The 139,767-nt window shown below is 50.9% G+C and overlaps 6 protein-coding genes across 9 annotated transcripts in view; all 6 read right to left on the bottom strand.

Moving 5' to 3' along the window:
• Positions 1 to 485, bottom strand: part of LOC129082475 (leukocyte immunoglobulin-like receptor subfamily A member 6) — a 5,285-nt gene extending 4,800 nt beyond the window's left edge. The window contains exons 1-3 of the mRNA XM_054588170.1: positions 437 to 485; positions 187 to 222; positions 1 to 15 (exon numbers count right to left, since the gene is read on the bottom strand). The exon at positions 1 to 15 is cut by the window's left edge and continues 270 nt beyond it. Coding sequence (XP_054444145.1) covers positions 1 to 15; positions 187 to 222; positions 437 to 485 — 100 coding nt within the window. The remainder of the gene's footprint in view (positions 16 to 186; positions 223 to 436) is intronic.
• A 12,332-nt stretch (positions 486 to 12,817) lies between these two features.
• Positions 12,818 to 18,133, bottom strand: LOC129082623 (leukocyte immunoglobulin-like receptor subfamily A member 6). Its single transcript, XM_054588358.1, has 6 exons — positions 18,057 to 18,133; positions 17,355 to 17,639; positions 16,898 to 17,203; positions 16,396 to 16,677; positions 15,787 to 16,086; positions 12,818 to 13,067 (listed from the first exon to the last, which is right to left on the bottom strand). Exons 1-6 carry the CDS (start codon positions 18,103 to 18,105, stop codon positions 12,931 to 12,933), a joined length of 1,359 nt encoding a protein of 452 aa, XP_054444333.1. The 5' UTR covers positions 18,106 to 18,133; the 3' UTR covers positions 12,818 to 12,930.
• An 8,257-nt stretch (positions 18,134 to 26,390) lies between these two features.
• Positions 26,391 to 36,515, bottom strand: LOC129082620 (leukocyte immunoglobulin-like receptor subfamily A member 6). Of its 4 annotated transcripts, XM_054588354.1 has the most exons (8): positions 36,310 to 36,515; positions 36,154 to 36,189; positions 35,687 to 35,971; positions 35,415 to 35,543; positions 34,725 to 35,012; positions 34,165 to 34,467; positions 30,130 to 30,158; positions 26,670 to 26,699 (listed from the first exon to the last, which is right to left on the bottom strand). In XM_054588354.1, the coding sequence occupies exons 1-8, from the start codon at positions 36,341 to 36,343 to the stop codon at positions 26,670 to 26,672; spliced, it is 1,134 nt and encodes a 377-aa protein (XP_054444329.1). In that variant the 5' UTR covers positions 36,344 to 36,515. The 4 variants fall into 4 exon arrangements, with proteins under 4 accessions (XP_054444325.1, XP_054444329.1, XP_054444327.1 ...); XM_054588350.1 differs by lacking the exons at positions 26,670 to 26,699; positions 30,130 to 30,158 and adding an exon at positions 26,391 to 26,527 and having other exon boundaries at positions 34,725 to 35,021; positions 35,238 to 35,543; positions 36,310 to 36,358; XM_054588352.1 differs by lacking the exons at positions 26,670 to 26,699; positions 30,130 to 30,158 and adding an exon at positions 31,159 to 31,594 and having other exon boundaries at positions 34,725 to 35,021; positions 35,238 to 35,543.
• Positions 36,516 to 43,537: 7,022 nt separating this feature from the next.
• Positions 43,538 to 60,821, bottom strand: LOC129082474 (leukocyte immunoglobulin-like receptor subfamily B member 4). The gene is made up of 16 exons (XM_054588169.1): positions 60,788 to 60,821; positions 60,634 to 60,669; positions 60,167 to 60,451; positions 59,718 to 60,020; positions 59,415 to 59,465; positions 57,924 to 58,031; positions 56,018 to 56,060; positions 55,878 to 55,930; positions 55,611 to 55,663; positions 53,306 to 53,443; positions 47,467 to 47,524; positions 47,309 to 47,344; positions 46,837 to 47,121; positions 46,391 to 46,693; positions 43,904 to 43,954; positions 43,538 to 43,758 (listed from the first exon to the last, which is right to left on the bottom strand). Exons 1-16 carry the CDS (start codon positions 60,819 to 60,821, stop codon positions 43,622 to 43,624), a joined length of 1,974 nt encoding a protein of 657 aa, XP_054444144.1. The 3' UTR covers positions 43,538 to 43,621.
• A 6,678-nt stretch (positions 60,822 to 67,499) lies between these two features.
• Positions 67,500 to 87,978, bottom strand: LOC129082473 (uncharacterized). Its single transcript, XM_054588168.1, has 9 exons — positions 87,838 to 87,978; positions 82,420 to 82,504; positions 81,999 to 82,034; positions 80,350 to 80,682; positions 79,760 to 79,815; positions 71,343 to 72,349; positions 70,537 to 70,750; positions 69,002 to 69,149; positions 67,500 to 67,630 (listed from the first exon to the last, which is right to left on the bottom strand). Exons 1-9 carry the CDS (start codon positions 87,976 to 87,978, stop codon positions 67,500 to 67,502), a joined length of 2,151 nt encoding a protein of 716 aa, XP_054444143.1.
• A 1,154-nt stretch (positions 87,979 to 89,132) lies between these two features.
• On the bottom strand, positions 89,133 to 111,489 carry LOC129082625 (leukocyte-associated immunoglobulin-like receptor 1). Its single transcript, XM_054588360.1, has 9 exons — positions 111,403 to 111,489; positions 96,532 to 96,567; positions 94,901 to 95,233; positions 91,397 to 91,477; positions 90,981 to 91,091; positions 90,844 to 90,886; positions 90,701 to 90,738; positions 90,441 to 90,493; positions 89,133 to 89,883 (listed from the first exon to the last, which is right to left on the bottom strand). The coding sequence occupies exons 1-9, from the start codon at positions 111,434 to 111,436 to the stop codon at positions 89,737 to 89,739; spliced, it is 876 nt and encodes a 291-aa protein (XP_054444335.1). The 5' UTR covers positions 111,437 to 111,489; the 3' UTR covers positions 89,133 to 89,736.
• Between the last annotated feature and the right edge of the window lie 28,278 nt (positions 111,490 to 139,767).

Here is a 139,767-nt window from a genome sequence, read left to right as displayed (position 1 = left end):
GTCTGGGGAAGGCCTCTGAAAAGGGTTCAGACGCGCGGTGTCAGGGGGTGCCCTTCTCCCCGCACTTCCCCCAACTGTCACTCCAAGGCCCTTCCCAGAGTGGTCACCATCGTTGCAGACCCACTGTGTGTCCCCAGCGGCCCAGGGGTCATTGTGCTGAAGCAGGAGGTCAGGGGGAGGACTCACCTGCCCGGACCTGGTCCCAGGGGCCCCCACACAGCCCTGGAAGGGAGTCCCCGTGAGATCATCCTTCAACGCACACGCAGAGGCTCCAGGCCAGGTCGGGGCCCCGAGACTGGGGTCCAACCTGGGGCTGAGCCACCTCTCCTCCCCCAAGCATTTCTGTCCGCAGGGAGCCTCCTGAGTCCTGGGGTCCCTCGGGACCAAGACCTGGGAGGGGAAGGGCCCCCCACGCCTCCTCTTCCCTGCAGCTCACCCAGGCAGAGGAGGGCCGTGAGGGTCGGGGTCCTGGGGCCTCCTCCCATGGTCTCCAGTGTGCAGACGACGTTTGAGATTCACTGGCAAGTCAGGGTGACAAATGGGGCGTACAGGGCCCCGGCATCATGTGACATCTCTTAGGTTCCTCATCGGCGGCCACCGGAAGGGAAGTTCCCCTCCCTGAAGCATGGGCCCCAGGAGGCACCTAGCTCTGGACCTTCCACCCTGAGGTGAGTCTCAGCAGAGCCCCCATGTCTGCCTCCAGCTCACGTGACACTGAAACCCAGAGAGTAACAGCCGTCCCAGAACAAGAGGGTAGGAGACCCTGGCTGGGGAGGAGCAGCCCAATGGCTACTCCATTTCAGACTCTTTGTTCCTTGCATAAGTCACGTCCCTCTCCTGAGCCTCTGTCACGGCCATTTCCCCCCGTTTTCTCCCTGACCAGGCCGTCGGGCAGTATTGACTGAGCAGGGGCCGCGTGCGGTCACGGTGCCAGGCTCTGCGGAGTCACTGCGGAAGCTGCCAGATTCTTCCCCTGGACTCACGGGGCCTCCGATGAGTGAAGACAGACAGTGCAGATACTGAGACGGCCGGCGGCTCAGTTGCAGTCTCGTGAGATTGTAGGCGTCGGGAGGAAAAGGAAAATGAGGCGGTGAGGCTCCGTGGGAGGGGGCGTCATGCAGCTGGGTCCTGGCTGTGAGGGTCCTTCACGGGGATGGGTGACCCAAGGCATGAGCAGGGGTCAGTCCAGGGGAGCGGGGCTGGGGTGTCCTCAACCAGAAAGATCTCGGTCTGTTCTCAGAAGGGGTAGCTGTCAAGCCAAGGCTGTGTGGCCTGTTCACAAAGACCAGGGACACTGTGCAGATGGCTTGGATTTTATCATGGAGACAGTGGGAAAAATTTTAAGCAACAGAGGGTAGAAACAGATGTATGTTTCACAAAGCCTACCCCTATGTGAAAACCTCATGCACGCAGGCTCTATTGAATATCACCTCCATCAGTAATAAAACACCAACATTCCCCTGGGCCATGGGCGACACGCTGAGGAGTATTCCAAGTCATTCCCACAAACCTATAATGCTCACTGCACTTAGACTTGACTGGGAGGAGAAAAGAGGGTCTTGGTTCTGTCTGGCATTTGGGGAGGAGGGGCCTCTGTTCACAGTGGCTGAGGAAACAGCTGAGGAAAGCACAGATTTTTAATGCCTCAGTTTCTGCGTGTGGTTTGGGGTGGTGGGGTGTGTGGCAATGGGGGGAGTTTGTTTATGGAAGGAGTCATGCTTTCCGGGGCTGGTGAGATTAGCCCCAGCCTGAACTTTCACACCCTGGAACAGGAGATGGTGCAACAGGGATCTTGTGTCAGGCTGGGAACTGGTGGGGGGTGGCGGTGCAGGCAGGCTCAGACCAGATCAGTTGTAGGGAGAGTCCCCAGGAGGCGGAGAGAGGAGGGAATGGAGAGAGGCCTGAGGCCTGGACGGGAGGTCCAGGGAGGACGCTGATGGCTGATGATAACGGGACACCTAGAGTCCGGGGATGGATCGGGGACATCGTTCAGAGGGGCTCAGGGGACGGGCCGGTGGGGATCTCTGGTGGGCTGATAAGTGCGAGAGTGAGAGAGGAAGGCTGTCCCCCATCGTCTAGGTGCCTGGAGGAGCCCGTGGGGTCGTCACTGTCACGGGGAAGATGACCCCAGGGGCGAGGGCAGCGTGGGGAAGTGCTGAGGAGACTGAGCACCGTTTCTCAGAGGCAGCAGGGACTGTGGATTTTCTCTCCCCAAACAGTTCCCTTCAGTGATTTCTGTTTTTGCAAGGCAGCACCACCCTTTCCTTCATCCCCCCTCTTCAAACCTCTGCCTCACTTCTTCCTCCTCAGGCCCCTCCTCCCCGAGCAAAGCTCTTCCTCTCTCCCTGGGAGCTCCCTCTCTGGCACCACAGAAGAGCCTGTGTGCAGGCCCTCCAGGTTTTTAGCATGAAAAGAGAGTAACTCAGATCTGTGAGGGAGCTTAGCTTACTGAACACCTAGCAAAAGGAGAATGATATCAGTGAAGAAACGCCATATTGGAAGAAGATGGTAGGTGACCGTGTCTTAAATGTCTTGAAAGCCCTACATTTTCCTGCCCAAAGAACTCAACTACAAGTCTCAAACGCCAAGCCCACGTGCATCGTAAGCATCATCAAATGAATGAGGGAAACTTGAAAACATCCAGAAATAATGGCACATTAAACGTAGAGGGGTCATGAGTGCAATGACTACAGATTCCCTTTCAGAAACCAGTGCGGTCAGAGGAGTCAAAAGTGCTGAAAGACAAGACAGGTTCCCCTGAAATTCTCCAGGAAATGTGTTTCAGGAATGGAAGCAACAGAATGGACAACAGAGCAGGCTACCCGCTCAAAAGAGACGACAAGCTCTGCAGGCAGACTGGAGGTAAATCCCAAGGGACCAGTGGAAATTCCAGAATTAAGGAAGAACAGAGATATCTAAGTAAATATCTAAGTAAAGGCAGTAGCATATTTTCCTCCTCTTCAGTTTAATAAAAACGTTATGTCTGTGGAAAACATAGAGTCTCAGTATCTGCTGGGCTTTGTAGACAGGGTTACACGTACTACATATAACAATGGCAGCGTAAGGCAGTGGAGGTAACAGGGATGACACAGGTATAAGGTGCTGTCCTTGCAGAGGTGAAACATTACGTCTGTGTAGAATCTGAGAAATTAGGTGTGTATATTATAATACTTACAACAGTCCCTTCAAAAGCAACATACAAAGAGTTACCGTTAGAATTCCAGCAGATAACTTAGAATGGAATACTGAAAAAATCATCCAAAAACACACAAAGAAGGCAAAAAAAGGAAACCTGAAGAGCCGGTGATAGAGTCCACACGCACAGAAAGAAACAATAAAATGGGAAGCCCACAAACAACATCGTTGATATTGCATGAAATGTCAATGGTCAAAGCAGAAATTAATGGCAGAGTTTTTAAGACTGATCAACAACTAGTATGACTGGACTGTTTTTAGTTCTGAAGAGCTTCATTTTTTTATTTATTGTTCAAATGCATTTGTCTCCATTTTCCCACCACCACTTTCCCCACTTTCCCCAGCCCCACCCACCCCACCTCCCTCCCTCAATCCTTCCCCACCTTGGCTATGTCCGTGGGTCTTTTATACATGTTCCTCTACCTGACCCTTCCCCTTCATTTCCCCGTTACTCCCCTTCCCCCTCCCCGCCTCTCGCTGTTTGCTCTTTTTTCCCTTTGATATTTCTGGTTGTATTTTTCTTGCTTGTTTGTTTTATTGAACAGGTTCCTGTTATCGGTGGGATAATATGGTACTTGTCTTTTCCCACCTGGCTTCTTTTGCTTCGCAAGATGCCCTTAGTTCCAACCGTGCTGTCGCGAAGGGTAGTTACTCTTTCTTTCTTTCTGCTCTGTAGTATTCCGTTGTGTCCATGTACCATAGTTTTTTGATTCACTCGTGAATCGAGGGGCTTTCAGGTTGCCTCCAGCACTTGGCTATTGCAAATTGTGCGGCTATGAACATTGGGGTGCATAGGTTGTTTTGAATTGGTGTTTTGGGATACTTTGGGTATAATCCCCACAGTGGACTTGCTGAGTCAAAAGGCAGTTCCATAGTGAGCTTTGTGAGGAAATTCCAAACTGTTTTCCACAGTGGCTGCAGCCATCTGCATTCCCACCAACAGTGTACTAGGGTTGCCTTTTCTCCACCACCCTGCCAGCATTTGTTTGTTGATATGTTTATGCTTTCTGACCAGTGTGAAGTGGTATCTCATTGTGATGTTAATTTGCATCTCTCTGATGGCCAGTGATGCTGAGCATCCTTTCATATGTCTCTAGGCTCCGTGTATGTCCTCCTTAGGAAAGTGTCTGTTCAGGACCTTTGCCCGCTTTTTAATTGGATTTTTTTTTTTTGTCTTCCTGGAGTGGAGTTGTGTGAGTTCTTCATACATTTTGGAGAACAAGCCCTTGACCGAGGTATCATTGGTAAAAATATTTTCCCATACGGTTGGTTCCCTTTTCATTTTGCTGAAGTTTTCTTTAGCCGTGCAGAAGCTTCTTATTTTGATGAAGCCGCACTTTTTATACTTTCCTTTGTGTCCTGTGCTTTAGGGGACATATCGTTGAAAATATTGCCGCTGGAATATCTTAGTGTTTCCTGCCTATGTTCTCTTCTAGGACAGGTTCGGTGTCGTGACTTATATTTAAGTCTTTTAGGCATCTTGCGTTCATTTTTCTGTCTCGTGTAAGTTGATGGTTGAATTTGAATGTTTTGCTTGTATCTGTCCAGCTCTCCCAACACCAGTTGTCAGAAGAGGCGATTTTTATTCCATTTCCTGCTTCTGCCCCCTTGGATGAATATTAATGAACCATGGAGACATCGGTTTATTTTAGGAATCCCTATTCTGTTCCATTGATCTATGTTTCTGTTCTTATGCCAGTACAAGACCGTGGTGAATACAGTGGCCTTGTAATAGAGTTTGATGGTAGGTTTTGGGATCCCTCCCCCTTTGTTCTTCATTCTCAAAATCACTGTGCCTATTCAGGGTCATTTATGGTTCCCTATACGTTTTGGACATGTCTGTTCTATACCTGTGAAATACGTCATTGGTATTTTAATAGGGATTGCATTGAATCTACAAATTGCTTTGGGTAGTATGGACATTTTAATGATGGTAATTCTTCCAATCCATGAGCATGGCATATGCTTCCATTTATATGTGTCTTCCTTAATTTCCTTCTTCAGTGTTGTGTCATTTTCGGAGTACAAGTCTTTTACCTCCTTGCTTAAGTTTATTCTTAGGCACTTCATTTTTTGTCTCGGTACAGCAAAAGGGAATTTTTTTACCTGATTTCTGATTGTGGTATTTCATTGTCCGAAATGACTTTGATTTCTGCAGATTGACACTGTATGCCTCTGTCTTGCCAAGTTCACTTATTAGGTCGAATAGTTTTTTAGTGGAGTCTATGGGGTTGTCTATGTACACTATCATGTCATCTGCAAACAAGGACAGGTTTACTAGCTCCCTTCCGGGTCAGATGCATTTTATTTCCTTTTCATGTCTGATTGCTGTGGCTAGGACTTCCAGTACTTTGTTGAGTAGAAGTGGTGAAAGCGGACAATCTTGTCTTGTTCCTGCTCTTAGGGGGAAGGCTGTTAGTTCTTGCCCGTTGAGTATGGTGTTGGCTGCAGGTTTTTCATTAATGGTCTCAATTATGTTGAGATAAGCTTCCTTTCCTTCCACTTTGCTGAGTGTTTTATCATAAACAGACACCGTACCTAAACAAATGCTTTTTCCACATGTTGATTTGATCATGTGGTTTTTGCCTTTCCTTTTGTCTATGTGATGTATTACAGGTATTGATTTGCAAATGTTGAATCATCCTTGCATCCCCGCGATAAATCCCACTTGATCATGGTGTACGATGTTTTTAATGTATTCCTGAATCTGTGGTACCAATATCTTTTAAGGATTTATTATTTTCTTTATCTCTAGAAGTATTAATAAGGTTATTAAAAAATTGTGAAATCATGTTTATTCTATTACAGTTGTCTCAATTTTTCCCCCTTTTACCCCCCTCCGCCCATCCCATCCCACACCCCCCTCCCACAGTCAGTTCCCACTCTGTTGTCCATGTCCGTGGGTCATTCATAGATGTTCTTTGTCTAGTGCCTACCCCTTCTTTCCATCATTGTCCTCTTTTCCCCTCATTGGTTGCTTTCACTCTGCTCCATGTTTTCATGCCTGTGGTTTATTGTGTTTGTTTATTTTGTTGAATACATTCCACTTTTGGTGAGATCATATAGTATTTGTCTTTCACCAAAGAGCTCATTTCACTTAGCATAATATTCTCCAGTTCCATCCATGTTGCCGGAAAAGCTAGGAGTTTTTCTTTATTTCTTTCCCTCTTTCCCTCTTTCTTTCTTTCTTCCCTCTTTCTTTCTTTCTTTCTTTCTTTCATAATTGCGGATTGATTTCATTTATTTTTTTAAATATCAAAGTCAGTTATAAATTTTAAAAAATCTAAAACCATTATAAATTCTCAGCAATTAAAATATGACAACAGCACAGCAATAACCAAGAAGATGAAAGAAATAAAATGGGCATTCTAGAAACAAACGTATAGATCTGTGTAACAATGTAATATATGATTAAATTGATATGTCAAATAAAAGGGGAGAAATGAGGCTTATTCACCAAATCAGGTGCATGGACCACTATCACTTGAAATAAAACAAAGAGAGAGCCCTATTGCACACATTATACAAAAAATATTCAGGTCAGTTAAAAATCAATATGTACAATCTAAGGAGTTTTAGGAAAAAATAAAAATAGTATCTTCCTTACTCTGAAGTGACATATTCAAACCCAGAAGCCATAAGGTAAGATATTGACAATACGACTGTATTAAACACTTACGACTATATAGTAATATACATATTAGAAAAGTTAAAGGACAAGTAATAAAGCAGGAAAAGTATTTGCAACACGTGTGTAAAAGGGTTCATAGTTTGTTTCTGTTTTAAAGGAAAAAATTCTACAATCATTGAATCAAACAATAGATGAAGAATACCAAAAAGTCATTTAAAGCTTCTTAAAAATAATATAAATAGGCAAGAAATATACAAAGACAGGCTTAGTTTCAACAACTCATAAAGGAACAATTAAAATAACCCATCGTTGTCGATATCAGATTAATACATATTAAAAAATGCTGGTAGTATTGGTAACTGTGAAAGGATCTGGGTATCCAAAGACTCTTTGTCTTTATCTTCTTGAAGCAGTCCGTTTAGCATATCTTGCAGTGCTGGTTTGTTGGAGGTGTATTCTTTTAGCCTTCCTTTGTCCAGGAAACAGCTTCTTTCACCTTCCATTTTAATTGAGAGCCTTGCTGGGTTGAACAGTCTTGGTTGCAGGCCTTTGCTTTTCATGGCTTGGAATATTTCTTGCCACTCCCTTCTTGCTTGCAGTGCTTCTGTTGAGAAGTGAGCTGCTAGCTGTATCGGGGCTCCCTTAGATGTTGCTATCCGTTTTTCCGTTGCCGCCTGCAGGATTCTCTGTTCATCTTTGATATTTGCCACTTTAATGATGATGTGTCTTGGAGTGGGCCTGATTGGGTTCCTCTTGAGTTGGACCCTCTGTGCTTCCTGGACTTGTGTGACTTTTTCTCTCCTCCAACTAGAGAAGTTTTCCATCGTTACTCTTTCAGACAGGTTCTCTAGCCCTTCCTCATCCTCTTCTCCTTCTGGTAGCCGTCATTATGTGGATATGGTTATGTTTCAGGTTGTCCTGCATTTCCCTAAAGGCCTATCATAATTTTGAGTCTTTTTCATTTTCTTGCTCTTTGTGGGAGCTTTTTCCTACCTTGTCCTGCAGCTCGCTGATTCGATCCTCTTCTCCATCTAGCCCGCTTTGGATTCCTTCCCCTGTGTTCCTCAATCCAGAAATTGTGTTCTTCATTACCTCCTGCCTCTTGCTGAGAGGTCCTCTGTCCTTTTTCATGCTGATATTGTTTGCAGTAAGTTCCTCGTATTTTCTCTGTGGTTTTCTGTAATTCTCTCTCAGCTCACTGAGGTCATTGAGCTTCTGTTGAATTGCTGTTTGGAACTCAGTATCTGAGAGTTGACTTGCCTCTATTTCATGTAGTTCTCTCTTCTGGGGATTCCTCCTTTCCCTTTGAGTGCTGGGTATTTCTTTGTTTTCCCACTTTTTTGTGAGGCTCTTCTTTTTTGCTTCTGCTTCTTCAATGGATCTGTCTTGCTTTCCTGACTTTGTGGTGTGAGCTTCTATGATAGGAGACTTCTAATTTTACTTTGGGAATTGCCTCTGGTGATGTCAGAGGTTGACCCTGTCTGACCTTAGGCAGTCTGTTGGAGACGTGCAGGAATCTGCTGTCTGTGGCTGTCTCCTTCAGCTGTTAATCAAGTCACTCTGCCCTCAGCAGGCCGCCTTAGACAGCTCGGTGTGGGGCGGAGTCCCTGCTGGGGGCGGGGTTATTGGGTCCTCTCACGTTCTGCCGGTCAAGGGAGCGGTCTCTGCCTGAGCCAGATGGCTGCTGCCCTATGGGTAGGAGTCAGCACTTGGATCCCTCCAGGTACTCTCTCCATTCTCTCCCCGAAGCGTCTATACCCAGTCTCTTCTAAAGCGTCTCCAGACCACTCTGTACCCCTTTTAGTCAGGGATCTACTATGTGTGGCTGCCACTCTGTACTCAGCACGCATCTTAGACAGCACAGGCAGGGTGGGATCCCACATGGGGGCAGGGCAATGGGTTTCCTGAGGCTGCTGCTGCTCAGGGGGCGTGGTGTCTGCCTGAGCAAGATGGCTGCTTCCACATGGGGAGTGAGTCAGCACTGGGATCCCACCGGTGCCTCTCTCCATTCTCTCCCCAAAACCTCCTTCCCTAGTGTCTCCTCAGGCGTCTCCAACCCACTCTACCCCACCCTTGCCACAGACCAGGGTAAGTGCTGCAAGTAAAAATTTATGCGTTGGTCCTTTAAACAGCTCTTAGTGTCTCCAGCCGCTTATCTCTGGCAGAGAGGAACACGGCCACTTTTCACAGCTGGCTGTGATATGTGTACCTTTTGGGCTCTGGTGCTGTAGGCTCGAGATCCCCGCCTTTAGTTTAGACCCCACTCTTCTCTGGGAAATGCAACTGGCCCTTTCAATATCCTTCCGGTGCAGCTGCCCGTGGGTGCCCCGCTCGCCTTCTCGAGTCTCTACCGCACTCCTCCTGACCAGCGAGATTGCACCGATTCTTCTGTCTCCAAGGTTTTAAGGCTCCTCTCTTGCTATTATTATTCAGTTGTTTGTTCCACGTGATTACTCCACAATTTAGTTATAATTCCAGTTTGGTCCTGGGAGGAGGTCACTGTGACTTCCACTTACTTCTTCGCCGTCTTGATTCTCCTCTCTTTTGAGGATTTTAGCGTCTGTGTTCATCAGTGATACTGGCCTGTAGTTTTCTTTCCTCGTTGTGTCTTTATCTGGATTTGGGATCAGGATGATGCTGGCCTCATCAAAAGCATTTGGGAGCTTTCCCTCTTCTTGGGTTTTTTGGAATACTCTGAAAAGGACCATGGTTAGCTCTTCCTTAAAGATTGTGTAAAATTCTCCTGCAAAACTTTCCACTCCGGGGTTCTGTGTGCTGGGAGTTTTTTGATCATTGCCTCCATTTCACCAGCTGTTTTTGGTCAGTTCGGGCTTTCTGCTTCTTCTTCATTCACTGCTGGAATGTTATATTTTTCTAGAAGTTTGTCCATTTCCCCGAGGTCTTCCAGTTTGTTGGCATATAATTGTTCATAGTAATTTCTTACTCTCCTTAATATTTCTGTGGTATCAGTTGTAATTTGTCCTCTTTCATTTCTGACATTATTTGGGGGGGGCCCCCTCCCTGTTTTTCTTGATGTGTGCATAAAGCCTTGTCAATGTTGTTCTTTTCAGAGAACTGGCCCTGGAATTATTGATCTTTTGAATTGTTCTTTTCGTCTCAATGTCACTCACTTCTGCTCTGATCCGGATTAGTTGCTTCCTTCTACTTGCTCTGGGCTTTGTTTGGTGTTTCTCCAGTTCTTGAAGCTGTAGGGTTAGGTCCTTTCTCTGAAATGTTTCTATCTTTTTTTAGGTAGGCCTGTATTGCTAGGAATTTCCCTCTCAGGATGGCCTTCGCCATGTCCAAATAGGTTCGGGGCTGTTGTGTGTTCCTTTTCATTTGTTTCCAGAAACCTTTTGATTTCTTCTTTGAACTCATTATGGACCCAGCCTTGTTTAGTAGCATGCTATTCAGTCTCCCGGAGCTTCAATGTTTCTGAGTTTTTTCCTTGTGTTGGTTTCTAGTTTCAAGCCTTTGTGACCTGAGAACATGCTGGTTATGATTTTAATTTTCCTGAATTTGCTGAGGCTTGCTTTGTGTCCTGCCATGTGGTGTGTTTTTCAAACAGTTCCATGTGCATTAGAAAAGAATGTGTATTTTGCTTCTTTAGGATGAAAGGTTGTATGTATATCAATTCAAGTCCATTTAATCCAATGCATCATTCAGTTCCACAATTTCCTTGTTGATATTTCACTTGGAAGATCTAGGCACTGTTGAGAGTGGGGTGTTACAATCCCCTCTCAGTGTGTTTTGTATTAGACATCGCAGTCCCCTCCTTCCTTCCAGCTTCACCAGCTGCCGTGAGGTGAGAGATCCTTCCTGTTGGTCCTGCCCCTCTGCTGGGGCTCACGGACCTGGTCTGGATGCACCGGCTTGGTGCTTCCGGCCCCCTCTGGTGGCAGGGTTCTCAAGTTTTATGTCTTGTCCTCACCCTTTCATGGATCTGGCCATTTGTTGGTAAACTATCTCTCTTACTGAAATTTTTTTAAAAACAGTAATGGCTTATCAGACACAGGCCCAAGCCTCTCATGCTGCACAGCCATCTCCAAGGTCCAGCTGACCGCAGTCCAGCCTCAGGCCTCCTCCTGGCTCTCTTGGGGGGATCAGAGGCATCATAGGGTCCTCATGGGTTCGCTGAAGGCGGCGGGGACTACTCTCTGGTTGCTTATGCTCCATGCGATGCGAGGTCCGTGTGGGTGCCTGCCTCTGAGTGGAGGATTGGGCTGTAGTTGTGGCTCCAGCCGGGCTGCGGGCAGCAAGTTCCTGCCTGAGATGCTCAACCCCCGGGCTCCGGAGCAGTTAAGGTGGAGACTGGGGTGGCATCGCACGAGCTTGGACAGTGGGTGGCTGCCGCTGAAGGGTTTGGAGCAGAAGGAGCAGAGGAGGTGCTTCTGCCCCGTGTAGGTCGGGAGGTGACAGGCAGCTTGGCAGCTGGTCCCCGCGCACACTTCCTGTCGTGGGCGGGCGTGTCACAGGCACAGGGCGCTCCCCTGTGTGAGTTTGCAGGCACACGGGAGGGGCCAGGGCTAGTGGGAACTTTGGCGCAGCCCGGAACTGGCAGAGGTGGCTCTAGGTGGCATAGTGGCATGTATAGGGACAGGACCAGGTTCGGGAGGACAGGCACCAGGGCAGTGGGGACGAGGAGGATGGCGGGTGCCTCTTCGGGACACCGGTGCCCCCCACGCAGTTTGCCCAGGATGTAGGAGGGAGCACCATATGCGAGGCTGTGGCTTCGGGACCAGGCGAGACACGCAGGATACACGCAGGGTCTAGCGGGGCCCGTGCTCTCGGCTGGGTGAGCAGCAGCGCTCCCTGCACCTAAAGAGCCGGCCCTGGGCACCTAAGGGCAAAGTCAGCAGTGCCGGTCACCGCTGCTAACCAGCCCGACAGGGTGAGCAGCTGGGACTCCGTGAGGCTGGAGGAGGCACAGCGGCACTGGGGACGGAGGGGAGGTGGGCGGCTCTTGCCCCCTAAAGAATCATCTCTGTCCAAGAATCAGGCAAGTGCCAGAAATTAGGGCTTTAGGAAGAAGCGATGCCTCTGGAGCTGGTTCTCAAACACACCACGGGACTGTCATTTCAAAGACCGATGTCCTCTCCCCACCTGCAGAAACCTGGCGTGTCTGGGGGAAGCTCACGAGCACAGTGTCTGAGGCACAGAGCACTGCCTGTCGGGACAGGCCTGTGTTTCTCCGTGATTTTGGATTTATTTGTTCCACACTTGTCCCTTAATATTAAATGTATTTGGGTGACATTAGTGACTAAAATTGCATAGGTTTCAGCCCTGGCTGGTGTGGCTCAGCGGGTCGAAGACCAGCCTGTGCAGCCAAGGGTCCCCTGATCCGTCCCTGGTCCGGGCCCACGGCTGTGCTGCGGGCCAGTGTCCGGGCCACGGGCGGCAGAGGGCCTGCGAGAGGCAGCACATCTATGATTCTGTGGCTCGTCGCTGTTTCTCTTCCTCTGTCCCTCCCTTCCCCTCTCTAAAAAATAGAAAACGCAATCTTGAAACTGTACGGAGCTTCCTACTGCACAGTTCTGATACACCATCTATATGTCACATCGTGTTCCCCTTTAAAGGCAAATCTGCCCTCAGCGTGTATTTCACTCTCTTCACCCTCTCGTGTTCTGGTAACCACCACGCCTTGTCTGTTTCTCTGAGTCCAGACTATTCTTAGTTTTTATCTGTTTAATCGGTTGTTTTAAAACAGATTTGTGGTCTGATCCACAGACATGCACAGTCAGTAAATTGGAAAATAAAAGCGAGAAAAACATCTTCCATGAACGTGCACCAGAGACTGAGGGTCAGTACAGGTGTGGGTCTGACCTGCGAGGGGATGTGGCCCCCGGTCATGGGGGTGAGGGAAGAGGGGCCAGTTCAGGAAACCCAGCAGAGGCGGGAACGGAGGCGACCGCAGTTTAACTGTGGAAGAGCCTCTGCAGCCCCAGCCCCACCCCCTCCCTGCGCGCGAACCACGCCCACAGCCCCCACGTGCTCTGCACACACTTTCCCACGCTTGCCCACGTTTTCTTCCAGGGCTTCTGGGCATCATCAGACTCTTTCCCAGCGTCTGCCTTCCTGGAGGGTGGGTTCGTTGTCTCCTGTGCTCACCTCCTGGGTGCGTCGTGGGGTCTTCTCTGGCTGTGCCAAGACTCAAACAGCAGCCCCCCGAGGACCAGGAGGATCAGGCCAGACACACCCAACCGGACGGCGTTCCCCACTGTGTAGTCGTGGGCGGTTGAGTCTGGAGGTTGAGGACAAAGAGGGCACAGAGGTCAGGGTAACGCACAGTCGCCCTAGCTTCCCTGGATGTCTGTCCACGTCACCCGAGTTCAATTATGTAGACTTGACGGTTTGCCCTTCATCCTGTAACTGAGAATTACGCCTCACTCTCCACTCTTGCAGTCTGACTGATTCTGTGATGGTCCCAGTTGAGAACTGTTCCTGAGAATCAGTCACACGCAGGCTGTGGGAGAGGAGATGTGGGAATGCCACGTCGTGTCTTCTCTGACCTGCAGGGAGTCCCTGTTTCTAGTGAAGCCTGTCACTTTCCTTGAGATGAGCATGTTTGGCATCTTGGCTGCATCTACTTAGAATATTAAGGGGACAAACTGACTCTTTAATTTTTCTTGAGAAGAGGAACATTAAGGACTGAAGCACTGGGTCTGTCCTTTAGTTCTTCCACTGCAGCTAATATCTTGTGTCTCTGAATTAGGGTTACATATTTTGACATCACTTTATTTCTTCTGCATATCAATCTCTTCATTAGGATATAATGGTGGAAAGTATACCATACACCGTGCAGTCTTTCCGGGATCCAGGATCACCACAATTACCAGGCCTAGTTATTTATTGAGGTTGTATCCTAGATAGCAAGATTGTTAAGAAACAAGCAGACTAGAAATAATAGAATCAACTGTTGAAGCAAACACATGGACAAAAATACAGATATGTCCTGTTGTAGATATTTGGTGGTAAGCTGAGACAGGAAATTCCGAGAAACCCCTGGGCACCCTGAGGGGGGAGGGGCGCTGACAGGAGCTCTGATGGGGGCGGCTCTGGAGGTCGCCCTGACCCGGCCGCCCGCCAGGGCTCATGGGAGCTGAGCGGGAATCCTGACGTCTCTCCACACCCTCAGAACGAGAGTGGTCCATGTGGAGACAGGACAAGCCCTCAGTGGACTCATGTTCCTTCTCCTACAGGGATTCACTGACCGCAAAGTGCTAAACTAATTAAACTATTTGAAATCTTTGAGTGCATTCTGCTTTGACAGATGAGAGAATGAAATCCCAGACACAGATATGATTTTGTCTTTGGGACTCACTTCCGGGGGCTGAGCCAGCTCCACTTCACCTTAGACTGTCAGCAGACCCCCACTCACCATGACCCGTGAGTGAGGGACCCCCTGGCTCCGTCTCCCACGTGGGCCTGGTTGCACAGGGGCCTGGAAGACGCAGGGCCCTGATTCAGCACCACGGACAGAGGCAGGCGAGGCGCCTGCTCCTTCTCCCCCTGCGCTGCCCAGCCTCCCTTCCATGCATTTGTTCTGCGCTGACCACACAGGCCCCGGGACCGCACTGCTCATTGAACACGAGGACCCTTCCTTAAGTCTCCACCTTTACCCCCAGGACGTGAGGAAACAATTCCTTTTGTAAGTGTTTGATGAGTTGAAGTATAAACTAGCAGAGGCCTGGTGGAGACTGTGTCTCCTCTAGGCCAATGAGACTCTGGTAGCCGACAGAGAGGGAGTTTGCCCACGAGGGTGAGGTCTGCAGACCTCCAGTGCCGCATGAAACAGGACCCAGAGGACGATGTGGGGCTGTGTTGGGGGCCACTTTGTGTGGTCCCGCGCACTGTAGTCCCACACGAGCCAGGCCTTGAACGAGGGCCTGTAAGTCTGCACCAGATAGACATCGCACTGAGGATGTCGGGGATGATGTGGCTTAGAATGCATCATATTTACTTCAGCTGGCTCTGCTTTGGACTGCCTGGTAAGGAAAACTCAAGTGATTACTCTCAGAGCCGGGGAGAAGGTTCCTGAGTCCCGGAACCTTGGCGTAATGACGCTCTGATGTGAGTGTGTCTATCAGGCCCTAACCCAAGTCTCATCTATGTATTCCTCTTACTGTTACCTATAGTTCTCTGATGTGGATTGATAAGATTTGCATGTACGCTGTGTAGCCCTGCACATATCACTCTCAATAAAAGTCAATTCAGAGGAGGACTCAGGGCATCCATTCCCCACGGGAGGGAATCGACACCCCCTTCTGTGAGAGGCAATGGTGTCTGGAAAGACTTGTCATTTCATCCTCGGCGAGTTGGGACACTCTGGGGAATGGGGTCCGCCACGGAGCTGTGCCGGCTTCTGCTTCTAGTCCATGTACTTTCTTCTAATATTGGCCCCTCACACTCTTCAGTCTCTTCCCACACACGTGAGCCTGGCTGCCTGTCACCTGGGAAGGACCACAGCACCTCTCCCTGCCACGACAACCCCACCTGTCCCCTGTCAGCCTCACAGCCCTTGGGGTCCCATGAAGCCCCCAGCTTCCATTTCCGAACCCAGGACCCCTGAGAGACTAGTGAGCCAGGGCGGGTGATCCTGTTTTTTTCAGGGAGCAAGGCCTCTGATTGTCACCACGCTGGTCCTGGTCTCTGGATGAGCCCTGGGCGCTGCAGAAGGAGGGGGTGGGGATGGGCGCCTGTGGCCTTTCCTGCTTGGGTGCAGCCCGAGGCCTCTCCCTTCTCCCTGGGCACCTGCTCGCTGTCTGGACCTCAGAGATGAGGATGAGGATGAGGCAGGGGTGGGGGTGGCTCTGGCTTTTCCATCCCTCTGGGAGGTGAGAGACCCACAGGCTGACCCTAATTCTCTTACCTGCTCACTTCTGATCAGACACAGTTCCCCTGGGGGACAGAGTGCAGACCTGATTATGGGGACTGAGGGTGGTGGGGCAGGGGCTCCTCACCTGGGACCAGGAGCTCCAGGGGGTCACTGGGCTGTGAGAGCAGGAAAGGGGAGGAGCTGTGGGAGCTGTAGCACCTGTAGGTCCCACTGTGGCCCGAGGTCACAGGACTGATGGTGAAGGTGGCCTCTGAGGGGGCAGCCGTGCCCTGCAGACGAAGCTCCAGTGGAGGGTCCAGGGAGCCCTCTCTGTGCAGGTGGAAGGTGTCAGCTCTGGTCTCAGATCGACACAGCAGGGTCACGTTGGCTCCCCAGGGCCCCGGGGGCGGTGGCCAGGCTGACAGGGAGGGTTTGCTGTCCGCTCCTGGTGAGGGAGGGCGGTGCTGTGTAGAGGGTCACTGCCTGGAATGCCGTGCGCCCTGAGGTGAGTGACAACGTCCTTCCCCAGGAACGCTGTCGGCGACCCCTGTCAGCTCCTCTCAGTCCCTCTGGGTGGCGTCTTCTATAGCCATGCCCCTCTCTCCGCTTCCTCCCTCCCCTTTCTCCCTCCCCTAGACCTCAGCCCCTCAGCCTCTGCTCCAGGACCCTCACCTGGGCTGAATCACCGCCACGGTGACCTAGGTCTGAGCCCTGAGCAGACAGTCAGGACAGGGGACAGGGGAAGATCCCTCACCTGCGATCAGGACGTCCAGGGGGGCGCTGGGGGCCGACCATGCATGGGAGAGGCTGTGTCCGCTGTAGCACCTGTACCGGCCCCCGTGGGTGCGGGTCACAGGGCCCAGGGGGAAGTCGGGGCTGTGCTGCCCATCGAGACGCTGAGGGGGTGTGGGCCCCTCATCCTTGGTCAGAGCGAATCTGTCAAAGCCGGGCTCCGAGTGACACTGGAGGGTCAGGTTGTCCCCAGGCAGCAGCAGGGAGCCTGGCTGGGCCCGGAGGGAGGGCGACCTGTACAGGCCTGGGGAGAAGGGCCATTGGCACCTAGGGGACACACCCTGTCGCCTATGAGGGTGCAGTGACAGTTCGCACATGCCCCACTCCAGGCCTCCCACCTGTGGTTCTGACCCAGAAGCCAATGTCACTGACCCCCATAAATCCCAGGGTTTTATTAAACAGAGTGTTTATATCAGTTATTTTGGGCACAGAATAAAGTTGCAGCCAAATGTCGATCACCTCACCTGTCACCTGGATTTGCAGAGGGTCACTGGGATGTGACCACATATTGGGGTAGTAGCTCGAAGAAGCATAGCATCTGTAGGTGCCCCCATGGGAGGCGCTCACGGGGCCCACAGGGAAGACCGCCTGCCACCTCCCATCGTTGGACCTCCATTCCGATTCCATGCATCGGGGCGGCTCAGCCCCTCCCTCCTTCAGCAGGTGGAAAAGGTCTGATGTCGACAGTGTGCTACACATGAGGGACAAGTTCCCCCCAGAGGCCAAAACCGGTCTTGGCTGGGCTGAGAGGGAGGGGGCGCTGTCCACTCCTGAGGGAGAAGGAGGATGTGAGTTAAAGGGGAGCATCACCCTACCTACCCCAGTGTGGGCTGGAGGGCGACACCCCCTAAGGCCACACTCTGTTCCCTTCAGCCTCTGAGGATGAGCCTGTAGTGGGGAGGGGACTGGGGTCCTCCTTACCTGTCACCACAAGGACCAGGGGCTCACTGCGCTCAGACAGGGTGTCCCCAGCCCTGTAGACACACTCGTATAGCGCTGCATGGTGTGATCTCGTGGATCGAATGCGGAACTCGGTCTTGTTGGTGGAGGCCTGTAGGATCCTCATAACCCAGGGCTCAGAGCCCCTCTCTTTATACAGAATGTAGGCATCAGCCCGCAGAGACCCCTGACACCAGAGAGTCACAGGGCTGCCCTTGCTGACCACGGGGCCTGGGTCAGCCCAGAGGGAGGGTCTGGGGAAGGCCTCTGAAAAGGGTTCAGACGCGCGGTGTCAGGGGGTGCCCTTCTCCCCACACTTCCCCTAACTGTCACTCCAAGGCCCCTCCCAGACTGGTCACCATCGTTGCAGACCCACTGTGTGTCCCCAGCTGCCCAGGGGTCATTGTGCTGAAGCAGGAGGTCAGGGGGAGGACTCACCTGCCTGGACCTGGTCCCAGGGGCCCCCACACAGCCCTGGAAGGGAGTCCCCGTGAGATCATCCTTCAACCCACACGCAGAGGCTCCAGGCCGGGTCGGGGCCCCGAGACTGGTCCAACCTGGAGCTGAGCCACCTCTCCTCCCCCAAGCAGTTTGGTCCGCCTGGACCTCCTGAGTCCTGGTGTCCCTTGGGACCAAGACCTGGGAGGGGAGGGGCCCCCACCCCACCTCTTCCCTGCAGCTCACCCAGGCAGAGGAGGGCCGTGAGGGTTGGGGTCCTGGGGCCTCCTCCCATGGTCTCCAGTGTGCAGACGACGTGTGAGATTCACTGGCAAGTCAGGGTGACAAATGGGGTGTACAGGGCCCCGGCACCATGTGACATGTCTTAGGTTCCTCATCGGCGGCCACCGGAAGGGAAGTTCCCCACCCTGAAGGATGGGCCCCAGGAGGCACCTAGCTCTGGACCTTCCACCCTGAGGTGAGTGTCAGCAGAGCCCCCATGTCTGCCTCCAGCTCACGTGACACTTGAACCCAAAGGGTAACAGCCATCCCAGAACAAGAGGGTAGGAGACCCTGGGCTGGGGAGGAGTAGCCCAATGGCTGCTCCAATTTGGACTCTTTACTGGAACCTTTGTTCCTTGCATAAGTCACGTCCCTCTCCTGAGCCTATGTCAAGGCCATTTTCCCCATTTTCTACCTGACCAGGCCGTCGGGCAGTATTGACTGAGCAGGGACCAGGTGCCGTCACAGTGCCAGGCTCTGCGGAGTCACTGAGGAAGCTGCCGGATTCTTCCCCTGGGCTCGCGGGGCATCCGATGAATGAAGACAGACAGTGCAGATACTGAGACTTCTGGCAGCTCAGTTGCAGTCTCGTGAGATTGTAGACGTCGAGAGAAAAAGAGAACGAGGCGGTGAGCTCCGTGGGAAGGAGCATCATGCAGCTGCGTCCTGGCTGTGAGGATCCTTCACGGGGATGGGTGACCAAAGCATGTGCAGGGGTCAGTCCAGGGGAGCGGGGCTGGGGTGTCCTCAACCAGAAAGATCTCGGTCTGTTCTCAGAAAGGGTAGCTGTCAAGCCAAGGCTGTGTGGCCTGTTCACAAAGACTCGGGACGCCGTGCAGATGGCTTGGATTTTATCATGGAGACAGTGGGAAAACATTTGAGCAACAGAGGGTACAAAAAGATGTATGTTTTACAAAGCCTACCCCTATGTGAAAACCTCATGCACGCAGGCTCTATTGAATATCACCTCCATCAGTAATAAAACACCAACATTCCCCTGGCTCATGGATGACACGCTGAGGAGTATTCCAAGTCATTCCCACAAACCTATAATGCTCACTGCACTTAGACTTGACTGGGAGGAGAAAAGAGGGTCTTGGTTCTGTCTGGCATTTGGGGAGGAGGGGTCTCTGTTCACAGTGGCTGAGGTAGCAGCTGAGGAAAGCACAGATTTTTAATGCCTCAGTTTCTGCGTGTGGTTTGGGGTGGTGGGGTGTGTGGCAATGGGGGGAGTTTGTTTATGGAAGGAGTCATGCTTTCTGGGGCTGGTGAGATTAGCCCCAGCCTGAACTTTCACACCCTTGAACAGGAGATGGTGCAACAGGGATCTTGTGTCAGGATGGGAACTGGTGGGGGGTGGCGGTGCAGGCAGGCTCAGACCAGATCAGTTGTAGGGAGAGTCCCCAGGAGGCGGAGAGAGGAGGGAATGGAGAGAGGCCTGGGGCCTGGATGGGAGGTCCAGGGAGGACGCTGATGGCTGATGATAACGGGACACCTAGAGTCCGGGGATGGATCGGGGACATCGTTCAGAGGGGCTCAGGGGACGGGCCGGTGGGGATCTCTGGTGGGCTGATAAGTGCGAGAGTGAGAGAAGAAGGCTGTCCCCCATCTTCTAGGTGCCTGGAGAAGCCCGTGGGGCCATCACTGTCAGGGCGAAAATGACCCCAGGGGCGAGGGCAGCATGGGGAAGTGCTGAGGAGACTGAGCACCGTTTCTCAGAGGCAGCAGGGACTGTGGATTTTCTCTCCCCAAACAGTTCCCTTCAGTGATTTCTGTTTTTGCAAGGCAGCACCACCCTTTCCTTCATCCCCCCCTTCAAACCTCTGCCTCATTTCTTCCTCCTCAGGCCCCTCCTCCCCGAGCAAAGCTCTTCCTCTCTCCCTGGGAGCTCCCTCTCTGGCACCACAGAAGAGCCTGTGTGCAGGCCCTCCAGGTTTTTAGCATGAAAAGAGAGTAACTCAGATCTGTGAGGGAGCTTAGCTTACTGAACACCTAGCAAAAGGAGAATGATATCAGTGAAGAAACGCCATATTGGAAGAAGATGGTAGGTGACCGTGTCTTAAATGTCTTGAAACCCCTACGTTTCCCTGCCCAAAGAACTCAACTACACTCGTCAATCAACGAGCCCACGTGCATCATAAGCATCATGAAATGAATGAGGGAAACTTGAAAACATCCAGAAATAATGGCACATTAAACGTAGAAGGGTCATGAGTGCAATGACTACAGATTCCCTTTCAGAAACCAGTGCGGTCAGAGAAGTCGAAAGTGCTGAAAGACAAGACGGGTTCACCTGAAATTCTCCTGGAAATGAGTTTCAGGATGGAAGCAACAGAAAGGAAAACAGAGCAGCCGACCCGCTCAAAAGAGTCGATATGCTCTTCAGGGAGACAGGAGGCAAATCCCAAGGTATCCGTGGAAATTCCAGAATTAAGGAAGTTCAGAGATATCTAAGAAAATATCTTAGTAAAGACAGTAGCGTATTTTCCTCCTCTTCAGTTTAATAAATACTTGTGGCTGTGGAAAACATAAAGAGTTGCAGTATCTGCTGGGCTTTGTAGACAGGGTTTCACGTACTACATATAACAATGGCAGCGTAAGGCAGTGGAGGTAACAGGGATGACACAGGTATAAGGTGCTGTCCTTGCAGAGGTGGAACATTACCTGTGTGTAGAATCTGAGAAATTAGGTGTGTATATTATAATAATTACAACAATCCTTCAAAAGCAACATAGAAAGAGTTACCGTTAGAATTCCAGCAGATAACTTAGAATGGAATACTGAAAAAATCATCCAAAAACACACAAAGAAGGCAAAAAAAGGAAACCTGAAGAGCCGGTGATAGAGTCCACACGCGCAGAAAGAAACAATAAAATGGGAAGCCCACAAACAACATCGTTGATATTGCATGAAATGTCAATGGTCAAAGCAGAAATTAATGGCAGTTTTTAAGACTGATCAACAACTAGTATGACTGAACTGTTTTTAGTTCTGAAGAGCTTCAGTTTTTTATTTATTGTTCAAATGCATTTGTCTCCATTTTCCCACCACCACTTTCCCCACTTTCCCCAGCCCCACCTACCCCACCTCCCTCCCTCAATCCTTCCCCACCTTGGCTTTGTCCGTGGGTCTTTTATACATGTTCCTCTACCTGACCCTTCCCCTTCATTTCCCCGTTACTCCCCTTCCCCCTCCCCGCCTCTCGCTGTTTGCTCTTTTTTCCCTTCGATATTTCTGGTTGTATTTTTCTTGCTTGTTTGTTTTATTGAACAGGTTCCTGTTATCGGTGGGATAATATGGTACTTGTCTTTTCCCACCTGGCTTCTTTTGCTTTGCATGATGCCCTTAGTTCCAACCGTGCTGTCGCGAAGGGTAGTTACTCTTTCTTTCTTTCTGCTCTGTAGTATTCCGTTGTGTCCATGCACCATAGTTTTTTGATTCAGTCGTGAATCGAGGGGCTTTCAGGTTGCTGCCAGCACTTGGCTATTGTAAATTGTGCGGCTATGAACATTGGGGAGCGTGGGTTGTTTTGAATTGGTGTTTTGGGATACTTTGGGTATAATCCCCACAGTGGACTTGCTGAGTCAAAAGGCAGTTCCATAGTGAGCTTTGTGAGGAAATTCCAAACCGTTTCCACAGTGGCTGCAGCCATCTGCATTCCCACCAACAGTGTACTAGGGTTGCCTTTTCTCCACCACCCTGCCAGCATTTGTTTGTTGATATGTTTATGCTGGCCATTTCGATCAGTGTGAAGTGGTATCTCATTGTGATGTTAATTTGCATCTCTCTGATGGCCAGTGATGCTGAGCATCCTTTCATATGTCGCTGGGCTCTGTGTATGTCCTCCTTAGGGAAGTGTCTGTTCAGGACCTTGCCCACTTTTTAATTGGATTTTTTTTGTCTTCCTGGAGTGGAGTTGTGTGATTTCTTCATACATTTTGGAGAACAAGCCCTTGACCGAGGTATCATTGGCAAAAATATTTTCCCATACGGTTGGTTCCTTTTCATTTTGCTGAAGTTTTCTTTAGCCGTGCAGAAGCTTCTTATTTTGATGAAGCCGCACTTGTTTATACTTTCCTTTGTGCCTGTGCTTTAGGGGACATATCGTTGAAAATATTGCCGCTGGAATATCTTAGTGTTTCCTGCCTATGTTCTCCTCTAGAACAGGAACAGTGTCATGACTTATATATAAGTCCTTTATGCATCTTGAGTTCATTTTTCTGTCTGGTGTCAGTTGATGGTTGAATTTCATTTTTTTTTTTTTGCTTATATCTGTCCAGCTCTCCCAACACAAGTTGTCAAAGAGGCGATTTTTAATCCATTTAATGCTTCTGCCCCCTTGGATGAATGTTAATTAACCATAGAGACATCGGCTTATTTTGGGGATCTCTGTTCTGTTCCATTGATCTATGTGTCTGTTCTTACGCCAGTACAGGACCATTGTGATTACAGTGGCCTTGTAATATAGTTTGATGGTAGGTTTTGGGATCCCTCCCCCTTTGTTCTTCATTCTCAAAATCACTGTGCCTATTCAGGGTCATTTATGGTTCCCTATAAGTTTTGGACATGTCTGTTCTATACCTGTGAAATACGTCATTGGTATTTTAATAGGGATTGCATTGAATCTACAAATTGCTTTGTGTAGTATGGACATTTTAATGATGGTAATTCTTCCAATCCATGAGCATGGCATATGCTTCCCTTTATTTGTGGCTTCCTTAATTTCTTTCTTCAGCGTTGTGTCGTTTTCTGAGTAGAAGTCTTTTACCTCCTTGCTTAAGTTTATTCATAGGTACTTCATTTTTTGTCTCGGTACAGCAAAAGGTAATTTTTTTACCTGATTTCTGATTGTGATATTTCATTGTTGTCCCAAATGACTTCGATTTCTGCAGATTGACTTTGTATGTCCCTGTCTTACCAACTTCACTTATTAGGTCGAATAGTTTTTTAGTGGAGTCTATGGCGTTGTGTATGTACACTATCATGTCATCTGCAAACGAGGACAGGTTTACTAGCTCCCTTGCAGTTTAGATGCATTTTATTTCTTTTCATGTCTGATTGCTGTGGCTAGGACTTCCAATACTTTGTTGAGTAGAAGTGGTGAAAGCAGACAATCGTATCTTGTTCCTGCTCTTAGTGGGAAGGCTGTTAGTTCTTGCCCGTTGAGTATGGTGTTGGCTGTAGGTTTTTCATTAATGGTCTCAATTATGTTGAGATAAGCTTCCTTTTCTTCTACTTTGCTGAGTGTTTTATCATAAACAGACACCGTACCTAAACAAATGCTTTTTCCACATGTTGATTTGATCATGTGGTTTTTGCCTTTGCTTTTGTTTATGTGATGAATTACAGGTATTGATTTGCAAATGTTGAATCATCCTTGCATCCTTGCGATGAATTCCACTTGATCATGGTGTACGATGTTTTTAACGTATTTCTGAATGTGTGGTACCAATATCTTTTAAGGATTTATTATTTTCTTTATCTCTAGTATTAATAAGGTTATTAAAAATTGTTAAATCATGTTTATTCTATTACAGTTGTCTCAATTTTTCCCCCTTTTACCCCCTCCACCCATCCCATCCCACACCCCCCTCCCACAGTCAGTTCCCACTCTGTTGTCCATGTCCGTGGGTCATTCATACATGTTCTTTGTCTAGTGCCTACCCCTTCTTTCCACCATTGTCCTCTTTCCCCCTCCTCTCTGGTCACTTTCAGTCTGCTCCATGTTTTCATGCCTGTGGTTTATTGTGTTCGTTTATTTTGTTGAATAGATTCCACTTTTGGTGAGATCATATGGAATTTATCTTTCACCTAAGGGCTCATTTCACTTAACATAACATTCTCCAGTTCCATCCATGTTGCCGGAAAAGCTAGGAGTTTTTCTTTATTTCTTTCCCTCTTTCCCTCTTTCCCTCTTTCCTTTCTTTCTTTCTTTCTTTCTTTCTTTCTTTCTTTCTTTCTTTCTTTCTTTCTCTCTCTCTCTCTGTCTTTCTTTCTTTCTTTCCCCCTTTCTTCCTTCCTTTCTTTCTTTCCCCCTTTCTTCCTTCCTTTCTTTATTTCCTTCTTTCTTTCATAATTGCGGATTGATTTCATTTATTTTTTTTAAATATTAAAGTCAATTATAAATTATTAAAAATGTAAAACTATTATAAATTCTCAGCAATTAAAATATGACAACAGCACAGCAATAACCAAGAAGATGAAAGAAATAAAATGGGCATTCTAGAAACAGATGTATAGATTTGTCAAACAATGTAATATATGATTAAATTGATATTTCACATCAAAGGAGGGAAATGAGGCTTATTCAACAAATAAGGTGCATGGAGCACTATCACTTGAAATAAAACAAATGGAGAGCCCTATTTCACACATTATACAAAAAATATTCACGTCAGTTAAAGATCAATATGTACAATCTAAGGAGTTTTAGGAAAAAATAAGAATAGTATCTTCCTTACTCTGAAGTGACATATTCAAACCCAGAAGCCATAAGGTAAGATATTGACAATACGACTGTATTAAACATTTATGACTATATAGTAATGTACATATTAGAAAAGTCAAAGGACAAGTAATAGAGTAGGAAAAGTATTTGCAACACGTGTGTAAAAGGGTTCATAGTTTGTTTTTTCTTTTAAAGGAAAAAATTCTACAATCATTTAATGAAACAATGGATAAAGAATACCAAAAAGTCATTTAAAGCTTCTTCAAAATAATATAAATAGGCAAGAAATATACAAAGAAAGGCTTAGTTTCAAAAACGCATAAAGAAACAATTAAAATAACCCATCGTTGTCGATATCAGATTAATACATATTATCAGGCACCAGGGCAGCAGGGACGAGGAGGATGGTGGTCGCCTCTTCGGGACACCAGCATCCCCCACGCAGGTCGGCCAGGATGTAGGAGGTGAGCACCGTTGGCGAGGCTGTGGCTTCGGGACCAGGCGAGACACGCAGGATACACACAGGGTGTAGCGGGGCCCGTGCTCTCGGCTGGGTGAGCAGCAGCGCTCCCTGCACCTAAAGAGCCGGCCCTGGGCACCTCTTGGCGAAGTCAGCAGTGCTGGTCACCGCCCCCAACCGGCCCAACAGGGTGAGCAGCTGGGACTCCATGAGGCCGGAGAGGGCACAGCGGCACTGGGGACGGAGGGGAGGTGGGCGGCTCTTGCCCCCTAAAGAATCATCTCTGTCCAGGAATCAGGCAAGTGCCAGAAATTAGGGCTTTAGGAAGAAGCGATGCCTCTGGAGCTGGTTCTCAAACACACCACGGGACTGTCATTTCAAAGACCGATGTCCTCTCCCCACCTGCAGAAACCTGGCGTGTCTGGGGGAAGCTCACGAGCACAGTGTCTGAGGCACAGAGCACTGCCTGTCGGGACAGGCCTGTGTTTCTCCGTGATTTTGGATTTATTTGTTCCACACTTGTCCCTTAATATTAAATGTATTTGGGTGACATTAGTGACTAAAATTGCATAGGTTTCAGCCCTGGCTGGTGTGGCTCAGCGGGTCGAAGACCAGCCTGTGCAGCCAAGGGTCCCCTGATCCGTCCCTGGTCCGGGCCCACGGCTGTGCTGCGGGCCAGTGTCCGGGCCACGGGCGGCAGAGGGCCTGCGAGAGGCAGCACATCTATGATTCTGTGGCTCGTCGCTGTTTCTCTTCCTCTGTCCCTCCCTTCCCCTCTCTAAAAAATAGAAAACGCAATCTTGAAACTGTACGGAGCTTCCTACTGCACAGTTCTGATACACCATCTATATGTCACATCGTGTTCCCCTTTAAAGGCAAATCTGCCCTCAGCGTGTATTTCACTCTCTTCACCCTCTCGTGTTCTGGTAACCACCACGCCTTGTCTGTTTCTCTGAGTCCAGACTATTCTTAGTTTTTATCTGTTTAATTGCTTGTTTTAAAACAGATTTGTGGTCTGATCCACAGACATGCACAGTCAGTAAATTGGAAAATAAAAGCGAGAAAAACATCTTCCATGAACGTGCACCAGGCTCTGAGGGTCAGTACAGGTGTGGGTCTGACCTGCGAGGGGATGTGGCCCCCGGTCATGGGGGTGAGGGAAGAGGGGGCCAGTTCAGGAAACCCAGCAGAGGCGGGAAGGGAGGCGGCCGCAGTTTAATTGTGGAAGAGCCTCTGCAGCCCCAGCCCCATCCCCTCCCTGCCCACAGCCCCCACGTCCTCTGCACACACTTTCCCATGCTTCCCACGTTTTCTTCCAGGGCTTCTGGGCATCATCAGACTCTTTCCCAGCGTCTGCCTTCCTGGAGGGTGGGTTTGTTGTCTCCTGTGCTCACCTCCTGGATGCGTCGTGGGGTCTTCTCTGGCTGTGCCAAGCTTCCAACAGCAGCCCCCCGAGGACCAGGAGGATCAGGCCAGACACACCCAACCGGACGGCGTTCCCCACTGTGTAGTCGTGGGTGGTTGAGTCTGGAGATTGAGGACAAAGAGGGCACTGAGGTCAGGGTAACGCACAGTCGCCCCAGGTTCCCTAGATGTCTGTCCACGTCACCCGAGTTCAATGGACTGGACTTGAGCCTTTTCCCTTAGCCCCATAGCTGGGATTTACACCTCACTCTCCACTCTTGGAATCTGACTGATTCTGTGATGGTCCCACGTGTCAGCTGGCCCAGCGAATCAGTCACACGCAGGCTATGGGAGAGGAGACGTGGGAATGCCATGTCGTGTCTTCTCCGACCTGCAGGGAGTCCGTGTATCTGATTCTTCCCTGAGATGAGCAAATTTGGCACATTGTCTGCATGTAATGAGGATATTAAGGAGACATTTTGGGTCTTATTTTTTCTGGAGAACAGGAGCATGATGACCGAAGCACTGGGCCTACCTGTTAGTTCTTCCCCCATAGCCAGCTCCTTGTGTCTCTGAGTTAGGATTGTATATTTTCACATCACTTTTATTTCTTCTGTATATCAATCTCTTCTTTAGAATATAAATGGTGGATGGTATGCAATACACCGTGCAGTCTTTCTGGGATCAAGGATCACCACAATTACTAGACCTACTTATTTATTGAGTTTGTATCCTAGATAGTGAGATTGGTGAAAAACAAGCAGAAAAGATAAGTGATAGAAGAAAATGTTTAGATAAACACCTGGACAACGTACAGTTATGTATCGATGTAAGATACATAAGGAAATGTCATCTGCTAAGATGACAAAGGAAATTCTGGGAAATCCCTGGGAACCCTAAGAGGGGGAGGGGCCCTCACAGGAGCTCTGGTGGGGGCTGCTCTGGAGGACACCCTGACCCAGCCGGCCCCCCGGGGCTCATGGGAGCTGAGCGGGAATCCTGCCGTCTCTCCACACCCTAGTAATGACAGTGGTTCCCAGTGGACACAGAAACAGCTCTGGGTGGACTCATGTTCTTTTCCCACAGGGACTCACTGGCCATAAAGTTCTAAACTGAGCTTTTTCCAATCCTTGATTGGATTGTGCTTTGTTAGATGAGAGAACCTTGTCCCAGGTACAAATAGGGTTTTGTCACTGGGATTCACCTCCCGGGGGTTAAGCCAACTACACTTCTGCTTAGACTGTCAGCAGACCCCCAATCACCCTGACCTGTAAGTGAGAGGACCCCCTGACTCCATCTCCCACGTGGGCCTGGCTCCATAGGGGCCCCGAGGAAGCACTACCCTGATTCAGCACCAAGGACAGAGGCAGACATGGCGCCTGCTCCTTCTCCGCCCAGGCGCTGCCCAGCCTCCCCTCCATGCATTTGCTCTGCGCTGACCACACAGGCCCCGTGACCGTATTGCTACTTGAGACATCAAGCCAGTTCTTTTAATCTCCACCTTTATCCCCAGGACTTGAGGAAACAAATTCTTTTGTAACTATTTGATGTGTTGAAGTATAAACTGAGAAACTATCAGAAGCTTGGTTGAGTCTGTGTCTTCTCTAGATTAAGAGGACTCTGGTACCCAAGAGACATGAAGTTTGTCCGTGAGGGTGAGGGTCTGCAGACCCCAATTGCTGCATGAAACAGGGACCAGGGGAGGATGTGGGGCTGTGCCTGCCTCTCCTTGTCCCCTATTGTCTCATGTGGTTTCCTCAAATATTGGCCCTTCTCACTCTTCAGTCTCCTCCCACATATTTCAGCATTGCCTGGGTGTGGTCAGGCATGGAGAGCGTGGGGTATGCCCTGCCTTCTCCATCTCATTATGGGGTGGAATTCCCCCTGATGATGGCCTCCCTGGTTCCCCTTTCATCCCACCCCAGCCCAGAGCTGTCCTGGGACAGAGTCTGCTCCCTCAATGGACATGGGATGGGAGACCCTCACCTGAGACCAGGAGCTCCAGCTCCGTGTGACAAGTCACAGTTTCCTTTGCAGCTGCAATCTGCCTTCCCTGTAAAGTGGTCAAGGAGACAGAAGGTTCTGGGACCCTCGAGACCAGGTCTGAGTCTCAGCAGACCCCACATGCTCTGCCTCCACCTCGTGTGACACCCCAATCCAGAGGATGACCTCTGTCCTGGAATATGAGGGTAGAGGAGGCCAGGCATGACTCAGGAGCACCCAGTTTCTGTTCCACCTCTCACCGCCTTTTCTGGAACCCGCGTAACCATGGCCATTCCACTTCCTTCTCCTGAGACAACATAAGTGCAAAGGTCCTTCCAGCCTTTCTCCATCTGACAACCAACCAATGTTTACTGAGCAGGTGCCTTGTCCAGGCATGGAGATCATTGGGAAAGGTGACCAATCCCTCCCCTGGGCACACACAGTGTTGCTTAGTGATATCAGACGGCACAAATATTTAGGCACTGGATGATGCTGGTGTCATTTTGGTAAGTTTCAGAGGAGAAAATGTGGCAGAGGTTCCGTAACAGTTGGGCCTCGTGGAATGTGGGGAGGGATGAAGACACACTAGGGGTCAGCACAGGGGGTGAGAGAACCCTCAACCAGGACATACATCATTATTCTAGGAGCTGGGAGTCACCAGGGTGTGCTGTGCCCTGGTCACACAGGGCCCCTTGCTTCCTGTAGGTACTCCTGGGTTTGATTGTTAAGGTTACAGGAAAAATTTCTGTAAAAAAACAAAAAACAAAAACAAACTGCGTGAGCAGGTCGCTGCTTTGTGCAGATACCACTCTGCAGGAGTAGGCTGTTGGAGTGAGGAATGGAGGATAAAGTGTGATGAAACTCCTACACTAATCTAATACTGAGGTGACGAGCTGACCAGCACTCTTTGCCGTTTATAAGCATTTCTCATGAAACCCTAACACAAATCCCAGAACACAAACACATTTAAAGCTGAGTGAAAAGAGGCGGGAATGTTTCTTTGTCCATATCTTGGTCCAGGAGTGTGCAGAGGACTCTGCTCTGAGCAGATGGCTCAGAGGGTTCCCAGGAGAAGCATTGTGTGGTCATGTCCCAGGGATGTGTGAGTCTGGGGAGGGGAGATGGGCCCTGGGAAAGGCCTGGTGTGCAGGGAGGAGTTGGCTCCGCTTGGGATGGAGGGTGTAGCTCAGCCTGATCTGTGGCAACAGGGACCGTCAGGTGGAGCTGCCTGGATGTTGCTGGAGCAGGTGGGGACCTGTGGGGAGGCTTTGTGCAGGGCGGGTCCGGGACAGGTAAGTTAGGGGACATGGGAGTAAAACTCTTCAGCTTGGTGAGAGGGTCTGCAGGGGGCCAGAGAGGATGATGAGGTCCCACCAATAGGATGTCCTGGGTCTTCACCTAAGTGTGACTGAGGAGGGGAACTGGGTCACAGAAAGTGAGGCTCAGGGTCAGAGCTGTAAGTGTGTTTGTTGTGTGGGGGCAAGAGAGGGAAGAGCTGAGGCCCCTCCGCTCTCTGCCTGGGTGGCCTGGGGAGCCAATGGGGCTGTTCCAGGACTGACCACCCCAGCGACAGGTAGGAGGCCCTGGGAGAAGGTTACAGCAGTGTCACCTAGGCAGGTATTTGGTTCTGTCTGTCCCTGGCACTTCCTCTCTCTGCCTCCCTTGCATCTGTGAGCAGGAGACCTTCTCTGCAGGTCTCCGTTCCGGGCCCTTGGGGCATGTCTGCCTCCTCAGGGCCCTGCTCTGGGAGGGGATAACCCGCCCTCTGACCCTGTTCAGTCCACCCCCATGTGCTGGGCAAAAGCCCTTGTTGCAGACTATTCGCAGGTTTTAATCTAAGACATGGGGAAGCATTTATTGACCATCTGTCTGAGCCAGTCACCCCCCTCTCCCTATCCATTGCAGACAAGGCTGGAAGCTCAGCCTCACGGTGGTTGTGAGGATCAGCAGAGCCTGGGACACGAAGAGGCTCCATTGGAGTCATTCCTGGGGCCTGACTTAGATGCGGGCATGAGAGACTTGTGGCTGGAAGGGCTACTGGGAAGCCACATCTGTGTCCCCCAAGCCATGAGGGGGAATCAGAAGCTCCAGGGCGTCCTTGGCCGAATGGCACGTGAGCCCCGACTGAGAGGAGACAGGGATGCGGCAGCTCGTCCTGTGTCCTGGTCTCAGCCCCTCTCAGGAGTGAGGGTGGGGACCCCACCAGGGGCTGAGCCCTGAGCACAGGGCACAGAGCGCATCTCGGACCTGGTAGGGGTCCTGCGTCCCATGAAAGTGCACGGGGACGCGGGGCAACTTCTAAGGTGAAAAGGATCCACAGGGAACCATGGGGATGGACTTGCATTACTTTATATTGATATAAAATTCTCATAACATAAAAACAAGCCTTTTAAAATATATAATTCACTGGATTTTAGTGAATTCCCAGTGTTGCACTAGCACTTGTATGTAGTTTTAAGGGATTCTACTGACTCCATAATACAATATGCAGCCCTCAGTCTCCCATCTCTCCTCCCGTCAGCCCCTGACAAGCCAGTCTGACTTCCGTCTCTGGGGGTTTCCTTTTCCCGGACATTCCAAACAAACACAATCACAGAAAACATGATCTTTTCTGTCTGGCTTCTGTCAAATAGCTGCAGAATGTTGCTATTTACCCACCAGGTAGCAGGTGTAACACCTTGCTCTTTATGGCTTAAAAAAAAACCACTCCAGGATTATGAAGACACCACGTGTTGTTGTGAATGGGATCCAACCTGAAGGGTGTGTACAGATGTGGATTAAAACCAGCTGCGTGGGACGGCCCCTCATGTCACAAGGGTGAGAACAGAAGGACAGTCAGGGGGAGTCTGTATGACAAAAGGGGACAGCCCCTCAGTGGGATTCAGGAGGCGTCTCCACGGGAACACAGCTCACATTTCCTGCCCCCAACCTCGTCAGCCACGTCTGCTCCCCTGGACTATCGCAGCAGACACTTTCCCCACCTGGGGTCCATGGTGTCTTTCACTGCTTCCTGGGTCATCGGATGGGATCCATGCCTCCCCAGCTCTGAACTGTGCCCTCTTCTCTGTGGTCACATCCTGGCGGCAGCGTGGGCCGTCCTCTCGCTGCCTCGAGCCTGAAGCAGCAGCCCCCCGAGGACCAGCAGCACCAGGCCAGCCACGCCCATGCGGACGAGATTCCCCGCTGTGTAGTCTTGAGGGTGGGAGGCTGAGAAATGTGGAGACAGAGGTGACCATGGTCAGGGAGCCCCCAGTCTCCAGGACTCTGCTGCCTCCCCCAGCCTTCCCCCTCCCCTTCACGTCCGTGTCCCTGGGATTTTTTTCCTTAAAGATTTTATTTACTTATTTTTAGAAAGAGGGGAAGGGAGAAAGAGAGGGAGAGAAACATCAATGTGTGGGTACCTCTCGCACATGCCCCACTGGGGACCTGGCCCGCAACCCAGGCCTGTGCCCTGACTGGGAATCAAACCAATGACCCTTTGGTTCATAGGCCAGTGCCAATCCACTGAGCCCCACCAGCCAGGGCTATTTATTGTTTTATTAATTCATTTTTATATAATAACAAATCTTACCAGAGTAAATACACTTACCAGATGAGAAATATGGGCATGTGGATGAATATTTATAGATATATATGTTTAATATCAATATAAGAGTAAATACTGGGTGGGGCAAAAGTAGGTTTAGTTGTGTGTACATGATACACAGAGTTAGTTTTTGTGTCATAATTTATTAATTGTTGCATTATCTTTTGTACAAACAACTGTAAACCTCCTTTTGCCTCTCCCTATATATGTATATTTTATAGAATATATTATAAAATATTATGTAAAATGAATATGTACATAAATACTAAAGTATATTTCGTAATCTATTTGTGCTGGGCTGATATATATTATTTATGTGATTGTGTAGGGAAAGACAGAGAGAAAGATAGAGAGAGAGACTTGAAATGAACAGGTGAGGAGGAGGCACATCCCCCGCAGGGTCTACTCTGCTCTTCAATAGGGAATAACATCTCATCTGTGGGGTGCAGTGGGGGGACAGGGGAGAAGGGGAACTGAGACTCAGGGTCTTGGGACATAGGGTCAGAGGTCAGGTCAGGTGCACAGAAGGGGCAGGGCCATCGTCTTCTCAAAGTTTAGAAAGTCTGGCAAGATTTCGTGGATGGACGGCTAATCAAACAATTTTTACTCCAAAAAACAGCCTCCGTGTACTACTTACCATGGCTTCTAAGCAAGGAGGTGCACAGTTGTGGTTTTCAAACTTTAAGGAACAGAGAAATCTCCCCAAATTGGAGTATTTTGTGAGCACCAAAAGTAGGAAATTATGTCAGTCTGTTTCCCCATTTGATATAGAAAACAAGATGTAAAAAAATTATGGACTTGTCCTAATTCCAAAGATCCATGTAAACATTCTAAGTATTAGCTCACACAGTTCAGAAAGTGCACATCAATGACAAATCCAAATGGTTGGAACCAGGAAGCCTTTGTAATATGTCTCACGTGGTTATAAATCAGAGAGACAAGATAATTTTTAGGAGATGTGTATCGGTCAGTAAAACAAAAAAAGGCATTCCTAATAAAATCCAACGTAACTGAAAAATGTATTGAAACAAGAGTTGATAGTACATTCAATACAAAATGTACATATCTTAATGAGTTTGCCTTGAAATAGTCTGGGGTATAAATGAAAATGTTTTTCAGAGGTAAAACTGTGGAACATTTTACTTTGTCATTTTATCATGTGGAATTTGGAATGAGAAAAAACACAGTCTGGAATAAATGAAATTACCTTTGACTCTGGCTATTACAATTTTCTCAGTCGATCAGAAGGGTCAATTGAAAAACAATCCAAAGGTAGAGAATCTTTAGGAAGCTAAATAGGTCATGAAATATATATACACGGAAAGCAATAGCTTTCCTATGTGCACTTACTGTAATTCAGAATATGTAAGGGAATCAAGCTGCTTACTCACAAATTACGTTATTAGATGTGTATTTCTTAAAGTAGCCTATAAATTTACCAGTTTTACAACTACCTAACAAAGTGCTGCTGTAGTTCACTAAAACCACATTTGAAATGAACATAACAAGAAGACTGAATAGTAACAAGAAGTAATCTCCACAACAAATGTATGAATTTAATCTCCCTCCTATCAAAATAGGAATAGCTTTACATGCATTTGAGTGCTGACTCCACATAAAGTAAACTAGATGGTGACTCTGTGCACTGAGGCGCGGCCTGAACGTCCTCAGAAAAGAGCAGGAGCAGCCAGAGCGCCCAGAACCGCCGAGGAGCTGGCAGGAGGCCCCTCCCCGCCCCCACCCCCACCCCGGCTGTGGGCGGGAGCCCAGCTCCCCCCACCCGCAGCCTGCGCGGGCCCTCCCGCCCAGGGGAGCAGCGAGGGCTGGAGGCACCAGGTGAGCCCAGGGGCCTGCAGAGCGGGGTAGGGGGCAGGGGGTGCTGCTTTCCCGAGGAGAGGATCGGGGGGGGGGGGCCGGGACCCAGGGGCCCAGGCTCTGAGATGAAGAAGCAGGAGGTGAGTGGGGGAGGGGTCTGTCCTCTGCTCAGTCTAACCGCGTTTCTCCTCCTTTCGCCCACATCTGCCGCCGCCCTCCCTGCTCTTCATCTCGGCCCAGATTCTGAGAAAGGGACTCAGGGGCTGGTCCCCCTCTATGGAATCCCTCCCACTCCTCATTTATTTCTGTCCCCAACTCTCCTTGTAAAGGGCCCTGGGCTGAGTGAGCACAGAAAGGAAGGGGTCAGGGGCCTCACCTGAGACCAGGAGCTCCAGGGCGTCACTGGGCTGCGACAGCAGGTAGGGGCTGCTGTGGTTTGCGCTGTAGCACCTGTAGGTGCCCCCGTGGGCGGAGGTCACGGGCCCCATGGAGAACTCTGCCTGGTGCTGCTGAGCTCGGGGCTGTGGTCTGAGCCGCAGGGGGGGATCGGCCGCCCCCTCCTTGATCAGAAGGAAGCTGTCCCTCGGGCTCTGTGACTGACACAGCAGGGTCACCTTCTCTCCTGAGGCCACCGTGGGGCCTGGCTGCACCGAGAGGGAGGGTCTGTCAGGGAGCCATCCTAGAGAGAGGGGGGCGGGTGAGGGGCTGCTGCCCACCCTGTTCTGACATGAGAGTCACCAGGCCCCTTTCTGAGGACCCTCCTCTCTGTCTGTCTCTGTTTTCTTTGTGTCTCCCCCTCCCCCTCCCATCTCCTGTCTCTCTGTCTCTCTCCCTCCCTGGGGACCCCACACCCCTTGTCCTGGCCATCACCACCTGAAGCCCGCAGCAGGGCCTGATTAGACTCTGGGTCCCTGACTGAACCCGCTGACTCCTCACCTGCCACCAGGATGTCCAGGGGGTCACTGGGGGCCGACCACTCGGAGGAGAGGCTGTGTCCCCCGTAGCACCTGTACCGGCCCCCGTGGGAGCCGCGCACCGTGTCCAGGGGGAAGTCGGCTTGAGAGACCCCCGCCTGGGGCTGCAGGGCAGTGCTCTGGGGGGGGTCCTGTGCCCCCTCCTTGGACAGAGCGAACCTGTCATAGCCGAGGTCCGAGCGGCACTGGAGGGTCAGGTTCTGTCCAGCGGCCACGATGGGGCCCTGCTGGGTCAGGAGGGAGGGCTTCCCTGAGCCTCCTGCAGGGACCAGACGTGAGTGACAGGGGCTGCCCCTCCCATGGACCCTCCCCCTGGCCTGGCCCCAGGTCCCACTGTCTCTCTCTGCGCCTCTGGCCCAGGAGCCCCTGTGCGCCCCTCTCCCCACCTCTCACGTGGGCTCCGCTCCCAGCAAAGTCCCCAGTAACCTGGCTGGTGCTTCAATCCATGGATGTGTCCCAGACGGGACTTCCTCACCTGAGACCAGGAGCTCCAGGGGGTCACTGGGCAGTGACCACACTTGGGGTCTGTTCCTGTAACAGCCATAGCATCTGAGCCTCCACCGGTGGCTGGGGGTCACGGGGCCCACAGGGAACCAGGCCTGGAACTGCCCACTGGGGAGTCGCTGTGAGTCCAGGGTCCAGGGGGGCCTGCGTTCTCCTTCCTTCATCAGAATGAACCTGCCAAATCCCTGCCCTGAGCCACACTGGAGGGTCACGTTCCCTCCTGAGGTCACGACAGGGTTGGGCAGGGCTGAGAGGCTGGGTTCACTGTTGTAGGCTCCTAGGAGAGAAGGAGGCAGCGTGGTAAATGGGGCTCACACCTCCTTCATGTCCCCCAGGGCTGGGCTGTGAGAGGGACACCCTGAGAGCATCCCCCTCCCTGAGGGCAGAGCCTGAGGCTGGGACCCCTGAGTGTCCTCTCACCTGTCACCACCAGATCCAGGGGGTCACTGCGCTCTGACCAGTCAGGGGGGCTGTGATGGTAACAGCGATATAACCCTGCAGTGCGCTCTGTCATCTGTGTGATGGAGAACTTGGCCTTGTCCCTGGGACCCAGTGGCTTCTGTGTGGCCCAAGGCGATGAGGTTCCCTCTTTATCCAGTCGGAACTCCTGGGCCTGCCGAGTCCCCTGACACCAGATGGTCACAGGGCTCCCCCAGGGGATCACAGGGCCTGGCTCCGCCCAGATGGTGGGTTTGGGGAGGGTCCCTGGAAGGAATCAGAGGCTGAGACACAAGACATGTCCCCAGTGCCCAGCTCTCAGCCTCCAGCATCCCAGATGTCCGTCATCTGCCAGCCCAGAGCTGCTGTTCTTCATCCCCAACTTCCCAGGGGATGGCTCCTTGTCCCCAGTGGGGAATGACACCTGGGACCCCTGGGAACAGACTCACCTGCCTGCACTGGGGTCCTCAGGCCCACGCTCAGCCCTGCAAGAGAGTCCCTGTGAGGGATTTGCCCTGAGTCCTGAGCAGAGCCCCCCTCCCCGGGAGCCCCCTGAGCCCTGGGTCCTGACAGAGCAGGGTTTCCCCTCCCCCCTAAATACTCACCGAGGCAGAGCAGGACCGTGACCGTGGGGGGCATGGTCTCCCCTCTGAACCCAGCTGTTCAGGAGGAAGAGACCACGGAGTCCTCAGGGTAGACAGACAGAGGGTGTGGTCACTGGGAGGCTGGCCATCTTTGTCACAGGCTTGTTACACCAGCAGCTTCTCAAGAAGGGGAACAGGGTTTCCAGCCAAGATGGAGGCGTAGGTACACAAACTTTGCTTCCTCACACAACCAAAAGAAGGACAGCAACAAATTTAAAAACAAGAAATAACTAGAACTGCCACAAAGTTGAACTTGTATGGAAGTCCGACAACCAGGGAGCTAAAGGAAAAACCTTCCTCCAGAGCAGGAGGAGGAGTGGAGATGGGTAGTCGGCGCAGAGAGAACATGGGGCAAGGCGGTGGCTGGCGGATGGGGTGGCCTCACATTTGCTTGTGGATAAACCGTAAGGAACAGATGGAGAGCAAGACACAGCATGCAATCCAGGGTTCCAGTGCTGGAAAAGAAGCCTCAAAACCTCTGGAGGTAAAACCTATGGGGGTTGAGATGGCGGGAGAAATGCCCAGCCTCACAGGAGAGCCTGCGGAGAGACCCACCGGGTCCTAGAATGTGCAAAAACCCATCTGCCCATGAGTCAGCACTAGCAGGGCCCAATTTGCTTCTGGGTACAGGGGGAAGTGACTCAAAGCCGGCTGAGAGCCGAGCAAGCAGCATAGCTCTCTCTCGGACCCCTCCCCCACACTCAGGATCACCACACAAAGACCAGGGTTGCCCCGCCCTGGCGAAAACCTAAAGCTCCGCCACTCCCAACATAACAGGTGGGCTGAGACAAAGAAATATGGCCCAAACTAAAGAACAGATCAAAGCTCCAAAAATAGAGCTATGCAGTGAACAGATAGCCAACCTATCAGAGGCACAGTTCAAAACACTGGTAATCTGGATGCTCACTGAATTGGTTGAGTATGGTCACAAAGTGAAAGAAAAAGTGAAGGCTATGCCAAGTGAAATAAAGGAAAACATGCAGGGAATCAACAGTAAAGGGAATGAAACCAAGACTCAAATCAACAATTTGGAGCAGAAGAAAGAGATAAACATTCAACCAGAACAGAATGAAGAAACAAGAATTGAAAAAAAATGAGGAGAGGCTTAGGAACCTCTGGGGCAACTTTAAATATTCCAACACCTGAATCATAGGGGTGCCAGAAGGAGAAGAGGAAGAGCAAGACATTGAAAACTTATTGGAAAAAAATAATGAAAGAGAACTTCCCCAGTCTGGAGAAGGAAATGAACTTTCAGGAGATCCAGAAAGCTCAGAAACTCCCAAAGAAGTTGGACCCATGGAAGCTCACACCAAGGCGCATCCTAATTACATGACCCAAGATTAAAGATAAGGAGAGAATCTTAAAAGCAGCAAGAGAAAAGGAGACAGTTCCCTGCAAAGGAGTTCCCATAAGACTATCAGCTGATTTCTCCAAAGAAACTTTGCAGGCAAGAAGGGGCTGGAAAGGAGTATTCAAAGTCATGAAAGGCAAGGACCTACAACCAAGACTACTCTACCCAGCAAAGCTATCATTTAGAATGGAAGCGCAGATAAAGTGCTTCCAGATAAGGTCCATTGAAAGGAGTATGTCACCACCGAGCCCTTATTATATGAAATGTTAAAGGGACTTATCAAGGAAAAAGAAGATAAAAAACTATGAACAATAAAGTGACAAGAAACTCACACCTGTCAACAACTGAACCTAAAACAAAAATAAAAACAAACAAAGAAAACCGCTAGAACAAGAACAGAATCATAGAAAGGGAGATCAGAGGGGAGGGAGAGGGGGAGAATAGGGGAAAAGGTACAGGGAATAAGCAGCATAAATAGTAGGTACAAAATAGACAGTGGGTGGTTAAGAATCATATAGGAAGTGGAGAAGCCAAAGAGCTTATATGTCAGACCCATGGACATGAACTAGGCAGAGGAGAATGCTAGGCAATGGGGTGGTGCAGGGCAGAGCGGAATAAAGGGGAGAAAAAATAGGCCAACTGTAATAGCATAATCAGTAAAATATATATTTAAAAAAGAAGAGGAATGTGTCACCCCAGAGTCTGGCTCTCATTTTAATGATGGCAGAAAAAATACACCCCAGTCTCCTGAGGGCCCCTTGCAGGTGAGGTGACCCAGGGCACATCCTTCCAGTCAGAGCCTCCCCCATGGTCCCCTCACCCTCTGCCCAGCCATCAGCACCTCCCTGTGGGTCCTCCACGTGGACAGTGGTCACCCAGGCCCTGGAGACACTTCAGGAAGATGGGGGTCCCTGTGCCTGCAGAGCTCAGAGCAGCAGAGACACGGTCTCCTTCTCACTGTGCAGTTCAGGCAAATGTCGCTGGAACAATGAGCAAAAAGGACACATACCGAGAAATAGGGGAAGGACATATGTCCCTCCCCCTGGCCCCAGAGTGTGGCTTTTTTCTATCCCAGCCACCCTCGCAGACTTCTCCTTTTTCTTAACAGCAGCATCGACCCCACCTCCCTGTGAACAAGCCTCTGAGTGGTCCCTGCCCCCTCAGTGCCCTCTGTTCTCTGACTCAAGCCTCCACATGCTGTGGTCCTGCCTTCACGCTTTAGGGGACATTGATTTGGGTTAGAGTCCCGATTTTACTTGGAACAAATATATATTTGAACAACCATCACTGAATGCCCTAGTCACCTGTGTGGTAATGTCCAGTCTCTGCCTCAGTTTCCACATCTGGACCACGTTGTCACAAACCCCAGTCCCCACGGTGGCTGTGGGTCAGTGGTGCTGGTGCATGGGAGGGAAACATCCATTTCTAGACCCGATGAAGATGTCTGTGGGCTGGGACACGAGAGGGTGAAGGTGTCCAGGGTCAAGTGCAGGATTGTTGCACCCACTCGGGACCTTGTCTGCTCTGAATACCAAGCGCAGATACTCACCATGGCGCTCAAGTATGGAGGCACCGACCCATGAGAGAGAGACATGAAAATGGAGTGGGAACCACAGTGGAGAAGAGACACAAAAGCTGGGTGGTCCCCTGTGACCAGAACCATCCCCTGGTCATAGGGAGGCGATTCCCCTCTGTGTGGACAGAAAGTGACCCCCGGTCCTCACAGGAAGTAGGGACAGTGCAGGTGAAGGCTGGAAGCGTGGTCCCTGCCCTGTGTTTCCATTGGGGGCTCTAGGATACCTGTGCCCAGTAGCTCAAGTCCATGGTCAGCAGTGAGCAGTATCCCCTGTGTGCCTTGAAACAGGATGAGTTCAGCCTATCAGCCATGGGTGCCTGTCCCGTGTGTGTATGTGAAGCTCCCATTGGACCAGCCCTAGCGGGCAGAAGGCTGAGCAGATGCTGAGTCTGGGAGAGTGGACGTCGTGGGGTGGGGGCTGTGGCCACAGCCCGTGGTGAACCTGACTCCCAGGACAGCCCTGGGGAACCTGTGGGAGACCAGGTGTGTGTGGGGAGAGACTTCGACAAGAACCGACAGTAGAGAGATCCTAGTAACGACAGAGTGCTGTGGAGAGCCGCCTACTGATAAGGGAGCTGTCATACCCAATGATAGAGAGTCAGTGGGAAAATATGAGAGTGACTTAAGGTGATCGGGTGTAAATGTCTGAAAAAGAAAGGGAAGATTCACATTTTTTTGAGCCAGGAATATGAATTATTTTAGATTAATATAATGAGTTAGGAATCTGAGATGAAATACCCAATAGAATGAACATATTAAAACAATTCTTCCCATCAAGGAGGAGACATAGCTGAGCGTCCAATTATGAAAGTAGAGTAGAATATTGAGGAAATTTCCAGAATGCTGCATGGGGAGACCAGAAGTGGGGAATGAAGGTATCTGGGGACTAGAATGAGGAGAGCCAATGTCACATCTACGGTGTTAGGCAGAAAGACGCGAGCATGACATTTAGTAAGAGCTCCAGAGATAAATATTCAAACATTTTACAGAGGCATGGAAAAACCAGCTCGTGATAGGGGGCACGTATGTAAAAATAAAATCTGTATCTCAGCCTTTTGTGGTAAAGGAAGAAAATGAAGGTTAAATAAAAACACAAACACATATTCTACACTGAATTATACCCATTAAAATAGTTAATTTTAGGCCCTGGCTGGGTAGCTCAGTTGGTTAGAACATTGGCCTCATACCCCAAGGGTTTGGACTTGGTCCCTAGTCCGGGCACATAAATGAATCGACCAATGAATGCATCGATAAGTGGAACAACAATCAATGTTTCTCTCTCTCTCTCTGTCCCACCACTCAAAACAATGAATACTAAAATATTTTGAAGTGCTTAATTTTACTGTAATGTGAATTTCAACTCAAAAAGAAAATCATCGAGGACTGGCCTGGGGCCCTAAAAAGTCCCAAAATTACTTCATAGAGAAAAATGCACGTCACCTTAGTGACACGCTTGCTGGGGCCAGACTCCCTCGGGGCAAAGAGCGGCGCCAGAAGATGGCGGGGACGTGCCTTCCAGGAGCAGATCCTTTGTGAAGGTGGCACACTGAGCCCCCTCAGCTTTAAGAGACAAGGTGAGCATGCGGGCAGGGCAAGTCCCTCAGCAGGAGCCTGCGTCTCCTCCCAGCCCTGCCCCTGTGGCTATGTCTCCAGGAGAGAGAACTGCTTTTTGGGGGAGAGAGCCCTGAACCACAGGGGCCATTTTCCTCTGCCAGGAGTTGAATCACACACTTTATTTGGAATAATAAAGTGTTTCTGAGTTATTGGATAAAGAAAATGAGACCTAAACAAGGCATTTCCAAACCAGCAAGTTTTTGGGTATTTTCATATTTTCACACGTGGTGAAAGGAATAGAAAGGGATGTAATTCGGTTTGAAGAACAATGACACCACCTGGTTAAAACGAGACGCAACAGTGAGGAGAGTGGCAAAAAAATAAAATAAACAGATAAATAAATTGTAATCTCTATGTTGTGACCCAGAAGCTTACATAATATTTGATGTCAACTGTAATTGAAAACTAAAACATTTATAAAAGAAGGAAACCATGTCGTGTGCTATATGGACATATGTGAAGGACAAGTGAAATAAACAAGCCACAAAACAGCAAAACAAAAAGAACAAAAACCATGCACACTTTTTTCAACCACATCAGAATTACAACAAAACTACAGAAAAACCGTCACCCAGAACTTCCTGCATTGCAGCTGAACAGAAGTCCTGTTACTCAGGACATAAAGAAGAAACCACATAAAGACTCGGAGACATGAAATGGGCAGGTCCCACACCCATAGGTGGCAGATGGAAGTCAGGAGGGATATGAAGTCAGGAAGGCAGACAGAAGTCAGGAGAAAACAGAATGGCGGTGGAGGTACCCTCTGAAGAGCAAGGGGTGCCAGCTCCACACCGGGCTCCCCAGCCCCAAGTCCCAGTGCTGAAGAAAGAAGTCCCCATAACTTCTTGCTGTGAAAACCAGCGGGGGCTGTGGCTGAGTGAAACAGAGAATTGCTGGGGTCCCAGGCTAATCCACTTAAAAGACTTGCACATGGACTTATGTGGACTCAGTCTCTCTGAGCTCCGGCCCTGGGACAGCAGCTTGAAAGAAACCAGGGACTCACAAGGATGAACCGAGTTTTCTGACCTCAGGGTGAGAGGTAGGGGGCAGCTTTCTGCCACACGGGAGTGCTGGCGGAGGCCACGGTTCCTTTCATGAGCCCCCCACATGCAGCTGCCACGTCTGAGACTCCATCTGCTTGGCTAACACTCCTCATCCTGCCTTGGTGATTCCCTGAGACCCCGCCTCACACAACTTGCAAGGCCAGCCAACCTGCTCCCAGTGGCTTTTCCATATGAATGGCTTCTCTCGCCTCATGCTTCGGATTTTCCTGAAATCTCTCACACCAGTACACCTGAACCCTTATCAATGGCCTAGTGAATGGCGCACAAGTACATGTTTTCTCCAAGGCAGGTCCTAAAGCTGTGTGTTTCTAACTAGGTAAGTGCAATGTATGTGCTCAATTGGTGACTATAATTTGCCCTCCTACAAGTAATGCATTAGAATTCTATCAGCTCACTATTCTCTCCCTGAAGTGTTAGTAAGATTTTCTGTTTGGCATCTCCTCTAGGTGTGTTGAGACCGTGGCCTTGTATTTTCATGGAAACTGCGCCACAACATTGAAGTAGAAATAATCATTACACATGAAATAGATGGCAGCTGAGATGCACCCTGGACTTATCAAAGTGTAGTAATGGTGTGCCACGCTGGCTTGTATTATTTTACGAAAGTCAGCTTGGGCGTTGCTTCCCAACTCTGCATCCGGACCTCCCAGGGGCACCTCGAAGTTGGCCATGAAGGGGCTGTAGGTACCAGAGGAATGGGCAAATGCCAAGAAACTGTGTATTTTTTAAAATGGAATTCATTAGTGTCACATCGGGTAATAAGCCTATGCAGGTTTCAAGTGTACAATTCTGTAATGCATTATCTGTATACTGCATTGTGCTTTTAACACTGGGGTTTTCACAGGCAGTGCAACCCAGGTGATCCCTTCAAACACGAATGTCTTCTTTCGACCCAGGCCTGGGTGGCTCAGTGTGTTGGAGCATCATCCCATAACCAAAAGTCTGTGGTTTCGATTCCCGGTCAGGGCACATACCTAGGTTGCAATACCAATCCCCTGTCCCGGCATGTATGGGAGGCGACCCGTCAATGTTCCTGTCTTACCTCGATATTTCTCTCTCTCTCCCTTCCTCTGTCGCCAACAAAACAAAGTTCAATGTCTTCAGTTGGAGATTAAAAAAAAAAATAGTCTTGATTCCAAGTGATGAGGCTTCTGAAGAAAGGCCACAGGTGGTGTTGGAGGAAAAGGACAGGTGTGTGGCATCCAGAGAGGCGCTGGGACATCATTTTGGATTTATCTCTTATGGCTGAATCTTTGTCATGCCAGCTTATTGATTTATTAAAATAGATTGCATGTTTTGAACTGAGTGGAGGGGGACTCTACACATATATCAATGTATATGTAGTTAGAGAAAAAGGAATATATATTCCCTGAAAGTGTAGGGAGGTGTGGACGTAACCATGCCATGTGGCATAAATGCTAATTTAACGGAAATGGGGAAAGTTAGGAACCAGTCGCAAGACTCAGCAATGGTCAGGAGGGAGACAGGCAGAATTTAATGGCAGAAGGGTCCAGACGTTGTCCCTGCATATGAGCGATGACTCCTCCACCTGCCGTGAGCTGCAGGCAGGTCATGCAGCATGTCCCAGACTATCTTCCAGAACCTTCTGGGCACATGACTTCTTTTCCAAGGCTCTACCTCTCTGAACGGTGCACCTTTCCCGTGAGCTCACTTCCTGGCAGCAGCGTGGGCCCTCCTCTCGCTGTCTCGAGCCTGAAGCAGCAGCCCCCCGAGGACCACCAGCACCAAGCCAGCCACGCCCATGCGGATGAGGTTCCCCACTGTGTAGTCTTGGGGGTGGGAGGTTAGGAATTGTGGACAAAGAGGGCACAGGGGTCAGGACAGACTCAAATCTCCCCAGTCTCCCTGGATGTCCACCCAGCGCACCTGTCTCTCCTTGGCAGACATGACCCTCTGCCCCAGCCCTATAACTGAGGACCCTCAACTCACCACTCTTGTTATCTGGGCTGCTCTGTGACGGGCTGATGGTGTCGGCTGCTCCTGAGAACCAAAAAGAAGTATGGCCCATAAGACGTGATGCCACTCAAGCCCCTTGTCCTAAAAACTCTCCCGTTTCTCATGATGTGACTGCTTCCAGCCCCTCGCACACCCCTCCTCTGCTCTGAGGGTCCTGTCTGCCATCATGGATCTTGTCGGTCTCCTGGTGCCTTCTGAGTGTAGACTTTGCTGCTGAGTCCCTTTGAAACACGGGTTGGCTTTGCCCTGAGAATTCAGGCCTGGTGAGAAATATGGCGAACAGAGAGATTTTTGCAGTCTCTCTGCTCATGTGGGAGACTGAACCATCCAAGCTACCTTTTCTGGAGATGAGAGCACCAATGGACTCAGTAGCTGAGGACTCAGGATCCACGGGTTGGTGTCATCTCTGCACACAGTCATGTGTGTGGTAGACGGACAATTCTTGAACTCCAAGTATAGACAAGTTTACAAACAAAACTTAATTGCACCTGAAGTCAAAATCAAACCTTTTAAAGTATCTTTATTAAACACTTCCTTTTAATAAAAGCTTATTTTTCATAATAAATGGATAAATTTCACATAATTCCTGTTAAAACAGGAGTAGATTTGACAAGTCTTACCTTTAAAACTTCTTGAAGGTAAGTAGATTTGATTTACCTTTGGGAAGTCAAAAATGGTTATAACTTAAATTTACTTAATCAAGGATTGCCTGAAAGTTCCCAGAAAACCTGTTCTAATAGAGGGGAGTGGGCAGGGAAGGCAGAGAACAGACAGGAATCTCACACCGAGTCTGGGCAAGAAGCCCCAATTCCTCATGAGCCGTGCATGGTGTCGCTGCCAAGCCTCAAGGCAGCGAAGAGTGTGGAGGATCCAGGTGAGCCCAGGGGCCGTGAAGAATGATGCCCACAGGTGCACACACTTCTCCCCATGGGAGAGTGTCCAGCGGGGACTCCAGCCTCACGCACAGCAGCCCCACCTGGGCCCGAGCTATCTTATGTCCTCTTCTGAGAGAGTTCGGGGACCCCACTCAGGGTCTCTGGAAATGAGCTGCCGAGGGAGTGTTTGTCCTCTCTCCCACCCTCCTGGCCCCTCCTCCTCCTCCTTCAGCCCAGCCCTCTTCCCTGTATTACAAGCCAGGACTAGACACCAAATCTTGCAAACTGGCACCAGGCGAATTCCACAAGGGCATCGGCTTTTGGTGGAGAATCCCACAGATTCTGCATGGAAGCAGGGACAGCTGGCACGCTAATTGGGAATTTCCAAATCCTCGCAGTCTCCTTCATGTTGAGGCTTCCGCTGGCTAAGCTCAGCCCCCCGGGTGCATGTACCTGTTCCCCGACACCCGCATCTCCCTCCACTGTTTAGCCCGTACAAGGTCACAGTTACGGAGAAGGCAGGACAGACCTAGCGTGGGCTGGACCCTGAGCAGGTCTTGGAGCAGCCACCTGTTGGGTGCCCCAGAAAGTCAGAAATGAACACGCTCCTGCAGGTCAAGGCAAGGCGGCTCCCCTTTACTCACATGGGGACAGGTCCTCAGAGCTCGCCTCCCTGGGGAGCTGAGTCCACACGCACGCGCACACCCACACACTCACACCCTACCCTTTCTCCTGGGGCCCTCCTGTGGGGCTGGCCTCTGGGGAGCAGTGCTGCTTTGGCTCTGAGATGGAGACACCAGAAGGCAGTCAGCTGGGACTCTGTCTTGTGGCTCCAGTCAACTCTCACTTGCTCATGGCATCACCCCGACCAAGGCCACCCTCCTCCCGTGCTCAGCCCTTTCTGCGCCAGCAGGGACGCAGGGTCCCAGGGGCGGGAGGTGCTCATGTTTCCAACTCCCATGGGATGAGCCTTCTCTGGAGCCACCTGGCGCTTCCATTCTTTCCATCACGCCTCAGATTTCCTGGGGACAGGGCCTGCTAGAGACCTCGGAGCTCCAAGAGGACAAGAGCAGGCCAGCTCACCCGAGACCAGGAGCTCTGGGGCCTGAAGGTGCATGAAATCCTAGCCCCAGGGGACACTGAGAGCCCCCACCCTTACGCCCTCAGCCCCTGTCAGGGAGCCGAGGGCGGGGGCTGCCTTCTCCCGACTGGAGCCCAGCTGCTCCTCTCTTCCACTGGGCCCTCTGCTCTGACCGCCCCACCTGTCACCTGCCTTCCTTATCCCTCTATAAGCCTCTCCCAATTGCGGGGGAGGGCAAACCATCAGCGCTCCTGGAGCCTGCGGTTCCCCGCCATCTCGCCCTGACACCCAGATCCTGAGACACAGCCTGACGGTGGATGTGTGAGGGGCATTCGACCCTCAGAGAGACTCAGGAGCTCCCTGGGCTGGTCTGTGTCTCTGGCCCAGGAGCCCCTGTGCCCCCGTCACCCCACCTTCTCACATGGGGCTCCCCTCCCAGCAAAGTCCCCAGGAACCTGGCCGGTGCCTCAGTCCAAGGATGGGGCCAGAACAGGACTTTCTCACCTGAGACCAGGAGCTCCAGGGTGTCACTGGGCTGTGACCATATCAGGGGGCTGTTCCTGTAACAGCCATAGCACCTGAGCCTCCACCTGTGGCTTGGAGTCACGGGGACCACAGGGAACAGGGCCTGGACCTGCCCACTGGGGTGTGGCTGTGAGTCCAGGGTCCAGGAGGGCCTGTGTTCTCCTTCCTTAATGAGAACGAACCTCTCAAATTTCTGCCGTGAGCCACACTGGAGGGTCACGTTCCCTCCTGCGGTCACGACAGGGCTGGGCAGGGCTGAGAGGCTGGGTGTGCTGTAGAATCCTAGGAGAGAAGGAGGCAGCGTGGTAAATGGGGCTTAACCTCCTCACATCCCCTAGGGCTGGGCTGTGAGGGGGAGACACCCTGAGAGCATCCCCCTCCCTGAGGGCAGGGCCTGAGGCTGGGACCCCCGAGTGTCCTCTCACCTGTCACCACCAGCTCCAGGGCGTCACTGTGCTCTGACCAGCCAGTGAGGCTGCGATAGGAACAGTGATATCTCCCCACATCATATTCTGTCATGCGTGTGAAGGAGAACACAGCCTTTTCTCCGGGTTCAAGTGTCTTCTGTGTTTCCAAAGACACTGTGTCTCCCTCTTTCTGCAGATGGAATCGCTGGGCCTGCAGGGTCCCCTGACACCAGATGGTCACGGGGCTCCCTCGTGGGATCACAGAGCCTGGCTCAGCCCAGATGGTGGGTTTGGGGAGGGTCCCTGGAAGGAATCAGAGGGTGGATGAGAAGACATTTCCACCCTCAGTCCCCAGATCTCAGCCCCAGGTCCCTCCAAGACATCTCTCATCTGTCAGACACATCTGTTCTTCTGTTTTCCCACCTGCTTGGGAGTTGGTCCCTAGTCCTCAGTGAGGAGAGGGACCTGGGGCCCCTGAGGAAAGACTCACCTACTCGCACTGGGGTCCTCAGGCCCACGCTCAGCCCTGCAAGAGAGTCCCCGTGAGGGATTTGCCCTGAATCCCGAGCAGAACCCTTCTCCTGGGAGCCTTCTGAGTGGTTGGTTTGCTTAGAAACCAGGGGTTTGCCTCCCCCTCTCCCTTCTCACCGAGACAGAGCAGGGCCGTGAGTGTTAGCATCATGAAGTCTTCTCCCTCTGGCCTTGGCTCGACAGCCGGAGGAGGCCAGGGTGCCAGCACAGGGCCAGACAGGCTCACGGGGCGTGGTCACTGGGAGGCTGGTCCTACCTGTCAGGGGGTTGTCATGTCAGCAGCCCACAGGTGAAGGAACAACCTCTCTCCCACAGTCTGAGTCTTATTTTTATATCAAAGCAGCAGTTAGACCTGGAGCCTCCTGAGATACCCATTGCAGGTGAGGGCACGTCCTTCCAGGTCAGAGCCTCCCCCGCGGGGCCCCCTCCCCTTCGGCCTGGCCATCAGCACCTCCCTGTGGGTCCTCCCCAAGAACCGTGGTCACCCAGGCCCTGGAGACGCTCAGGAAGACGGGGTCCCTGTGCCTGCAGAGCTCAGAGCAGCAGAGACACGGTCTCCTTCTCGCTGTGCCGTCCAGGTGCGTGTCGCTGTGACTATGAGCACAAAGGGGAAGTACAGGGAAATAGGGAAGGAAACACGTCAGTTTTACAGCCCCAGATTCTAGGCTTTCTTTTTGTTTCATGTTTTTCCACCACTTCTCTTTTTTCTTAGCAACAGCTACCACCCCTTCCTTTCTGGGAACAAACCTCTGAGTCATTTTTTTCTCTCACTGTCCCTTCTTCCATGGGCAGAGCAGATCCTCCTGATGCCATAGCTTTGGGCTAGACCTTTGACTTGCCGAGGAAAATTCATCTTTGTTGAAATATCTGCATCTCACCAACTTACCTGTGTGGACCAAGCAGGAACGTGGCGATCAGATATTGTCCTTCATTTTTTTTTTTTTTTTAAAGCAAGAGAGCACTTTTAGTTATTTACTTGCTTTTCGATAAGTTGAACTCTTTGGGACATGCAGCATTCCAAGGATTTTCTGTCCAACAGTCTTAGCAGGAAGATTGTTTTGGAATTTGGCGCAAGTTGTGCCGCATTTCCATGCACATGGGGCACCTTTCCCCAGGGGACTCTGGTTTTGTTCAGGTCGCCACCAGCAGCCACTGCGTTGGTCTTTGCTTTGGACTCATCACGAGCGCATCTCTTGCTCAGATAGAATTCTGTTTCAACTCCAGAAATATGCCTTCAGTTTTCAGAAGAGCTGTATGCTCTCTCTGTTGCTGGAGACACCCAACTATCACCAGCCAACACGTCCCAGGACCCCAGAACATCTTCCTGACAAAGTGTCTTTTGAGATGCTCCACTCCCAGCTGGCCCCCAAAGTTCAGTGGCAGGAATGCCACTAATGTTCTGTCTCCCGTCCATTTTTAGAAGTTATTCTGCATCCAAGTCTATGTGGAAACCCTAAGTATGGTTTTCCTGCCTTGAAATACCCTTTTCAGATTTTCATGCCAGCCTATCTATGTGTGTTTGGTCTAAAAAAATATCTGTAAAACCCCTGTCCAATCTCCCATAATTGTTTGGAAGAACTCACTGCATATCTTGGTGGACCAGGAATTAATTCTGTGTGATGATTTTAATTTTCAGATGTAAATTTTTTATAGTTCAGTGATGATTCAGATTCTCTAGTAACTATTATTATTTTTTGGAGCAAGGGAAAGTTTATGCAACAAGAAGATGCCAACAGAGGAGATGGGAGACCTAATGGTACCTCAAATTCATCTTAAGAAAGTACAGAGTTCAGGCTTCTTCTATGCCAAGGAGAGGGGAAACAGGAGGGGCAGAAGGTGACTGATGACTGCAGACATCTGGGCGCCAACGGGGGTATGAAAAAGATTGTGCTAGTTGACGTGATACAATTTCTGTCAAGATACCAATGGCGTATTTCACATAAGTAGGACAAATGTTCCAAAAATTTATATGGAACCACAGGCAATGCCATATAGCCACAGTGATCTTAGGAAAGAAGAACAAAGTTGGAGGAATCACACTACCTGATATCAAACTATACTACAAAGCAATAGTAGTCAAAACAGCCTGATACTGGCATTAAAACAGACACATAGATCAATGGAACAGAATAGAGATCCCAGAAATAAACCCATGCATTTATGATCCATTAAAATTAGACAAAGGGTGCAAAAATATACAATGGTTTTGGAAAAATTGGACAGATACATGCAAAAAAGTGAAGCTAGACCACCTTCTTACACCATACACAAAAATAAATTCTACATGGATTAAAGAGTTAAATGCTAGACTCAAAAACATAAACATCCTAGAAGAAAACATAGACAGTAAAATCTCAGACATTTCTCAAAGCAGAAGAAACAAACAAAAAAATAAACAAATGGGACTACATCAATCTATTTATTCTTAGAAACTAAATATTGGATATGAATCCACTTTACCTAAATTGGATAAAGCTTTTCATAAAGTGCACTTATATTTATTGTGAAAAGATTTCATTCTAAAATAGAGCTGGAGGATATAAAACAGGGAATCTTACATATGGGTTCTCAGGTAAACTAAATTTAAAGACTGAAGGAGTGATTTCCCATAGATTTCTGATTTACGGGAAACTGAAACAACCCTCAACCAATGAACCTCCACCAAGAGCTTCTCCCCATCCTCAAGACAATGAAATTGCTGCTTGAAGTGAATTGTCCCACCCCTTCCTTGTGTTTCTTGCCCATTAATATAGCCTGCCCCAAATCCTCAGTGAACTCACCTGTAGCATGCTACAGTCTGCATGTCTCAAATTGCAGTTCTTCTGCTATTCCCAAATAAACTCAATTTTTGGTCATTGGAGCTTGCCTCAGTTTACCTCTTGTATTTAAGTTGACACTAGAAAATTCAGTGGGATCTGTAGTGATGTCTCATTTCATAACTGATATGGGTTCTAGGTACCATATCTCTCTTTTTTTTTTTTTTTTTTGTCCAGCGCTGCTGGATTTTATACATTTTAAGAATATTCAAGAATAAACTTTTTTGGCTTTATTAATGCTATGGACTGAATGCTTGCAATCCTGCAAATTCATATGAGGGAGCCCTAACCCCCAGTGTGGCTGTAATTTGGAAGTGGAGCCTCTAAGAAGTAGGTTAAATAAGGTATAAGGCTGGGGTTCTGATTCCATAAGATCAGCATCCTTGTAAGAGAAACCAGATAGCTCATTCTTGCTCCCTTTGTTCTCACGCCAAGGAAAGGCCATGAAAGCACACAGGAAGACGTGCCATCTGCAAGCCCAGAGAGAGACCCTACTCTTTGATCTGGAGCTTCCATTCTCCAGGGCTGTAAACAAATAAATGTGTGTTGCGTAAACCCCTTGGTCTATGATATTTTGTTATAGAAGCCTGAGCAGAATAATATAAAAGTTAGTATTAAGACCTGGAAGCAGCTTTGGAACTGGTAGTGGGACGAATGGACACTAGAAAAGTTTTAGGTGCTGTGAATGGACTGCTGGTGGGTATATGGACGTTAATGGTGATTCTAGTGGAGGCTCAGAAAGGAAAGAGGAGATGTGGAGAAAAAGCCTCCACCTTCTCAGAGAGTATATGATGAAGAAAACAGAGTGTTGGTACAATAGAAATATGGGTGGTAGTATCCATTTCAGTGAGTCTTCAGACAAAATGACAAATATGGTAGTAGACAATGGAGAAAGGCGATTTTCATTATACGGTGGCAAAGAACTTGGCTCAATTGTCTTCTAATGTTTCTAGAAGATGGAACTTGGGAAGCATCAAGTGGCATATTCCTAAGCAAAATGCTGACATGTAGCCCAGTTCCTCCTGAATGCCGGTAGTAGCATTTGTGAGGAGAGAGGTGAACTGAAGAATGAACTGTTCAGCAAATGGGCCCAGAAGTTAATGAGCTGGAAAATTCTTGGCTGCTCACGTTGCTACAAACGACAGTGGGTGTGGGAGAGAAGAGCACAGGTGGGGATGGGCTGTCAGTCAGGGAAGAGATGATGGGATTGTTGGAGCAGAAACACCATTCAGACAAGACAGGCTGGGATGATGCAGTTACCTGTCTGCAAACATGTGCTATTATTCTTCAAGGAAAAGAAAGAATGACCCCAAAGACAATTCAGAGATTATCAGGGCTTCCCCATGGACCTCAAAGTTAGAATCCCTTCCTTGGATTCAGCAGATGGTCTCCCCTCCGACCCTTGGGAGTGGGGTCCTCACAGGGAGATGAAGGTGCTAGGCCACCCAGCTGAGCCATGGAGGTAACACTGCCATCCCAGAGCACCTGGAGGGCAGGACATCGAATCTAAGCATGATGCCATACACCTGATACTAATGGAAAATACTATTGGAGGTCAACTGTAATTGAAAAATAACATCAAAAAAAGAAATTGAACCCAAAAGACAGGAGAACAAGATTTCATGAAAGTTGCCTTGCTGGATGTTGAATGTGCTTGGAACCCCTGTCCTTCCGATTTTTCCCTGTTGGGATAGGAATATCTCCCCTTTACCTGCTCAGCATTGCATGTTGGAAGCACCCAACTTGTCTGGGTCACAGGTCCACGACTGCAGAGGAATCCCGCCTTAAAATGAGTCCTATCCCAAGTCTCACCCATGTCTGACATAGACAATACGTAGATGAGACTTTGAACTTTAGACTTGAACGTTGATGCTGGAATGAGTGGAAATTTGGGGCACTGTAGAATGAAAAGAAATGCATTTTGCATGAGAAAAGAAGACGAATTCGGGGAGCTCAGAGAGGGGATGTTGTAGACTGAATACGTATGTACCCGGCCCTCTCAAAATTCATAGTGAAGCCCTTAACCCCCCAAGTGGCTGTATTTGGAGTTGGGGCCTGAGGAATTAATTAAGGTTAAATGAGGTCATAAGGTTGAGGCACTGACCAGATAGGTTAGAGTCCTCAAAAGAAGAGACACTGGGGGGCTTTCCCCCTCACTGACACACACAGGAAAGGCCGTTTACATAGGAGCAAGAGGGCAGCCACCCATGACCCAAGGAGACAGGCTTAGTGGACACCAACCCTGCTGGCAGCTTGGTCTCAGGCATCCAGCCTCCAGAACGATGGAAGAATAGATTTCAGGGGGTTAAACTGCCTAGCCTGTAATCCTTTGGTATGGCAGCTGAGCAGACGAACACAATTCATTTTTCTCTTTTTTATTCTTTCCATGTAAATACACGTCCTTATCACTTTTTTGCTCCTCACTCAAGGACACATTGATTTTAGAGAGAGGGGAAGGGAAGAAGTTAGAGAAGGGGAGAGACACATTGATGTGAAAGAGAAACATCGAACGGTTGTCTCTAGTATGCGCCTGGACTGAGGACCAAATCCACAACCTAGGTATGTGCCCTGCCTGGGAATTGAACCAGCAGCCTTTTGATTTACAGAATAATGTTCCAACCAACTGAGCCACACCAGGCAGGGCCATGTTTTTATCATTTTTTATATCCTTTCATCCACTGTCGTGGGATGAATTTCTTATTCTTTATCTAACTTCTTTAGATGCTCACTTAGGTCGCCGAGTTCTTTCTATACTAATTTCATTTAGGCACTTAATTTTTCCCTTTGATCTTGATGTTTAACATTTGCATGACCATGCAAGTAAGAATATGTGTTGATGTATATGATTAACATTTATCTTTTAAGAGAAAAAATTTCTATCTTCTTTTCAATTTCCTTCTCCCAGTCACTGGTTATGTAGAAGTGTGCTGCTCTTTTTCTAAAAATACGGAGTTCATATTTATCTTCTTCTGCAGAACCAGGTGACTTGTAAGTTCTTGTGATATCTTGCTTGCTTACAGAACATCCTCAGACTTGGGTCAGTAGCTGAACGTCCTTGGGGGCAGCTCCTGTGCCTTCTGGGGTCCCTGCAGCCCCCCTCCTTGGACTGTGGGGTCTGGGTCCTTCCTGGGCTAGTGGACAGCCAGAGCAGCGTACACACTCGGCTCATCTGGGGGCTCCTCTGATGGGGAAGAACGGGGTGCTCTTGTCGCTCGGTTGAGGGTCAAGCGGTTCAGCTGGGCATAGGTCACATCCTGGGGGTATTCAGATGGAGCATCCTGGAGAGGGTAGAGTGAGAAACAGGTGTATGATTGGGCTGGGAGAAGCCAGGGCACCAGGAACAGAAAAGACCCATGTCACTGCCCTCCCCTCCCACTTATCTGTCCTTTGTGTCCAGCAACTCCTCTGACAGGGCAGAAGGCAGGTTGGCCCCCCTCTGCCTGAGCCTTGAGTGGTTCACCTGGGCATGCGTCACTTGCTGGGGGTTTACAGAGTCAGGGCTCTGCTGGGGGGAGGGGGTGGAGACAGGAGGGGGTGGAACTTCTCTCCTTGCTCCACTTGTCCCTCTTCTAATAAGTTTCCACCTAGATACCAGAGAGTTGATTTTGAAATGGAAAGGATATTATATATATGCCTTGTCCAGATACATTTTCATTCATGTTCGTAACACCCAGTCTATGACAGAGCCTTGCAAATAGATATTCCTAGTAAGTGTTTGGCTGACTCACTGAATAAAGGAGTAAACTAATGAGGGGGAAACTAGGCATTTTGGAGGACCTTCATTTAGGCTTTTATTCATCCAGTTTGGTAGATAGATTCATCTATCATGAACATAGAGTGGGTCCAGCTATATCTGGGATTCAATACATTTTGCAACATAAAATACAGAGAATATACACCTGTGTGTGTGTATATATATATATTCTCTATATATGAATACTATATATATATATAGTATTCATATATAGAGAATATATACTCTATATATACTCTCTAAATGCTATGTAGTGTACACATCTGTTTATCTATCTATCTATAGACAGACAGCTACAGACATATAGAGACAGAAACAGAGAAAGAGACAAAGACACAGAGACAGAGAAACACAGAGCAAGACATCGGGAAAGTGACAGAGAAAGGGCACTTGCAGGGGGCCAAGAAGAAGACAGATAGGGGCCTGCCCTCAGGGAGTTCAGGGTTGGGGGTTGGGAACAGACCATAAACAAGGGATAAGGTCATGTGGGAGGATGATGGGCATTAGGGAGAAACAAAATGGTGAAGCACTAGGGAGGGAGGGGAGGCCTGTAAAGGAGCTGCTTTAGTTACCACAGAGGTCCTCCACCCAGAAGAATGGACATATTTCATAGGACGAGTGTTTTCAAGGCTTTTCCATGTACTTGAGGATGTTTGGCAGCATTCCTGGTCACTAGGTGCCATTGGCGTCTCCCTCCGAGCTATGACAAACAAAATGTCTCCAGATGTTGGTGTGAGAAACACTTCTGGATTTGAGGTGGAGAAGTATGAACATTGAAGGAGAAACAACTCTTTGGGGAAGATTTAAGACTTGTTTGTGTGATGTTAAAATGCCTGCTGGATGGACAATAGAGATGGCTCTATTGTCTTTGTTTGAGGTTGGGACTCAGGCAAGAGGTCAGAGATGGAAATAATTGTGGATTCATGAACATAGAGAGGGTCCAGCAATATCTGGGATTCAGTAAACTTTGCAATATAAAGTACAGAGTTGTCTCAAGGTGAGGTCAACAAGACAGCCAGCGGACTTCCTGTGGGAGTATGAGACTGATGCATCTAAATCCACAAGGCTGGAAGGAAGGGAGAAAACAGAGATAAAGGAAGGCTAGTCTATGGAGGGCTTTGTGGGAACAAGAGAAGGCATGCTGGGCCCTGGTCAGTGTGACTCAGTTGATTGGAGTGTTGTCCTATAGACAGAAGGGTTTGGGTTTGATCCTCAGTTGGGGTACATGGGAGAAGACAACCAACTGATGTCTCTCGCTCTCTCTCCCTCTCCCCCCTCCCCCCTTCCTCCCTCCCTCCCTTCCCTTCTTTCTGAAGTCAATGAAAATATGTTCTCAGGTAAGAATTTAAAAAAAGGCATGCCAGCCAGATACCACCAGTAGGGTCTCAAACCCTACAAGCCTTATTGTGTAGAGACTGTACAACTATCTAGGGAAGCACTACCATCCTGAGATATGGATAACCAAGAATCAAAGAGACCCAAGTAGGAGAAGCAAGAAGAAGGGGCCCACATGGTCCCAGAAAAACCACTGAGAAGTGGTGTTCCAGCAGCCTGCCCCTATTGCTTTCAGGAGGAGGGCAATGTCAGAAGATGCTGAGAGAGCTGAGTGATAACAGGAGGGAGAAGCATCCTAGGAATTTATCTCATTAACAAGTCTATGGTGGGTGCCCTGGGCAGGGCAGGGGTCTTACCTCACTGTCCATCCCTTTGTCCTCTTCAGATTGGGTATCTCTTATGGAAGCACCTAGAGAAGGAGAAGATTCTTTCTCATGGCAAGATCCCTAGAATCTCTTGATCCCACACACCCCTCCTGATCTTAGGTGGGGAGGCTGAGGTTCATCGAGGAGCAGGGATGTGCCTAGGACCACACAGATTTGGGATTTTCATGCTTGCTCACCCCTAAGGCCAGAACCCTTCCCAACTACTCTTCTTGCTGCTGTTTCCCACAAACACCTCACCTCCTCTCTGACTGCACTGGTTCTCCACCTGAACATGAGCTGTGGAGCTGGAGCTGAGCAAGAAGAACAGGAGGGTTAGGCAGTGGTGAAGGAGCTACAAGTGGAGGAGAGGTCTAGGGAGGTTTGGGGGAAGAAATTACCTTTTCTGTAGTGCTCTGGTCTTAATTTCAGGGTCTGAAGCACCTGCACAGAGTTAGGAATTAGTTTCTAAACTATCCCAGAATCCATCCCTGGGGCTGCATTGAGATCTCAGCAGCCGTGATCCCCACAATCCCCACCCCAGTCCACTGGGAATTCAACATAAACAAAATTAAATGGTAGCACCCAAAACTTGTATGGTTGATCTAAGTAAGTTGTTATGAACCTGAAAGAACATTTTCAAAAGTCTGTCTGTTCTTATGAAATCCCTCATTCTCATAGAGGATGGTATTTAGAAGCCAAGATCTGGATGATAGGTGTGCTTATATCTAGTGGATTGTCACTGCGTCTAGGTCAGAACTGGTGCACACAGTACAAACACTTATACCTGTAACTATTTCTATGCCAATTGATGTGCGTACGCACGCACACACACTCACACGCACGAAGACTTTATGTATTTGTTTTTAGAGACAGGGGAAGAGAGGGAGAAAGAGAGGGAGAGAAAGACTAATCGGTTGCCCCTAGTGGGGACCTGGCAACCCAAGCATGTGCCCTGACTGGGAATTGACATGGCAATCCCTTGGTTTACAGGACAATGGCCAACCCACTGAGCCACACCAGTCTGGGCTATATATTTATTTTTAATGAGGTCATTCTGTAACAGAGAATGAAAAGTGTATGATCTTTATGCAGCATTGTACTAACCAGAATTAAATGTACTAACCAATAAACTAACAAATCTGTTGGAACAAAAAGAGGAACAAAATTTTTTTGCGTACAACCCTCTTTTAGACTCCATTTTACTCCATCACAGGAACCCTGCCCAGAAAGGAGCTGGTAGACCACAGAAATTTGGCTGATACTGAAATGTTGACACCAAGATCTTTGTTGGAACCAACAACCACACTGCCTATGCATTCCCACTGCCCTTCCCTCTCCTTAGAAAAGCCACGGACTTGACCAGAGATGTTAAGCTTTTTTGTTGTTGTTGTTGTTGTTGTTTTGTTTGTTTTTTTGTTTTAAGGACAGGAGTCGGCCATCTTTTTGGATCGCCAGCACCTGAGTAAACCTCTTTCTTTTTCACCAGCACCTGTCTCACAAGTATTTGCTTTCATTGCAGCAGGCAGCCGAACCTGGGTTTGGAAACAACACTGACGTTTTCTTTTTCTTTTTTTAAGTTGCTTTTTATAGAGAGAGGAAGTGAGGCGGGGAGAGATCAGTTGGCTGCCTCCTTGTGTGCTCCCCAAGAGGGGATCAAACATGCAACCTGGGTATGTGCACTGATGGGGAATCAAACCCTCGACCTTTCAGTCTATGGGATGACGCTCCAACCAACTGAGCCACACCAGCCAGGGCAACAATACTGACATTTTCGATTCTAATGGAACACCTCAACTTGTCCCAGCTAACTGCCTTTGCACATTTTTCAATCCTTCATGGGCATTTAACCCTGTGTATTTACATATTTTCAGAAAACAATGGATCTCCTAACCACTCCAACTTCCACCCCCATTCCTCATCACCATGTCCACGCTCCACCGCTCTTGCCTGCAGCATGACAATGGCACCTCCTTGTGGCTCCCCGCCCCCTCACCAGCATGGTCCCTCAGCGTCTGGGTACCCCCTGCTACCTCCCCACAGGACCCCTCTCCTGACAACTGTACTTCCATGGGAATCTCAGATCCCTGCCCCCAGAGGATTATCAATGGAAGTTGGGATATAAAGAGCTTTCTAGGAATCTTTGATTGTTTAATTAGGAAAATTTTCAAAGCTGAATATTATGGGGGGGGGGTGTTTTCGGAGCCATATTTTTGCTGGTGCCCTAGGAAGTCACTTCCTAGGTCTTTAGAGGAAGGTCACACCTCTCATGCAGGCCAGGTAGACCAGGTCTCCCCATCTACTCACCTGACTTTCTGTGTTTCTTTTGGTGCTTGAGGAGGAAGAGGAGGAAAAAGAGCAGCAGGATGAAGGTCACAGAGATTCCAATCAAAACTACCTGGTATGTTTGAAGACCTTGAACACAAGGATGTCATCGATGAGCTGATGATACCACTTAAATGTGTGCTGGGCACACTTGGGGGTCTGTGAATTAATTGCCTCTAACCCTCATAACGACCAAGCCATAAGTGAACGCCAGTCTCCCATCCACTCATTTCACAAATGAGGAAACTGAAGCTCAGAGAGATCCATCGGGTGTCCCAGGTCACCTAGTCGTGAACGGGCAGAGCTGGAATTTCAGCCCGGGACCGCGGGATCTCTTGTGCTCCACTCATGGTGCCACCAGACAGGCACCACTTTGGGCTCTGCGGGCTGGTCCCCTGATTGGAACGGCCTGTCCCCTGGCTCCTGTGTGCCCCAGCCCTCTCCTTTACTTAGCACTGAAAGTGCCTTCCCCCTGTAACCCCCACTCACAACCCATTGGAGGCTGTGGGGGACCTAAATGGGACCCCGCAGAGCCAGGGTCTGTGTGGAATGACCTCTGTGACCTTCCCCATCCCGACATCCAGCTAAGACCTGTTCGCTGTCCTGCAGACCCCACACTCTCACATGGGGCCTCCTTGAACGTTTCTGAGTGTGTATCTGGGAGGGGACGTGAGGGTGGAGCTGGCATTGCCTGAGCACCCGTCCCATGCTGAGGGCGCCCCTAACTATCTTAGCAAAACTGTGAGGGGGGACTCAGAGAAGGAATGTGGCTCATCCCAAGTCCCATAACCAGGAAGCAGCATCTACAGGTGTTGATGTCCCATAGAGCCTGGCTTCCAAGTCCTTGCGGATTTCTGTTTGATTTTGATGTTTTTCCTTCAGTAAGAATGGGCTGAGCACCACAGGCTGATTGGAAAGCACTCAGGATGCCACCCGGGCCATAGGCCTGTTGGTCCCTAACACCCCAAACACCCAACACTGCCTGCCCTTCACTTCTTCAGACCAGCGTGGTGCCTGCAGGGTCAGAAGTGAGGTGTCTTTTGAGGTCTGAGCCAGGACTCTCCTCTATGGCAGGGGGAGAAACTGAGGCTTAGATGGAAAGGGACGTGTCCAAAATCACCACCTTGGGGAGCACTGAGACGCCCGCCCCCTACACTGGGTACCGCTGTACGTCATCAACCACGGATGGAGAGTTAGGAGCTGGGTCCTGCCTTCTCCCCTTTTAAACTCGGCTGTTCCTCCCCTAAGCTGGGCCCCCACATCTTCCTGTGCCCTGACAGCCCCGCCAATCATGTCCCAGACTCAGAGCCCCTGGTGTCCTGTGGTTACCCCCAGCATCTCTGCTTGACTCCCAGTCCCCAGAAGACAAGCCCATCTCTGAGGATCTGAGGGGGCATAAGTTTCTCTGAGAGACTCATGGTCGCCCTGGCCTGGTCCGTGCTCCCTGTGAGCCATGAGGCCCCAGTGACTCACCAGGTGTTGAGGTGAGCCCCGTGGGTGGGGGGCTGGGGCTCCCAGAGGGTCCTGGGGAAGGGACAAAAGGATGGTGAGAGTCTGGAACTCCCCACAGAGGCCCAGTATTTGCTCACACTCTTCTCCTTCCCTGTGGGCATCTCCCCACACACCTGGAGAATTCTAGTGACAGGCATGTAGAATGGGCAGGCCCCTGCTGTTCTCCATCAGTCTGCGGGGAAGACCCTTGTCCCCTCACTTCCATCCCGGACTGGGGTTCTCCTGATCATAGGAACACAAAGAAAATGGGTTTTGGCTTCTTACCTGAGATCAGGAGCTCCAGGGAATCACTGGGCAGTGACCACACTTGGGGTCTGTTCCTGTAATATCCATAGCATCTGAACCTCCACCTGTGGCTGCGGGTCACAGGGCCCACAGGGAACCAGGCCTGGAACTGCCCACTGGGGTGTCGCTGTGAGTCCAGGGCCCAGAAGAACCTGCGTTCTCCTTCCTTCATCAGAATGAACCTGCCAAATCCCTGCCCTGAGCCACACTGGAGGGTCACGTTCCCTCCTGAGGTCACGACAGGGCTGGGCAGGGCTGAGAGGCTGGGTTCACTGTTGTAGGCTCCTAGGAGAGAAGGAGGCAGTGAGGTAGATGGGGCTCACACCTCCTTCATGTCCCCCAGGGCTGGGCTGTGAGAGGGACACCCTGAGAGCATCCCCCTCCCTGAGGGCAGAGCCTGAGGCTGGGACCCCTGAGTGTCCTCTCACCTGTCACCACCAGCTCCAGGGGGTCACTGCGCTCTGACCAGTCAGGGGGGCTGTGATGGTAACAGCGATATAACCCTGCAGTGCGCTCTGTCATCTGTGTGATGGAGAACTTGGCCTTGTCCCTGGGACCCAGTGGCTTCTGTGTGGCCCAAAGCAATGAGGTTCCCTCTTTATCCAGTCGGAACTCCTGGGCCTGCCGAGTCCCCTGACACCAGATGGTCACAGGGCTCCCCCAGGGGATCACAGGGCCTGGCTCCGCCCAGATGGTGGGTTTGGGGAGGGTCCCTGGAAGGAATCAGAGGCTGAGACACAAGACATGTCCCCAGTGCCCAGCTCTCAGCCTCCAGCATCCCAGATGTCCGTCATCTGCCAGCCCAGAGCTGCTGTTCTTCATCCCCAACTTCCCAGGGGATGGCTCCTTGTCCCCAGTGGGGAATGACACCTGGGACCCCTGGGAACAGACTCACCTGCCTGCACTGGGGTCCTCAGGCCCACGCTCAGCCCTGCAAGAGAGTCCCTGTGAGGGATTTGCCCTGAGTCCTGAGCAGAGCCCCCCTCCCCGGGAGCCCCCTGAGCCCTGGGTCCTGACAGAGCAGGGCTCCCCCTCCCCCCAACACTCACCGAGGCAGAGCAGGGCCATGAGTGTGGGGGGCATGGTCTCCTCTCTGAACCCAGCTGTGCAAGAGGAAGAGACCACGGAGTCTTCGGGGTGGACAGACACACTGGGTGTGGCCACTGGGAGGCTGGATGTCCCTGTCATGTGGTTGTCACACCAGCAAACCCACAAAAAGAGGAACAGTGCCTTCCCAGCAGCTTGTTTGTTTCCAGGATCAAGCAGCAAACTGACTTGGAGCCTCTTGAGACGCTCTTGCAGGTGAGGTGACCCAGGCACGTCCTTCCAGGTCAGAGCCTCCCCCGCGGGGTCCCCTCCTCCTCCACCCGGCCATCGGCACCTCCTTGTGGGTTCTCCCCCTGGACAGTGGTCACCCAGGTCCTGGAGATGCTCAGGGAGATGGGGGTCCCTGTGCCTGCAGAGCTCAGAGCAGCAAAGACATGGTCTCCTTCTCACTGTGCCGTCCCGGCGTGTGTCGCTGTGACCATGAGCACAAAGGACACATACAGGGGAGTGGGGGAAGGACACATGCCCCTCCCCCTGGCCCAGAGTGTGGCTTTCTTCCTATCACAGCCCAGTTCATGAACTTTCTTCTCTCTCTCTCTCTCTCTCTCTCTCTCTCTCTTTGAACACCATCCACCATACCTTCCAGGAAACAAGGCTCTGAGTCACTTTGTTCTTCGGTGCCCCTTGCTCCTCAAGCAGAGCCCTCTTCCTCTTTCTGTGATCTTGCACGTAAGCTTTAGGGGGCTTCTATTGGGGTTAGAGGTTATTTTTTTAATTTTTAATTTATTGATTGATTTGAGTGCGGGTGGTGGAGGAGAGAGAGAGAGAAATTTGTTGTTCCGTTTATTGATACATTCATTGGTTGCTTCTTGTATGCACCCTGGCTGGGCATCACCACAGCCTTGGCGCATTGGGATGCTGCTCTAACTAAATGAGCTACCTGGCCCGGGCATTAGAGGTTCATTTTTAAAGAAAAAGGTGACCGTTATGAAAATATTCACCTCTCATCTGCCGCTTGTGTGACCCAAACAATAACATCTTGTCTGTGTCCTTGTTGGGATCATGTTGTCACCAACTCCTCTCCCCAGCATGGCCGCCAGTGCCCCAGTTCCTGGTTCCAGAGAGGAATTCAGTCCCAGTTAACCTTCACCCCAGGTGCCGACAGGAGAAGCTCATGGTGTCGGGCTCCACAGCGAAGATAAACGTGCGCTGCCTCCACTCCAGAACCCTGTGGGCTTCAGTTACCTTAAGCGCTGCACACAGCATTTCTCAAATATGAAAAAATAGTCATTTTCAGGAAAAGAGAAGCAGAAATTCCCCAGAGAGTCAGAAAATCGCAAGAAAGAAGAGAGAACAAAGGTGAGCAGCAGCCAGTGCCTGGGGCCGTCAAAGGGTTGTAGAACGGAGGTTTCCCCTTCTGCAGACATAGGGAGGGACCCCACGTTCTCACAGGAAGAGGGTGGTCAGAGCTTCAGGCAAAGGTTGGAAGCTGTGGTCCCCTACTTTCTGTGTGTGGGTAGGCATTGGGCTAGCTCTGCTCACTGACACACCCCATTGTTAGCACTGAGTGTGTGGGAAACAGGCTTTTTGCAGCTTTTTTGGTGACATGAGTGTGTGTCCCACGTGTGAGTGTGAGGTCAGCTTTACCCATCCCTGCCTAAGACAATGCTGAGCAGGTGCTGAACCTGAGGGAGTGGACAGCATGGGGCAGGGGCAGCGGCCACAGGCCCTGGTCAGCCTGAGTCCCAGGACAGCCCTGGGGAACCTGTGGAAGGCCACGTATGTGTGGGGAGAGACCTCCTACAAGTACGGACAGTAGAGAGACCCTAACAATGACAGAGTGCTGTGGGAGGCCATGTACTAATACCGGAGGCTGTCAAGCCCAATGAAAGAGAATCAGTAGGAAATATGAGAGCAAATTTAAATTAAGCCTGTTTACATATCTGTAAAAAAAAGGGGGGCTATTAAATTTTTCAGGCAAGAGGATGGATTATAATTGCAGAAGAGTAAGAAGTTATTGAGAATATTTAGAAATTTTAGAGATGAACAATGCAATAGAATGGACACATTCAAAAAAACGTATCCCATCAAGGGCTAAACACAGCTGAAAAACACTTACGAAAGCCGAGTGCCATGTTGAGGAAATTTCCAGAATGCAGTGCAGAGAGACCGGAAGTGGAGATTCAAAACACTTGGGGACCAGAATGAGAAGGATAAATGTCACATCTACTGTAAGTTAGAAGGAAAAAAGTGAAAATGACATCTAATAACAATTCAAGAGATAAATCATTGAACCCTTGACAGACATGAGGAAAGACTGACTAAGTGTTAGGGTGTATATATTTAAAAATAAAATCTGCATCTTGACCCTTCTGGTAGACGAAGAAAATCAAGGGGCGTTTGAGAGGGTGGGGAGAACTTTTTCAATGCACACCCTCTCCCCAGGTGACACCAAATTGAAAGGGAGAGGGGAGAGTGAGTGCGTGGCATCCGCAGCCGTGGGATTCTGCACCTACAGAAAACCCGGCGGCAGGGTGGGGGGTTGCAAACCATATATTGGACACACGGTTACTATCCAAAATATGTAAAGAATTCATACAACTCAATAGTAAAAAACAGTATGATTACAAATGGGCAGAGGAACTAAATATTTTTCCAGAGAAGACTTACAAAGGGCCAACAGGCACAGGAAATGATGCTCAACATCATTAATCATCAAGGAAGTGCAGATCAAAACCACAATGCGCTATCACCTCACATCTATTGGAGGTAAGTAGTATTGGTAAGAATGCGGAGCTAAGGCAAGGCTTGCGTACTGTTAAAGGGAATGTAAATTGATGCAGCCACCATGGAAAGGAGTACGGAGGTTCCTTACAAAGTTAAAAATATAGAGCAATCGTAGGATTCAGCAATTTTACTTCTGGGTATGTAGCCAAAGGAAATGAAAACAGGATACCCAAGAGATATCTCTACTACCATGTTTACTGTAGCATTATTCACAATCGCTAAGCTATGGAACCAACCGAGGTGCCTATCAACGGATGAAGTTACCCATACAGATAGGTATACAATGGAATATTATTCTATCATGAGGAAGAAGGGAATTCTGTCATTTGCAACACCAAGGGCTGGGCCTTGAGGACATTACGCTAAATCAGATCAGTCAGGTCCAGAACGACAAATATTGTCTGATAGCCCTAATACGTGGAATCCAAGAGTTGAACTTATAAAAACATAGATTTGAGTGGTGGTTACCAGGGGCTGGGGGTGAGGAATAGGACAGAGGTGGTTTAAGGAGGCAAACATAACAACAAATAGGTAAGCCCTAGAGATCTAACACACAGATGACAACATTGTATTCTAACCACCAGAATCGCTCAGAGACAAGAACTTCATTCCAACTGCTAAAAAGAAAAGATAATTATGTGACATGATAGAGGTGCTAATGACCGCTACCAGGGAATCATATTACAGTACATAAATGTATCCGATTAACATGTGGTACGCCTTAAATTTAGACAATGGTGTATGTCTAATATATTTCAATTTAAAAACAAAGAGAGGACATTATTTAAGGGTATACATGGGAACGAAGGAGGCATAACCATGACAGAGAGAATTGAATGAACCCCCGTGCCCTTACTTCCGGGATGTGGTACGTGGGAGGCTGGCTGACGGCCGCACAGAGACCCCACGTCCTAATCTCCGGAGCCCACGAACGGTTTGCTTACGGGGCAAACAGAGGGGCAGCGTGATAGATAAGGGCCCAGAGGTAAGGAAGTTACCGCGCATTCTCCAGGGAGCCCTAATGTAGTCACAGGGTCCTTGAACGTGGACGGGGAAGGCAGGACGGTGAAGGTCAGAGACAGGGATGTGATGATGGGAACGGGGTTCGGGAGATGCACGTGAGGAGGACTTGACCCGCCTCTGCTGGCGTGGAAGGCGGAGGAGGAGCCCTGAGCGGAGGAAGGCGGTGACCGGCGGACGCTGGCAGAGGCGAGGCAGGACCTCCCCCTCCAGACTCCGGAGGACACAGCTCTGCAGACCTAGTTGTTTTGGCCCAGAGGGACCTGGGCCAACGAGCAGTTACAGACCTAGAGGATCATGAATGTGGCTGTGTTGAGCATGAAATATGTGGGAACTTGTTTCAGGAGCAATGAAAAATGGGAAGAAGGGCAAGATGCAGGACAACATACATCCTGTGCTAATTGTTCTTAAGCAAGTTGGTAAAATAAAACTGTGTGTCTGTTTACCTGTTTTTCACGTATTATTTTTTCATTATGAAAACCAGAAACTAACAAAAATAGTTGCCTCCGATATGTGGGAGGACAGGGTGAAGGGCATAGAATCAAAGGGTCGTCTCCAAGCGTACCATTCTAGGCAGTTGTAACTTCTGAAACCTGAATGTATTCTACCTACTCAAGGCACAATGAAGTCACAAAATTTGACAAAAACACATTCTGACGGGAACATAGACACCTGAAAATAAATATGACCTCATATTCGATAACCACAACCACAGGGTAAAACACGAAAAGGAACTATATGAATTTTCCAGGAACTGGGTTTTTGTATGAGGAACACAGGTGCAACATAAATAAACCCTGTAATGTTACACCAGGTGAGAAATACCTGTGCGGACTGGCACTGTGCATCCTCCCTGATACTAAGTGGTCCATACAGAATGAAGCCCCTGAGGTCACATAAAACCAAGTCATGCTTTCTTAATATTGTTCCCAATAAAAGAACCCAAGGACTTGGGGGGCCCCGTCCAGAACAGGAGCACAGATAGGCCCAGGCGCCCCATCAGTCTAGAAAGCGCGATGGGGCACAGCTAAGGAGTGGGGATGTCTCAGAAAGCACAGCAGGAAGCTGAAGGGACCTTCTGTGGCCAAGTCTAGGGAGCTGAACAGCCTCCTTACAGGAAGGAGACCCCTGCTCGAGCAGGATGCAGGCACCTCGCAGGCAGCGCCTGCAGTAGGGGAGCCCCTTCCTCCCTGAGAGGGACTCAGATCGCGAGCAGAGAGGGGTGGGCCCTTCCCTGAAGAGGAGAAGCCCCAGTGAGAGCAAAGTGAGCCTCCCCTCACCGTCTGCTGTCTGTGCGGGGAACAGGGGAGCGGGGGAGTCTCCCTGCCCCGCCCTGTTCTGTGGGAGTTGGGGTGACTGGGACTTGTCCTGTCCTGCATCCCCCACCATGCTGGGACCCAGCGCTAGTGCAGCCAGCTACACAACAGCGTCTGAGGGTCAAGCCGCGTCCCCCAGACCCTGGGCACCACAGCGTGCCAGCTGGGCTTCCAACTCTGGAGGTCAAGGTTTGGGTGAAGTGTCAGGGGGTGAGGTCAGAGGCTTGTAAGGACACCTGTGCCCCATTTTCCAGAAGCTTGGGGGCGTCCTGACAGCACAGAGTGTCAGACGGCAGGCTCACGCGATTCCTCGTGCTGCTGTGACGAATCAGCACCCGCGTCCTGGCTCACAGCAACACAGATTTCTTATCTCACGGTCCTGGAGGTTGGAAGTCTGACACGAGTTGACCTTGTGGTGTCTGCAGGGCTGCACTCGCCCCTTGGGGCTCCAGCGAGAATCGTCCCTTGTCTTCCGGTGTCTAGAGACCCCGCAATCTGTGACATGCAGCCCCGTCAACCTCCCTTGTCTTCAAAGCCAGCCCTGCCGCTGGCATCACGGGGCCGCCGTGTCTGCCTCCTCCTCCACGTCTGAGGAGCCTGTGATGCCATTGGCTGCTGTGAGCCATGCTGTTGTGGAGACGTGTGTACATCGATGGAAGGTCCCGCTTTCATGTCCCTGCACGCGAACCCGGAGCGGGCCGCTGGCCGATGGCAATCCCCAGCTGAGTTCTGAGGAGCAGCTGCGCAGGTTCCCCCAGTGGCCGCGCCACTTCGCACCCCTACCAAGGGGCACAGGGGACCCCGGCCCTCCACAGCCTTCCAACACCTGCATTTTTTAGATTATTGTTTTATTCTTCAATTTTATTCTTCAATTACAGTCAACACACAGTGTATGATTTCAAGTGCACAACGTCGGGGTTAGGCAGCTCTATACCTTGCGCAGTGATCCCTCCATAAGCCTAGTGCCCGTCATTGAGAAGTAATTTTAGCGATAGTGGGCCTGAGGAGTGTGCGGTGGTACCTCACTGCGGTTTGGGCCGGAGTCTCTTCCCTGGGCTTTAGCTCCAAGTCAGCTGGGACCCGAGGGGACAGATCCAGGGAGCAGAGGCCATCCCAGGCACAGAGGTGGGTGCGCGGGGGCCCCGAGCAGGTGCGGCTCCCCAGCTGACAGGTGGGGGTGAGACCGAAGTCTAGAGCAGCACGTGCCCGGTCCCCAGAAAGCAGGTGAGAGAACGCGGGGTTCCCGGAGCAGGAAGAGGGCGGCTGCAGGGACCTGGGGCCCGTCTGAGAACCTGGAGGGAAGGGGGCCCAGGCAGGACGGGGCGGGGCCGTGAGCGGGGTGAGTGTCAGGCCTAGAGCCAACCCTGGAGACCCCAGAGGGACCACACAGGAGGCTGGCCCCCCCCCGCTCCCGCCCACTTCCCCAGACAGTGTCCCTGCACAGGGCGGCCTCCCAGGGCGCCGTGAAATTCCCAGAACGGGGGTGGCTCTGGGTCTCTGGGCTCCAGTGGGAGCCTTGGGCCCTGGGGGAGGTCCCTCCTGGGGGCTCTGGGGTCTAATCTGTCTGGCAGGAGCTCCCTTGTCTCCAACCCTATGGTCTGTGTGGCCACCTGCGCCGGCTGTGCCCAGCCTCTGCCAGAATCGCCACCAGGATCAGCAAGACCGCGCCAGCCAGGCCGATGCGGACACAGTTCTCCATCGTGTAATTCCAGGAGGCGGGGGCTGGAAGCAGAAGACAGGGGGTCAGTGACTAGTGGACAAGGCCCGGCCAAGCCCAGGCAGGACCTATGAGACAGGAGCCTCTTTGTTATTGGGCAGGACCGCCCCTCCCAGCACCCCCTGCGCAGGCCCCCAGATCCTCCTGGGAGCCCGATTCTGTGGGTGGGGCAGTGACTTCACGGGATTTTCCCGGGAATGAGGAAGGCTGGTGTTTGTCTCCTGCAGCCCCCCCCTTCTGACGTGATCTGCAGGCCGAGCCCTGCGGAGACCCCCCTTCCCTGGGAGCACCCAGCCCCTGCCCTCCCCACCTCGAGGCCCCTGGGCCTGCACCCCCAGGCTTCACCACCAGCCAACTACAGGACCCCAGTTCAGGGCACATGCAAAAGGCAGACTTGCTCAGGGGTCCAGGGCGAGTCTCCCCTCCTGGCTCTTACCCCCTCACCCCCAGGGTGAACAGGCCTCTTGCACTTGAAGATGCAAGATGTCACTGCCCGCTGAGTGTCTCCCACCACGAGAGAAGCGGGACCCCTCCCCACTGCCACCATGCTGCCCACTCCCCAGCAGAGCCCCGAGGAGGGCAGGCCCCAGGCGGAGGTCCCCACTCCCCCCTCAGGCGGGACTCCGGGTGGGGGGCTGAGGTCTCCAGGGGCCCCTGTGAAGGGGCAGCATGCATTTACTGAGCACCTACTGCATGCCATGCACATGCTGGGTGCTTGTCATGGTCACACCCACAGATGTAATCAGTCACAAGCCCAGCAGTCCTGCCACACGGGAACCATTACCCCCATTTTACAAAACCGGGGTCCTGAGCGCTCTTGTCCTCTGCACACAGGAGGATGACAGAGCTGGCATATGACCAAGACCGAAGCCCATTCTTGTCCCCTCCCCCAAGAGGCAGCTCCCGGTCCATGGTCCTCTGTCCCCATCACTCACTGCTCTTGTTACTGTCCTGGGAATTTGTCCGTGTGTCTCCCAGGAGCAAGGAATCAAGAGGACGTGTGTCAAAAGCAGAGCTGGGCAGAGGAGGCTCTGAGTCTCCCCGCCCCCCACCCAGAGTGGCCTCCTTCACTCTGGGACCCTCACCTGCTCCCTCCAGACCTGCTCTGCCCGTGGAACTTCCTGTGAGGTTGGAAATACCCTACATAAGTCCTGTCCCAATTGGTAACCAGTGATTACCTTATCCCTTGGTATTGAAGTTAATAAATGTAAGAGGCAGACCCTCAGCTGCACTAGCCGCATGTCAGGGGCTCGGTGGCCACACGCTAACGACGTGCTCACTGGATGGCGCAGGTATCCCGCGTCCCTTCCCGCAAGAGGCTGCCTGCACGGCGCTGCCTGCCTCCCGATGACACCGGCAGGAATGGGAGTGCTGACCTCCTTCTGGGTCCCCGCCGCGAAGGCAGGACGCCCCATCTCTAGTTTCCTGTTTCTCACAACAGCGCTGATGGGTTGGGCCGGCCTTTCTGGGAGGAATGAGGCCAAGCCCCTCGTCCTCGATGTCCTCCTCGTGTTGCCTGAAGCCCTGCAGTGAGCGGGCCAGTGGATGCAGCACCTGCCAGTGGCTGGGCTTGGCACATGCGCTGTAGGTCCACCACGTCCTTTACCATTTTCCTCCTCTGCGCATGCGCGCCACTGCCCACGTCACAGGAAGGCAGACTGCGGTGCAGGAGCTGGTCCCAGCACAGCGATTGCCTCTCACGTTTTCTCTTCTGGAACTGCACCCCTGCACCTGTTGGAGGCTGAGTCCTCGCTACCCTTTAAGAAAGTAAGAAACTTGACTTCCCAGAGTGTCCTTTGTTACGATCCCCGCAAGTATGAGCTCAGAAATTAGAGTTTGATCACACACTCTTTATTATTTGGCCAAGTTTTTTACCTGCGCAGGGGCCACCTTTCCCTCGAAAGGAAAAAGGCGCGCTGCTGTTAGATTACATGGATTTTTATAAGCAGAGCAAGCAAGCAGGATACAAGGGCAAGAGGTGGCGGTTAGCTATTGGCTGTTTGGTTTTTCTACATTGTTACTGGGGGTGTCACAATTCTTCCATCATCTTGGGGTATTGTTTGTTCTAGTGTGGGTCAACTTGTTCCCTTTAGTCTACCCATATCCGTATTGTTCTTGCCCTATGCCTCCTCCTTATTCTTGTCGACTCTGGCCCAGCTGCATGGGGGCTGCACTCTGATATGTCTTTCTTGGTATTTGTTCCTCCCTTATCCTCAGCTCTGACCCTGCTTTTACGGGCTGTTTATCTGAGTCAAGGCTCAGCCGTTGTCCTATCTTGTTACTAAGGGGGGCTCTAATTCTTCCCTTCATCTTGTTCTAGTTTCTTGTTTTCGGCCCAGGCTTGACCTAGTGTTAAAGTTTGGCCCCTTCATTCCCCCCTTTTTCTTGTTCATCCTTTGTCAAATCCTTGACTCAGTGTCTTCTCCTGCCTTCTAACCCTTTCTCCCCTTAATCCTCATCTCGTTCTTCGCCCGTTCCCCGCAACAGCCCCCCCAAGCCCTCCTTCTCCTCTTCTCCTCAAAGAATTCTGATAAATAAGCTCTAAGTGAAACTATCCTCTCGCCCCATGTTTGGTTCTTTGCGAGTACAGTTCCATCCTTTGTCCTTATCAATACCCATTCCCAGAGCTCATACCCGCTCGTTTCCCAACTTAGTCCAATCAATATTAAGAGCGGGTAAAAGAGAGTCGGAGGGGCTTTTCTGGGTCCTGTCGAACTCTCCATGGTTTTTCTCCACTGGGGTCCTGAGCTGGCTTGACGTGAGAGAGGTGTATCCAGTAGGGTTTCTCGGCCACCCGAACGGCGGTCGGGGTGCTTAGCAGTACCTGGAATGGCCCGATCCACCTGGGTTCAAGGCTTCCTCGCCGGTGGTTCAGGATCTATATCCACTGGCCGGGGTTCAGTGTCCTTACTTCGCCAGTGCCACCTCTTTCATTTGCCTCCTTCTCCTCCCTTCGTAGGCTCCGGACTTCTTCTCTGAGGGCCTGCAGTGCCTGTAAGGACTTTAGAAAGTTATGATTAGAGGCCTCTATCTCCTCTCTAGTCAGCTTGGGCACTAGTGGCACAGGCTGCCCGTACATGATTTCGTAAGGCGTCCAGCCTCCTGTGTATGGGGTACATCGAGCCCTAAATAAGGCGAAGGGGAGCAATTCTACCCAGTTCTCCCCGAGCTCCTCCTTTAATTTAATTAATGTTTCCTTCAAGGTCCGATTCATTCTCTCTACCTGCCCTGAGCTTTGGGGTCTATACACACAGTGCAATTTCCAGGTTATGCCCAATCTCCCGGCTAGGTTTTGGGATATTTGGGATACAAAGGCAGGCCCGTTATCTGATCCAATCGCCACGGGAATGCCATATCTGGGAATTATTTCTCGGACTAGGATTTTCCCTACCGTGGCTGCCGTTTCACCCTTTGTGGGGAAGGCCTCCACCCAGCCCGAGAAGGTGTCTACTAGAACTAAGAGGTATTTGTATCCCGATTTCCCTTTTGACATTTCAGTGAAGTCAACTTCCCAGATCTCTCCAGGGGTATTTCCCTTATGCCTGATAAATCGAGGGCATTTTTGATTCTGTGCGTTTACCCTGGCGCATGTCTGGCATCTGGACACTACGGACTCTACGATCTCCCTTTCTCTTTCCCTGAATGGCTTTTCCCTCCTTCCAATCACTATCACCTGCGCCTCCACTTCCTTCTCCCTACCTGCCTCTCACCTTTTACCTATATCCTTCCCCCTGCTTCTCCAGCTTCCTTTCCTTCGCCGCCTCTTTGGCCGCCAGATCAGCCAGGGCGTTACCCCTTGCCACGGGGTCACTTCCTCTCTGGTGCCCTCGGCAGTGAATGATGGCTACCTTCTTGGGCATCCACAGCGCATCCAGCAGTTCTAGGATTTCCTGGCGATTGATTTCCTTACCTCCAGCCGTCAGCAGCCCGCGCTCCCGGTAGATGGCCCCATGCACATGGGCTGTTGCAAAAGCATACCTGCTGTCCGTGTAAATGTTGACCGTCCTTCCTTCGGCCATCCGGAGGGCTTGGGTGAGCGCGACCAACTCTGCTCTCTGGGCCAATGTCCCCTTGGGCAGAGCTTGTTTCCATACCACCTCGTCCGCTGTTGTCACGGCTGCCCCAGCATACCTGAGTCCGTTGTTTACGAAGCTGCTGCCGTCTGTGTACCAGGTTAGGTCCGCGTTCTCGTATGCCAGGTCCCGCAGGTCAGGCCGCGTTCCGGCTACCGCTTCCAGGACATGGGGGCAGCAATGAGTCACTCCCGATTCGGGGACTGGTAGCATGGTGGCCGGGTTCAGGGCAGTCGTCTTAAGGAATCTGACAGCCAGGGGGTTCAGGAGCTGAGCCTGATATTGGGTCAGTCGTGCGTTGGTCAACCAACGACCAGGCGGTGCACGGAGTACTTGCTCGACATAGTGTTCCCCGACTACTTGGATGTCTTGCCCCAAGGTTAGCTTACTCACCTCCTTCACCAGGACTGAGGTAGCCGCTATGGCCCTCAGGCAGGCTGGCCATCCTGATGCCACCGGGTCTAGTTTCTTTGACAGGTAGGCCACCGGCCTCTTCCAAGGGCCCAGGGTCTGGCTCAACACTCCCAAGGCCATTCCTTGTTTTTCAGCCACATAGAGGAGGAACGGCTTGGCTGGGTTGGGCAAGGCCAATGCCAGGGCCGAGGCAAGGGCTTCCTTCAGGGCCTGAAATGCCTTCCGCCCTTCCTCAGTCTAGGCAAACTCAGTCTCTTTCCTCTTGGGGCATTCCCTCTTCCAGTGCCCCCTCTCCCTGCAGATGGCGCACTGGTCCTTCTCTAGCCTGGCTCCCCTCCTTTCTCTGTCTCCCGCTCCTTCCTCTTTCCCTCCTCCTTTCCTTTCTCATTCCCCTTCTCCACCTCCTTCCTTTTTTCCTTCCTTTCCTTTTTCCCGAATTTTCTCTCTCTCTGGTTCCTTTCCCCTATCTTTCTTCTTCACTTTTCACCTTCCTCTTTTTCACTAGAACCTTCCTTCTCTGATTCCCCTTCTTCGGCTTGGTCTGATTTGGCACCCTCATCTTCTGCAATTTCCTCCTTATGTCCGTGGCTGATTGCGTGACAAAGGCTATGTTTACGAGTCTCCTATTCTCCCTTGCCTCTGGGTCTAGTGGGGTATATACCCTGTATGTCTCCATCAATCTTTCCAGGAATGCGCCAGGGGTCTCGTCTCGTCCCTGCACTACCTCACTCACCTTTCCGAAATTTGTGGGCTTGCGGGCCGCTGCCCGCAATCCCCTCAGCAGAGCTCGGCGGTACTGTAGAAGTGCCTCCCTTCCCCCTCCTGTGTTTGGATCCCAATCGGGGGGAAGGAGGGGAGTATTTCCTCCAACTCCCTTCTTCCTCCCCCATAACCGCCTTCCCTGCTTCCCTCAGGATCCTTTCCCTTTCCTCAGACGTAAACAAGGTCTGCAATATCTGCTGGCAATCATCCCATGTGGGCTGGTGGGTCCGGAGATTAGCCTGGGAGGCGCCCTAGGGGCGTCCGGGGCCGTGGGCACCTCTCGGAGCGGTAGCAGGGCCGGCTCTCTAGAGTCCGGAGCGCGCCAGCCTTTCTGTCCCTCACCACTGTAAGAGGTCCCTCCCCAGATTGCTCGGAGGAATCGGGTGCCGCCAGGGCGGGATACGGTGGTGGGGCGTTAACAGGATCTAAGGGGTCCTCGGGCCGGCCTGGCAGGACTGGATACGGCCGGTTCCCTTCAGGTCCCGATGACGGCTGGGGCTCAGCACTCCCCCTTCTGCTATTTCCTTGGGGGCCTCCCCTCTCGCCCCATCCAACGGCTAAGCACACCGCTCTACCCCTCCTGTTTGTCCCTGCCTGCCCTTGGCTGCACTTCCGGACGTAGCCCGGTCTATCCGTGGCAATATCCGTCCAGACATTGATGTAGATTTGCTGGTCCGGATGAGGCACCACGTAGGTGACTCGTTGGACCGAGAAACAAATTGGCAATTGGAAAGTTCCCTCAGTCGGCCACCCAACATTAAAGGTGGGCCACTCAAGCTGGCAGAATGCTCGGAGGGCCTCCGGGTCGGGCGGATTCCCTCCATAGTGCTCCGCCCGCTTTCTGAAATCAGAGATTGTTTTTCAAGATGCAATCCAAAGGTGAACCCTCGACCGCTCCCGTGGATCCCCCTTGTCCCATGTCTTTACGTATGTGGGTCCAAAGATTGTGACTTATGAGACCGAGGAGGGTCAAGATTAAACAAGCGGCCAGGCTCCACACTACTCTCTCGCTTACGCCATTCACTCTTCGGCCGGCCTCACACACACACACACACATTTAGGAGACGACTCAGACAGACAGGAACGATTAAAGCACTTTCACTTTCGCCTGCCTGGCCTCTCCTCTCACGAGGGACTTGGGTCTGTCTTAGCTAAGGCTGCCCGAGTAGAATCCGGGTTACCTCCCAGCCGTTATGCCATATGACAGACCGAGGAACCGCAGGTTGGGGCCCACTCAGACTCCGTAGGCTCGCTGTCCCGTGGAGTCACACAGACAGGCGCTCGCTCACTCACACGGCACTTTCGCATGCGCTCCCGTACCCGTTTCTTCCCGCGCTGTGCACCAAAACCGACCTCAGGCGACCCTGTCGCGACTCCCGAGGGCGTCCCCTCCTTGGGAGCCCCCTGGGTGGACTGCCGGTGACGTCTCACCTACCACCTCAGGGCTGCAAAGGCTAGCCTTTCCTTCCCCTTAAGAGAATTCTCGGTTTAACTCACCCAACTCGAGCTGGTCCCTTTGATTCCCATCCTTTTACCCCACAAAAGGGGGACTCTCGCTGGGGCCTCCAAATGTTACGATCCCCGCAAGTATGAGCTCAGAAATTAGAGTTTGATCACACACTCTTTATTATTTGGCCAAGTTTTTTACCTGCGCAGGGGCCACCTTTCCCTCGAAAGGAAAAAGGCACGCTGCTGTTAGATTACATGGATTTTTATAAGCAGAGCAAGCAAGCAGGATACAAGGGCAAGAGGTGGCGGTTAGCTATTGGCTGTTTGGTTTTTCTACATTGTTACTGGGGGTGTCACAATTCTTCCATCATCTTGGGGTATTGTTTGTTCTAGTGTGGGTCAACTTGTTCCCTTTAGTCTGCCCATATCCGTATTGTTCTTGCCCTATGCCTCCTCCTTATTCTTGTCAACTCTGGCCCAGCTGCATGGGGGCTGCACTCTGATATGTCTTTCTTGGTATTTGTTCCTCCCTTATCCTCAGCTCTGACCCTGCTTTTACGGGCTGTTTATCTGAGTCAAGGCTCAGCCATTGTCCTATCTTGTTACTAAGGGGGGCTCTAATTCTTCCCTTCATCTTGTTCTAGTTTCTTGTTTTCGGCCCAGGCTTGACCTAGTGTTAAAGTTTGGCCCCTTCATCCTTCCCTCAGCACCTGTGATGGTCACAGCACAGGACCCCGCCGGCTGTTCTACACGTTGTTACCCCTGTTTCCCTGTATGACATTTACTACAATTTAAAATTATATGTATAGAGAATCAAGATGGCAGAGGAGTGAGTGGAAGTCACACTGACCTCCTCCCAGGACCAACCTGGAATTACAACTAAAGGGTGAAGAAATCACCTGGAACAAACAACTGAACAGTAGTGGGAGTGGAGCCTTACAACCTTGGACAGACAGAAGAATCAGCTTTAGCGCAATCTAACTGGTAAGGAGTGCGGTAGAGACTTGAGAAGGCAAGCAGGGCACCCAGGGGAACAGCACCAGGAGGATATTGAAATGGACAGTTGGATCCCCCTGAGAAGAGCAGGGCCTAAACTGTAAGTGGGAATCTCCAGCCTACAGCACCAGAGCCCAAAAAGTACACAGATAACAGCCAGCTGTGAAAAGCGGCAGGGTTGCTCTCTGCCAGAGACGGGCAGCTGGAGACACAAAGAGCCATTTAAAGGGTCAATGCATAAATTTTTATTTGCAGCCACTTACCCTGGTCTGCAGCAAAGGTGGGGGCAGAGGGGGTTAGAGACGCCTGAGGAGAGACTGGGGAAGGAGGCTTTGGGGAGAAAACTGAGAGAGTAGCTGATGGGATACCAGTGCTGACTGATCCCCCATACGGCAGCAGCCATCTGACTCAGGCAGACCACTGCCCTGAGTGGCAGCAGCAAAACAGGACCCCACCCCCAGGGGGGACTCTGCCCTGCTCTGTGGCATCTAAGCCAACCTGCTGAGTGCAGAGTGACTACATTAACAATGGATGGAGACAGCCACAGACAGTAGATTCCTGGAAGTCTTGAAAAAACTGCTTAAGGTCAGATAGGGTCAACATCTTACATCATCAAAAGCAGATCCAGAAAGAAAAAACAGTGGTCTCCTACCATAGAAGTTCACACCACAAAGTCAGGAAATCAAGACAGATCAATTAAAGAAGCAGAAGCAAAAAAGAAGAGTCTCACAAATAATGGGAAGACAAAAAAACACACCCCAGATGAAGGGAAAAGAGGAAGCCCCAGAAAGAGAACAGAATGAAATAGAGGCAAGTCAACTATCAGATATTGAGTTGAAAACAATGGGTTTAAGGAAGTTCAATGAGCTCAGTGAGCTCAGAGAGAATTACAAAAAACTACAGGGAAACTATGAGGAACTTACTGCAAACTGTATCAGCATGAAAAAGGACATAGAAACTATCAATAAGAGACCAGAGGAAATGAAGAATACAATTTCTGAAATGAAGAACACAGTAGAAGGAATCAAAAGCAGGCTAGATGAAGCAGAAGACTGAATCAGCGAGCTGGAGGATAAGGTAGAAAAAAGCTCCCAGAAAGACCAAGAAAATGAAAAAACACTAAAAAAGAATGAAGAGGCATTTAGGGAAATGCGGAACAACCTGAAACATAATCATATCTGTATAACAGTGATACCAGAAGGAGGAGAAGAGGAGGAAGGGATAGAGAAACCGTTTGAAAAAGTAATGATGGAAAACTTCCCTTTTTTTTTTTTTGAGGAGAGAAAAAGTCACACAAGTCCAGGAAGCACAGGGTGTCCCACTCAAGAGAAATCAATGAGGCCCACTGCAAGACACAACATCATTAAAATGGCAAATAGCAAAGACAAACAGAGAACCGTAAAGGTAGCAAGGGAGAAAGACGAAATAACATATCAGGGAGCCCCGATACAGCTAGCAGCTGACTTCTCAATAGAAACACTACAATAGAAGTGAGCGGCAAGAAATATTCCAAGCTATGAAAAGCAAAGGCCTGCAACCAAGACTGCTCTACCCAGCAAGTTTATCAATTAAAATGGAAGGCAAAATAAGGAATTTCCCAGACAAAAGAAGGTTAAAAGAATACACTTGACCAAACCAGCACTGCAAGAATTGCTAAAGGGGCCACTTTAAGAAGATGAAGAAAAAGAGTCTTTGGATACCCAGTTCCTGTCACAGTACCCAATACTTGATATTACTAATATTTTAATACTTTTTAATCTGATTGTGATAATGATGTGTTTTTTTTATTTGTTGAAACTAAAACTGTTTTTGTATATTTCTTGCCTATTTCTTTTATTTTTAAAAAGCTTTACATGACTTTTTGGTATTTTTTATCCATTTTAATTAAATGTTTGTAGAATTTTTTTCCCTAAAAAAAACCCCCACCATTAACCCTTTTTAGATGTGTTGCAAATACTTTCCTATTCTATTACTTGTCCTTTAACTTTTTAATATGTATATTACTAGATAGTCTTAAATGTTTAATATAGTCCTATTATCAATATTTTACTTTATAGCTTCTGGGTTTCAATATTTTACTTTAGGGTAAGAAAATTATTAGTTTCTATTTTCTCCTAAAACTCCTTAGATTTTACATGTTGATTTTTAACTCACCTGAATATTTTTGTATAATGTGTGAAATAGGGCTCTATAATTGTTTTATTTCAAGTAATAGTGGTCCATGCATCTTATCTGTAGAATAAGCCTAATTTTCCCCATGGATTTGGAATATCAATTTAATCATATATTACATTGTTAGACAGAGATATACGTTTGCTTCTAGAATGCTCATTTTACTTCATTGATCTACTTGATTCTTTTTGTGCTGGAGTCATGGTGTTTTAATTGCTGAGATTTTATAATGGATTTAAATTTTTTAATATTTTATAATGGATTTTGACATTTAAATCAATCAATAAATAAAATCAATCTGCATAAAATATATGTATATGCAGTATATGTATAATACGAGTAATATGCATAGGTAGTTATATATTTTTAATAATTGCATGATTATAATACAATTATAGTAAATGTAAATACTTATAAAATTATTTAATTTAACTTATGTATGTATAATTTAAATCATAAATATTTTAAATATATAACAAAATAACTTATTTGACATAAGTTTTATATATAAATCAATTATAATAACTATACATTTTATTGAATCATGAATGATATATATTCATGTAAAATAGACATTAATTTAACAATATGTGAAATAATGTACAATGTCTATATTCATTTGTGATGATATATTAATGTATTATATTAATTATATTACTTATATATTTAATGTATAATCTAAATATGTAAATTAATTTAAGTTATAGATCTGAAGCTTCACACTGTAAATTACTGACCTGTATTTGCACATACAGACTTGCTTGCATGCTCTTGTTCATTCTAATCAATCCTCCCCGTTAGAACTGGGAGGCCAGGGACCCTTTCCACTCATCCCCCGTGGGCAGCAAGCCCGCCGCAGGGGGGCGTCTGCTGCAGCCCAGGAGACAAGGAAATATTTGCTCCACACTAGTAAGAGCCTGTCCCGCAGTTCCTGTGCCCGGGACGGACTGCCGCGCCCTGCCCTGGGTAATGCCCTCTGCGTCCCCGCACGGCGCTGTGCTCAGCCTTCTCCCAGAGCGGCCTCTCTGCCTCTAGGTGACTTCATCGTTGTTCAGATACAATCGCCAAGAGGTCCCTTCTCTCCTGGGGTCGCAGTTTGGAAACTGAGCTCAGTCCCTCTGTCCCTCTGGCCCCCTGTCCCTCTGTCTTGCAGGGTAGCAGGACCTTGCCCACAAGGGGGCGGTGCAGAGCTGTGAACAAACCCCGGAGCCTGGTTCCGGCCTCCCTGGGCGGCTTCTGCCTCTCCATGAGCTTGTGTCTTTGGGCAAGAACCCTGAGCTTTGTTTCTGCAGGTTTAGAAAAGCGGGGCTCTCAGAGGTCACACACGCACCCGCCTCAGTGGCCCTTGTGGGCAGGACATGCTTTCACGGAGCCGGGCACCGGTTCGTCCATCCTGCCCGTGAAGTTGTCCCCGTCGTGAGCCTTGGTGCCGCCCTTGTGAGTGACAGGGCCTTGCTGTGGCTTTTCTAAATATTGAATTTATTGGGGTGAATTGGGTTAATAACACCATACAAGTTTCAAGGGTCCACGTCAATAAAACATCGCCCGCCCACTGCATGGTGCGCCTGTCGCCCAAAGGAAAGTCTCTCTCTGTTCCCGTCCATCCCACTTTGCCTTCGTCCACCTCCCACATTCCCCCTTCCCCTCTGGCTGTCTCCTCGCAGTTACTTGTGTGTACGTGTCAAGCATATATGTATATATGTGTGTCTGTACATGTATGCATATAGATTGGATTATAGACATCTATACTTTTTCAGGAATCCTTTCACCTTTGGCACCCAGCCTCCAAGCCCCTCTCTTCTAACAGCTGTCGGTCTGTTCTGTGTCATACGCTTCTGTTTCTCTGTTGTTAAATTCCTTTGTTCATTAGATTCCACCTATAGGTGAGATCATACGGTATTTGTCTTGCTCTGACTCTCTAGCACAGGGCAGAAGGCTCCGCCCCAGGGACCGATCCCCAGCACAGAGCCCCCCAGACCCCTCCAGGCTGCGGTCACTACTCACCATCGGAGGGGGGGTTCGTGCGAGTGACGGTGGTGGAGCCGTCGACTCCGGGGGCTCCCGCGAGCAGGGCAGGGGAAGGGCTGCTGCTGGGGGGGCGGCTGCCTGGGGCTGCCTGCCTGGCCTGGCCCCTCTCACCGTGAGTCCCTTTGTCCCCCTCTCAGTCCCAGATGACACCCCCCATTCCTGAGAGATGGGGGCAGGAGGCAGGAGAGCCCCCCCACTCTATCCTGCTGAGGGGAAGTGGTCTCTCTTCTCACTTCCCACCTCCATGACCTTGACCTCGACCTCACGGGTCAGCACCGAGCTGCTCCTCCGTGGCCCTGGGAGGACATGGAGGGGGGACTGAGTGTCCCCAGTGGACCCTGAGTCCAGGACATCTGAGGGCTGAACACTCAGGAGAAGGACACCTCATCCCCCAAATCCCTCAAAGCAACATCCCGCCCTGGTCACGGCCCCCTGGGCCACGGGACTTTCCAAAAGGATCAATCGCACATAAGGGACACATGACGGGGGCCCCACCGAGTCTCGCCCAGTGAAAAGGGCAGGAAAACAGCATCCTGAGGGCAGAGACACATGTCTCCTTGAAGGGGGCGTCCCCGCCTGACCTCTGGAAGTCAACTCCCCACCCAGCCCTGCAGGGACAGCTCCTTGTCCCCAACAATGCTGGACTCAGCGTCAAGGACATCATGGTGTCAGGGTGGGTCCAGGGCTCCAGAGCCCTGAGCTGGGTGTGAAGGTCAAAGGGCACGAGGGCAAAGGGTCAGGGGAGCCTCAGGGTTGGGGGTCAGCAGGAGGGCAGGGAGCCTGGGACACAGGACACAGGTCAGGACAGGGGGCAGGGGCCAGGAGCAAACCTGAAGGTGGAGTGGAGACGTCCTCATCGGTCACCTGCAGTTCCAGGGGGTCACTGCGCGCAGACCACTGCGATGAATTGGTCACTTTGAGATACAGGCAGTGATAAGTCCCAGCCGTGTCTTCATTCACTGCGGGGATGCGGAATCTGGCCTCTGTCCCCTGTGAGCCATGTGGAGAAGAGATTTCCTGATCCCGATAAGCAGGTACATTCTCCTTTTCCACCAGACGGAACAGGTCAGCCCCAGCTGGGCCCCGGCACACGATGGTCACAGGCTGTCCCCGGCGGATCACAGGCCCCGGCTCGGCCCCGATGGAGGGTGCGGGCGGGGCCCCTGGGAGGAAGCAGAGCTGGTCTCAGGGTCCCTCAGGAGGAAGGCACCGCGCCTCCCAGTCCCCCATTTTCAGCGTTCACTTCCCTGCTTTTAGCAAACTTGCAGGGCTGTGCGACCATCCCCCCAACCCCACGGAGCACCTCCCACCGTCCTGGCCCAAACACCACCCCCACGCCCACTCCTGGAGACCGTGAATCCTCCTCACTGCAGCCCGATCCCCCTGGCACGGGACCCCGGGTCTTGGTGACATGTTGGGCTTTTCTCAGGGTGACATGGGAGGGGTCAGCACAGGCTGTGGCCTCAAGCACATGTTCCTGCCCACGGCCACTTTCTAGGGGACAGCGATGCTGGGAAGGAGGCAGAGGGTCAGGATGAGGGTGTTCTCGTGGAGACAGGGAAGCAGGCATCTGAGACGTGGGAATGACCTGGGCAGGGTCTGAAGGGCAGCTGGGTGAGGCTGTGAGGAGCCAACAGGGGCCTGGGAGATCCCCTGGAGGTGCGGGGGTGTGGAGGTCCAGAGTAGGCCTGGTCACATGACCCCAGTGCCCGGGGATTCCTCACTCAGGGCGAGTCCTCTGAGCAGCACTCGTCTCTGTTCCCACTGCATGTCTACCTTCCTTGCAGCCTATTCTCCCTCCCTTATTATTGAGGCTCTAGAAAACCCTATCTCTGACCCTCAGCTGAGGCGGGAGGACGAGAGGGCACCCCCGTCACAGGGTCCCCGCAGAGGCAGGCGCGGGCCGAGGCTCCCCACCCTCTCAGTCGGTCGCTCCCTCGCTCATTCTTTCCGCCACATCCTGGTTCCCCACCCACCGTCCACGGAGGTGCTCCATGTGCCCCTGGCCCCACAAACACGAAACACACACACAAGGACCTGCCCCTTGTCTGGAGCGGTCGCGGGAGCCCAGAGGCTGAGGAAGGGGCTGTGCACACCCACGGCCACACACGGTGACACCCGCCCGGGTGAGTGTGGGAGACTCGGGCCGACGAGGGACCGCGGACCTCATCCGGGGTCAGCGGGGAGAGGCACTGCGCGGAGACGCACGGCCGAGGGTGAACGAGCCCCGCCCAGCGAGCGGGGAGCCCTCCTGGAAGGATTCGGGGTGCAGCGGGACAACGGTGTGTGTGGGAGTGGAAGAAGGGGGGTCCCCGCAGGTCAGGGAGTCAGACAGCGGGAGAACAGGCCCATCCAGACAGAGGGAGGGGCCCCGGCCGGGCTGAGCGTCCGCCGTCAGAGGACTGACTCTGCGGAAAGTCAACGCTTTGCCAGGAAACACAACATAGACGGAAAACGAAATCAAAAGAGGCGGACTCACCGTCCCCGAGGTGGACGGCCGGGGCCAGGCAGAGCACTGGAAGAGAAGCCGCCGTGAGAAAACGCCCCAGCCCGGCTTCCTCCGGGGCTGCAGTCCGGGCCCTGATTCGGGGGGTCACCCCCACGAGGGTCCAGCGCCCTCCTCAGCCGCACCTGTGAGCACAGCCCTTCTTCTTGCAACTAAGCCCCAACCCCCTCTCCCAAAAGGTACTCAGTCGGAACTGGTCCCCATACCCCGGTGCCCGCTTCTAGGGCTCAACCTTCCTTCCTCAGACTTGGGTCAGGGCCGGAGCTGAGGGCCAGACCCCTGCGAGGGACCGTGAGTCTCCGGGGCTGGTGTCAGGTCTCAGCAGGGACGCAGACGCCTCCCCAAGCTTCAACCCATTCTCTCCTGGAGGCTGTCCCTCCAGGCCAAGGCTCACCGAGGCCCAGGAAACGGGCGGGGGGAGGCGCCATGGCCAGCCCTGCAGCGCACACGGTCCTGGAGCTGGACAGGTCAGACGGAGCCTGCAGCAGGCGCGGTGGACCGGAAGTGCCGGCCAGAGGCAGGCCGGGTTGCCACCTGAACGTCCTTGCGCAAAGGGGAAGAACCCCTGCGGAGAGTCCTGAGCACAGCGAGCGAAGAGTGTGTTTGAGGAACCAACAGGGGCGGGTGCTGCACCTAGAGCAGGAGGTGGGGCGCCCCGCCCCGGGGCTGAGCAAACCACAGCAGGGCTTCTGCTCTCTAACAATAAATTAATAAAATCTTGAAAAAAACCAAAATCCTCCTGACAATGTCACCCGGCTGGGACACACTCGGCTCTGTGTTGTGGAGAGAGAGGTCTGGCCCATGTCTCGGGCTGGCGTGGGGGTGGGCATGGCGACGGCTGTGGTCGGGGGTCTCATCCTTGGCATCCGTGTGACCCTGGCGGTCCCCTCCCCAAGGGAAAGCCCTAAGCGGGGTCTCACTGGCTGCAGCCCCTCAGAGAGCGTCACCGCTTGTGCGGGCTCCACGGAAGTCCCCCTCCAACACAGAGGGTCCGGTGCAGAGCCTGCCGCCCGCATCGCTCCAAGGGCCAGTCATGTATGTGCAGGTAGACCACTCGGGCGGGCGTCACAGAGAGCGTATCCAAAGGTCAGAGGCCGCAGGGCACGCGGACACACCGAGAAATGAAGCGAGGACCCAGAGGATGACCAAAGCAGGAAACAGAGTCAACCTGGACTCTTGGGCAGAAACGTAGCCCATAGCAACAGGCGGCCTCGGGTAAGGACAAGCACGTAGAGGGAGAGAGAGATGTGCACAGAGGGTGTGTGTGAAGGTTCTATTTCATCTTCTGATGTGAGGAGCCCGTGGTGCGTGACAAAGGCAGGACACGAGTTTATGTGCATATAAACTGTCTGGCTGCTTTTTGTACGTTGCTGAGTTCAGGGTCATGTACGGTTGGCGTCATTCAGCAGCATTCCCGCCTCCATCATTCAGGTGTGGTGTGTCTTCATGGAGACCTGGCCATCTTTTGGTGTCCGGACAGACACGGCCTTGGCACCCGAGGCTGAACCACTCTCAGCTCTGACTGCACTTGGAGAGCGAAGACACTGCGAGGAAACAGACCCAGGTGGCCGGTCACCCCCGTCTCCTCCGACTATCTCGTTGTACTTACGAGGAAGCACCGTTATCGATGCCACTGGGAGGCAGTTTGAGAAGTTGTTGTTGATGTCTTTTCTCTCTAGATCACAGGGCACTTTTGCTTTCTATGTTGTGCACAGGAGCTTTAACGTTACACCCCATCCATGCCAGCTTGGACTTTCATCATAGCAAGAGGAGCACAGGTAACTGCCAGAGGCCGTGTCTTCCTTGGTGCTTTTAGACCGATGCCATTAACACGTCCTTGGAGTGGAACGCTGAGGTCTTGCTCGAGGAGAGGAGCAGGTGTCCTGTCGTACTCTTCCCAGAGCCCTCCCTGCTGGAAACGAGACTCCCCGCACAGCCGGGGGGAGCCGCGGAGGTTCGGAGGTTCGGAGGTTCGGAGGTTCGTTTCCTCCTAAGTCAGCCGAAATGATGTCACTGTGGGGCCCATCCGTCGGATCCCAGAGCACTCTCTAGGGATTTCTCTCCTTAGAAGCTTCAGGCTTAGCTTCCTGCTGCCTCAGGGACCCCTGAGGTTAAAGACCATCTATGCTTTTAGGTCAGCAAGTAGGGCTAGGACTTCTACTTTGGGAATCTCTCCTCTGTCCCTGTATGGCTTTTCGTTGGTTTGTTCTGCACATTTTCCCCCATGGATGGAACCGATGAACAAGGTGATGAGGAACTACCTAGACAGTTAGGGAATCCTTCCCAACAACACATTCTGCCCCATGGGCAACCTCATCCATCGCAAGCCTATCGTTTCTGTATCTACTGAGAATGAAAACCAAAGTGAGATCATTGAACGTGTAGCTCATCCTTCCAACCCCTGAATTATTTTTTATTAAAGGACTTTTTCTTATTGAAAATGATCTGAGAGCCCACCGTTACGCGGCAGTCGTGGGACAGGTTTCTGGAAGGGGGAGTCCCCTTTTCTTCCCTCGCGTTTGAGGTCCGCCCCGAGCTGCAACCTTCCTCTTCCCAGCGTCTGTCGTCTCTGTGAGGAGTCCTGAGGCTGAGTTCCACGGCAATTCTTCATAGAATAAAGCAGCATTTAGAGTTGAGGCTGTTGTGAGGTGAGCTTCAACCTCCACCGCAGGTGCCAGGTCCTTCCGTTGCTGCGGAGCTGTCTGTCGGCTCTTCCCTTGCCTCGTGGCCAGCGCTGCCTTTCTATGCACATATTCACGGAGGGGGCTTTGTAATCACACTCCACCCGGTGACCCGCCGCCGCCGGAGACGTCTGCGCTGCCGTCGGTGTGGCAGGAGGGAAAGATGCCGGCCCTGTGGCCTCGCCTTCCTGCTCATGGGCCGAGCGCCAGCGGAGGAGCCCCATGGGCCCACCTTCTCTCCTAGAACCTCCTGCCCCGAGTGTGAAGACAAGAGCCGTGGGAGGCCCTCTTGTGTGAACTGGGGAGGGAAGGGCCAGCTGCTGGACTGTGTGCGATCTTCAAAAGGATGCCGAGATGCAGAACATGGTGAGCCTTTGTAAGGCGGAAAGGACACGCCTTGTTGAGAGCAGGTGTGTGGTTTCCATGCGGTGCTTCCTGAGAGTCACTGTGTACGGAGAAAAGGGACATTCTCCTTGCTCCTTTCCCGCCCCGGCCCTGGGAATAAGCTGTAGAGTCCTAGCACCCCCTGGTAGCAACCGCCCCCGCCTCCCCTTCCTTGGGCAGACCGCGAGCTGCAACCAGCGCACCCGCCCCCATCTCTCTAACGACACCGCCGCCGGGGGCCTCCCTGCCCTCAGCTCCCCATGCCGCCTCCTGCCTGACCCGTCACCTCCCCGCCCCGCCAGCCCCCCAGACGGGTGGGCACTTGGCAGAGGCCCTCCGCACACGCGGGGCCCTCATCCGCGGCAGATCGCGGCTCCGTGACAGGCAGGTCCCTGGGAGTGGCTCACACGTGGGAGCACTTCGTCCTCACAGCACAGCACCTCCTGTGGGTCTCGGGGCCCTCTCTCTGTGTCCCCGCCTCCCTGTCCCCGGCCACAGCGGCCACGGTGGGGCTTGTTCGAAATGAAAGAGCACCTTCTGCTCTTCTTATCGGCAGAACGAGGCCTTCTTCCAATGACAGGTGACTTTGCTGAGGCACCATCTAAAAGGGGTGACTCCCAGGTAGAATCCCAGACCCTTGGCAGCTGTTCCGTGGGACTGAGTCCCGCTGGGAAACACCGCCAAGGTCATTGTCTTTTGTTTTCTTTTTCAATTGTTGTACTTTTGTGAATATTTTTGATACATCTTTTTTGATTAGAGAAAATTGAAAAGGAAGCTGAAAGAAACCCAAAGTGTCTGACCTAAAGGGAGCCAGACAGAGCAGGGCAGGATGTGGGGACAGGCGGACGCGGCCAGAGGAAGGGCATTGGCAAGGGATGTGATGGGCCTTCAATGCAGCCGGTCGGAGGTTCAGCTGGAGAGTAAAGTCATCAGTTGGTTTGTCTAAATTCACCTGCAGGACAGAACAGGGCGAAGGGGGCCCATGTAGCAATTGCGGAGGGGAGAGCTGATGGAGCCCAGATGGGGGCACAGCGTCTGGCCACGATATGGGTCCATGTAAGGAACATGGGCGGGCCATACGGGGAATCCTGGGTGGCTGTGTTATCTGGTCCTTGACCAGCAGCCTTCACTGAGAAAACAGGAGGGCACTGAGGAGGAGGCAGGGGTGAGCAGGTGAGGACCAGGGGTCCAGTGTTGCATCTGTTGGGTCTCAGGAGTCTAGAAATCAGCACTGCTATCCCATGGGTGTTGGCAGATAGACAGGTAGATAATATATACATAGATGATAGATTACCATATAGATATAGGTGATAGATGGATAGACATAGAAGTAGATCACATGAAGATTGGTAGATCATTAGATGACAGGTTGATGGATAAATAAATGATAGGTAGGTAGATATATATCTATGTAGATATATATAGACATACATAGATCCTTGGATATATAGATACTTATATAGATACACGGTTACATAGATAAATACAGAGTTTGAGAATTCCATAGATACGTACATAGATCAATGGTTACATAGACAGACACATAGATACTTAGATACATAGATAGTAACAGAGATACATAAATACTTAGACACATAGTATTTATGTGTCTAAATACTTAATAGTATTTAGTTACTATTAACTAAATATTACTTAACTATTTAGTTAAGTAAACGTAACTAAATTTACTGATTTAGTTACATTAGTACATTTAACTAATTTTACCAAACAGTTAATTAGTAATTAACTAATTCACTTAGTTAATTAAGCAATTAACTAATTAATTAACTTGGTTCATTTAAATACATAAATTGTATTTAAATACATAGGTACTTAGATACATAGGTAAATACCTAGACAGTAGTGAGAGAAGCTTATTGGCTTGGTTTCTCGTCCTCACAGACCGATAGTCCCCAACAACCCATTTATGCAAACACTTTGGTTTCCCACATGCAAAAGGCGAACCATAAAACCTCTTGAGACCTTCATGTTATTCCTGGGGGTGCACAGAGAGGAGCGTGGCACCCTGGAGGGACACTCAGTCTGCCCTCCGTCATGCTCTCCAGGGCAGGTGGCACCCTCCTCGGGCACGATGCCCTTGTCTCTGTGCCCCGCTGTGTCCTGTGACCATGAGCTGTGCTCTGTGCTTTGCAAATACCTGCCACCCAGGTGGCCCTGTTATTAATAAACGGAAAGCCCCGAAGCCCACAGAAGCAAATGCGCTAATGAATCAGTTAATCAGTTATATTGTCCACATGTTGGTGGACGGGGCTTCTTGGAAGGTTGAGTTTGCAAAGAACCAGGTGGATCTGAGGGCTAGATTGCCAACTGGAGGCTGAGGGCATCTTTGGGTCCCTTTATGGCACAGGTCACAGGTATTGTGTGTAGACCAAGTGGGCTCCCAACCTCTGTCCCTCACAACATGGAGTCATGTGATCATGACGTCACAGGGGAAGAGCCGGCCCCACGGGGAGGAACGTGGGAGAATCAGGACCGAGAGGGAAAGGCCTGGGCCTTCTCAGGGTCACAGCCCAGGGACTGGCTGCTGGGACGCAGCTCCAGGCAGCCTCCCAGGCAGAGCTGGGGCCATCCGTAGGGACTCCCTCATTGTCCCGGGTCAGCCAGGTGAGGTCTGATGGAGATTGAGGCGGTGTCTGCAATGCCAGCTGTCATGTCCTCCTGGACAATGCGGAGCTCGGCCTCTCCAGGGACACAGCCCTGCGGCTCTCCCCAGACCTCGAGCTCACGCCCAGGGGAGACCCGGTCCTGTGGTCACTGCTGTTCAAGGAGAGGAGCGCCAGGCTCTCCGCCTGGGCCTCCCCCTCCGGGCTCCAAGGCCCGTGGGCGTGACGATCCTCGGCCTCAGCCCCACCTGCCCAGTTCTCCATGTTCCCGAGCCCCAGTGGCCCAGCACCTCTGAGAAACAGAAGGTTCAGACTCTGGGCTCTGCCCTGGGAACGAACCCAGGACGTGACCCCGTGGATTGAGAGGGGTGTGGCCACAGGAGACGGTGTCCCCGACGTGCTTCCGGGAACCCCGGTCTGTGGTCAGAGCCACTCCCTCAGAGAGCATCTCTCTTTCTAGGTCAGACAGCTGGCCCGGGTTCCCCGGGAAACACGCCCTGTGCTGAGACCCGCCCCTGCGCGAGGACAAGCAGAGCGGCTGTGCAGTGTCCCGTCCTGCCCACCAAGCAGTCGCCTGTGTTAACATGGTTCACTCCAGCTGCAAAGCCGGTGAGAGGGAGCAGGAGGGGACGGGGCCGACGAAGCAAACGTCTGAGAGGGGGCACTGGTCGTGGCCGTGCCACGGACCTGGTGGTGGCGCACAGAGCACACACTCGGGTCCCCTCTTCACCTGGGCGTCCATGCCTCCTCCCCTCGGGCGGGGGAGCTCCTGGTTGCCTGCCCTTGGCACCCCGGACTCACACCAGCCGCCCTGCGGGTCTCAGGCCTTTGGACTTGCACGGAGTTAAAGCACCAGCTCTCCTGGGCCTCTGTGTGCAGACCGCAGCGGGTGGGACTCGCAGCTTCAACAACCTGTGCGCCTATTCCTGCGCTGAACCTCCCCTTAGACACCTATGTCTCCAGGTAACCTGTGGGGTCTTTTTACCTGGGGAACCCAGACTAACACACTAACAGATGAAAAGAGGTCGGAGAGACGGAGAGAGAAGTTCACCCCAGGGAAACAAAGGTAGAAATAGAGAATTGGAGAGCAAATCCCTGGAGAAATTAACCCTGGAGAGAAAGAGCGCATTAAAGATCAGTGCAATGTGACAGCGAGTAGGAAGGCTGGACACCCACCCTCTCTGGGCCACGACAGAAACCTCCTGAAGGAGGTTAGCCTGTCCTGAGGCCAGAGCTAGCTGACCTTGGGCAAGTTCGTGAGTATTTCAGTGCCTAGCTTTTAAAACACAAAGCAAAACAAAACGAAACAGAGAAAAGACGGAAGGTGCTCTGGAGGATTTCAACCAGGATTCAACATGCTAGTATTTCATAGAACCAAAACAGCAAGTGCATTTTTAAAGGAGCTGGCTGAGTTGCGGTTGAAATTTTAAATATATTCCTTTAATATAGGATAACATTTTTTTAATGCGAGGCTTGTAACAGGCATGCAGGTTTCTCCTTTTTGCTATTAAAAAATAATGCAAAGTTAATGCGAACAGACCCTTGCGCCCCCTAGCAGTTCTCAGGGTGAAGGCTCATTTTAACCTGATGGGACAGCTGGTTTGACCACCTCATCTGGGTCCCTGGCAACTGCTGGGCAACAGTAGCTGGGTCCCTGGAAACTGCTGGACAACATTAGCTGGGTCCCTGGAAACTGCTGGAAAGAGCTGGGTCTCTAGAAACTGCTAGACAACACTTGCTGGGCCTCTGGAAACAGTCAGCTGCCAGTAGATAGCTCTGTGGACACAAGTGTTCCAAGGGAGCTCCTCCGAACTGGTTGATGGGAGGAGGGGTTACCCGGTTAGCTAACCTCCTACATGGTGAGTAGGGGTCTTGGACTCCAGGTCTTGCCTCCAGAACAATTGCCAAGATGACTTTCAAGACAGGGATATTTTCATAGGGAAATCCTACAAGTGGCTGTTACTGGCCTTTCCAAGAGTCACTTCCCGTGTCTCTGGGAACAAAGGCCGGGCGGTCCTGAAGTCAGCGTCTGGGGAGGGCTGCATACATGCTGGAGTCGCCTGTGGGCTCCATGGTCGGTGGGGATGCGTCTTGAGCGGCTCTCCGTGTGAGGGCCCACTGGTCCAGCTGGGCATACGTCACCTCCTGGGGGTCTCCTGCAGCAGGGCTCTGAGGGACAGACCCAGGCTGTCACTGTGGCCGAGGCTGAGGAGGGGGGCTGCACGGAGGGAAGACTGGGCAGCCCGCTCCCCCGCGGCCCCTGTGATCCCACCCCCCGCATCTCCATTGTGTAGTCGCCTTCCACACTCGATCACGGCTGGTCTGCGTGACAATAGAATATGGCAGAAGAGAGGGCCTGACACCTCCAAGGAGGGGCCCCCAAAGCCATTGTGGCTTCTGCCCGGCCACTCTGGGACCCAGCCCTGGGGAGGCCGGCTGCCATGCATGGAGCAGCCCGCGTGCCTGCAGAGGAGCTGAGGCCTCCCGCCCGCGGCCCTGCAGGGCGGGGGCTCCCTGCAAGGGGACCGTGCGGCCCGGTCACGCCTTCAGACGGATGCAGCCCTGCTCAACCAGGCAGCAGCCTCGGGAGAGCCCGTGAGCCAGCACCACCCAGCGGATCCAACCTGCTCGCAAGTCCTGACCGGGGACGCCGGGCTCATCTCGTGAAGCGGCTGAAGTGGGGGTGCTCTGTTACCCGGACCCTGGTGGCTAGTGCAAGGACTCACTGGGCTGTGCGTGTCTCTGTTCTTCTCAGGAACTGTATCCGCTGCCGCCACATCTGGAAGGGAGACAAGAGCGGTCCGTTCTTTGGGGCGGACCTTGGAAGGCAAATGTGCCTGAAAGCTCCCAGGTGCAGATTTCATGCTCCATGTGATCTAGAACAATCTCTCATGTTCCCACATACCCTCCCACCTCAGTGCTTCCAGAATGGCACTGAACGCCCATATTCCTTCTCCCCACAGGCCCCCTCTCCTTCTCCCTTTACCTGCTGTGCTCTCTATGACGTCAGCAGTCGGGCTGCGCCTGAGGAGAAGGAACAGGTGAGCAGGTGGGGCACCTGGAGGCAGAGAACTGGGACGGGGGCATCGTCATTGGGTGAGTGGGTGGGGTCGCGGGGTCGGGCCTCACCTCTCCTGGGGCGCGGGCTCCTTGCCCTTGCTCCCGGGGGGTCCTGCGGACAGTCAGCGGCGTGAATTAGGGGGGAGGCTGTCTTCCCAGCACCCACATGCCACCCCGCAGAACCCCTCCCTGACCCTGAGACCTACCGCGTTTTTTCTGACGCTGCTGATGTACTAGAAGGAGGACCAGGAAGAGGAGGCAAAGGGCAAAGGCTACAGAGATCCCGACAAGAATGTAAATATGCTCTGTCGACAAGCCTAGGGGAGCAGGGAAGAGAGAGGCAAAGTATCAGCAGCGTGCATTTACTGAGCACCTACTGCATGCCATGTACATGCCGGGTGCTTGTCATGGTCACACCCACATATAACAATCTGTCACGTGCATCATAGCCTGCCACATGGGGATCATTATCCCCACTTTCCAAAACCGGGGTCCTGAGCGCTCTTGTCCTCCGCACACAGGAGGATGACAGAGCTGGCATATGACCAAGACCGAAGCCCATTCTTGTCCCCTCCCCCAAGAGGCAGCCCCCAGTCCATGGTCCTCTGTCCCCATCACTCACTGCTCTTGTTACTGTCCTGGGAATTTGTCCGTGTGTCTCCTAGGAGTGAGGAATCAGGAGGACGTGCGTCACAGGCTGGAGCTGGGCAGAGGAGGCTCTGAACCTCCCCGCCCCCCACCCAGAATGGCCTCCTTCACTCTGGGACCCTCACCTGCTCCCTCCAGACCTGCTCTGCCCGTGGAACGTCCTGTGAGGTTGGAAATACCCTACCTAAGTCCTGTCCCAATTGGTAACCAGTGATTACCTTATCCCTTGGTATTGAAGTTAATAAATGTAAGAGGCAGACCCTCAGCTGCACTAGCCGCATGTCAGGGGCTCGGTGGCCACACTGGCTAACGACGTGCTCACTGGATGGCGCAGGTATCCCGCGTCCCTTCCCGCAAGAGGCTGCCTGCACGGCGCTGCCTGCCTCCCCGATGACACCGGCAGGAATGGGAGTGCTGACCTCCTTCTGGGTCCCCGCCGCGAAGGCAGGACGCCCCATCTCTAGTTTCCTGTTTCTCACAACAGCGCTGATGGGTTGGGCCGGCCTTTCTGGGAGGAATGAGGCCAAGCCCCTTGTCCTCGAACTCCTCGTCTTGTTGCCTGAAGCCCTGCAGTGAGCGGGCCAGTGGATGCAGCACCTGCCAACGGCTGGGCTTCGCGCATGCGCCGTAAGGCCACCAGGTTGGTCACCATGGTCCTCCTTTGCGCATGCGCACCACCTCTGCGGTTCCTGGAGGTCCGGCCAAGGTCCAGGGCTTTGTCCCTACACAGGAATCGCGTCCCTTGTTGCCTCTTCTGGAACCGCGCCCCTGCCCCTGTCGGAGGCTGAGTCCTCGCTGTCCCTTAAAGCAGGAAGCGTCACCTCCCAGAGGGTCCTTCCCCCAGCACCTGGGACGTCCACGGTCCAGGACCCCGCCGGCTCTTCCACACGTCGCTGCTCGTGCTCCCCGTCTGACATTTACCTCCATTTAGAACGATATGCATGTGCAGTGTATGTGCAATACATGTAATCTGCATAGGGTAGTTATAGATGTATACTACATTTCATGATTAGAATATAATTAGAATAAATATATTAAAAATTGTGTGATTTCTCTTCTATATGTGTAAGTCACGTCATATAAATATTTTTAAAATATAATTTAAAAGTACTTATATGCATGTTGTATATATCCATTATTCCAATTACACATGTTGTTGTATCATGCATGGTATATATTTATGTTGAAATCTACTTATATTAATTTTAGTAACACGTGAAATACTGTATAATATCTATATTCATTAGTGATGATATTAACGTATTTATTATATTAACCACGTATACATTTAATGTATAATCTAAATGTAGGCACTCACAAAACTTATAGATCTGAAGCTTTACACTGTAAATTACTGATTTATATTTGCACGTATAGACATGGTTACATCTTGTTACTCATTCTGATTAATCCTCCCCGTGAGAACTGGGAGGCCAATGACCCTTTCCACTCATCCCCCGTGGGCAGCAAGCCCGCCGCAGGGGGGCGTCTGCTGCAGCCCAGGAGACAAGGAAATATTTGCTCCACACTAGTAAGAGCCTGTCCCGCAGTTCCTGTGCCCGGGACGGACTGCCGCGCCCTGCCCTGGGTAATGCCCTCTGCGTCCCCGCACGGCGCTGTGCTCAGCCTTCTCCCAGAGCGGCCTCTCTGCCTCTAGGTGACTTCATCGTTGTTCAGATACAATCGCCAAGAGGTCCCTTCTCTCCTGGGGTCGCAGTTTGGAAACTGAGCTCAGTCCCTCTGTCCCTCTGGCCCCCTGTCCCTCTGTCTTGCACGGTAGCAGGACCTTGCCCACAAGGGGGCGGTGCAGAGCTGTGAACAAACCCCGGAGCCTGGTTCCGGCCTCCCTGGGCGGCTTCTGCCTCTCCTTGAGCTTGTGTCTTTGGGCAAGAACCCTGAGCTTTGTTTCTGCAGGTTTAGAAAAGCGGGGCTCTCAGAGGTCACACACGCACCCGCCTCAGTGGCCCTTGTGGGCAGGACATGCTTTCACGGAGCCGGGCACCGGTTCGTCCATCCTGCCCGTGAAGTTGTCCCCGTCGTGAGCCTTGGTGCCGCCCTTGTGAGTGACAGGGCCTTGCTGTGGCTTTTCTAAATATTGAATTTATTGGGGTGAATTTGGTTAATAACACCATACAAGTTTCAAGGGTCCACGTCAATAAAACATCGCCCGCCCACTGCATTGTGCGCCTGTCGCCCAAAGGAAAGTCTCTCTCTGTTCCCGTCCATCCCACTTTGCCTTCGTCCACCTCCCACATTCCCCCTTCCCCTCTGGCTGTCTCCTCGCAGTTACTTGTGTGTACGTGTCAAGTATATATGTATATATGTGTGTCTGTACATGTATGCATATAGATTGGATTATAGACATCTCTACTTTTTCAGGAATCCTTTCACCTTTGGCACCCAGCCTCCAAGCCCCTCTCTTCTAACAGCTGTCGGTCTGTTCTGTGTCATACGCTTCTGTTTCTATGTTGTTAAATTCCTTTGTTCATTAGATTCCACCTATAGGTGAGATCATACGGTATTTGTCTTGCTCTGACTCTCTAGCACAGGGCAGAAGGCTCCGCCCCAGGGACCGATCCCCAGCACAGAGCCCCCGAGACCCCTCCAGGCTGCGGTCACTACTCACCATCGGAGGGGGGGTTCGTGCGAGTGACGGTGGTGGAGCCGTCGACTCCGGGGGCTCCCGCGAGCAGGGCAGGGGAAGGGCTGCTGCTGGGGGGGTCTGCCTGGGGCTGCCCGCCTGGCCTGGCCCCTCCCACCGTGAGTCCCTTTGTCCCCCTCTCAGTCCCAGATGACACCCCCCATTCCTGAGAGATGGGGGCAGGAGGCAGGAGAGCCCCCCCACTCTATCCTGCTGAGGGGAAGTGGTCTCTCTTCTCACTTCCCACCTCCATGACCTTGACCTCGACCTCACGGGTCAGCACCGAGCTGCTCCTCCGTGGCCCCGGGAGGACATGGAGGGGGGACCGAGTGTCCCCAGTGGACCCTGAGTCTAGGACATCTGAGGGCTGAACACTCAGGAGAAGGACACCTCATCCCCCAAATCCCTCAAAGCAACATCCCGCCCTGGTCACGGCCCCCTGGGCCACGGGACTTTCCAAAAGGATCAATCGCACATAAGGGACACATGACGGGGGCCCCACCGAGTCTCGCCCAGTAAAAAGGGCAGGAAAACACCATCCTGAGGGCAGAGACACATGTCTCCTTGAAGGGGGCGTCCCCGCCTGACCTCTGGAAGTCAACTCCCCACCCAGCCCTGCAGGGACAGCTCCTTGTCCCCAACAATGCTGGACTCAGCGTCAAGGACATCATGGTGTCAGGGTGGGTCCAGGGCTCCAGGGCCCTGAGCTGGGTGTGAAGGTCAAAGGGCACGAGGGCAAAGGGTCAGGGGAGCCTCAGGGTTGGGGGTCAGCAGGAGGGCAGGGAGCCTGGGACACAGGACACAGGTCAGGACAGGGGGCAGGGGCCAGGAGCAAACCTGAAGGTGGAGTGGAGACGTCCTCATCGGTCACCTGCAGTTCCAGGGGGTCACTGTGCGCAGACCACTGCGATGAATTGGTCACTTTGTGATACAGGCAGTGATAAGTCCCAGCCGTGTCTTCATTCACTGCAGGGATGCGGAATCTGGCCTCTGTCCCCTGTGAGCCATGTGGAGAAGAGATTTCCTGATCCCAATAAGCAGACAGATTCTCCTTTTCCACCAGACGGAACAGGTCAGCCCCAGCTGGGCCCCGGCACACGATGGTCACAGGCTGTCCCCGGCGGATCACAGGCCCCGGCTCGGCCCCGATGGAGGGTGCGGGCGGGGCCCCTGGGAGGAAGCAGAGCTGGTCTCAGGGTCCCTCAGGAGGAAGGCACCGCGCCTCCCAGTCCCCCATTTTCAGCGTTCACTTCCCCGCTTTTAGCAAACTTGCAGGGCTGTGCGACCATCCCCCCAACCCCACGGAGCACCTCCCACCGTCCTGGCCCAAACACCACCCCCACGGCCACTCCTGGAGACCGTGAATCCTCCTCACTGCAGCCCGGTCCCCCTGGCACGGGACCCCGGGTCTTGGTGACATGTTGGGCTTTTCTCAGGGTGACATGGGAGGGGTCAGCACAGGCTGTGGCCTCAAGCACATGTCCCTGCCCACGGCCACTTTCTAGGGGACAGCGATGCTGGGAAGGAGGCAGAGGGTCAGGATGAGGGTGTTCTCGTGGGGACAGGGAAGCAGGCATCTGAGACGTGGGAATGACCTGGGCAGGGTCTGAAGGGCAGCTGGGTGAGGCTGTGAGGAGCCAACAGGGGCCTGGGAGATCCCCTGGAGGTGCGGGGGTGTGGAGGTCCAGAGTAGGCCTGGTCACATGACCCCAATGCCCGGGGATTCCTCCTCACTCAGGGCAAGTCCTCTGAGCAGCACTCGTCTCTGTTCCCACTGCATGTCTACCTTCCTTGCAGCCTATTCTCCCTCCCTTATTATTGAGGCTCCGGAAAACCCTATGTCTGACCCTCAGCCGAGGCGGGAGGAGGAGAGGGCACCCCCGTCACAGGGTCCCCGCAGAGGCAGGCGCGGGCCGAGGCTCCCCACCCTCTCAGTCGGTCGCTCCCTCGCTCATTCTTTCCGCCACATCCTGGTTCCCCTCCATCTGTCCACACCCCACAAACGCGAAACACACACACAAGGACCTGCCCCTTGTCTGGAGCGGTCGCGGGAGCCCAGAGGCTGAGGAAGGGGCTGTGCACACCCACGGCCACACACGGTGACACCCGCCCGGGTGAGTGTGGGAGACTCGGGCCGACGAGGGACCGCGGACCTCATCCGGGGGTCAGCGGGGAGAGGCACTGGGCGGAGACGCACAGCCGAGGGTGAACGAGCCCCGCCCAGCGAGCAGGGAGCCCTCCTGGAAGGATTTGGGGTGCAGCGGAACAACGGTGTGTGTGGGAGTGGAAGAAGGGGGGTCCCCGCAGGTCAGGGAGTCAGACAGCGGGAGAACAGGCCCATCCAGACAGAGGGAGGGGCCCCGGCCGGGCTGATCGTCCGCCGTCAGAGGACTGACTCTGCAGAAAGTCAACGCTTTGCCAGGAAACACAACGTAGACGGAAAACTAAATCAAAAGAGGCAGACTCACCGTCCCCGAGGTGGACGGCCGGGGCCAGGCAGAGCACTGGAAGAGAAGCCGCCGTGAGTAAACGCCCCAGCCCGGCTTCCTCCGGGGCTGCAGTCCGGGCCCTGATTCGGGGGGGTCACCCCCACGAGGGTCCAGCGCCCTCCTCAGCCGCACCTGTGAGCACAGCCCTTCTTCTTGCAACTAAGCCCCAACCCCCTCTCCCAAAAGGTACTCAGTCGGAACTGGTCCCCATACCCTGGTGCCCGCTTCTAGGGCTCAACCTTCCTTCCTCAGACTTGGGTCAGGGCCGGAGCTGAGGGCCAGACCCCTGCAAGGGACCGTGAGTCTCCGAGGCTGGTGTCAGGTCTCAGCAGGGACGCAGACACCTCCCCAAGCTTCAGCCCACTCTCTCCTGGAGGCTGTCCCCCCAGGCCAAGGCTCACCGAGGCCCAGGAAACGGGCGGGGGGAGGCGCCATGGCCAGCCCTGCAGCGCACACGGTCCTGGAGCTGGACAGGTCGGACGGAGCCTGCAGCAGGCGCGGTGGACAGGAAGTGCCGGCCAGAGGCAGTCCGGGTTGCCACCTGAACGTCCTTGCGCAAAGGGGAAGAACCCCTGCGGAGAGTCCTGAGCACAGCGAGCGAAGAGTGTGTTTGAGGAACCAACAGGGGCGGGTGCTGCACCTAGAGCAGGAGGTGGGGCGCCCCGCCCCGGGGCTGAGCAAACCACAGCAGGGCTTCTGCTCTCTAACAATAAATTAATAAAATCTTGAAAAAAACCAAAATCCTCCTGACAATGTCACCCGGCTGGGACACACTCGGCTCTGTGTTGTGGACAGAGAGGTCTGGCCCATGTCTCGGGCTGGCGTGGGGGTGGGCATGGCGACGGCTGTGGTCGGGGGTCTCATCCTTGGCATCCGTGTGACCCTGGCGGTCCCCTCCCCAAGGAAAAGCCCTAAGCGGGGTCTCACTGGCTGCAGCCCCTCAGAGAGCGTCACCGCTTGTGCGGGCTCCACGGAAGCCCCCCTCCAACACAGAGGGTCCGGTGCAGAGCCTGCCGCCCGCATCGCTCCAAGGGCCAGTCATGCATGAGCAGGTAGACCACTCGGGCGGGCGTCACAGAGAGCGTATCCAAAGGTCAGAGGCCGCAGGGCACGCGGACACACCGAGAAATGAAGCGAGGACCCAGAGGATGACCAAAGCAGGAAACAGAGTCAACCTGGACTCTTGGGCAGAAACGTAGCCCATAGCAACAGGCGGCCTTGGGTAAGGACAAGCACGTAGAGGGAGAGAGAGATGTGCACAGAGGGTGTGTGTGAAGGTTCTATTTCATCTTCTGATGTGAGGAGCCCGTGGTGCGTGACAAAGGCAGGACACGAGTTTATGTGCATATAAACTGTCTGGCTGCTTTTTGTACTTTGTTGAGTTCAGGGTCATGTACGGTTGGCGTCATGCAGCAGCATTCCCTCCTCCCTTATTCAGGTGTGGTGTGTCTTCATGGAGACCTGGCCATCTTTTGGTGTCCGGACAGACACGGCCTTGGCACCCGAGGCTGAACCACTCTCAGCTCTGACTGCACTTGGAGAGCGAAGACACTGCGAGGAAACAGACCCAGGTGGCCCGTCACCCCCGTCTCCTCCGACTATCTCGTTGTACTTATGAGGAAGCACCGTTATCGATGCCACTGGGAGGCAGTTTGAGAAGTTGCTGTTGATGTCTTTTCTCTCTAGATAACAGGGCACTTTTGCTTTCTATGTTGTGCACAGGAGCTTTAACGTTACACCCCATCCATGCCAGCTTGGACTTTCATCATAGCAAGAGGAGCACAGGTAACTGCCAGAGGCCGCGTCTTCCTTGGTGCTTTTAGACCGATGCCATTAACACGTGCTTGGAGTGGAACGCTGAGGTCTTGCTCGAGGAGAGGAGCAGGTGTCCTGTCGTACTCTTCCCAGAGCCCTCCCTGCTGGAAACGAGACTCCCCGCACAGCCGGGGGAGCCGCGGAGGTTCGGAGGTTCGGAGGTTCGGAGGTTCGTTTCCTCCTAAGTCAGCCGAAATGATGTCACTGTGGGGCCCATCCGTCGGATCCCAGAGCACTCTCTAGGGATTTCTCTCCTTAGAAGCTTCAGGCTTAGCTTCCTGCTGCCTCAGGGACCCCTGAGGTTAAAGACCATCTATGCTTTTAGGTCAGCAAGTAGGGCTAGGACTTCTACTTTGGGAATCTCTCCTCTGTCCCTGTATGGCTTTTCGTTGGTTTGTTCTGCACATTTTCCCCCATGGATGGAACCGATGAACAAGGTGATGAGGAACTACCTAGACAGTTAGGGAATCCTTCCCAACAACACATTCTGCCCCATGGGCAACCTCATCCATCGCAAGCCTATCGTTTCTGTATCTACTGAGAATGAAAACCAAAGTGAGATCATTGAACGTGTAGCTCATCCTTCCAACCCCTGAATTATTTTTTATTAAAGGACTTTTTCTTATTGAAAATGATCTGAGAGCCCACCGTTACGCGGCAGTCGTGGGACAGGTTTCTGGAAGGGGGAGTCCCCTTTTCTCCCCTCGCGTTTGAGGTCCGCCCCGAGCTGCAACCTTCCTCTTCCCAGCGTCTGTCGTCTCTGTGAGGAGTCCTGAGGCTGAGTTCCACGGCAATTCTTCATAGAATAAAGCAGCATTTAGAGTTGAGGCTGTTGTGAGGTGAGCTTCAACCTCCACCGCAGGTGCCAGGTCCTTCCGTTGCTGCGGAGCTGTCTGTCGGCTCTTCCCTTGCCTCGTGGCCAGCGCTGCCTTTCTATGCACATAATCACGGAGGGGGCTTTGTAATCACACTCCACCCGGTGACCCGCCGCCGCCGGAGACGTCTGCGCTGCCGTCGGTGTGGCAGGAGGGAAAGATGCCGGCCCTGTGGCCTCGCCTTCCTGCTCATGGGCCGAGCGCCAGCGGAGGAGCCCCATGGGCCCACCTTCTCTCCTAGAACCTCCTGCCCCGAGTGTGAAGACAAGAGCCGTGGGAGGCCCTCTTCTGTGAACTGGGGAGGGAAGGGCCAGCTGCTGGACTGTGTGCGATCTTCAAAAGGATGCCGAGATGCAGAACATGGTGAGCCTTTGTAAGGCGGAAAGGACACGCCTTGTTGAGAGCAGGTGTGTGGTTTCCATGCGGTGCTTCCTGAGAGTCACTGTGTACGGAGAAAAGGGACATTCTCCTTGCTCCTTTCCCGCCCCGGCCCTGGGAATAAGCTGTAGAGTCCTAGCACCCCCTGGTAGCAACCGCCCCCGCCTCCCCTTCCTTGGGCAGACCGCGAGCTGCCACCAGCGCACCCGCCCCCATCTCTCTAACAACGCCGCCGCCGGGGGCCTCCCTGCCCTCAGCTCCCCATGCCGCCTCCTGCCTGACCCGTCACCTCCCCGCCCCGCCAGCCCCCCAGACGGGTGGGCACTTGGCAGAGGCCCTCCGCACACGCGGGGCCCTCATCCGCGGCAGATCGCGGCTCCGTGACAGGCAGGTCCCTGGGAGTGGCTCACACGTGGGAGCACTTCGTCCTCACAGCACAGCACCTCCTGTGGGTCTCGGGGCCCTCTCTCTGTGTCCCCGCCTCCCTGTCCCCGGCCACAGCGGCCACGGTGGGGCTTGTTCGAAATGAAAGAGCACCTTCTGCTCTTCTTATCGGCAGAACGAGGCCTTCTTCCAATGACAGGTGACTTTGCTGAGGCACCATCTAAAAGGGGTGACTCCCAGGTAGAATCCCAGACCCTTGGCAGCTGTTCCGTGGGACTGAGTCCCGCTGGGAAACACCGCCAAGGTCATTGTCTTTTGTTTTCTTTTTCAATTGTTGTACTTTTGTGAATATTTTTGATACATCTTTTTTGATTAGAGAAAATTGAAAAGGAAGCTGAAAGAAACCCAAAGTGTCTGACCTAAAGGGAGCCAGACAGAGCAGGGCAGGATGTGGGGACAGGCGGACGCGGCCAGAGGAAGGGCATTGGCAAGGGATGTGATGGGCCTTCAATGCAGCCGGTCGGAGGTTCAGCTGGAGAGTAAAGTCATCAGTTGGTTTGTCTAAATTCACCTGCAGGACAGAACAGGGCGAAGGGGGCCCATGTAGCAATTGCGGAGGGGAGAGCTGATGGAGCCCAGATGGGGGCACAGCGTCTGGCCACGATATGGGTCCATGTAAGGAACATGGGCGGGCCATACGGGGAATCCTGGGTGGCTGTGTTATCTGGTCCTTGACCAGCAGCCTTCACTGAGAAAACAGGAGGGCACTGAGGAGGAGGCAGGGGTGAGCAGGTGAGGACCAGGGGTCCAGTGTTGCATCTGTTGGGTCTCAGGAGTCTAGAAATCAGCACTGCTATCCCATGGGTGTTGGCAGATAGACAGGTAGATAATATATACATAGATGATAGATTACCATATAGATATAGGTGATAGATGGATAGACATAGAAGTAGATGACATGAAGATTGGTAGATCATTAGATGACAGGTTGATGGATAAATAAATGATAGGTAGGTAGATATATATCTATGTAGATATATATAGACATACATAGATCCTTGGATATATAGATACTTATATAGATACACGGTTACATAGATAAATACAGAGTTTGAGAATTCCATAGATACGTACATAGATCAATGGTTACATAGACAGACACATAGATACTTAGATACATAGATAGTAACAGAGATACATAAATACTTAGACACATAGTATTTATGTGTCTAAATACTTAATAGTATTTAGTTACTATTAACTAAATATTACTTAACTATTTAGTTAAGTAAATGTAACTAAATTTACTGATTTAGTTACATTAGTACATTTAACTGATTTTACCAAACAGTTAATTAGTAATTAACTAATTAACTTAGTTAATTAAGCAATTAACTAATTAATTAACTTGGTTCATTTAAATACATAAATTGTATTTAAATACATAGGTACTTAGATACATAGGTAAATACCTAGACAGTAGTGAGAGAAGCTTATTGGCTTGGTTTCTCGTCCTCACAGACCGATAGTCCCCAACAACCCATTTATGCAAACACTTTGGTTTCCCACATGCAAAAGGCGAACCATAAAACCTCTTGAGACCTTCATGTTATTCCTGGGGGTGCACAGAGAGGAGCGTGGCACCCTGGAGGGACACTCAGTCTGCCCTCCGTCATGCTCTCCAGGGCAGGTGGCACCCTCCTCGGGCACGGTGCCCCGCTGTGTCCTGTGACCATGAGCTGTGCTCTGTGCTTTGCAAATACCTGCCACCCAGGTGGCCCTGTTATTAATAAACGGAAAGCCCCGAAGCCCACAGAAGCAAATGCGCTAATGAATCAGTTAATCAGTTATATTGTCCACATGTTGGTGGACGGGGCTTCTTGGAAGGTTGAGTTTGCAAAGAACCAGGTGGATCTGAGGGCTAGATTGCCAACTGGAGGCTGAGGGCATCTTTGGGTCCCTTTATGGCACAGGTCACAGGTATTGTGTGTAGACCAAGTGGGCTCCCAACCTCTGTCCCTCACAACATGGAGTCATGTGATCATGACGTCACAGGGGAAGAGCCGGCCCCACGGGGAGGAACGTGGGAGAATCAGGACCGAGAGGGAAAGGCCTGGGCCTTCTCAGGGTCACAGCCCAGGGACTGGCTGCTGGGACGCAGCTCCAGGCAGCCTCCCAGGCAGAGCTGGGGCCATCCGTAGGGACTCCCTCATTGTCCCGGGTCAGCCAGGTGAGGTCTGATGGAGATTGAGGCGGTGTCTGCAATGCCAGCTGTCATGTCCTCCTGGACAATGCGGAGCTCGGCCTCTCCAGGGACACAGCCCTGCGGCTCTCCCCAGACCTCGAGCTCACGCCCAGGGGAGACCCGGTCCTGTGGTCACTGCTGTTCAAGGAGAGGAGCGCCAGGCTCTCCGCCTGGGCCTCCCCTCCGGGCTCCAAGGCCCGTGGGCGTGACGATCCTCGGCCTCAGCCCCACCTGCCCAGTTCTCCATGTTCCCGAGCCCCAGTGGCCCAGCACCTCTGAGAAACAGAAGGTTCAGACTCTGGGCTCTGCCCTGGGAACGAACCCAGGACGTGACCCCGTGGATTGAGAGGGGTGTGGCCACAGGAGACGGTGTCCCCGACGTGCTTCCGGGAACCCCGGTCTGTGGTCAGAGCCACTCCCTCAGAGAGCATCTCTCTTTCTAGGTCAGACAGCTGGCCCGGGTTCCCCGGGAAACACGCCCTGTGCTGAGACCCGCCCCTGCGCGAGGACAAGCAGAGCGGCTGTGCAGTGTCCCGTCCTGCCCACCAAGCAGTCGCCTGTGTTAACATGGTTCACTCCAGCTGCAAAGCCGGTGAGAGGGAGCAGGAGGGGACGGGACCGACGAAGCAAACGTCTGAGAGGGGGCACTGGTCGTGGCCGTGCCAGGGACCTGGTGGTGGCGCACAGAGCACACACTCGGGTCCCCTCTTCACCTGGGCGTCCATGCCTCCTCCCCTCGGGCGGGGGAGCTCCTGGTTGCCTGCCCTTGGCACCCCGGACTCACACCAGCCGCCCTGCGGGTCTCAGGCCTTTGGACTTGCACGGAGTTAAAGCACCAGCTCTCCTGGGCCTCTGTGTGCAGACCGCAGCGGGTGGGACTCGCAGCTTCAACAACCTGTGCGCCTATTCCTGCGCTGAACCTCCCCCTTAGACACCTATGTCTCCAGGTAACCTGTGGGGTCTTTTTACCTGGGGAACCCAGACTAACACACTAACAGATGAAAAGAGGTCGGAGAGACGGAGAGAGAAGTTCACCCCAGGGAAACAAAGGTAGAAATAGAGAATTGGAGAGCAAATCCCTGGAGAAATTAACCCTGGAGAGAAAGAGCGCATTAAAGATCAGTGCAATGTGACAGCGAGTAGGAAGGCTGGACACCCACCCTCTCTGGGCCACGACAGAAACCTCCTGAAGGAGGTTAGCCTGTCCTGAGGCCAGAGCTAGCTGACCTTGGGCAAGTTCGTGAGTATTTCAGTGCCTAGCTTTTAAAACACAAAGCAAAACAAAACGAAACAGAGAAAAGACGGAAGGTGCTCTGGAGGATTTCAACCAGGATTCAACATGCTAGTATTTCATAGAACCAAAACAGCAAGTGCATTTTTAAAGGAGCTGGCTGAGTTGCGGTTGAAATTTTAAATATATTCCTTTAATATAGGATAACATTTTTTTAATGCGAGGCTTGTAACAGGCATGCAGGTTTCTCCTTTTTGCTATTAAAAAATAATGCAAAGTTAATGCGAACAGACCCTTGCGCCCCCTAGCAGTTCTCAGGGTGAAGGCTCATTTTAACCTGATGGGACAGCTGGTTTGACCACCTCATCTGGGTCCCTGGCAACTGCTGGGCAACAGTAGCTGGGTCCCTGGAAACTGCTGGACAACATTAGCTGGGTCCCTGGAAACTGCTGGAAAGAGCTGGGTCTCTAGAAACTGCTAGACAACACTTGCTGGGCCTCTGGAAACAGTCAGCTGCCAGTAGATAGCTCTGTGGACACAAGTGTTCCAAGGGAGCTCCTCAGAACTGGTTGATGGGAGGAGGGGTTACCCGGTTAGCTAACCTCCTACATGGTGAGTAGGGGTCTTGGACTCCAGGTCTTGCCTCCAGAACAATTGCCAAGATGACTTTCAAGACAGGGATATTTTCATAGGGAAATCCTACAAGTGGCTGTTACTGGCCTTTCCAAGAGTCACTTCCCGTGTCTCTGGGAACAAAGGCCGGGCGGTCCTGAAGTCAGCGTCTGGGGAGGGCTGCATACATGCTGGAGTCGCCTGTGGGCTCCATGGTCGGTGGGGATGCGTCTTGAGCGGCTCTCCGTGTGAGGGCCCACTGGTCCAGCTGGGCATACGTCACCTCCTGGGGGTCTCCTGCAGCAGGGCTCTGAGGGACAGACCCAGGCTGTCAGTGTGGCCGAGGCTGAGGAGGGGGGCTGCACGGAGGGAAGACTGGGCAGCCCGCTCCCCCGCGGCCCCTGTGATCCCACCCCCCGCATCTCCATTGTGTAGTCGCCTTCCACACTCGATCACGGCTGGATGCGTGACAATAGAATATGGCAGAAGAGAGGGCCTGACACCTCCAAGGAGGGGCCCCCAAAGCCATTCTGGCTTCTGCCCGGCCACTCTGGGACCCAGCCCTGGGGAGGCCGGCTGCCATGCATGGAGCAGCCCGCGTGCCTGCAGAGGAGCTGAGGCCTCCCGCCCGCGGCCCTGCAGGGCGGGGGCTCCCTGCCAGGGGACCGTGCGGCCCGGTCACGCCTTCAGACGGATGCAGCCCTGCTCAACCAGGCAGCAGCCTCGGGAGAGCCCGTGAGCCAGCACCACCCAGCGGATCCAACCTGCTCGCAAGTCCTGACCGGGGACGCCGGGCTCATCTCGTGAAGCGGCTGAAGTGGGGGTGCTCTGTTACCCGGACCCTGGTGGCTAGTGCAAGGACTCACTGGGCTGTGCGTGTCTCTGTTCTTCTCAGGAACTGTATCCGCTGCCGCCACATCTGGAAGGGAGACAAGAGCGGTCCGTTCTTTGGGGCGGACCTTGGAAGGCAAATGTGCCTGAAAGCTCCCAGGTGCAGATTTCATGCTCCATGTGATCTAGAACAATCTCTCATGTTCCCACATACCCTCCCACCTCAGTGCTTCCAGAATGGCACTGAACGCCCATATTCCTTCTCCCCCACAGGTCCCCTCTCCTTCTCCCTTTACCTGCTGTGCTCTCTATGACGTCAGCAGTCGGGCTGCGCCTGAGGAGAAGGAACAGGTGAGCAGGTGGGGCACCTGGAGGCAGAGAACTGGGACGGGGGCATCGTCATTGGGTGAGTGGGTGGGGTCGCGGGGTCGGGCCTCACCTCTCCTGGGGCGCGGGCTCCTTGCCCTTGCTCCCGGGGGGTCCTGCGGACAGTCAGCGGCGTGAATTAGGGGGGAGGCTGTCTTCCCAGCACCCACATGCCACCCCGCAGAACCCCTCCCTGACCCTGAGACCTACCGCGTTTTTTCTGACGCTGCTGATGTACTAGAAGGAGGACCAGGAAGAGGAGGCAAAGGGCAAAGGCTACAGAGATCCCGACAAGAATGTAAATATGCTCTGTCGACAAGCCTAGGGGAGCAGGGAAGAGAGAGGCAAAGGATCAGCAGCGTGCATTTACTGAGCACCTACTGCATGCCATGTACATGCCGGGTGCTTGTCATGGTCACACCCACATATAACAATCTGTCACGTGCATCATAGCCTGCCACATGGGGATCATTATCCCCACTTTCCAAAACCGGGGTCCTGAGCGCTCTTGTCCTCCGCACACAGGAGGATGACAGAGCTGGCGTATGACCAAGACCGAAGCCCATTCTTGTCCTCTCCCCTAAGAGGCAGCCCCCAGTCCATGGTCCTCTGTCCCCATCACTCACTGCTCTTGTTACTGTCCTGGGAATTTGTCCGTGTGTCTCCTAGGAGTGAGGAATCAGGAGGACGTGCGTCACAGGCTGGAGCTGGGCAGAGGAGGCTCTGAACCTCCCCGCCCCCCACCCAGAATGGCCTCCTTCACTCTGGGACCCTCACCTGCTCCCTCCAGACCTGCTCTGCCCGTGGAACTTCCTGTGAGGTTGGAAATACCCTACATAAGTCCTGTCCCAATTGGTAACCAGTGATTACCTTATCCCTTGGTATTGAAGTTAATAAATGTAAGAGGCAGACCCTCAGCTGCACTAGCCGCATGTCAGGGGCTCGGTGGCCACACTGGCTAACGACGTGCTCACTGGATGGCGCAGGTATCCCGCGTCCCTTCCCGCAAGAGGCTGCCTGCACGGCGCTGCCTGCCTCCCGATGACACCGGCAGGAATGGGAGTGCTGACCTCCTTCTGGGTCCCCGCCGCGAAGGCAGGACGCCCCATCTCTAGTTTCCTGTTTCTCACAACAGCGCTGATGGGTTGGGCCGGCCTTTCTGGGAGGAATGAGGCCAAGCCCCTTGTCCTCGATGTCCTCCTCGTGTTGCCTGAAGCCCTGCAGTGAGCGGGCCAGTGGATGCAGCCCCTGCCAACGGCTGGGCTTCGCGCATGCGCCGTAAGGCCACCAGGTTCGTCACTCTGGTCCTCCTTTGCGCATGCGCACCACCTCTGCGGTTCCTGGAGGTCCGGCCAAGGTCCAGGGCTTTGTCCCTACACAGGAATCGCGTCCCTTGTTGCCTCTTCTGGAACCGCGCCCCTGCCCCTGTCGGAGGCTGAGTCCTCGCTGTCCCTTAAAGCAGGAAGCGTCACCTCCCAGAGGGTCCTTCCCCCCAGCACCTGGGACGTCCACGGTCCAGGACCCCGCCGGCTCTTCCACACGTCGCTGCTCGTGCTCCCCGTCTGACATTTACCTCCATTTAGAACGATATGCATGTGCAGTGTATGTGCAATACATGTAATCTGCATAGGGTAGTTATAGATGTATACTACATTTCATGATTAGAATATAATTAGAATAAATATATTAAAAATTGTGTGATTTCTCTTCTATATGTGTAAGTCACGTCATATAAATATTTTTAAAATATAATTGAAAAGTACCTATATGCATGTTGTATATATCCATTATTCCAATTACACATGTTGTTGTATCATGCATGGTATATATTTATGTTGAAATCTACTTATATTAATTTTAGTAACACGTGAAATACTGTATAATATCTATATTCATTAGTGATGATATTAACGTATTTATTATATTAACCACGTATACATTTAATGTATAATCTAAATGTAGGCACTCACAAAACTTATAGATCTGAAGCTTCACACTGTAAATTACTGACCTGTATTTGCACATACAGACTTGCTTGCATGCTCTTGTTCATTCTAATCAATCCTCCCCGTGAGAACTGGGAGGCCAGGGACCCTTTCCACTCATCCCCCGTGGGCAGCAAGCCCGCCGCAGGGGGGCGTCTGCTGCAGCCCAGGAGACAAGGAAATATTTGCTCCACACTAGTAAGAGCCTGTCCCGCAGTTCCTGTGCCCGGGACGGACTGCCGCGCCCTGCCCTGGGTAATGCCCTCTGCGTCCCCGCACGGCGCTGTGCTCAGCCTTCTCCCAGAGCGGCCTCTCTGCCTCTAGGTGACTTCATCGTTGTTCAGATACAATCGCCATGAGGTCCCTTCTCTCCTGGGGTCGCAGTTTGGAAACTGAGCTCAGTCCCTCTGTCCCCCTGGCCCCCTGTCCCTCTGTCTTGCACGGTAGCAGGAGCTTGCCCACAAGGGGGCGGTGCAGAGCTGTGAACAAACCCCGGAGCCTGGTTCCGGCCTCCCTGGGCGGCTTCTGCCTCTCCATGAGCTTGTGTCTTTGGGCAAGAACCCTGAGCTTTGTTTCTGCAGGTTTAGAAAAGCGGGGCTCTCAGAGGTCACACACGCACCCGCCTCAGTGGCCCTTGTGGGCAGGACATGCTTTCACGGAGCCGGGCACCGGTTCGTCCATCCTGCCCGTGAAGTTGTCCCCGTCGTGAGCCTTGGTGCCGCCCTTGTGAGTGACAGGGCCTTGCTGTGGCTTTTCTAAATATTGAATTTATTGGGGTGAATTGGGTTAATAACACCATACAAGTTTCAAGGGTCCACGTCAATAAAACATCGCCCGCCCACTGCATTGTGCGCCTGTCGCCCAAAGGGAAGTCTCTCTCTGTTCCCGTCCATCCCACTTTGCCTTCGTCCACCTCCCACATTCCCGCTTCCCCTCTGGCTGTCTCCTCGCAGTTACTTGTGTGTACGTGTCAAGTATATATGTATATATGTGTGTCTGTCCATGTATGCATATAGATTGGATTATAGACATCTATACTTTTTCAGGAATCCTTTCACCTTTGGCACCCAGCCTCCAAGCCCCTCTCTTCTAACAGCTGTCGGTCTGTTCTGTGTCATACGCTTCTGTTTCTATGTTGTTAAATTCCTTTGTTCATTAGATTCCACCTATAGGTGAGATCATACGGTATTTGTCTTGCTCTGACTCTCTAGCACAGGGCAGAAGGCTCAGCCCCAGGGACCGATCCCCAGCACAGAGCCCCCCAGACCCCTCCAGGCTGCGGTCACTACTCACCATCGGAGGGGGGGTTCGTGCGAGTGACGGTGGTGGAGCCGTCGACTCCGGGGGCTCCCGCGAGCAGGGCAGGGGAAGGGCTGCTGCTGGGGGGGGGGCTGCCTGGGGCTGCCCGCCTGGCCTGGCCCCTCCCACCGTGAGTCCCTTTGTCCCCCTCTCAGTCCCAGATGACACCCCCCATTCCTGAGAGATGGGGGCAGGAGGCAGGAGAGCCCCCTTCTCCATCCTCCTGATCACTCCCCTCACCTCCCACCTCCATGACCTTGATCTCATGACTCAGCACAGAGCTGTTCCTCTGTGGTCCTGGGAGGATGTGGACGGGGCTCGCATGTCCTTGACTGACCCTGAATCAAGGACATCTCGGGGATGAACAGACAGGGGAAGGACACCTCATCCCCCAAACCCCTCAAGACAACATCCTGCCCTGGTCATGGCCCCCTGGGCCACGTGATTTGCCCAAAAAGGTAAAACAATACAAGGGACACATTGCCTGGGGGACCACAGAGTCTGCCCAAGTAGAAAGAAAGTTTTAACACGATCCTGAGTGAAAGGACACATGTCCCTTTGAAGAGTGTCTGTCCCCACCTGGTCTCTGGAAGTCCACTCCCCACCCAGCCCTGCAAGGACAGCTCTGTCTGTGCCCACTGAGAGACCGGGACTCAGTGTCCAGGTTATCACGGTGTCCAGTTTGGACCAGGGCTACGGAACCCTGAGCCAGGTGTGAAAGCTGGTGGACATGTGTGCAGGGGGTCCAGGGAGCCGCCGGAATGGGGTCAGCAAGGCAGAGAGAGGACATAGCTGGGACAGGGTGCAAACCTGAGAGCGGAATGGAGACATCCTTACCTGTCACCTCCAGCACCAGGAACACACTGTGCTCAGACCAGCTGGATGTTTTGTGCGATACTGGCAGAAATAACTCCTGGTTGTGACCGCACTCACCGCAGGGATGCAGAATCTGGCCTCTGTCTCCTGTGAGCCATGTGGAGAAGAGATTTTCTGATCCCAATAAGCAGGTACATTCTCCTTTTCCACCAGACGGAACAGGTCAGCCCCAGCTGGGCCCCGGCACACGATGGTCACAGGCTGTCCCCGGCGGATCACAGGCCCCGGCTCGGCCCCGATGGAGGGTGCGGGCGGGGCCCCTGGGAGGGAGCAGAGCTGGTCTCAGGGTCCCTCAGGAGGAAGGCACCGCGCCTCCCAGTCCCCCATTTTCAGCGTTCACTTCCCCGCTTTTAGCAAACTTGCAGGGCTGTGCGACCATCCCCCCAACCCCACGGAGCACCTCCCACCGTCCTGGCCCAAACACCCCCCCCACGGCCACTCCTGGAGACCGTGAATCCTCCTCACTGCAGCCCGATCCCCCTGGCACGGGACCCCGGGTCTTGGTGACATGTTGGGCTTTTCTCAGGGTGACATGGGAGGGGTCAGCACAGGCTGTGGCCTCAAGCACATGTCCCTGCCCACGGCCGCTTTCTAGGGGACAGCGATGCTGGGAAGGAGGCAGAGGGTCAGGATGAGGGTGTTCTCGTGGGGACAGGGAAGCAGGCATCTGAGACGTGGGAATGACCTGGGCAGGGTCTGAAGGGCAGCTGGGTGAGGCTGTGAGGAGCCAACAGGGGCCTGGGAGATCCCCTGGAGGTGCGGGGGTGTGGAGGTCCAGAGTAGGCCTGGTCACATGACCCCAGTGCCCGGGGATTCCTCACTCAGGGCGAGTCCTCTGAGCAGCACTCGTCTCTGTTCCCACTGCATGTCTACCTTCCTTGCAGCCTATTCTCCCTCCCTTATTATTGAGGCTCCGGAAAACCCTATGTCTGACCCTCAGCTGAGGCGGGAGGAGGAGAGGGCACCCCCGTCACAGGGTCCCCGCAGAGGCAGGCGCGGGCCGAGGCTCCCCACCCTCTCAGTCGGTCGCTCCCTCGCTCATTCTTTCCGCCACATCCTGGTTCCCCTCCATCTGTCCACACCCCACAAACGTGACACACACACACAAGGACCTGCCCTCTCGTCTGGAGCGGTCGCGGGAGCCCAGAGGCTGAGGAAGGGGCTGTGCACACCCACGGCCACACACGGTGACACCCGCCCGGGTGAGTGTGGGAGACTCGGGCCGACGAGGGACCGCGGACCTCATCCGGGGGTCAGCGGGGAGAGGCACTGCGCTGAGACGAGGGTGAACGAGCCCCGCCCAGCGAGCAGGGAGCCCTCCTGGAAGGATTCGGGGTGCAGCGGGACAACGGTGTGTGTGGGAGTGGAAGAAGGGGGGTCCCCGCAGGTCAGGGAGTCAGACAGCGGGAGAACAGGCCCATCCAGACAGAGGGAGGGGCCCCGGCCGGGCTGAGCGTCCGCCGCCAGAGGACTGACTCTGCGGAAAGTCAAGGCTTTGCCAGGAATCACAACATAGACGGAAAACGAAATCAAAAGAGGCGGACTCACCGTCCCCGAGGTGGATGGCCGGGGCCAGGCAGAGCACTGGAAGAGAAGCCGCCGTGAGAAAACGCCCCAGCCCGGCTTCCTCCGGGGCTGCAGTCCGGGCCCTGATTCGGGGGGTCACCCCCGAGAGTGTCCAGCGCCCTCCTCAGCCGCACCTGTGAGCACAGCCCTTCTTCTTGCAACTAAGCCCCAACCCCCTCTCCCAAACAAGTGCTCGGTCTGAACCTGTCCGCATACCCAGGTACCCGGTTCCATGACTCAGCCTTCCATGGTCAGACGGGAGGGGTCCGACCCCTGGTGGGACCATGAGTCTCCTGGGCTGGCCTCAGGACTCCAAAGGGATGAAGACCCTTCCCCAAACTACCACCCCGCTGTCCCAGGAGGCTGTCCCTGCATTTCAAGACTCACCGAGGACCAGGAGAGGGTTGGGATGGGAACCCATGGCCAGCCCTGCAGCTCACTCTGTCCTGGCGTCGGAGGGTGGAGGACAGAGCCTGCAGCTGGCACAGTGGACGGGAAGTGTGGGTCAGGGGCCCGACTTGGTGTTGCTACATCAACGTCTTTGTACAAAGGGGAAGAGCTCTTCCCAGTCCTTTCCACGGTCTCACTTGTGAGACAGGAAGGGCCTTGGCTTTCAGAGCTGTTCCCTCCCCCCACACTCGGATGAGTCAGAGCCCCTCTCCAGATGACCCCCCGACGGTGGACCTCACTTTATTTATAGGACAAGGCGGAGCATGGATTTGTGCAACCAGCTGGCATAAATTTCAGTTCTAGTTCCACAAATGAACCATCTCTCTTGGGCAAAGCATTACACCACTTTACACCAACATGTCTTCATATATAAAATGGGAAGCCTGAGATCTCCCTCCACGTATGTAATGTTGTGCTACATGATAAAGCCCAGCAGGCATTCAGTGCATAAAATATATGCTGTTAACACAACTTCCCTTCCCATCTTCCCCACAGCAGCCCTGGAAACAGGATGGCAGTGTGTCCTGTCAGCAAAGACAAAACCGTAAAGGGATCAAACCCCCCAGAGAGAGACCATGGGAGCTGTTCCTTGTGGGGGGGGGGGGGTGCCCATGGGCCACCCAGCTGGGTGCTGGGAAAAAGGGCAGGACCAGAGGTGGGGAAGGTGTTTGTGCACCTCGCAGCGCCAATGGCAATTATATTACATATAAATGCAACAAATCAACATATTGTACACCTTAAACTTAGAGTGTTCCATGTCGATTATGTCTCAATTTTTTAAAAAAGATGAGTCTGCCTCAGAATCCTTGGACTATTCCTAAAATACTCCAGCAGGTGCCCTCCTGCTGGTCAGTCCCCCTCCTGGGACTGGGGTGGGGTCCCCACCCCCAAGGACAGACCTGGGTTCTCGAGCTGGATCCTGGTCCCGCCCGCAAGCTGCGGCCCAGGGTCTTGCCCTCAGACACAGAGTAGCTGCTCAGACCTCAGTGACCCCCATTTCTGAGTGTCCCCAGCCGGCTCAGCCACACGGGAGTGTGTGTCGTGGGGCCTCCAGGGCAGAGCCTGGTCCTGAATGCCCAGCGGTCTCTGCTTCTCGGTGTCTCCAGGGGACTCTGAGCAGAGCCCTCCCCACGTCTCCCAAATGCGCCCCTCCCTGCGCTTCACCCCTCCTGCCCGGAGAGCCCTGGTGTCCAGCGCGGACGGCAACCTAGGGTCTCAGGTCACTCACCCACTGTGTCCAGATCCTCAGGCCTTGATGGAACCTGGAAGGAAGAAGGTGTGACCGCTGATCCACCTTCGCCTGCAGCCCAGGCTCCTGGGGACCTTGGCAGCCTGGCCCGGCCTTGGGCAGGGGATGAGCTCAGCCTCCCGCGGGCTCCCACCTGCAGCCCTGGGCTGCGGGAGGCCGTGTCTCCAGGACAGGATCTTCCGCCACCGCCCTCCACTCTCTGCCTTCTCTGGACTCACTGAGACACCCAGGCGATGAAAGTGGGGTGCGAAAAGGCTTCTGCTGCGCCCCAAGCAGGAGCCACACCAAACCAGCAAGTGCACAGGATGTGGTGGCCTGGGCCCCACACCGCAGCGCGAACAGCAACCACAGACAACGAGGGGTTTTTTCCCCGCTGTGTGTAGGTCTCTGATCGTCCCCAGGCTGGGGCTGAGAAAGGCGCCCAGCTCCCCAAAGTTCTCTGTAGGAGACCAGGGCTGAACGAGGCAGCGCCGCCGCCCCCTGAGCACCCCACGGGAGCACAGCTCTGCCCGCAGCCTCGCCCCGCCAGCGGGCACAGCCTGCTCTTGCCAAGTGCCGGGCTCACGTCAAAGCTTACGTTTTTGTGCCTTTCCTTTCTTCCTTCCTTCCCTGCAAGGTCTTAGCATGGCATAGAGTATCCCCTTACCAGCAAGATATGTCAGTATGTTATTCTTGTGAAATAAAAACATGTACAGCACAGAATTCAAATGATTGTTCCAACTAGAATTCTGGCTCACTGCCACCTGTAAAGCCAGTGATTTCCCTCTGTGGAGGCCAGTGAGGTACTGGGTGTACCTTGAATTCCATTTAATAGCAACATATGATACTATTTCTTAAAGGTTTTATGTAAAATCCTATTTGTCCTTGGCCAAATAAGATTCTCTCTCTCCTGCCCTGGCTAGTGTGGCTCAGCTGATTGAGCACCGTCCTGTGAACAAAAGTGTCGCTGGTTCAATTCCCAATGAGGGCGCACGCCTGGCTTGCGGGCCCAGTTCCTAGTTGGGGGTGTGTGGGAGGCAACCACACATTGTTGTTTCTCTCCCTCTCTTTCTCCCTCCCTTCACCTTTCTCTAGAAATAAATAAATAAAATCTTTAAAAAAATTCTCTCCTACCCCCCCACCTTTCTCTTCTCTTATCATCTATCTAGTGTTCTGTCACGTATTAGTATCTCTCTCATCTGTCTGTGTCTATAAGTCATTTATCTACATCGCTCTATTAAACTTCATCGTCATGGTCGTTCATCTATCAGTTATCTGTCTTACATTTATGTCTAAAAATATCTATGTATCATTTAAGAATCATCTATGTATCACCCATTTCTACCTGTCTATATGTTTTTCTTTCTGTGTCTGTCTATCCATCCATTCATCCATCCCTCCATCTATTCTCTATCTGTCAACACTTTCTATCTGAACATCTATGTCTTTATCTATCCTCTTCGTCTCCCTCCCCGCCTTCTCCATCCCTGTATCCCTCCCCACTCTCTCATTTTCTCTCCCTTTCCCTCTCCTTTCCTCCCCCTTGCTGCTCCCTCTTCCTCCTCTCCCTCTCTAGACTTTCTTTTTCCGCAAGGCAGCCCTATAGCCCCAGGCCTTTGGATTAATACAATTTTCTGTGTCCCTAAGGCTCCACTCAGCGGTGTGCCGGGGGCCTGGCAGCTCAGATGGCCCCTGACACCTGCATGTGGGCACCTCTTTCCTATTCCACCTTCAGTGATACCATTTTGGTAGCTCAAAAATCAGCCTTGGCGTCAGTGTTCACACTACAGAAATTGGCAGAGGCCACAAATCAGGTATTTTTTTTCTGAAAGCCGGTTGTTCCACATTTACCCTCACGTTGCTGGTCAATAGCTAAAGGCTAAATTAGAGAAAATTACACAAGCGAAGAAACAAAACACAAAGAACACCCCTGTGAAATTAACATCTGACAGGAAAAACAGAACACCGATGAAAATAGAATCTGTGTCTGTGGTGTACCCCACCCCGCCCCACCTGGTACTTCTCTGGGTGCTTCCTCTAGACAACACCCAAAACACCTGTGCTCAAGTTTCCCTTGCTTTTTCTAAATATAGTGTTACCACCTACCTCTCTATGTGCAGGTACTTCTACCTCTAACTCATATCACCTTAAACTTGATCACAAAGTGTAGTTGTCAAACTGACTTTTGCAATCTCTTCAAATATAGAATGAGTATGTGCCCATGTTTTTTGTCATCGAATTTATTAGGCTGACATTGGTTAATAAAAGTACATAGGTTGCACGTGCACATTTCTATAATATATCATCTCTGTATTGCTGTATTCCCATCTGTTTGATCGCCTCTACGCTTCACAATCCCCTACCCCTTTCCTCTGGTAACCGCCATATTGTCGTTTGTGGCGACGAGTTTTTTTCATTTGTTTTCCTTTGGTGTTAATTTGTAGCTTTCAGTTTCATAGCCCACATATGAGTGAAATCATCCGGTGCCAATTTTTTAAAGTTCACTTTTATTTTTTCAATTATAGTTGACATTCAATATGTTCCTAGTTTTAAGTGTACCATATAGTGATTAGACATGTACATAGCTTACAAAATTTTCTGCGAAGTTTTCTCCAGTTGTCGCATTCTAGGTCGACATCTACTTTCTTTGAGCACTTTAAATAGAGTATCCCTGCTGGGAATAAAATGCAAATCTTATGGGTGCTCGTTTAAAAAGGTGTCTTTTTTCTTGCAATGCTCTTAGGATTTTTGTCTTTGTTTTGCAGTTTGACAACAACAGGTCTCAGCGTGTGTCTTCTATTGAAGCAACAGAGACAAAAGGTATACATATCAGGTGGGCAGCTGGGTGGCTTTTCACACACTGAGAACCCCACCACCTGACTCCAGACCCACCTGAGCTCCCTGGGGCCTTCCTTTCAGTAACTTCTCCCCGAGGGCAATGACCACCCTGACTTCTAACAGCCTCTTTTGGTTCTTTAAGGAGAGGTGAATGTCTGCTTTCATCTCTGTGTGTGTGCCTGATTTCTTTCACTGGATCAACTGTTTGTAAGATTTATCCACAGTAATGCATGGAGGCATAGACGGCCCGATCCTCATTGCTCTGTGGTTTACTGGATGAATAACCACAATGCATACATCTATTCCAGGGTCCATAGGCTTTTGTTTATTTATTTATTTTTGCTTCCAGCTGAGGCTATGAGGCATAATATTTTTTATTCTAATTCCCCATTTGTTTAGTTATTTAATTTTCCAATTTATGTTTAAGCTTTTTTTTAAATTTTAAATTACAGGTGACATTGAATGCTATTTTAGTTTCAGGTGTACAGCATAGTGGTTAGACGTTTATGTAATTTAGGAAGTGATTCCTGCCGAGAAGTCTAGTACCCATCTGACACCATATAGTTATTGTAACATTATTGACTGTATTCCCTCTGCTGTACTTTACATCCCAGTGACTATTCTGTAACTACCAATCTGTTCTTAACCCCTTCTCCTTTTATACCCAGCCTCCCAACCCCCCTCCCATCTGGAAACAATCTGTTCTCTGTTTCTATGAGTCTGTTTCTGTTTAGCTGGTTAAGATAGATATTACTGCTTTCAATATCTTAATTCCTATCTCTCGATGAGCATGTATGTACACTTCTGCTGGTATAAACCTAGGAATGTGATTGTTTTTTCATGTTGTGCATTTATTCAGCTTTTGTGGGTGCTGCCAAACATTTTTCAAAACGATGATATCAGTTTATAACCAGGGCATCTCAGTTCCTTGGTTATTTCACATTCTCAGAAAACTTACAAAGTTTCTACTCCTTTATTTTAGCTACACTCTTGTGGTTTCAGTTTGCATTTTTCTGATGACTAATGAAGTTGGAGACATTTTCATATGGTTTGGGTCATTTGAATATCCTTTTTCATTTTCTGAAATGTCTATTTGGGTCTTTTTCTCATTTCCTCATTAAAATGATTTAACTGTCTTTTTTTGGTTTGCTTCTAATTAAACAGGAAGAAGCTTTCTCTTGTTATGCATGTGAGTTCTTTGTCAGATACATTGTGAGTATCCACTAGTCTAGGTGAAGTTTCACTTTCCTGTGTATTTTTTTAAAGATTTTATTTATTTATTTTTAGAGAGGGGAAGGGCAGGAGAAAGGGAGGAAGAGAATCAGTAATGTGTGATTGCCTCTTGCGGGCCCCCTACTGGGGACCTGGCCTGCAACCCAGGCCTGTGCCCTGACTGGGAATCGAACCAGTGACCCTATGGTTTGCAGGCTGGTGCTCAATCCGCTGAGCCACACCAGCCACGGCACTTTCTTGTGCATTTTAAAGAACAGTAATTCTAAACCTCATTGTAGTCTAGTTGATCTGTATTTTTAAAAAATCCTCATGCAAGAATATATTTATTGACATTTTAGAACGAGAGGAAGTGGCGGGGAGAGAGAGAAACTGGTGGACAGGACAATGTTCCAACCAACTGAGCCACTCGGCCGGGCTGATCTATATTTCATTTTCTATTTAGCATGTTTGGTGTCCTGGTTAAGAAATATCTGTCTGGGCAAAGTGTGAAGAAGTTGTGTGTATTCTTCCTGGAGATCTAACACACGGCATTGCAATTTTAGTCAACACCACTGTGTTACACACTTCAAAGTTGCTGAAAGACTGGATCTTAAATGCTTTCCCTACAAAAAAAAAAAAAAAGAAATGATAATTATGTGACGTGATGGAAGTGTCAGCTATGGTGGTCTCCATATTTCGATGTATAGGTGTATCAAATAATCACGTTGCACACCTGTAAACAATAACATAAATGAGGTCACTTGAAAATGGATCCAGGGCTTCTGCCGCAGAGGAACTGCCAGGCACGTCTTGTGTGTCAAAACTTTGGATGATAAAACAGGACAAAATGACCTCTGGGCTGGGCTTACGCAACCCTGTGTCCCAGAGAACTGTTTGCAAAGATAACAGGAAAGCTGACGTTATGACTACTGAACTGAAAATTAAAAACATTGTTTAGAATTACCATTACTAAGTTATAGTACCTGAATCAATGAAAATACCTTCCTTCTATTGAGGTAATTCTTCCCGTTCCCTTCCTTCCTCATAAATACCTCTTGCCTTGATCTCCCAGTCACAACGCCACCTGGGCTTTTGCCTGAATCCGTGCGCCCAGAATTGTCTTCTGACTGATCTCAGATAAGTGCTTGTTTCTCTCACTGTGAAAGACCCATTTATTTCTAGGTTGACACTGAAACTTACACAAGGTTACCTGTCAGTCATAGCTCCGTAAAAATAAACAAACAAGCAAATGCCTTGGGAAGGTGGTGGGAGAAAAACGGTGGCCCTGTTGACTCCCTCAGTGGCCGAAGTCACAAAGCCCGTGTAACAATCTCTAAACCAGAGCCATCCAATAAAAATGTGATTCAGGCCACAAATACAAGCAACAGACGGGTTTTAAAAATTCCTAGTATCCGCATGACAAAAGCCAAAGGAAATTTGTGGAAATTGATTATAAAAATGTGTTTCATTTGATTCAAGCCATTTTATTTTTATTGTTCAGGCACAGTTGACATTTAGTATTATTTTTGTTTCAGGTGTACAGCATAGTGGTTAGACATTCACATAACTTACAAAGTGATCCCCCCAAATGAGCCTAGTACCCATCTGATGCCATCCATAGTTGTTAGAGTATTATTGATGACATTTCCGTGTTGTGCTTTACATCCACTAGACGATGCTGTAATGGCCAGTTTGTATTTAATCTGTTCTCCTTTTCCACCGAAGTAGAACCCTTCCTCATCTGGGGACCATCCATTTATTCTTTGTATCTATGAGTTTGTTTCTGTTTTGTTTTGTTTTTAAAATCCTCCCCTGAGTATATGTTTATCGATTTTAGAGGGAGAAGAAGCAGTGATGGGAGAGAGAGGGAGAGACCAACGTGAGAAACATCTATTGGTTGCAAGGGGCCGTACACACCTTGATCAGGGGCCAAACCTGCAACCGAGGTATGTGCCCTGGTGTATGGGACAATGCTCCATTGAGCCACCCTGCCAGGACGAGTTTGTTTCCATTTTTAACCCAACCTACTTTAAAAGGCCTTCCATGTAAGAAATGTTCAACAACATATCTTACATCCGTCCTGCATGGTGTGACTCAGTGGATTGAGCACCGACTTGTGAATTAAAAGGTCCCTAGTTTGATTCCCAATCAGGGCACATGCCTGGGCTGCAGGCTAGGTCCCGGCTGAGGGCATGAGGGAGGCAACCGATTGCTGTATCTCTCTGTCTCTTGAACACTGTTTCTCTTCCTCTCTTTCTCCCTCCCTTCCCCTCATATCTTACATCCTTCGTTCGTATTATATCTTCCAAATCCAGTGCGTGTTTCATATCTATAGTGCATCCCAGCTGACACTGGCTTTATGTCAACGGTTCAATAGCTGCACATGGCTGGTGGCCACCATGTTGGGAAGCTGGGGGGACTCCTCAACTCTCAGGATCTCCCCTTGACCTGGAGATACCTGAGTGGACCGTCCTAGACCCTGGAAGACATGTGCAGGTGAGACACTCCAGACGTTACTCCGATCTGCCCTTGATTTAGGGTCTAAGCTGTAGCTGCCAGCCTGGGAGAGGGGACCGTGCTGCATGGGTAGAAGACACTGTGCTTTCCTCAGTGACCCAGGTCCTCTTGGAATCACCTGAGTCCTGGTGTCTCTCACTCCACCAGGGGGAGGGGCTGGTCTACAAGATTAGGGGCTTCCTCTCCACTATGGGGGGCTCTCCAGGGAGGAACAGGAGACACACTGCGACAGCCCAGGCAAACAGCGGCACCCAGGAAGCCCCAGGGACAGGCAGATATACAGGACGTGATGTCCGAGAGCTTCATCCCCAGCATGTTTCAGTCACCTTGTTGACTGTCTGTCAAAAAAAGGGAAATAACTCCTTTCTCTGAGCATTGCTCTTCCTACCGGCAGCCTCTTCAGCGGTGAAAGACCATTCCTAGGCTGGCAGATGTCTCAACTGTCTTGCAAACCACTGATCACCTGTTTTAAACACTCACAACCCAGGCACCAAGTTCAGAGGGGTAACTTGATTATTTATTTAAAAAAATGGAGTTTATTTCTTAGAATAATTTTACGTCCAAAAAAAAAAACAAACCCCAAATGGAAGGTGCAGAGAGCTTTTCCAATTAACCCCCTGCCCCAATACGTGCACAGCCTCCTCCATTATCAACATGCTGGCACCAGAGTGGTACATTGTTTTTTAACCTTCAGGGATATGTTTATTGATTTTAGAGAGAAAGGAAGGGGGAAGAGGGAGAGAGAGAGAGAAACACTGATGTGAGAGAGGAGCATTGATCAGTTGCCTCCCATATGGGCTGCAAGCAGGGATCAAAGCCACAACTTTTTGGTGTACAGGACAATGTTCCAACCAACTGAGCTACGCAGTTGTGGCTCAGAGTGGTACATTTGTAAGAAGGGATGACTTCACCCTGACACATTATAATCACCCAAAGTCCATGGTTTACCTTAGGACTCACTCTCAGTGTTGTATGTCCTGTGGGTTTGGACGAATATATAATGATGCGCATCCATCATTATAGTATCACACAGAACAGTTTCACTGCCGTAAACATTTTCCTTGCTCCACCCATTCTCCTCCTCACTCCCCCAACTCTGGCAACCATTGATCTTCTTACTGTCTCCATAGTGTTGCCTTTCCTAGAACATCATAGAGTTGGAGCCACACAGTATGTAGCCTTTTCAGACGGGCTTCTCCCACACCTGGATAGCTTCTTTTTTTTTTTTTTTCCACTGAAGGATATCCATTGTCTGGAGGGACCACACAGTTCATTCACTCACTGACTGAAGACACTTGGCTTGCTTCCAAGTGCTGGCAATTGTGAATAAAGAGCTGCTATAAATAGGCACCCATGTGCAGGTTTTTGGGTGGACAAAAATTTTCAGCTCCTTTGGGTACAGACCAAAAAGCACAATTGTTAGATCATATGGCAAGAATATGTTTCATTTTGGCCCTGACCAGTGTGGCTCAGGGGCTTGGGCATTGTCCCGTAAAGCAAAAGTTCACTGATTTGATTCCCAGTCAGGGCACATGTCTGGGTGGCGGGTTTGGTCCCCGGCTGGGGACGTGACCGAGGCAACTGATGTTTCTCTTCCTCTATTTCTCCCTCCCTTTCCCTCTCTCTAAAAATAAAAAAAAAAAAAACCACAGAAATCTTTTAAAAATACATTTAGTTTTGTAAGGAGGTGCCAAAATGCCTTCCAAAAGGGCAGTAGTATTTTGCCTTCCCACCAGCAATGCGTGAGAGTTCCGGTGGCCCCACCCCTTCACCAGCATTGGGCATGGTCAGTGTTCTTCACTTCAGCCGTTCTGAGGAGTCTGTAGTCGGAACTCGGTGAAGATGTCCAAAGAAACGCAGAACCCTGGGTGAAAAGTCAAATGGCGCAAGGCCCTCCTCTGATCCTGCTGCCCGAGGCCTCGGTGACTCTGGGCAAGCTGCTTCCCCTACGAACTCCGTAAAAGTGAGTTGGTGAATCCCCTTCCTTCAGAAGCCAGCCGAGCAACCTTTATCAGTTGCCTGTCTTGTGCTCGGTGCTCAGGATACAGGCCTGAACAAAGCAGGCACAGCCCCCACCTTCGGGAGAGCCTCCGTCCGATGAGGGAACCGAATCAAACAGCTAATCATGAATTATTTAACTACCATGATGATGTAGGAGAAGGTAGCACTGTAACAAGCCAATCACATATGCCAGTGTCTTGTTTTTTTAACTTTATTTTTATTGTTGGCACAATTGCAAATGTCCTCATTTTTCCCCTTTTTCTCCCCTTCCCTCTGGCCATCACCACGCTGTTGTCTACATCCATGGGTTAGGCATGTCTGCGCTTTGGCTAATCCCCCCACCTACTTTTATCCCGCCCCCTCCCCCGCCTGCCTGCCTTTTGACAGCTGTCAGTCTGTTCCATGTGTCCATGCCTCTGTTTCTGTTTTGTTTATCAGTTTCTACATACTAGCATCTTTATGTGAAAGGACATTCAGTTCTCATTCATGCAAATGCCCATGTGGGTTTTCTGGGCAGAACTTGAATTTCCTCCCTAGAAAAATCCAGGAACCCCAGCTTCTTCTGCCTGTGGCCCCACCATCCTCTTGGGCAATAGCATCCTCTGCTTTCAACCGACAGAAACAGGGTCAGAGAGGAGAGCAGAGACCGCATGCCCCCTTGGAGGAGTCGCTGGCCTGGAAGGGGCGTGCATTATTTCTACTCAAATTTCTCAGCTACAAGTAGTTGTATTGGTTACAAGTGGATGCAAAGAGGGCTAGGAGGTCAAGACCCGGGGGGGCGGCCATCTCCCAGAGACTCCACTCCACCGTGAAAGGAGAAACTCCCAGGCGCCTTGTGATCCACCAGCCGTCTCTGTCTCAGGCGGAAGGCAATCTCAAGATGGATTGAACACACGTGTGGAAAGCAAAGGAGCGTGTTACTAACACCTGTCCAAGCGACGCACCCCCTGAGGTGACTAAAGCCTCAATACGTGAAGGGAAGGTTCTGGGTGACATCAGAGAGACAGAGCCCCAGTTCCCTCCAGAACCAGCATGAGTCTCGGCTAACCTGAGACGCGTGGCTGGGAGGAAGGGGGGCGGCTATGTGAAAGGGGGTGGCAGTCTGCATCCTCCTCCCCCGTCCCTCGGCTCTTGACTTTGTGAAGCATCTCCACAGCCCATTCATTTCCCCTTCTCTGACCATGAGGGGCAGAACTCAAGTCTGGGCAACCTCGGGGTGTACGTCCAACCCAAAATCACCCGCTGCAGCTTTGGTTACTGTGGATGCTGTGGGTGATGTGGACATTTTCCAGTAAAATCTTCATCCCAGAGCTCAAGGTGTCCATCTGTACCCAGACAGAGCTCCTCAGACCCAGGTGGCTCCCAGCCCCAGAGGGTCCCAGAACCTTCCAGTGAAACGCTGAGTCTGGATCAGCCAGGACAAGGAGTCTGAAGTGTTCTCTAGAAGGGGAACAGAACCTTGAGTCTCATGGGGTCCAAACACTTAAGAGTTTAGACTCCAAAAACACTCCCCCGAATAAACTCATTGGCCCAGGCCTTCCTCATCCAACTTTAGCTTTTTGGGTGGGAGTCAACTGTGCTGATCCAAGAAGAGAGACCTCAGGAGTTTAGGAGACAGACTTAGCCTCCCGTGTCCAGATCTCATGGCCCAGACTCAGCCTTAGAAGAGATACCCAGGTTTAAAATCTAACCCTAGCTCCATACTTTGCTCAGAATCCACACTTGATTAAGCCTCCAAGCTCCTGTTTCAAGGGAGGGGCAGGAAAGTCTGATGCTTGAGGAGACAATACCTTCCTTTCGTAGTGTCTGCTCCCCCTTGGCCACCAAGGTCCCCCTGCACGGACTCAGCCAGGACTTGGGTCTGGGGAGACACCTGGATCTGTGCCCCCAGCCCCCCCCGCACAGAGCTCACTTCTTGCCACATCAGGGCTCCCCCAGAGAAAGCTGGGAGCGAGCAGCAGACAGCAGGCTGCCTCTCTGAGCCTCAGCTCTGCGGAATCGGACAGGATGTGGCCATCACAGACTCAGCCCCAACCATCTTGTGGTTTTGTTACTGAGAGTTTTGCAGATAGGTCATCCACACAGTCTAGCTCCTCTTTCCCTTGCCTGGAGCTGCAGGGGAGAACTGTGCCCTTCCCAGTTCTTCATTCACATTCACATTCACATTCTACTTGGACATTATCTCCGACCCAGACCCCAGATCCAGTTTGGGGATGCTGGCCCTGGGGTGTGGCGATGGATTCTGAGCACCGGCTGGAAGTTAGGCAACGATGATAAGGCGGCGCTGGCTCTGTCTCACACGCAGCATGGGGCCTTAGGCAGGCCACCTCCCCAGGATCGTTTATAAATGCCGTTGGGTGAACTTCCTTTTCATCTCAACCAACACATTACCTGGGGCACAATTTTTAAAAAAATAAAGATTTTATTATTTATTTTTAGAGAGAAGGGAAGGGAGGGAGGAAGAGAGGGAGGGAAGCATTGAGTGGCTGCCTCTCTGCTGCGCTCTAGCTAGGGACCAAACTCGCAACCCAGGCATGTGCCCTGACCAGGAACTGAACCTGTGATCTTTTGACTCACAGAACAATGCCCAACCCACTGAGCCACACTGGCCAGGGCATATACAGAGTGCCTATTAAGGGCCTGTGTCTGTGTCAAACATTTGGGAGACAGAAATCAATGGAATTCGTAGTTTAATGAGGAAAACACATAAAACTGTTCAAAAAATTATATGATTGCAGTGGTGTCAGGTAACCTGTAGTAACACTAGAGTTTATAAAACAAATCAACCTAATGAACAAAATACACGAACAAACAAAATAGAAACAGACTCATAGATACAGAGAACAGACTGGCCGCTGTCAGAGGGGAGGGGCTTGGGGGCTGGGTGAACAAAGGTGAAGGGATTAAGAAAAACAATTAAAGACCCAGACAATAGTATGGGGATCCCCCGAGGGAAAGAGGGGTGGGGAAGGTAGAGGAGGGTAAAGGGGGAGATCCATGGGGAGGGAAGGAGTGAGGGAGGAGAAAAGAGAGTGAAAATGGCAATCCATTTCTTTTTTTTAAAAAAAAAATCCCAAAGTGGCACGCCTCACATCTGCTCACGTTCCGATGGTGGGAGTCAGTCACCAGAGCGGTTCACACAGTGCTCGAGAGAAAAGAAATGGATGTGACCCTGTGCGGAAAGGGAGCTTGACCTTGCGCGCACACCTCGAGAAGGGGCACCTTGACGATAACGTGGAGCTTAAACAGAAGCGTGAGAACGGATGGACCGTCAGCAGGGGGAAGCCTAGCGGAGCACGGCAGCACCTGCCACTGAGGCAGGCACCCTGCCCGCAATCGAACCCGCAACCTTTCGGTGTAAGGGAGGATGTCCTAACCCACTGAGCCACCCGGCCAGGGCTCCATGACCATCTTAACTAAAGCGCATCTCCTACTCCTTCTTTCCCTCTCTTCGTACCTTCCTTTATACTTTCTGCACAGCACTGTCATAGTACCTGATTTGGGGTTTTCTATTTCCGTCTTCATTCGTTTATTGTATTGTCTGTCCCCTTGGATAGACGCGGCAGGCGAGAAAAGATTCGTCTTGTTCATTGCTGTAACCTGGTCGCTTAGGACAGGGCCGTTCATTGCTGAATTCTGGGGCTCTTCTGAAAGGTCACGGCCAGCAAAGCAAGATTTGAGGGCGTTCCAAAAATAGATTCCTTTTGCAATGTTAATATTGATGCTGCTATTAGATCGTGCTTTTAAAAAAAAATGAGACATTGGTCCCTTACCAAAGGTTTCTTTGTATCAGCATTCCTCAATAAATGCAATTAATAGATTCTGAAAAACTGAGAAAATTAAAAAAAAAAGATTTGGGGTTTTATCCCCAAGATAATGGGAAAGTTTTCAAACAGAAGCCTGGCGTAATCAGATTTTTGTCTAAAATATTTCTGCGCAACCACTTCCCAGAGACAGAATTGGAGGAGGCAATAAAAACAACAGCTAACACGTCCCGAGCATTTCTTGTATGCCAGACGCGATTCTGAGTCTTCCATATGGACAGTTTAGTTAATTTTCACTGTGACTCTGTGAAGGAGTTTTCTTTACAAATCCATCTTAGAGACGAGAACACTGAGGCTCTGAGGGTTCGCTAATTTGGTTAGTGTGGTGTGTCAAGTAAGATGTGGAGCTGGATTTCAACCTGGACTGACCCCATGTTCTCACCTATTACTGCCATCTTATATTTATCAGTCATTGAGTAAAATAAACATACATTTTATATTTATTAAAGAAAATTAAAACAGCGTGGGTCCACTATTTCTGGAGCTCTGACCTTCCAGGACAGAAATGAGTCAGCTGGGACCATAGAGCTTTAAATAAATGAACTGGGAAGTAGACTAAAAATTGCTGAGGGAAGTTTGGTCCCCCAAAATGCTTGAATGTCTGACTAGGTTTTGTTTTAGACTAAACTTTCCACCCAGGGAGGGGGGTGGGGGAGGAAGAAGAAGAAGAAGAAAAAAATTAAAGAAAATGCAGAACATTTATCTCTAGGCCTTGGAAGCTTCCAAGGCAGATAGAATTTGTGATTTTAAAGTATAAAAGGGGAAAGAAACTGAGAAAGAGGAATTTATCATTTGGGGTTAGTTTTATATGCATGGTTTGCTGATACTGAAAGTAGATGACATCAGACAGCTGGGTAGAAGTTTTGGAAACTCCATTAAGCAAAAATTTTAATTTTTTTGTTTTTTTAAATTTTATTTTTAAATCATATTTATTCTATTACAGTTGTCTCAATTTTTCCCCCTTTGCCCTCCTCCACCCAAAACCCTCTCTCCCACAGTCAATTCCCACTCTGTTGTCCATGTCCATGGGTCCTGCATACATGTTCTTTGTCTAGTCCCTTCCCCTTCTGTCCACCATTGTCCTCCTTCCCCATCCCCTTTGGTCACTTTCAGTCTGCTCCATGTTTCTATGCCTGTGGTTTATTTTCTTTGTTAATTTATTTGTTGAATAGATCTCACTTATAGGTGAGATCGTATAGTATTTGTCTTTTACCAACGGGCTTACTTCAGTTACCATAATATTCTCTACTGCATCCATGTTGTTGCAAAATGGAGGAGTTCCTTCATTCTTTTTTTTTTTAATGCAGATTTTATTTATTTATTTATTTTAAATGTCAAGATCCATTATAAAATATTGAAAAATTTAAAACCATTATAAAGTCTCAACAATTAAAACATGGCACCAGCACAGAAATAATCAAGTAGATCAATGAAATAAAAAAAATGAGCATTCTAGAAACAAACTTATATCTCTGTCTAACAGTGTAATATATGATCAAATTGATATTTCAAATCCATGGGGAAAATAAGGCTTATCAACAAATAAGGTGCATGAACCACTATTACTTGAAATAAAACAAATGTACAGCCCTATTTCACACATTATACAAAAAATATTCAAGTGAGTTAAAAATCAATATGTAAAATATAAAGAGTTTTGGGAGAAAATACAAACTAATAATTTTCCTTACCCAGAAGTAAATTATTCAAACCCAGAAGCTATAAAGGAAAATATTGACAATAAGACTATATTAAACATTTATGACTATATAGTAATATACATATAAAAAAGTTAAAGGACAAATAATACAATAGGAAAGCATTTGCAACACATCTAAAAAAAGGTGAATAGGTTTGTTTTTTTTTTAGGGAAAAAAATTCTACAAATATTTAATCCAAAAATAGATAAAGAATACCAAAAAGTCATTTAAAGCTTTTTTAAAAATAATAGAAATAGGCAAGAAATATACAAAAAGAGGTTTAGTTTCAACAAATATTCAAGTAACAATTAAAATAACACATCATTGTCACAATCAGATTAATGAGTATTAAAAATATTGTTAATATCAAGTGTTGGTGACTGTGAAAGGAACTGGGTATTCATAGACTTTTTTTCTTCATCTTCTTAAAGCAGTCCCTTTAGCATATTTTGCAGTGCTGGTTTGGTGCAAGTGTATTCTTTTAGCCTTCTTCTGTCTGGGAAACTCCTTATTTTGCCTTCCATTTTAATTGAAAGCCTTGCTGGGTAGAGCAGTTTTGGTTGTAAGCCTTTGCTTTCCATTACATGGAATATTTCTTGCCATTCCCTTCTGGCTTGCAGTGTTTCTGTTGAGAAGTCAGCTGCTAGCTGTACTGGGGCTCCCTTATATGTTACTACCTCTTTCTCTCTGTATGCTGATACAGTTTGCAGTAAGTTCCTCGTAGTTTCCCCGTCATTTTGGTAATTCTCTCTGAACTCACTGAGCTCATTGAACGTCCTTAGAACTGTTGTTTTGAACTGAGTAAATGATAGTTTACTTGCCTCTATTTTCACTTAGTTCTCTTTCTGGGGATTCCTCCTTTCTCTTCAACTAGGGGGTATCAATTTGTCTTCCCATAACTTGTGAGACTCTCCTTTTTTGCTGCTGCATCTTGAGTTGATCTGTTTTGACTTCCTGAATTTGTGGTGTGAACTTCTGTGGTAGAAGACTGCTGTTCTTTCTTCCTGGATCTGCCTCTGATGATGTCAGATGTTGACCCTGTCTGACCTTAGGAATTCTTTTGGAGACTTCTAGGAATCTACTGTCTGTGGCTGTCTCCTTTAGATGTTAATCTAGTCACTCTGTTCTCAGCTGACTAGCTTAGACACCACAGGGCGGGGCAGAGCCCCTCCTGAGGGCAGGGCTATTGGGCCCTCTCATGCTGTTTCCACTCAGGGGAGTGGTCTGCCTGAGCAGGAGGGCTGCTGTCATATGGGGGATGAGTCAGCACCAGGATCTCGCCAGCTACTCTCTCAGTTCTCTCCCCAAAGCCTTCTTCCCCAGTCTGTCCTCAGGTATCTCTAACCCTCTCTGCCCCCTCCTTTGCAGGAGCCCAGGGTAAGTGGCTGCAAATAAAAATTTATGTGTTGGTCCTTTAAATGGCTCTTTGCATCTCCAGCCTGCCATCTCTGGCAGAAAGCAACCCTGCCACTTTTCACCGCTGGCTGTTATCTATATACTTTTTGGATTCTGGTGCTGTAGGCTGGAGATCCCCGCTTAGAGTTTAGATCCAGCTCTTATCAGGGGGATCCAACTGGCTGTTTCAATATCCTTCTGGTGCTGCCACCTGTGGGTGCCCTGCCTGCCCTCTTGAGTCTCTATTGCACTTCTTACCACCAGTTAGGTTGCGCTAAAGCTGGTTCTTCTGTCTGTTTGAGTTTATAAGGTTCCCCTCTCGCTATTGTTCAGTTGTTTGTTCCAGGTGATTTCTCCACAATTTAGTTCTAACTCCAGGTTGATCCTGGGAAGAGGTCAGCATGATTTCCACTCACTCCTCTGCCACCTTGATTCTCCTCATTGAGCAAAAATTTTAAATTGGGGGCTTCAACCAGAAAAGTGTATCATGAATGAAGCACCCTATAACCACCACAGGTGGGGTGCAGGAAGGGCCACATACTGGGATAGGTTACCTGGGCATTAGCAAGACCTGGGAAGGGCAGAAATCCAGCTTTAAGTGAAGGTGGCTGGACCATAATCTATCTGCCCACCAGAAACAAAAGTAAATCTTATCTGAAGAAATATACCCATATAGAGTGCTAAAGTATCTTTAAGTATGTTACACAATTTTGGGCACATACTCAAAAACAATAAGGCATCGTGAAGTCAAGGTTAGACAGGCCAAATAAGTCAGAGGGAAATCAATAGATATATAGATGAATATAAATACCTAATAGAAATAGATCACACTGGACTTTGATTAACTTAATTAATATTACAAGGAACTAATGGAAAGATGGAAGGGTGGGTTTCAACAAAACAGTAGAAAATATACACACAGATAAATATTCTGGACTTGAAAAGTAAGGTTACTGAAATTATGAACTCACAGTTGAGGTTAACAGTAAATCAGACTCAACTGAAGACAGAAATGATGAATTGAAACATAGGTCAGGAGACAATATCCAGAGGCACAGAGAGACTAAACAAAAATGATCAGAAAAGGGCATGAGGTAAGTATGGGACATGGTTAAAAGGTCTAATATATGTATCATTGGAGACCAATTGAGAGGAGAGGCAGGGCGGAGGTGGGGGGTGGGGAGAGAATGAGCTTGGAAGAGGACGATAGAATTGCAGTATCTTCTCATCACCTCTACTCACACCGTCCTGGTCCAAATCCCCACCACCTGTGCCCTGGATTATTGCAGGAGCCTTCTAATCGCTTTCCTCATTTATAACCTCCTTCAGTCTACTGTCAGCAGAGCTACAGAGTTACCCTGTTAAACCTGACAATCCCCCCTGGGAACTGGGGCCAAGCCTGGCAGATGGAAGAGGGTGGACACAGGCACATCTGCCAAGGCACCGAGGATGCCTGCCCACCCTTGGCTCATTGCTGGAGTTTGGGCTGGTCTAGACAAGAGGAAACAACCAGCCAAGACATGGCAGTCATCCTAGAAGATCCTTCCCTCGGGAGCAAAGCTTTGTCAAAGGAAGAAGGTGGCTCTTACAAGAGATGAAGCAGAGAGTGACTGAAAAGATGAAAAGGCGGCTGGAAAAAGCCATCCAGTCACCCGTTCCTGTGGAAAGTTTTATAATGCCTGTGACACCAGGCAGCAGCCTCCAGTGAGAAGAGGAGCAAGAGAGTCTTTGCACACACACTTGGAACAGGGGCTGAGAGGAACTTTGGGAGGTGTACCCCCCATTTGCCTCCCTTGAGAGCGGAGGTCTGAGACACCTGCCACCCGCTCCTAGTTTCCAGCCCTGAGAATGGGTGTGCGAAGGTGATGTCTAGCTATTCACCCAGGTGATGTCCAAGAGCTTGGGTGGGAGGCAGGTCACCCAAGAATGTTGGCTTCATTTCCACATATGCTGGTGCTTCAGGAAAACCAGAATCTCTTGTTCCTCAAAAAAGTTAAAAATAGAACTACCACATGACCCAAGCATCCTCCTTCTGGATATTTATCCTAAGAAAACGAAAACACTACTTTGAAAAGATATATGTAGCCTCATGTCCCTTGCAGTATTATTCATGGTGGCCAAGAGGAGGAAGCAACCCCAGTGTCCAACAGTGGATAAATCGATAAAGAAGATGTGACCTATCTATGCAAAATATTCAGCCATGAGAAAGAATGTAACCCTGCCATTTGCAACAATGTGGACGGGCCTTGAGGGCATTATGTAAAGTGAGGTAAGTCAGGCTGAGAAAGACAAATATTGTATGATCTCATGTATATGTGGAATCTACAGCAGAGAGTAGAATGGTGTTACCTGGGGCTGGGGGTGAGGGAATAGGAGATATTTTCTGAGGGTACAAAGTTGCAAGTAGTAGCTAAATAAACGCTGGAGATCTGATACACAGTACAGTGATGATATGCAGCAACACTGTGTTCTAAGCATTAAACTCACTAAGAGATTTCACTGTTCCCACCACAAGAAGAGATGATAATTATGTGACACCATAGAGATGTTAGCTAACGCTCGAAGGGCAACCATATTATAAATATATCGAATCGATATGTTGTACGCCATACATTTATACAACGTTAGATGTCAGATAAATCTCAACTTAAAAAAAAAGTCTGGAATCTCTCCCCAAAGTACCACTTTCAATTCCCCAGTTAAGCCATGCTGATAATTAAATACAATTTGGCAATAAAATAACTAAAGACTGGCCCTTTGGTGTCATTCCTCTGCTCAGAAACATCTGAGGGTTTCCCATCTCAGCAGATTCACAGAGCTTTGTGGGCTTCTTCTTGGTTTGCTGTGCTCACAGCAGCTTCTCCAACTCTCCCCCACACCAACTGTTCTGGCCACATTGACGTCTGTCCCGCGCCTTGAACCCACCAGCCACGCACCTGCCGCAGGACTTCTGCAGCTGCCATTCTCTCTGCCTGGAATGTTTGTTCCCATATATGCCCTTGGCTTGCCCCTTCCCTCCCCCAGCCTTGTTCCAATGTTCCCGTCCCTTGCCCTTCCCAGACCATCCTACCTAAAAATAAAAATGCCCACTCCCTCCAGATTTCTGTAGTGTCTTTTGCTGCTTTTTACCCTCTCTTCAGCATGTATTGCTAACCTTGTTATGTATTTTACTTATGAATATTCTTTACTGACTGTCTCCACCTAGAAAGCATTTTTTTTTTCCTTCAGGGTTTCCTATTGTGTCCCTGAATCCAGCAAAGTTCCTGGCACATCACAGATATTCAATAACTACTTTTGGATGATGTTGGATACGTAAGTACATGCAGAATACACAAAGTATAAGGAAGCACCCAGTGCATTATTATTAAATAAAATTCTAAAACCCAGATTCCTCTCTTTGAATCCTGGCTTTGCCACTTACAAGCACTGTGACTTTGGATAAGTTACTGGATCTCTTTATGCCTCTACTTCTTCCTCTGAAATAATTTAAAAAGTAACAGTTCCTAGATCTTGGGACTTTTGTGAATATTCAGTGAGTCAATACATTAAAAGTGCTCAGGCAGAATCTGACACATAGCAAGAGCTCAAACGCTGATGACTAATATGACTGCTATTATCATTATTACAGTTGTCTCATTTGCATGCACTAAACAGCACTCTCAGACCATCAACATTCTTTCAAGAACATACCAAACATTTCCAAAAATCAACCTCTTATTAATCCACCAAGAAACCCTCAAAGCCGTCCCTAGATTTTTTCTAATATAAACCATATTCTCTGACTACAAATAAAATTGTATCAGAAGTCACAATTGAAAAGATTTAAAAAACACACATTTTGAAACTCCAAACATTTCTGCCTAACTTTTGAGTTACAGAGTTAAAAAAACAAACACACAGACGTTATGAAATAGAACAGAGAGTGGTTTGTATGGAAAATTGTTAGAGGCAATAAACGTCTCATACTGAGAGTGAAATTTTTAGGCTCTTTGATTTTTTTTTTTAAAGAAAATATGAAGTTTGGGGAACTAGTTGCTGAGCATGCAACTTTTGGAGCTAGAGTAGAAAAAAGGAAGTGTGTGTGTGTGTGTGTGTGTGTGTGTGTGTGTGTGTGTGTGAGAGAGAGAGAGAGAGAGGGAGGGAGGGAGAGGGAGGGAGGGAGAGGGAGGGAGGAGGGGAGAGAGAGAGAGAGAGAGAGGGAGAGGGAGAGGGAGGGAGGGGGAGGGGGGAGAGAGAGAGAGAGAGAATGGAAGTCCCAAGGCATCCAGCAAGCTCCATTATCACTACATTTTTTCAAAAACAGAGGAAAAAGAACACAGTTTCTCAGTGAGAGAAAAAAAGACAATTACATACTAAGTTTCAATTGTTGTCATCACATCAGACTTCTCATTGGCCAGTCACCTTCACATGAATGCATTGTCCCATTTGTTCTTTGCAGCAGCTCATTTCAGTCACTTTTGTCTCCATGCTACATATGGGGAGGTGGAGGTTCACCGAGGAGAAAGTCTGTGGTCACCCCACGGTCACCTGGCTCCCGTCCTGAAGGCCCAGGGCCAGAGACCACTCACCTGGGACTATGGAGAATTAACATATATCTTGAGCGCCCTCTAGTGGCCGCTGGAGAAGGTATCTTCTAAATTGAAGGAACGTTTGCTTTTTCATCTGATAAAATGATTTCTGCATTCGGTAACTATTTACTGACCTTCAAGTGTGTGCCAGAGAGGGCTCGAGGCTCTTGAGGCCCATCAATAAACAAAACAGAAAAAGATCTCTGCGCTCGAAGAGCTTATATTTTTGCAGAGAGAAATAGTGTGCCGTCAACAGAATACATTCAGCTTCACTAGAAAGCTGAGGTGGCATCATCCGGTCACCTCAGACACCCTCTGCTGCAATCCTCACCCGAGGAGATGTTCACTGATTTTAGAGAGAGAGAGAAGCAGGGGTGGGAGGGCGGAGATGTGAGAGAGAGAGAGAGACATCCATCAGTTGCTTCTGAATGCACCCAGCTGGAGCTCAAATCTGCAATCTAAGTATGTGCCCTGACTGGGATATGAACCCACAACCCTTCAGTGCATGGGTTAATGCTCCAACCCACTGAACCACCCAGTCAGGGGACCTCCCTTGTAAGGGTCAGGGCTGCTCCAGGTGTGTCCCTGTCTGACCCCCGGATGCCTGTCCTGGGGGTCTTGCAAGGCTCCTCACAGTTTCAACGGGGCTCTGTGGAAAGCAGAGTTTGGGGGATCGTGACCCCAGCATCGTGCAGTGCGCAACCTACACAGCTGTGCAGGAAGGCCCGGCATCCTTCCTCCAGGCTCCCACTGAATTCCGTGCTGGCTGTCTCCTTGCTCTGGGTGACAAACGTCTCAACTTCTCTTCCCAACAGCCGATGAGCTCTTGGAGGACAAGATAGAATCAGAATTCCACCTCTGTTTCTGGTACCCAGAAAGGGGACTGAGGTCGTTGGGGCCTCACCAAAACAATTGGGAAATTAAGGCCATATTTCTAGAAAAGGCCAGACAGTTATGTCAGAGGGCTAGGAACTGGCCCACGATTACGCAGTCCCTGAAGGAAGTCGCATCGCTGGAACCGACGAAGGGATCGTGGAATAGTCTCAGGAACCCACTGGAAAGCTGCGCCAGGAGCTTTCAGAACCAGCTGGGTAATTATAGTAGAGTCCCTGGATCTGCAAGATAATTACCGTGGAGTCAAGCAAGCAGCGGGGATGATGGAAGGGTCCCCAATACAGCTATCGGGAAGTGTCTGGAGACATTCTTTTATTCCCCATCTCTCTCTCTCTCTCTCTGTCTCTCCGTCCCCCCTCCTCTGCTGTGTGCAGTCAACTGCAGGCCAGAAAGAGAGGGTGCACCCTTCCCCACATTCATGAGTATAACAAACCACTTCCTCCCTGATTTGTTGGCCTCGGCGTTCCTGTGTAACAATAAAACCTGCATTTTAAGTCATCTGGGCCCCTCCCTAGCAGGGAGCAGGGGCTTTGCGAGAGGAGAGGGTGTGAGCCCCTGAAGTTTGGAAGTATGAGGTGGGGGCCCGGGGACAGGGGCAGGCCGCTGGGCAGCTGTCACGGCACCCACGTGGCAGGGCGCAGGTCTGACGCTGTGGGCGCTGCCTGGCAGCGGGGGCCCCACCCCCAGGGAACTGCGTGGAGGATAGGGTCCCGGGGTGCATTGTGGGGAGGGCCGTGGAGGGACAGCAAGAGCAGGAGCACAGAGCAGGGCCGAGGGCCAACGCTCAGGGGCCCTGCCGTGGGAAACGCCCACCTCAGAGGCTTGGCACCGAGTATTTCTCCCCTGGGTCAGGCCTGCTGCGGGCGTTCCTGGAAGGGCGGGCGCGCCATCCGTGGCCTTGCGAGCCTGGGAGCCGTGCCCATCGCCTCCGCAGGTCAGTCAGGTGGCCTGGGAGGGAGGGAGGGAGCGAAGGAGGAATGGAGAGAAGGAAATAAATGCCTCACCTGGTGGCCAGGTTGCTTCCGGCGGGAAAGGAAAAGAGAGACCCCAATGTGCAGAACAGATGTGACGGCGCCTGGTGGACACACGCCATCTTGCCGAACACCCGCCCCAGGCGACATTGCCGTGCAAGCCACAGGCGCCGAGCTCCCCCTCTCTCGCTCAAGGAGGCCTGCTGCACCCCTACATGTCTAGCAGTCTGGTCTGCCCTCCGCAGATAAGGTTGCTGCAGATACCCAACCACAGACCTGCCCCCGCTTCCGGACAACGCTCCAGGGCAGGCAAGCTCTCTTCCTTCACCTGGTTCAAAAGAACCAAAGGAAATCCAACTCCTATGCTAGATTCTAACGCCCCCTGTATGAGTTCGCTTGCGCTTCCATAACCAAGCACCACAGACCAGGCGCCGTGGACAACAGAAGTGTATTGTCTCGTGGTTCTGGAGGGTGGGACTTCGAGATGAAAGTGTCAGCAGGCTTGGTTCCTTCTGAGGACTCTCTCCCTTAGCTTGTTGGTGACTGTCTCTTCCCTGTGTCCTCCCATGTTTGTCCCCTGTGTGTGTCTGTGTCCCAGTCTCCTTTCCTTTTAAGTCCTATGGGACTAGAGCCCATCCTAATGACTTCATTGTAACTTAATTATGTCTTTGAATGCCCTGTCTCTAAATATACAGTCATTTCTAAGGCCCTGGGAGTCAGTGCTTCAACATACGAATTTGGGGAGACACAGTGCGCCCCCTTACTTGGTGTGTTACCTCTCACCCCATGAAGTACACTCTCTCACGCTGCAGTGAGTAATAACCCCAACTTGCGTGGACATTGCAGAAGGAAAGGGGGACTTCTTGGTGGGCTGGGAGAACGAGGAGGCGGATTCTCAGGGACTTCCATGGCACAAGGAGATCCCGGCGGTAAGACTGGCCAGGCGGTGGCCAGAATGATACAGCACCAGGGACACGGGTCTCTGTCTCCGTTCCCTTCTACCTCGGAGACCGGACAGTGGACCCCACAACCACGTGCCCCGCCCTCTTCTCCCATGGTTTGTGGGGTCTGAGCTCAGGGTCCCTCCCCCACCCCGAGAAAGAAAGTGACTTTGAGCTGGACCCCAGAGGGATGTTTGGATACTAACTGAGGCCAGACTCCTGACGCCCCTAAAATCGAGACAGTTGGAAAGCCTCCGTGTAGCAAGAAAATGTGGCTGATCCACTCCCGATATAGCCAAGGGGAAGGGAAAGGGGACTCAGACAGATGGCAGGAGACAGAAAAAAATGGTTTCCTGTTCGCACCAGTCAGCTCACACTCTTTTTTTATTCTGTCTTTTTTTTTTTTTTAATTTGGATTTCTTTTTTTAGGTAATTTTTTTTTTAAATCTTAGAATACTGTTAGATGGACCAAAAAGTCGTAAGGATAGTACAGAGTTTCTCCTGCTGCTACCATCTGACATTACCACGGTGCTTGGGGGTAACTCTTGAATGAGTGTGGGCGGGTTATTGCTAACTCCAGTGCCATTTTATTCAGGCCTCAGTTCTTGCCTGATGTCCTTCTGTTCCAGGATCTCCCCCAGGAGACCACATTGTATATAAGTTGATCCCTGTCGATGCTGACCCAGAACCTGCGGCTGATGTAGTCTGTCAGGTTTCTCCATTGTCAAGTTCCTCCCCGCTCCCCCCACCCCTCATCCCTTTAATGAGATTAATTCTTCCCATCCATGAACATGGCATGTGCTTCCACTTATTTGTGTCTTCCCCAGGTGCTTTCTTCAGTGTCTTATAATTTTCCGAGGATAGGTCTTTTACGTCCTTGGTTAAATTTATTTCTAGGTGGGTTTTTTTTTTTTTTTTGACACAATTGTAAATGGTATTGTTTTCTTAGTTTCCATTTCTCAGAGTTCTTTATTGGTGTATAGAAATGTAAGTGATTTTTGGATGTTCATTTTGTATCCTACTACTTTACTGACTTTATTGATCAGTTCTACTAGGTTTTTGGTGGACTCTTTAGGGTTCTCTATATACTGTATTTTGTCACCTGCAAATAATGACAGTTTTACTTCTTCCTTTCCAGTTTGGGTGCCTTTTATTTCTTCTTCTTGTCTGATCACTGTGGCTACGACTTCCACTATTGCGGTGAGTGAGAGTGGGGAAAGCAGACATCCCAGTCTTGTTTCTGATCTTACGCGAAATGCTTTTAGTTTTTGCCCCTTGAACATGCTCTCCCAAAGTCAGGACTTACTCTCCACATCCTCAGCGGAAGAACAGTCACGTGCATTCTTTGGCATTCTTGTACGTGGGACAGTTGTCTGTTCTCTCCCATGTATTACTTCATTCAATCAGTGATGTGTAGCACTTTGGACCTATGGATATATTTCTTTCATATTTGACTCATAATCCAATACTACTTTATCTATTTTGGTTCTCTAAATATACCTTGCCCCTTTTTCTCAACATTGTAGTATGAAAAATTTCAAACATACAGAAACATTAAAAGAATATTACAGTGAAGAAAACAAATAGTCTAATTATAACATGGGCAAAGGACCTAAATAGACACTTCTCCAAAGAAGACATACAGATGGCCAGCAGACAATGTAAAGGTGCTCAACATCACTAATCGTGAGAGAGACGCAAATTAAAACCACAATGAGACATTACTCCCATGGGTCAGAATGGCTATCATCAAAAAATCAACAAACAACAAATGCTGGTGAGGACATAGAGTAAAGGGAACCCTCGTGCACTGTTGGTGGGAATGCAGACTGGTGCAGCCCCTGTGGAAAACAGTATGGAGGTTCCTCAAAAAGTTAAAAATAGAATGGCCTTATGGCCCAGCAATTCCACTTCTAGAGATTTATCCAAAGGAATTGAAATCATTATCTCAAAGAGGTATCTGCACCCGATGTTCATCACAGCATTATTCACAATAGCCAAAGAATGAAAACAACCTCAGTGTCTGTTAGTGGGTGAAGACATAAAGAAAATGTGACATAAACACACAAAATGAAACATCACTCAGCCATAAAAAGGGGGAACTCCTGCCATTTGCAACATGGATGGAACTAGAGGGTACTATGTTAAAGTGAAGTAAGTTCTAGAGAAAAAGGCAAATACTGTAGGATTTTGCTTACGTGTAAACTCTAAAAAAAAAACAAAACAAAAAACAAACCAAAAACCCCACAGAATCAGAGAACAGATTTGTTGTTACCAGGCATGGGGGTGGAGGGAATGGATGGAGTTGATCAAAAGAGCACAAGCTTCCAGTTATAAGATGAATGATTTCTGGGGACTAGAGTTAAGAATACTGCACTATGTACTTGAAAGTTGCTAAGAGAATAGATTTTCAAAGTTCTCACCACAGACACCTGCAAAAGTAACTATGGCAGGTGATATACATGTTAACTAATCTTTTTGTAGCAATCATTTTGCAATATATACATGTATCAAATCATCACATTGTATACCTTAAACTTATACAGTGTTACATATTGTTGTATCTCAATAAAGCTGGAAAAAATAAAGAATATTACAGGGAATACCTAGATACCCAACACCTAGATTCTACCATTGATATTTTGCTTTATTACATATATATCCCTTAGTCAATCCATCTGATTTTGTTTTCAAAGGAAACTACAGACATCACTATACTTCTTCCCAATACTTAAACATGCCTATTATTAACTGGAGTTTTTATTTTTCTTTTGAGGTAAAATTTGTCATAAAATGCACAAATCTTAAGTGTACTATAAATGCAGATCCCTGTGCAGCCAAAGCCCTTATCAAGATACAGAACAATGCCATCACCCAAAAAGACCCCGCAGCCCCCTTCCCACTCAGCTCTGTTCCCAATTGTCCTGGTTGTAATCACAGTTCTGATCACTCTGCCAACATAGATTTATTTTGTATGTTCTAGAACATTATCTAAATTTACTCATAATATATGCACTCACAACCTTAGTGAAATCTGAATTTAAGTCACAGGAGCTCATGCTGAGCCCTTGAGCCAGGACCTGCCCTTCTTTCTGACAAGGGAGGCTGGTCAGGGTGCCTTCCCGGAGGAGGCGGCATTGCTGCCTCTCTCTGGCTTTCTGCCCACCTCCCTGGCTGCTCCTTCGCAGCCTCCTTGGGCCCCCCCTTCCTCCACTTGCTGCACGCATGCGGGTGCTGCTCAGCGTCTGGCTAGACCAGAGCCAGCTCCAACCCACAGACAGGTTTTATTTGGCCCACACAGAATTTTTTTTTCATTTGAATTAGTTTTAACATTTAAAAGCTGAGGGATTTTGCTTTTAAAAATATCCAGATTTCTGTCTTCTCTGGGAAATGTGGAACATCTGGCAATGCTGCATCCCTCTCCCCATATGGCAAGCACCCGTGAGGGGGCTCTCAGGCGCCCAAGCCCTGGGTTAACACCTAGCGAGTTTGAGATGGCGTTGGAACGGTGTTCGGCCAAAAGCCCTGGAAATAAATGCTCAAAGACCACCCTGGAATACCCATCTGTCTTCCCCCGGAGAAACAGGCTGCGGGAATGAGGACAGGGGACGATCAAGCCAGCAAACTTCGACCAGAGAGCACCTCAGGTCTCCCATAGATGAGGAGGGATGTCTTGGGCCTAATCAATGCAGGATAAAGCAATTCTCTAAAGACACCAGACGGCAGGCGTCTGGGACCCAAACCCTGCGTGAGGGACAGAGCTGGGCATGAGAGGAAGAGCCAGAGTGAAGCAAGGGGAGGGAAAGGGGGCGATTCAGTCCGTTGAGACCTTTTTCTGAAGGGAGTAACCCAGAGTTGGGGGGGTTGTGTGTCAGGGGCAGCTTTCATCAGTCTTCTCCGTCATCACCATCCTCACCATCATCACCACCATCCTCCTCCTCCTCCTCACCATCCTCACCATCATCCTCACCATCCTCACCATCACCACTACCACCATCATCATCCTCACCATCATCATCACTCTAATCCATCATCGCCGACATCCCCATCATCACCCTCACCATTACCATCGTCATCATCATCGTGACCATGACCATCACGGTGCCGTCATCACCGCCATAGTTTTTCTCCCTAACAATGGCACGGGCGGGGGCCCCAACCCTGCCTCACCGATCTGGGGCAAAACATGGGAGGCAAGCGGAGGACTCTCCTC

This window comes from Pteronotus mesoamericanus, unplaced genomic scaffold, assembly GCF_021234165.1.
Source record: "Pteronotus mesoamericanus isolate MK-2021 breed Mesoamerican mustached bat unplaced genomic scaffold, CSHL_Meso_final scaffold_128, whole genome shotgun sequence".
Lineage (NCBI taxonomy): Eukaryota > Metazoa > Chordata > Mammalia > Chiroptera > Mormoopidae > Pteronotus > Pteronotus mesoamericanus.
The sequence above is the reverse complement of the archived record's forward strand: the minus strand, read 5'-3'. Positions and strand labels throughout refer to the sequence as shown.

Excerpts from the sequence above, each read along its gene's own strand:
- LOC129082474 (XM_054588169.1), bottom strand. The coding sequence starts at position 60,821 with ATGCCCCCCACACTCATGGCCCTGCTCTGCCTCG. Across the intron at positions 59,466-59,717 it reads CCTGGAGCTCCTGATCTCAG|GACCCTCTGGGAGCCCCAGC; the intron begins GTAAGAAGCCAA and ends TCCCTTCCCCAG. Across the intron at positions 56,061-57,923 it reads AAAGAAACACAGAAAGTCAG|GTGCTTCAGACCCTGAAATT; the intron begins GTGAGTAGATGG and ends AACTCTGTGCAG.
- LOC129082473 (XM_054588168.1), bottom strand. The coding sequence starts at position 87,978 with ATGGAGAACTGGGCAGGTGGGGCTGAGGCCGAGGATCGTCACGCCCAC. Across the intron at positions 72,350-79,759 it reads TCGAGGTCAAGGTCATGGAG|ACTGAGGAAGGGCGGAAGGC; the intron begins GTGGGAAGTGAG and ends GAGTTTGCCTAG. Across the intron at positions 69,150-70,536 it reads AAAGAGGTGGCACTGGCGAA|GGCTTCAGGCAACACGAGGA; the intron begins GTAAGGACACTG and ends CGCTCACTGCAG.
- LOC129082623 (XM_054588358.1), bottom strand. The coding sequence starts at position 18,105 with ATGGGAGGAGGCCCCAGGACCCCAACCCTCACGGCCCTCCTCTGCCTG. Across the intron at positions 17,640-18,056 it reads CACGGCCCTCCTCTGCCTGG|AGGCCTTCCCCAGACCCTCC; the intron begins GTGAGCTGCAGG and ends AACCCTTTTCAG. Across the intron at positions 16,678-16,897 it reads TCTGCAAATCCAGGTGACAG|GCCTGTACAGGTCGCCCTCC; the intron begins GTGAGGTGATCG and ends CCTTCTCCCCAG.
- LOC129082620 (XM_054588352.1), bottom strand. The coding sequence starts at position 36,343 with ATGCCCCCCACGGTCACGGTCCTGCTCTGCCTCG. Across the intron at positions 35,972-36,153 it reads GAGGACCCCAGTGCAGGCAG|GGACCCTCCCCAAACCCACC; the intron begins GTGAGTCTGTTC and ends GATTCCTTCCAG. Across the intron at positions 34,468-34,724 it reads CCTGGACATCCTGGTGGCAG|GATGGCTCCCTGACAGACCC; the intron begins GTGAGGAGTCAG and ends CCCTCTCTCTAG.
- LOC129082625 (XM_054588360.1), bottom strand. The coding sequence starts at position 111,436 with ATGGGTTCCCATCCCAACCCTCTCCTGGTCCTCG. Across the intron at positions 91,478-94,900 it reads CGTCTCCACTCCACCTTCAG|CTCCAGCCTGTGACGCACGT; the intron begins GTTTGCTCCTGG and ends TCCTCTGCCCAG. Across the intron at positions 90,739-90,843 it reads GAGCCCGCGCCCCAGGAGAG|GCGCAGCCCGACTGCTGACG; the intron begins GTGAGGCCCGAC and ends CCTTCTCCTCAG.